Source organism: Amphiura filiformis, unplaced genomic scaffold, assembly GCF_039555335.1.
Source record: "Amphiura filiformis unplaced genomic scaffold, Afil_fr2py scaffold_92, whole genome shotgun sequence".
Taxonomy (NCBI): Eukaryota; Metazoa; Echinodermata; class Ophiuroidea; order Amphilepidida; family Amphiuridae; genus Amphiura; species Amphiura filiformis.
The window spans coordinates 97,771-241,949 of NW_027305556.1; the positions used below are offsets into that span (position 1 = coordinate 97,771).

A 144,179-nucleotide genomic window follows, 5' to 3' on the forward strand; every position below is an offset into this window, starting at 1 on the left:
AGAGAGTCGGGCATATTATGTTTTCGATTTTACTATGACATTTGCGGGTGAAGCACGGAAAAAAATGAAGGTGAATTTTATTGCATTTCGCGCGGGCAAAATTATGCAATTTTACCCTATTTTAGCCCAAAACATGGTATTTTAGGTCTAAAAAGGAAGGTGCACAGGGCAATTGGGAGGGAGGCACATTTTGGGGGCCCTGGGTCTGGGCCCATTTGGGCTCTGTACCCAATAATATTTGACATATTTGCTCTAAATTACTTTTAAAAAACATTTTAGGCCCCGGGGACCTATAATATTTGACCTTTGGAACTCATGAATAGTTATTGAGAAACGACAGGCCCTTTGTATTGACATTTGGGCCCCCGGGAACACTTTATCTTGGGTATCCGGGCCAAAATTGGCAAAATTCATATCTATGGGGAAAGACCTTCAGGTTTAAGTGCATCACGGTCCACATAAGGGGTCCTTTATAGTTTTAGAGCCAGCTTTGATGATACGCTTATATCTAACATTGGGGGCCCTGGACCCATACTAGATGACCTACTTGTATTTTGAGAATGTGTAATGCACCAATTCGTAGTCCTGATTCTATAGAAATTGTATTCCCAAATGTTAAATTTGGGCCCCTAGGGCCTTTGACTTTTGATCTCTTGCAGTGGCCAAAACGGGCAAAATTTAATGAAACTTTTCAAGAATCATAAATGCAGGCATAAATATAATGTACTCTTGCATGGACGGGCATATCCTTTTCAGTACTATTCTACCCACCGGACCTTTGAACCTTGCAAAAAACAATTAAAGTAAAAATAAAATGCAGGGGGCCCTTTGTCCAAAATAACAGGGGGGCCTTGTCAGCACTTGCTGACTTGCGGACAGCTTAAATCCGCCACTGGCCAAATGTAAAAATACAAAGTATGCCGTTTCTCATCAAATGAAGCAGCCTCAGGACCCTGAGTTGGTACACTGATAGCCCCAGGGGTACTCTATATATACAAGTATACATGAACCCCATATGTCATATATTATGGGCCACAGGGCCCCAAATGTTAAAATAAGGGGCAACAGATTGACAGGGCTAGCGCTAAAACTACAAGGGTCCCAGGGTCCATATGTGGTACACTTATGGGCCCTACCCCGTAGATTTATCCTTTGCCCATCTTGGCCCCAGAAGTCAAAGGTCACGGGCCCCAGGGGCCCAAATGTAAAAATACAAAGTATGCCGTTTCTCATCAAATGAAGCAGCCTCAGGGCCCTGAGTTGGTACACTGATAGATCCAGGGGTATTCTATATACACAAGTATACATGAGCCCCATATGTCATATATTATGGGCCCCAGGGCCCCAAATGTTAAAATAAGGGCAACAGATTGACAAGACTAGCTTTAGAACTACAAGGCCACTAGAGCTCATATGTAGCACATGTATGGGCCCTAAGTTGTAAATTGCCTTTTGCCCATTTTGGCTCCAGATGTTTAAGGCTAGGGGCCCCCAGAGGCTCAAATGTTAAAACAAAGGGCTGGTCGTTTCTCAGCAAATAAAGTAGCTACAGGGTTTAGATTTGGTACACTAATAGATCTTCAGCATTATATTGTTATATGTATATATGAACCGCATGTGTCACATAATATGGGCCCCAGGGCCCCAAACGCTAAAACATAGGGCCGGCCGTTACTCAGTAAATAAAGCAGCTACAATGTCCAGCTTGAGTCTGCTGATATCACTTGAGAATTATATTTCAAAATATGCACATGATCCCCATAAGTCAAATATTATGGGCCCCAGAGCCCCTAAAGTAGCTTTAGAGCACAGAGTTTGTACACAGATTGCACCTGAGAATTATATTGTTATATGTTCATATGAGCCCTATATGTCACATAATATGGGCCCCAGGGCCCCAAACACTAAAACATAGGGCCATCCGTTACTCAGTAAATAGAGCAGCTACAATGTCCAGCTTGAGTCTACTGATAGCAATTGAGAATTATACTTCAACATATGTACATGATAAGTCAAATATTGTGGGCCTCAGGGCCCTAAATGTTAAAAAAGGGCCGTCCGTTTATCATCAAATAAAGCAGCTTCAGGGCTCAGAGTTTTCACACAGATTGCACCTGAGAATTTTATTGTTAATACAAGCTGTATCAAAATGATTGGTACCCATCAGTTTTCATCGATAATGGATGAGCCTGACACATCAAAATTCAACATAAGATCCAAATAATTTGTAAATTAATTGCAATTCTGGATATTTCAAATGTATCCAAAAGTGTATTTGGAAGAGGTAGGCTTTTCAATAAACATCAAAATTGATGGGTACCAATCATTTTGATACACCCTGTAATACCCATCCCATCCCACCCCATACACGTAGGACTAAACAGATTCACAGACAATAAAATAATTATAATATAGATAACATAAACGTTAAGGCTGTTCCAGTTAAATTACATTGGCTGTTCTATTTAATATACATACTCCCTCTGGAATGGCCACAAAATAGGCTGTTCCATTTAATTTACATACTCCCTCTGGAATAGCTTTCCCCTAATCAAATTGCATATTGTGAATTTCAATAGCGTATTATAATTATAGATGATGATAATTGGAAATACTATGTGTGAAGCGCTAAGACTGTTCCATTTAAATTACATACCTTTGGCTGTTCCATTTAATTTACGTACTCCCTCTGAAATGGTCCCAAAATAGCTGTTCCATTTAATTTACATACTCCCACCTAGGTTTCATTATCATTGAGGTATAGGAGTTTTTTTAGAGAAGAGCAGGAGAAGAGCAGGTAGGGCAACTACTTGATTATATTTCTACATGTTCATACTACATACTCTGAAAATTTTAGAAAATTCGCACGAGTCCGTTTTTTTTAAATCACATTTTGTTCCTAAATGGGGTTATAGCGCCCTCAACGGGCACTCTCTCCATAGGGCTACATGTAAAGACCAGTTATAGACAAATGGCCCTAAAATAAAACGGACTCGTGCGAATTTCCTCAAATTTTGCATATGATGTAGAATTAACATCTGGAATGTAATGCAAGTGATGTCGTTGCTGCTCTTCTAAATTCATTTTTAAAATGTCCGCCCCAGACCAAGGTGTCCCTCTGGAATAGCTTTTCCCTAATCAAATTGCGTATTGTGAATTTCAATCCATCAACTTTCATAGCTTCACTGTGAATTAGAGAGACTGACAACAGCAACCTAAGTCCTCAGCAAATAAGGACTGCAAGTTTGTGTGTACCGATAACATGCGGGTATAGCCGTATTTGTGTACAAATATAAAGCCTTCTAGTCTTGTGTTTACATCCCTTATCTAGGGATAAGGTGCCTTATCTGTGGTTTAGACGGCTTTATCCTGGGTTTACGTTCCTTATCTGTGGCTAAGATGCCTTAACCTCAGCATATCGCAGTCTAAACCCAGATAAGGCATCTAAACCCCTGATAATGCGCCGTAACCCCAGATAAGGGACGTAGACCCCCGATAAAGCAGTCCAACCCCCAAATAAGGCGCCTTAATCCTAATTGAGGAACATAAACCCCATATAAGGCATCTAAACCCCACATAAGGTGCCTTAACTCTAGATAAGGGTCGTTAACCCCAGATAAGGGTCGTAAACCTCAGATAAGGCATCTAAACCCAAGATAAGGCGCCTTAACCCCAGATAAGAGACGTAAACTCAGATATGGCAGTCTAAACCCCAGATAAGGCGCCGTCTGGGGTTTACTTCTCTTATCTTAGGTTAATGTTCCTTATTTAGGGTTAAGGCGCCTTATTTGGGATTGGGACTGCTTTATCTGAGGTGTACGTCCCTTATCTGGGGTTACGTATCCGAAAAAGTGTCTTTGTGCATGATTATAGGTGCTCTGGTTCAAAACTTAAATTTTCAAAATGGTGGCGGCGGCCATTTTGCATTTTGGCCTTACTAGCCAGAGAGTGGTCACCAAATTGAAGTTTTTGACTTAACTATTTTGCTTTAATAAAGAAACAGGGTACTATTTATATGATAATGGGCTGTGTTTCTTGTTGTTCGAATAATATACACCATGGCGACTTCCGAGGCATCCAACACCAAACTCTGGTTTGTTTATTTAGACAAATAGCATACACGTGTGAACAATAGGCTTACTCATTTTCCAATGAGCCCGCAAAACTCAAATATGCTAATCTGGACTGAATACACAGAGCAGACCCTTGAGAGGGCACTTGGCTCATTTGCATGGCAGTCGGACTCTCCATTGTATTTGATCATTTGTGTATGGAGAGCAATGGCGACCCGTCATTGTATTTGTTCATGTGTGTATGGAGAGCCACTCTTGGAGCCCATGGGACTTAGGCTAGGTCCTCAGGTAGAGTCAGACGCTGTATGTACTAGAAATGCCCATTCTTGATTCTACGTTCATTCAATGTTAGCATTAAATTTGTATTGCCCGGCGGCCCCGCGTAATGGATAAACCTGAATTTGTTACATAAAAATAAATGAAAATTTAAAAAGTACATATTAAATGGGTGTAGAAATCGTTTTCAAATATATATGAATTTAGACAAACATACGGGATATAATGAACCTTTGCCATGACGCCATGATGACATGATTTTATTAGTCGTTTTATATATCACCTATACCGTGTGTCATAATACCAATTATTTGTAATTTTATATTAGAACTGATATTTTGCATCATAAATACTAATCTTCAAGATATTAAGCTTTAGAAGACTTTTAAATAACATGTTACTAAGCAGGTAATAGGTGCTGGCCTTGTCCTATTGTACTTGTTCATTTGTGTATGGAGAGCTCACTGACCTGTTAATAGAGGTCAATGGAGAGCTTCTTTATGGGGCACTTCTCCATCGGTTTCAGGGCGCAGTTCATTGAACTCAGCGGGATTCTATTTCAAGTGCTTTTATAATTTATATTATTACAAAACGGATCGTGGTTATTGCCTTGACAAACCTAATAAATAATTCATACCAGGGATTAATAAATCCAGGGGTGCGGACATTTCATTGGTCGCAAACCACCGGGATTCGATATAAGTTTGCGTTGTAAATGAATGCGTGAATAAGCTCATGCCCTTGACTGAATGCTTAGAGCAATATATACACACAGTCGTATTTGCATATCAATACCGAGGAAAGTGGTTTCGAAGAGAGAAGAAGAGAATCTATTCTTATCTTCTCTGGTTAGATGCACCCAAGGTGAATCAATGGGTGTTTCCTATATCTTTATCTGCAGGGCTACGACACGGACGAATTTGCATAGCGAAATGACCCGTCTCCTCCGCAGCCAATTTGGTTTCGCTCCATCGAAATCAAGCTGGCCACGGAAGAGACTACCCTCCTTTGTGTTTGTTCATTTGTATATGGAGAGCCATTCTTGGAGTCTATAATGACTTAGGCTACGCTCTCAGCTAGAGTCCGACGCTGCATTGTACTAGAAATACCTTTTCTGTGAAATCGCTATAGAGCCAACCGGGAACACGTATTCATTTTGAAAATATAGCATTAAAATTAGTATTAGTTGAGAGTGCATATTAATTGATTATGTATCATTTAATACACACACTAATTGAGCTAAACGCTAATTTGATATTAAATATTTTCTAATAATATTTCCACATATTTTGCAAACATGTTTTATTCATAAAAAGTATATATTGTATTAAAATCTTTTGAATAGAAACCAGCAAAATGTATACATATGTTGGGAATCGTGGCGCAATTTACAGTTCTGAAAAGCATTTAAGAAACACACTGAATATGGCTTTACTATAGTCAATTGTTGATATTTCTTTTAAAGTAGTGAAGGACAAGGCATGAATCTTTGGTATCGGAAATGTTGAGATTGATTCAGCTTATGTCAAAGAAAAATACAATTTAAAAGTAACTGAACTAATGTATCTTAGAATAATAAGAAATGTGTGAAAAAAATAACAGTAAAATAATAATGAAAAAAAGACAAAAATCACGTTTGTTTTGTTTTTATTTGGCCATATCAAATTTTAATTCCTGCACTTTTATCCAGGTAATTGGTTCTCTAGTGGTCCCATCTTTTGTCGCTTCCTTTTGTCTCTTTATCCATTGTGACAATTAAAAGTGTGTCTTAAGGGATGGGGCCATCTTGTCTCAAATAGCTCCGAAATGGGAGAAATCTGCCATGTTTGCTGTGAATTTTTGCCTAGCAATATGTATCTCAGGTGCAAAATTTATGGTGCACATGAAAGAATGAAGTCTTTAGATTAATATTTCAGCATCCTTAATATTATTAGCTTATAGGAAATTCTTCAAATATGCCTGTACATATAACGATGCAAAACAGCCCACGCACTTTTTTATACGCGAACTGTTTTCGAGTAGTCCGTGTTGGACGATGACCCTATCTTTCTGCTGAGGTATTTACAGGACCTTAAAATAAGAATTATGATAGATATTTGTGACTTCGGAATGCGACGAAGGCATGTTCGAAGCTCGTCAACACACAAACTTCTACCTGATTTTACAGTCTCGTCGACCACTGTCTGGCGCATGTTATTTTGTTACTCTAAATTCAACAAAATTCCATTTTTTAGGCAACAAGACTTCTGGAGATACCATCCTGCATGTCCGTGTTCGATTTATGGTAATACAATTAACCAATTTTGAAATATCAATATTTTCAGATTCACGGAAGCCATATTTTGTACATTTTCGACAGTAACGAGTTAACGCCAATTTTGGTACAAGTTTGTCAGTTTTGCCGAAGTTATTTATCCGGTTAACTAACGAATATCAAGGTTCATAGGCGAGCTAATAGCGCTATGTTATTATATTACTTTTACTTACGATCTTCATAATGATTTCATTTGAGAACGAATATAACTCCTTATAGGTCTTCAACTTTGTCTTCACACGACTAGCCATATTTTATGGAGTGTTGCCAGGTAAGTCAAAAGCAAATTGGGACAAATCGGCACTAAATATGGCCCGTAACTACATCAACATATCACCCAAATGTCCATGTTATTTAGGGTACAATGTTAATGTAAATACATTGTAATATACAATTTTAAAACATTGTTGAAAATGTTCTAACATGCGTATGCGCGATTCTTTCTCCCGTTTGAGTTTTAATGTATACCTAGTATAAGATATTGACAGTCAATTCATAAGAAGCCCAAAGTTAATACTAACACTGCAGCGCTGGCAATACGACCAATTCTGTAAAACGATATGACAAGAATCGTTCCGCTTGATTTATCAGGTCTATAAAGGTGACAAAGGAACAGGTCTCTAGTTTGATTCCACAACCATTCAAACCGATCTCATGTTTTATTTTATTAGCATGTATTAAAATGAGGATGGCTATGTCATAAATGGACCGGAACAATATAACCGTATACTACCACCTGTGTTGAAGGACAGTTCTAAGATACAGGGTGTTCCAGAATGATCTATACCGTGTTTGAAAAATTAATCAACAGTGTATTTAATTTTTGTACCGGTACATGGAATACAATGACATAAATGTCACCTACTTATTGTGTTACTTTCATTTCAAAAACTTGATTCGTTTTGGCGTGATATTGATATTCTTAAAACTGGACAAAAATTGCACGTGTGTTACTTACAGCACAGGCTTCATAAGCACCAGACATTGACCTGCTTTATCACTATCGCCCAGACGTAGACCTACTTTGCAATATAGTGTAGAAATCATTCAGTTGTCAAAGGAGATACACCAAATTTGGCACAAATGTAGAGCTTGAAACACTGAATAATTCTTAATAATGATTTAAGTGACCTTTTTCATGTGTTTTCAATATTAGTCCCGATATTTGTGCTGAATTTTAAAAAAAATGTACGATAAATTTTACGCCAAAAATGTAATTCTTATAGAGGGTATAACTTGTTTTAATAAGAAAAACTTGCTGCAAATGTAATCTTCACCTTTTCCTAGTTGTGTGTTTGCCAATAGGGACATAAATACATGCTGTGGCACAAGGACGAATCTTCTCTATAATATTTTTATAATAGGCCCCTAAATCAATCTCTGCCGGCATTTCAAATGATGAAACTCATACACCGCAATCATTATTTTCGAAACTGCCGCCAAAGACGACACATGCAGTATTAGGTCAATCAAGCTTAACAAATCCTTTATACCATGCATGCTAGTAATCGATAGATCATAACAAAATTAGCTGCAAAACTGTTTCCAAATAAGTTTGTGCTGAACGGTTATTCATTATTTTCATAATAGATTGTATTGTCAAAACTTAAACTTCACCATTGTACGCAATATTCTGTAATTTATTTTAGAAACATTCGATCTTTAAAATCTTAAATTACCAAGAAAGCTAAATATATGTAATATTTAGAACTCAAAACAATATGACTGATAACAATGCTACCTACAAAATTCAACTTTCCCGGTATGGATCTTTCTGGGACACCCATGCAGCTTAAGATGACAGCGAGACAGGTTTCTCTAGATCGATTACACGGCCATTCATACCTATTACCTGTTTTACGGAACAAACCAAAAAATCGATAACGTCTTATAAACGAAACCAGTTTCGTTTAAGGGGTAGGGGTAAAATACTCGATTACGTTTGTACAAAAACATCGGTCTGAAGAATGTGTCATTATTATTATTATGTCAAAATTTCCAACATTTCATTATTACGTTTCTGGCATGGAGGGAGGGGTCGGCTGAGAAACGAAACTAGTTACGTTTATTGGACGTCATCGATCTTTTGGTTTGTTCCCTTATTGTAACCTTATAGAAGCCATACTTTTATTTAAATGATAATGGCTCTGTCACGCCGTACTGATTACCCCCTGTACGGAATGTTACATCACAATCTTGATCGACTTGACAACAGGCACACCCCGGTACAAATAATTGTAAATGGTGGAAAGTCGTATTTATGACAAAATGATTAAAAAGTGATACTTTTAGGTATTATTCTGTTAGTTTCTGTTTGGCAAATCATAAATATTCACGTGTTTTGGTCAAAATGGCAATAATCTTTTTCTACCCCTACCCACCTGAAATAGCTAAACACAACCCTTAAATTGGGTGGTTTCTTTATTTCGTCGGAAACTACTCAAACACAGCGATAAGAGAAATTAGAAATCTAGCACGGGCCGGTTTAAAAACAAAACAATGTTTAGGGGCGGTGATCTGGCATGGGGTGGTTTTCAGAAAAAAAAGCAATAATGTTTAGGGGCGGTGTTCGTGGATGAAGTGAGAACGCGGCAATATACACCATGTACTATTGCTCAAATTGCGAGTGCTTTTTTAAGTAGAGAAGTGATGTTTTGATTTGGGCTGTTTTCGGGAAGGGGTATTTTGTCAATGAGTACTACTTTTCTGGAAATGGAGAAAGCTGGGGTTGGGCGGTTCGGGGAAGGGGTATTTTGTTCGGTGAGTACAGCGGTTCTCGAAAAATTGCGCGTGTTTTTTTTAAGTAAAGAAGTGATGTTTGGGCTTTCGGGAAGGGGTATTTTGTCGGTGAGTACTACATATCTAAACATCCTCGTCCTGACCACTCTTTCAGAGGATGGCGACTTTAGACACAGCGGTTCTCGGCAAAGAGAAATTTAAAATCTGGTGTGTACGGTTTTGGGGTGTTTGCAGAAAATTTAAAAAGGAGATAATGTTTAGGAGAGGTTAGTGTTCGTGGATAAAATAAGAAGGAGCCAATAGATACTCATTTACTGTTTCATAAAATTAAATTGTGGGGTTGAAAACTAAATCTGGTTTAGGGAGGTTTTAGAAAAACACAAAATCGCGTGAATAGCACAGGCTTGAGGTACGGTAGGTGACAAAAACGCAAAATCGCGTGAATAGTTCATGCTTGAGGTAGGTGATGGAATCAGCGAGATGAGCAAAATCGCGTGAATAGCACAAGCTTGAGGTACAGTACGGAAGGTGATGTAAAAAAACACAAAATCGCGTAAATTGCTGTTCTGTTTATTCTGTGCTCTTTATGGTAAGAATCACGCTTTCACATTAACTTGTGCTCCTTTGTGCTATTGTTGCTATTAACACTGTGTATACTTTCAGTCATCTGGGATTTGATCAATTAGTAGATAATTAAATCTGGTCAACCAGAAAAAACTCACTTTTGGTCAGATGGAATCACCAGGAGCGGGGGCGTTAGAGTGAATCTGTCACATGGTTGGGATCGGGTCATCAAGCAACTTCCTCATCGATTGACCTCGGATGACCCTAAATCATCCACCCAGCTGAAGGCCAAAGGTTTTGGCCGAAACGTCGGTGATTCCATCTGACCAAAAGTGACTTTTTTCTGGTTGACCAGATTTAATTATCTACTTATTGTTGCTATTGTCAGAAGAATCACACTTTCACATTAACTTATGCTCCTTTGTGCTACTATTGCTATTTACCTACTACGCATCATATTCGCATCATATTCGCGTTACATTATGCTATTATGTGCTCTTATGACAAGAATCACGCTTTCACATCAACGTGTGCTACTTTGCGCGATTGTTGCTATTGTGAGATTTAGACCTACTACGCATCATATTCGCGTTACATTATGCTATTCTGTGCTCTTATGACAAGAATCACGCTTTCACATTAACTTGTGCTACTTTGCGCTATTCTGTGCTCTTATGACAAGAATCACGCTTTCACATTAACTTGTGCTACTTTGCGCGATTGTTGCTATTGTCAGATTTAGCGCCTTCATGAATTTGTCTCAAATATGAATGACTTTTAAGAAACATACGGGATACGATGAACCATTGACGCCATGATAGTAAGATCTATTAGTCGTTTTATATACTGTACAATGTATATACCGTATTGTCATAATACCAATATTTGTCATAATATATAATGAGTAATATTTAGCAACGTGAATGTGCAGTTCATGATGCACAAACGAATACTGATCTTTATGATATTCAGGTTTTTGTAAACCACGTATAACATGTTACATAGGAGGCCATACGTGTTGACCTTCATCTATTGTATTTGTTCATTTGTGTATGGAGAGGAGAAACGCCATTAAACGCCATTAAAACTCCATTAGTATTAGGGAGTAGTTAAGTGACCCCACCGGATTGCTATTCCAAGTACTTTGATAATACAGATAATATGTATTGATGGGTCGAGGCGATTGCATTGAAAAACCTAATAAATTATTCATAACAGTTACGTAATCAATCGATAGTGCGGACACTTTTCATTTGCAAACTACCAAAATTCGTGATCTTTTAGCGTTGGAAAAGAAACCACGTGTCTGAATAGAGTGCCCTCTCAAGAATAACTACTCTCTGTTATCTGTCTCAGCATAGCGCAACCATGAGCTTATTGCAATTGCGTTTAGATATAGTCTCCGGACTTTATGAGGCTATCACGAACATATACGACGAGCGTTAGGACCGACACAAAATGGTTGTGTAGGAGACTAGTTTGGATGTGGACGGCACTATGACGTTCTACCGCACAATGTCGTAATACGTAACCCGTATGGCGTTTGCAGTGAACGCGTCTTCGCAATCACTCTAATATCTCACAAAGTGGTTCAGAGATCATCCCCCTACTATAGGGCTACAATACAATGACGACTGTGTCCCATTTTGGGGGACTTTAGGGGCGCGAGCCTCCCCCGGGTAAAAACAGGAAGTAGCGTTGAATGTATTTCTTATATGTACCCCCACCACACACACACACACACCAACAACAACAAAACAAAACAAACAGAAACAAAAAGAAACAAAAAACAAACAAAAAACAAATTCGTTGTTCTTTTATATCCTGTCCTCCAAATGCTTTATTTCTCTTCCACAAATCATCATCCAGTCTACGAATGTAAGGGAAGATATACACATAGCTCAGTCTGAAATAATTCTTTAAGGGCTCTAGGAGAAGCTTCTGAAAACATGTCGAACTAATAAGTCAAAATCAGAGCAACTGTTTAAAAAGATTGATGGGAATGTGGTTGGTGTTAGCAAATAATGAAGAGCTATTAAAAGGGCGCAAACCGACATCGCCTGGTTAAATAATTACTTGGTACAGCAGAGATACTAAAATAAATACCCGGGATCGATACACGTGAATTTGCTATGCACGAGTTTGATATGAGAAGAAAATCTTTGGATACCGGTGTAGAAAATGATGAATATCTCCCGTAAATGATTTCGTATGAAGAAACCAGATGTGGTTCCTTGCACATGAATATATATATTTTGAACAGATATGATAGTCGTTAGCGTGCGGTTTGAGACAGTAGCTTGCGTCTTGAGTCAAAAACTGACAATAATTCTGATTTATAGACGATTCTTATAATTGGCACCTTTTCGCCGTTGATGGCGTTTCCGGCTCGGCTAACTCCAATTTAGCGGAACGGAAAACTGAAGGCGAGGCAGATTGTCCAGGAAGAGATAAACAAAAGTTTCTGATGAACATCAGTTTCAGAAACGTGAGTATGTTTTAGTACTTTTTAGATATGTGAGCTGCAAACGAATATGCGCAAACTTGATTTTATGTTATCAAGTTACGTACACATCGAAAATTAGAATAAACGGAACTGCCAATGATTCATATGCAGTGTTTTCTTTGTGAATTTGCGAATTTACATGGGTGTCGAATTCGGCATTTATACGTCAAAGCCGTCTTCCAAACAATTGAAACATCCTTATTCTGTGTAGAATCAACGTAAATCAACCTCGTTAGTATCTGTAAAGAGTGATTTTAAAACTGAAGGGGTCGGAAGCATGTTTTGATGCATGGTTTTGAACCACGGATACTGGATAGGGCTAGGGTCAAATCATGTGGAAATCACAGGGCCCCTGGCTAGTCACATTCACAAGCTGCTGGGACAAGCTTACATTGGTTTAAAGTATTGTATGGATGGAGAGTCAGGACTAGCCTCCCAATGCGATGACTGACTGAATAAAAAAAATTGTAGAGTTGTCAAACTGTTTCCAACAATAGTTCCTGCCTTTAATATTTTACTTGAGAACTCTAGTTGTCCACGTCCAACTTAGTTTCGTCAGCAGACATTGACTGTTATCAATGACATTTTTTTTAACGGAACACGACATGACTCTCCACTAAGTTGGACAATAAATAGCCCTGAAACACGTAGCGGAAGATCATGATGGTCCCCAGTAAGTATGATCCGTACAGCATGCTTGGAGATTGAGAGCCAACATGGCACAGCGAACTGCAGGAAGGTTTTACCCACAGTCTTAGATTATTAATAAACAGATTGGAATTTTCCATGCCTGTGCCCTCTAAGCGTACTCGAATTCAGCTGACACCGGTACAGCGTACAGACCTGGCGAAATCACTTATCTTACGCGAGAAGTTCCATTTGTGTACGCTCGCACTGTTTGCGCTATTTTTGAGTTTGCTCACGCGGTATCTGACTTAGCGTCGGATCCCCTGAGGCAACATGCCATGTTTCCGCGGTATTCCCGCAGTAATTGAATTTGTGTGCCTGTCTGCTATCGGAGAAATGTACACAACAAATTCTTACCGTAGCGACATAGACACCCATATGATAAAGGACGCAATGCGATGGTGGGATATTTCACGTAGAGACCTCTAGAGGAATTTGCACACGACTACGCATTCGATGCTAGAGTACGTTGCTATCATTTTTCGGTCAGGCTGAGACAGCGTTGACATTTTTTTGCAAAAGTTATTTCGATGAGTCAACTGTATCTTTCGAGTAAAATATGCCTATTTTGAACAATCCCCGGAACAATCTAAAACTTTGTTAGCAACATTTTTGATATGATTGCCCGTCGTGATCGGCTGTGTGTACTTCTGAACTTCCATTGCTTTACAGTGTCATGCTTCAGCGAATCCGAAGTGAATGCAATGGTCTTTAGCCTCGAATGTGAAGCTATCGGTGAGCAATTTGTGGCTAGACTTCTCGAGCAAGCCTTAATATAGGGGATTATTTACATTTTTCACCTTGGCTAGTCAGTGTGCGCATCTTTTCTTCTTCTTCTTCCTTAGGGGTGATGCAATAATTTTGTGTACCCCGGAGAAGAGATGTTTTGGTATCGTACGCCAAAAGGGGAAGGGGGGCAAGTGAATGAATTTTGGCATCTGGTCATTTTGCGAATTCACCAACCCAAGGGAACACATAATTATTGCACTTATACTAGTGTATTATATACAGAGCAGCGCTCAGTGTGTAGTGTGTTTGTGTATTTTGTATGTAGTATCAAGATTGCGATCCATCATTCGCCGCAGTTTCGCATGTTTGTGATCTTCCTACGCTCATTCGCGTCAAATTTTTTGCGATATGTATGCGCTCGTTCGCTGTCTAACACATTTTTACGGATCTTTACACAGCTATCAGGGCGAAATCCCACAAATTTTGTCCTTCTCTGTGCAAACGTGCAAAATTGTTAAAAATCATGCGAATTTGCACAAAAAACAAATTTTACCACAAAGAATCACTCTTGCCCCTGCAACATTTCAAAATGTTGTGTTTTCGTGTTACATGTGGTGATTTGATGCTGCCTTGAATTTCAATAATCATCAAGATCTGTGAGAAAATGAGACCTCAAATTCAGTTGTGTTGTCAGCATCCCGGGGGGTACTTTAGTGTTCAGTACAAAAATGAGTATGAGGATAATGCTGCTAAATCCCATTCAAAACCCACACATTGTCATACTCGCTTGTTTTTTCTCAAGAGCCCTGTTCTCACAATGTTTCTTTTGTTTCTTTTATATCCTTTTTGATCTTATACAGGAAGAGAGTTTTGCAACTACATGTATAGCTTGGATGAGAGACATTCAAGTTGGACTACCTGGGATCTGATGGGTAAAGGAACCAAGTGGACTACCTGCCTGGTATCTGTTGTGTAAAGGACATGGACATTATCAAATAGATAAAAAAATAGATAAAAAAAGGAAAAAACCGTCCCTAGATATTTTTATCTAGGTTTTAAAAATTATTAAAAAAAATTTTTGGCCAAACAATTTTTTTGTTACGTTGCACGAAAAATGTGAGCCAAAAACTGTTTTTGGGATTTTCTCCAAAATGAGCATTTTGGCCCAAATTGGACCTCACAGATGAATTCAGCAAGTCATTTCCATTCTAAAAATGTATACTTTTATATTCTTTAGACTAATAATTTAGCAGTTATGAGGCCCGAAAGTTTTCATAATTCCAGGGTTCAGACCAACCTTAAAGCTAGAAGTGTTTTTTACTCTCTTAATGTAAAAGAGTGAAAACTCATTCTCCAAAAAAGTGACAAGGGTCAAAGGGAGTGAAAATCACTCCTAAAAGAATTAAAACTACTCCTTAAAGAGTGAAAATCAATCCTGAAAGAGTGTTCAGGGTATGATTTAAGGGCCATGAGTTTGGAGAGTGAGATTTTCACTTATTTCAGTCAGAGTGTTATCTTCCTGATCCACTGACTCTCCAAAGTATTGGATCCACATGTTTGGTGATAATTGTGAGTAAAAGGGTGATGACAAAAATGTTTCTTAAAATTAATGCGCAAAATTCTAGAGTCATATGAGTATTAGAAACTGAGCATCAGTATTTTTGTACTTGTTGTGTCTTTTATAGGATAAAAGACACAAAAGGTACAAAAAAACTTCATATTATAAAAGTCACAAATTTAAGTACAAAAATACTGATGCACAGTTTATTATCAAAAGCTACTTCACAAGGATTTCAGGCAAACCATTATTTTGTGGTGGACAAGGTATTTTGTGCACATACACACCCCACACATACTTCTACCAACCCACCCCTATACACCAAACAGCCCAAGCTAGGAGCAATGTTTCACATCCCTTTCCACAAGCATTGCATTTCAAATATCTTGAGAGTGACATGGCTAGGAACTTTTTACAGTGTGTTTATTTTTACAATACATAGTAATTGCATGCCAATGATGCCATGTTATTATTAGACGGACCTGATCCAAAATTCTGTGCGGCACCCAGATTTTTTTTTCGGGGGGAGGGGCAAAATTAACAAATTTTGCAACAAATTGCCACAAAAAGTGGAAATTTGTGTGATTTTGCCTCCAAAGTGGGGAGGAGGCAAGAAAAATATTGGGGGCAAATTCCGCCCTGTACCCCCGCCACTCCCAAAATTGCAAATACACCAAATTTGCACTTTTATGATACCTATGCTTTTTTTTTTTTTTTCAAGTTTTGAAACAAAATAAAAGTTCTGGAGTTTATAATTCACAAGTTATTGTATTCTTATCTTTATTGTGTCTTTTGCAGATTGAGTCATTACACATAATCGTTTAAAAATACAGCACAATGGAGGGTAAAATCATTGCACAACCATATTGTGTAAAAACTGTACCCTGCATGCATGAATTTGATAAAACTTACACATCAATGTGGTAAAAAAGGGAACTTGGACACTGTTGTGTTAACTTTACACAGAATTATGTAAAATACATCACAATGGAGGGTAAAATAATTGCACAACCATATTGTGTAAAAAAGCTTTTACCCCTTTCTAAGTAAACCCAGTTACACAACAGTGGGTAAAATTTACACATCAGCGGGGTAAAAAAGGGAACTCGGTCATGATTGTGTAAACTTTACGCAATTAAGTTGGTGTAAAGTAATTTACACATAGTGTGGTAAAAAATATACCCCACTTAATTGTAAAAGCTGTACCGCAATATGGTTGTGTAAAGTTTACCCCACTGGCAACTGAGTTCCCTCTGCTTTGTTCCTTTTTACCCCACATTGAGTTTTTTTACTGTATGACTTACGAATATACTTCTTTCTTTTCCTTTACAATAATAGAAATAAGCTTTAAACAGAGCCAACAATGGTCAAATGCTTTTGCTGTGATTTTTGTATCAATTTACAGGTGGTACTATGTTGCAAGGAGTTGTTATGTTAAAAGAGTTCCCAGTAGGCACAAATTGGGGGATGGATTCTTGATTTTTCTTGAACCGAGAACAAATTTTGTTCTACATTTGTATTTAACCAGTCAGTCTGGACAGAGACACGCTTGGGCTCTGATAGGACCAGGCGCAAACAAATTGCTCAAGCCCAGCCTAGTAAAAGAACATAAGTACGATATAATGCTCTCAGCTAGTGTCTATCCAATCTATACAAAGCGACACTTAGGAAGCGCCTTCCCTGGAAAATTTGCCGGAAATGTCAGTCACACAATTTTTTTTTTTTTTTTTTTTTTTCCGATTTGCAGAGTCATTAGACCTAGAGACAAATGCTAGGATCATTTATAGTGATTGATTTAAAAAAAATGCCACAAAATTATAATTTTGTATCCAGAAAGGGCATAATTTGAAATTTGGACACAAATTGCCATGTTGCCCTTTCTGCATGTTCTGGACATTTGTTTTTAGCATTTGTTTCTAGGTCCAGATAGGCTCTCCAAATCAGCAAAAAAAAAAGTGATTTTTTTTCCCCAAATGTCAGAAAATGTAACTGGACCAAAAAACACTGATTTGCTACACAAATAATGTAATTGAGTAATTATAATAATTATATTTCCTTTTCATTTGCTGTTACAGTCCACTGCTTAGATTAAGTTTCTAGATTGGAATACATTAATTCAAAAGTTGTTTGTTTATTGTTGCCACACATGACACTGCTGTACACCAATGTACACATAATACTGTAAACAACTTTTGCTAATTTCACTAGCGCCTTCAAACGCTAAATTAAATTGCTGCTAAATAGTTCATTTCTAATGATTTTACATAGCAAGAAGATGCAAATTTGTGACATTAAATTGCCACAAAAACATGACTTCTTGCCAATTCGCCAAATTAAGTTGCCGTGAAATTAAAGTGTCTTACAGTATATAGGACATCATAGTCATATTGCTCACTCCCAGGTGAATCCTGTAAGTTAAAGTTTCCTGGGCTTTGTTAATGGTTAGTCTTGATTCGAGCCTGTATTCACCCAGAGCCACATACTCTATGTCACTGGCTGCTGCTGAAGATATCGGTGACAGATATACATGTGATCAAAGGTAGCTGAAGACTCAACCCCATAAACTGCATAGTGCTTCTGCTGAAGTTATCGGAGACAGATTCTCTAGCTATGGCTGTACGTCAAAGATAGCTGCAGATATTAAGGTTTTCATGAACATGTATTCAAAATCCATGGCTTTCAAGAGAGTCTTGAACAAAAAAAGGGCTTCAGTCAACCACTTGGCTTACCACAGCAACCTGTAAATTTGAAAAGAAATAGAATAAGATATTTTTATTCTTTCACATTGTCAAACAAGTTTTTTACATGTAAATTGAAAATATCATTTTCACTGGTCACATGCTGCATGTTGACAACACAAAAAACATTTTGTGACTATCAGCCTCAGTTCTACATGTGTAGGCTATTGCATGTACATTTTTAGTCATATTTCTGTCCCAACATGTGGTTTATTGAAAAAAATATTTCTTTTTAATATACACATGCAACAGAAAACATGCCCATTTCCCCAAGAAAATTTACAACTTAGGCCAAAAAGCTCACGAGTGGTTTGAAAACAAATGCGAAATGCGATTTTTTTATTTTTTTATTCCCGACTTTTTTATGGTATTTTGAGAAAAAAAGTCTGATTTTCGCCCAATTTTTCTGGAAAAAACTATTAAATTTTTTTTTTTGAAATAAAAAAAAATGTCCGCATTTCTTTTTTTGTCAAATCGCGCGCAAGCTTTGAGACACCTTTTTTTTTTTTTTATCATTAAAGCAGACTTGCTCGAGAAGTCTAGCCATGAATTTGTTCACCGACCATTGCATTCAAAATCTAGTTGGATTCGCTGAAGCATGACACTATGTAAGGCAATGGAAGTTCAGAAGTAAACACAGTTATTAGCACCAATCCGGCTTGAAGTTGGGGGCCAATCGGCCTGAATTGTCAAAAAGTGGCGGAAAATAACTAAAAATTGGTCATTTTGCTGAGGAGGCAGAGATGCCAGTCAGAGTTGTCAAAAAATCCTGAAATGGTAAAATATTTCCTGAAAAATGTACTTTGCCTATACATTTGTACTGGATCATCCAAGTAAAATTTTAAAATCCAAGTAAAAAAGACTGGCAACACGTCCCACCATCTCCCTCTGTCCCCCAAGATTGAGGATTGACACCCATGAATACAGCCGATCACGACGGGCGATTACATCAAAAATGTTGCTGAAATTGCACTTCAATCAAATTTTAGACTGTTCAAAATAGGCAAATTGTAATCAAAAGATACAAATGACTCATTAAGGGGGTACTACACCACTGTGATAAATTTGTGACTATTTTTGCATTTTTCTCAAATTAATAACACACTGAAATTTCAGTCAATCAAGACAAGCGGTTCAGTAAATATGATAGGAAATGAGGTACATCCTAGCGGTACCTCATTTTCTATCACAAGTATTGAACCGCTTGTCTTGGGTCACTGAAATTCCAGTGTAATAATTGGATTCCTTGCCCCTATAATCTGCATAACTTTTGTTACCATGGTGTTATTACTGTTTGATGGGAATTCATACTATCAAATCCAATTTTTTGGTGACATACTACAGTTTCATGCTGCTACGCAGCCCTTCATCAGACTGGCAACCTTGCTTCTTCTTTCCTGAAGTTGCTGCCGGTGGCGGCGCCAGAAGCTGGTCGAAAATATTCGGTAAGAAATAGTTTCCTTCATCTCTGTTCATGGTGTTTCGCCCTCGTCGCCTGATCCAAATTGCCTCTCTAATCTGTCTTTTGTTCCTGTTGGTCTCCCTTGATCTGATGTTAGCGTCCTCCCAACCTATGACATGGTTGTTTTGCGCAACATGGTCTGTAATAGCAGACTTATTTACTTCTGTGAGTGAATGTTTTCTCTGTGACCGGGTGTGTACCCCGCTTGCTGCCTTCTCCGCTTCTCCTTGATGTTCCTGAGCCCGGAAGCTGCTCTCTTTGATGAGAAACGGCCCGCCCTTTGTTTTAACATTTGGGGCCCTGGGGCCCATAATATTTGACTTATGAGGTCCATGTACATAATTATGTTGAAGTATATTTTTCTAGTGCTATCAGTAGACTCAAGCTGGCCACTGTAGCTACTTTATTTACTGAGTAACGGGCGGCCCTATGTTTTAGCGTTTGGGGCCCTGGGGCCAATATTATGTGATATATGGGGCTCATATGTACATATAACAATGTTGTTCTCAGGTGCAATCTGTGTACCAACTCTGAGCCATGAAGCTGCTTTATATGATGAGAAACGGCCGGCCCTTTGTTTTAACATTTGGGGCCCTGGGGCCCAATATATACGACTTATGGGGCTCATGTACATATGTTGAGGTATGATTCTCAAGTGTTATTAGTAGACTCAAGCTGGGCATTGTTGCTGCTTTATTTACTGAGTAACGGCCGGTCCTATGTTTTAGCGTTTGGGGCCATGGGGCCCATATTATGTGACATATGGGGATTATAATATATACATATGACAATATAATACTAAAGACCTATCTGCTTACCAAATCTGAACCCTGTAGCTACTGTATTTGCTGAGAAACGGCCGGCCCTTTGTTTTAACATTTGGGCCCCTGGGGCCCCTAACCTTGTACATCTGGGGCCAAAATGGGAAAAAGGCACATCTACAACTTAGGGCCCATACATATGCCACTTATGAGCTCTAGTGATCTGGTACTTTTAGAGCTAGGCTTGTCAATCTGTTGCACCATCTTTTAACATTTGGGCCCTTGGCGCCCACAATATATAACATATGGGGCTCTTGTATATTTGTAAATATAGAGTACCCCCAGGGCTATCAGTGTACCAACTCAGGGCCCTGAGACTACTTCATTTGATGAGAAACGGCGTGCTTTGTATTTTCACATTTGGGCCCCTGGGGCCCGTGACCTTTGACCTCTGGGGCCAAGATGGGCAAAAGGCACTTCTACGGGGTAGGGCCCATAAGTGTACCACATATGGGCTCCAAGGCCATTGTAGTTTTAACGCTAGCCTTGACAGAATGATGTGTTTGATGGAGAAGGAGGAGGAGGAAAAGGAGGAGGAGAAGAAACTAGAAGGCTATATATTTGTACACAAATACGGCTATACCCGCATGTTATCGGTGTACCCAAACTTACAGTCCTTATTTGCTGAGGACTTAAAATAAAGAAATTGTAAAAAGTCGCCCAATTGGCAGAAAATGTGTAAAAAGTGAAAGTCAAAGTCACAAGCTTTAATTGAATGTAGGTTGCACTGTCGTAGCACTTAAAATAAAGAAATTGTAAATAGTCCCCTCCCAGGGGAGTTGTCTCTCTTACTCTCTATAGGTTGCTGTTGTCAGTATCTCTTACTCACAGTGAGGCTATGCAATATGATTAGGGGGAAACTATTCAAGAGGGAGTATGTAAATTAAATGGAACAGCCATTTCAGAGGGAGTATGTAAATTATACGGAACAGCCTTTTTGAGGCCATTTCAGAGGGAGTATGTAAATTAAATGGAACAGCCAATGGGTATGTAATTTAACTGGAACAGCCTTAACGCTTCACGCTGGTATTTCCAATTATGATATAATACGATCTGTCTGTTTAGTCCTACGTGTGTGGGGTGGATGAGTGTGTGGGTGTTAGTAACAGTATAATTCTGTGTACATATTCTGAGCCCGGAAGCTGCTTTCTTTGATGAGAAACGGCCCGCCCTTTATTTTAACATTTGGGGCCATGGGGCCCATAATATTTGACTTATGAGGCCCATGTACATAATTATGTTGAAGTATAATTCTCTAGTGCTATCAGTAGACTCAAGCTGGCCACTGTAGCTACTTTATTTACTGAGTAACGGCCGGCCCTATGTTTTAGCGTTTGGGGCCCTGGGGCCAATATTATGTGATATATGGGGCTCATATGTACATATAACAATGTAATTCTCAGGTGCAATCTGTGTACAAACTCCGAGCCATAAAGCTGCTTTATATGATGAGAAACAGCCGGCCCTTTGTTTTAACATTTGGGGCCCTGGGGCCCAATATATATGACTAATGGGGCTCATGTACATATGTTGAAGTATGATTCTCAAGTGCTATCAGTAGACTCAAGCTGGGCATTGTAGCTGCTTTATTTACTGAGTAACGGCCGGCCCTATGTTTTAGGGTTTGGGGCCCTGAGGCCCATATTGTGTGACACATGGGGCTCATATACACATATAACAATATAATGCTAAAGACCGTTTAGTGTACCAAATCTGAACCCTGTAGCTGCTTTATTTACTGAGTAACGGCCGGCCCTATGATTTAGCGTTTGGGGCCCTGGGGCCCATATAATGTGATATATAGGGCTCACATGTACATATAACAATATAATTTTCAAGTGCAATCTGTGTACAAACTCTGAGCCCTAAAGCTGCTTTATTTGATGAGAAACGGCCGGCCCTTTGATTTTAACATTCGCGGCCCTGGGCCCATAATATTTGACTTATGAGGCTCATGTACATATGTTGAAGTATAATTCTCTAGTTCTATCAGTATACTGAAGCTGGGCATTGTAGCTGCTTTATTTACTGAGTAACGGCCGGCCCTATGTTTTAGCGTTTGGGGCCCTGGGGCCCATTTTGTGTGACACATGGGGCTCATATATACATATAACAATACAATGCTGCAGACCTATTAGTGTACCAAATCTGAACCCTGTAGCTACTTTATTTGCTGAGAAACGACCGGCCCTTTGTTTTAACATTTGGGCCTCTGGGGCCCCTAGCCTTGAACCTCTAGGGCTAAAATGGGCAAAAGGCACATCTACAATTTAGGCCTCATACATGTGCCACATATGAGCCCTAGTGCCCTTGTAGCATTAGAGCTAGCCTTGTCAATATGCTGCACCTTGTTTTTAACATTTGGGGCCCTGGGGCCCATAATATATAACATATGGGGCTCATGTATACTTGTATTTATAGAGTACCCCTGGGGCTATCAGTGTACCAACTCAGAGCCCTGAGGCTGCTTCATCTGATGAGAAACGGCATGGTTTGTGTTTTTACATTTGAGCCCCTGGGGCCCGTGACCTTTGACCTCTGGGGCCGAGATGGGCAAAAGGCACATCTGCGGGGTAGGGCCCATGAGTGTACCACATATGGGCCCTGGGGCCCTTGTAGTTTTAGCGCTAGCCTTGACAGAATAATGTGTTTGATGGAGGAGGAGGAGAAGGAGGAGGAGAAGATGAAACCCAAGGATGGGAAGATACCCTGCATGCTCTGCATACGGGTATAACTAGAAGGCTATATTTTTGTACACAAATACGGCTATACCCGCATGTTATCGGTGTACCCAAACATACAGTCCTTATTTGCTGAAGACTTAAAATAAAGAAATTGTAAAAAGTCGCCCAAGTCACAAGCTTTAATTGAATGTAGGTTGCACTGTCGTAGCACTTAAAATAAAGAAATTATAAAAAGTCCCCTCCCAGGGGAGTCGTCTCTTTACTCTCCATAGGTTGCTGTTGTCAGTCTCTCTTACTCACAGTGAGGCTATGCAATATGATTAGGGAAACTATTCCAGAGGGAGTATGTAAATTAAATGGAACAGCCATTTCAGAGGGAGTATGTAAATTAAACGGAACAGCCTTTTGGGGATGCATTTCAGAGGGAGTATGTAAATTAAATGGAACAGCCAATGGGTATTTAATTTAACTGGAACAGCCTTAACGCTTCACGCTGGTATTACCAATTATGATATAATACGATCTGTCTGTTTAGTCCTACGTGTGTGGGGTGGATGGGTGTGTGGGTGTTAGTAACAATATAATTCTCAGGTGCTATTTGTGTACGTATTCTGAGCCTGGAAGCTGCTTTCTTTGATGAGAAACGGCCCGCCCTTTGTTTCAACATTTGGGGCCCTGGGACCCATAATATTTGACTTATGAGACCCATGTACATAATTATGTTGAAGTAAATTCTCTAGTGCTATCAGTAGACTCAAGCTGGCCACTGTAGCTACGTTATTTACTGAGTAACGGCCGGCCCTATGTTTTAGCGTTTGGGGCCCTGTAGCCAATATTATGTGATATATAGGGCTCATATGTACATATAACAATGTAATTCTCAGGTGCAATCTGTGTACAAACTCTGAGCCATACAGCTGCTTTATATGATGAGAAACGGCCGGCCCTTTGTTTTAACATTTGGGGCCCTGGGGCCCAATATATATGACTTATGGGGCTCATGTACATATGTTAAAGTAGGATTCTCAAGTGCTATCAGTAGACTCAAGCTTGGCATTGTAGCTGCTCTATTTACTGAGTAACAGCCTGTCCTATGTTTTAGCGTTTGGGGCCCTGGGGCCCATATTATGTGACATATGGGGGTTATATATACATATGACAATATAATACTAAAAGACCTATCTGTGTACCAAATCTGAACCCTGTAGCTACTTTATTTGCGGAGAAACGGCCGGCCCTTTGTTTTAACATTTGGGCCCCTGGGGCCCCCAGCCTTGTACATCTGGGGCCAAAATGGGCAAAAGGCACATCTACAACTTAGGGCCCATACATATGCCACATATGAGCCCTAGTGATCTTATACTTTTAGAGCTAGGCTTGTCAATCTGTTGCAACATTTGGGCCCCTGGGGCCCATAATATATAACATATGGGGCTCTTGTATATTTGTAAATATAGAGTACACCTAGGGCTATCAGTGTACCAACTCAGGGCCCTGAGGTTGCTTCTTTTGATGAGAAATGGCGTGCTTTGTATTTTCACATTTGGGCCCCTGGGGCCCGTGACCTTTGACCTCTGGGGCCAAGAAGGGCAAAATGCACTTCTACGGGGTAGGGCCCATAAGTGTACCACATATGGGCCCCAGGGCCTTTGTAGTTTTTGCGCTAGCCTTGACAGAATGATGTGTTTGATGGAAGAAAAGGAGGAGAAGAAACCACAGGATGGGAAGATACCCTGCATGCTATTGCATGCGGGTATAACTAGAAGGCTATACATTTGTACACAAATACGGCTATACCCGCATGTTATCGGTGTACCCAAACTTACAGTCCTTTTTTGCTGAGGACTTAAAATAAAGAAATTGTATGTGTAAAAAGTGAAAGTCCAAGTCACAAGCTTTAATTGAATGTAGGTTGCACTGTCATAGCACTTAAAATAAAGAAATTGTAAAAAGTCCCCTCCCAGGGGAGTCGTCTCTCTTACTCTCCATAGGTTGCTGTTGTCAGTCTCTCTTACTCAGGTAGTATGTAAATTAAATGGAACAGCCATTTTAGAGGGAGTATGTAAATTAAACGGAACAGCCTTTTGGGGCCATTTCAGAGGGAGTATGTAAATTAAATGGAACAGCCAATGGGTATGTAATTTAACTGAACAGCCTTAACGCTTCACGCTGGTATTTCCAATTATGATATAATACGGTCTGTCTGTTTAGTCCTACGTGTGTGGGGGTGGGGGTATGTGAGTGTTAGTAACAATATAATTCTCAGGTGCTACTGTGTACAGGTAGTATGTAAATTAAATGGAACAGCCATTTCAGATGGAGTATGTAAATTAAACGGAACAGCCTATTTTGGGACCATTTCAGAGGGAGTATGTAAATTAAATGGAACAGCCAATAGTATGTAATTTAACCGGAACAGCCTTAACGCTTCACGCTGGTATTTCCAATTAGCATATTAATAATTATAATACGGATATGTCTGTTTAGTCCTACGTGTGTGGGGGTGGGGGTATGTGAGTGTTAGTAACAATATAATTCTCAGGTGCTACTGTGTACATGTACAAAATTTGATGAGAAACGGCCGGCCCTTTGTTTTAACATTTGGGGCCCTAGGGCCCATAATATTTGACTTATGAGGCCCATGGATATATGTTGAAGTTTAATTCTCTAGTGATATCAGTAGACTCAAGCTGGGCAATGTAGCTGCTTTATTTACTGAGTAACGGCCGGCCCTATGTTTTAGCGTTTGGAGCCCTGGGGCCCATATAATGTAATATATGGGGCTCACATGTACATATAACAATGTGATTTTAAGATGCAATATGTGTACTAACTCTGAGCCCTAAAGCTGCTTAATTTACAGAGTAACGGCCGGCCCTATGTTTTTAGCGTTTGGGGCCCAGTGGCCCATATTATGTGACATATGGGGTTCATATATACATATGACAATATAATACTGAAGACCTATCTGTGTACCAAATCTGAGCCCTGTAGCTACTTTATTTGCTGAGAAACGGCCGGCCCTTTGTTTTAACCTTTGGGCCCCTGGGGCCTCTAGCCTTGTACATCTGGGGCCAAAATGGGCAAAAGGCACATCTACAATTTAGGGCTTATACATGTCCAACATATGAGCCCTAGTGCCCTTGTAGCTTTAGAGCTAGGCTTGTCAATCTGTTGCCTCTTATTTTTAACATTTGGGCCCTTGGGGCCCATAATATATAACATATGGGGCTCATGTATACTTGCATTTATAGAGTACCCTGGGGCTATCAGTGTACCAACTCACGGCCCTGAGGTGTTTTGACATTTGGGCCCCTGGGGCCCGTGACCTTTGACCTCTGGGGCCGGGATGGGCAAAAGGCACATCTACGAGGTAGGGCCCATAAGTGTACCACATATGGGCCCTGGGGCCCTTGTAGTTTTAGCGCTAGCCTTGACAGAATGATATGTTTGATAGGAGGAGAAGGAGGAGAACTAGAAGGCTATATATTTGTACACAAATACGGCTATACCCGCATGTTATCGGTGTACCCAAACTTACAGTCCTTATTTGCTGAGGACTTAAAATAAAGAAATTGTAAAAAGTCGCCCAATTGGGCAGAAAATGTGTAAAAAGTGAAAGTCCAAGTCACAAGCTTTAATTGAATGTAGATTGCACTGTCGTAGCACTTAAAATAAAGAAATAGTAAAAGTCCCCTCCCAGGGAGTCGTCTCTCTTACTCTCCATAAGTTGCTGTTGTCAGTCTCTCTTACTCACAGCGAGGCTATACAATATGATTAGGGGAAACTATTCCAGAGGGAGTATGTAAATTAAACGGAACAGCCATTTCAGAGGGAGTATGTAAATTAAACGGAACAGCCTTTTGGGGCCATTTCAGAGGGAGTATGTAAATTAAATGGAACAGCCAATGGGTATGTAATTTAACTGAACAGCCTTAACGCTTCACGCTGGTATTTCCAATTATGATATAATACGGCCTGTCTGTTTAGTTCTACGTGTGTGGGGTGGATGGGTGCGTGCGTGGGTGTTAGTAACAATATAATTCTCAGGTGCTATCTGTGTACAAATTGCTGAGGACTTAAAATATAAAAAGTCGTAAAAAAAGTGTAAAAATTGAAAGTCCAAGTCACAAGCTTTAATTTAATGCAGGTTGCACTCTCGTAGCACTTAAAATAAAGAACTTGTAAAAAGTTCCCTGCCATGGGGAGTTGTCTCTCCATAGATTGCCGTTGTCAGTCTCTCTTATTCACAGTGAGGCTATGCAATGTGATTAGGGGAAAACTATTCCAGAGGGAGTATGTAAATTAAATGGAACAGCCATTTTAGAGGGAGTATGTAAATTAAACGGAACAGCCTATTGTGGGACCATTTCAGAGGGAGTATGTAAATTAAATAGAACAGCCAATGGGTGTGTAATTTAACTGGAACAGCCTTAACGCTTCACGCTGGTATTTCCAATTATTATATTAATAATTATAATACGGGTATGTCTGTTTAGTCCTACATGTGTAGGGTGGGGGGTATGTGGGTGTTAATAACAATATAATTCTTAGGTGCTACTGTGTACAAATTCTGAGCCCGGAAGCTGCTTTATTTGATGAGAAACGGCCGGCCCTTTGTTTTAACATTTGGGGACATGGGGCCCATAATAATTGACTTATGAGGCCCATGGACATATGTTGAAGTTTAATTCTCTAGTGCTATCAGTAGACTCAAGCTGGGCACTGCAGCTGCTTTATTTACTGAGTAACGGCCGGCCCTATGTTTTAGCGTTTTGGGGCCCTGGGGCCCATATAATGTAATATATGGGGCCCACATGTACATATAACAATGTGATTTTCAGGTGCAATCTGTGTACTAACTCTGAGCCCTAAAGCTGCTTTATTTACAGAGTAACGGCCGGCCCTATGTTTTAGAGTTTGGGGCCCTGGGGCCCATATAATGTAATATATGGGGCTCACATGTACATATAACAATGTGATTTTCAGGTGCAATCTGTGTACTAACTCTGAGCCCTAAAGCTGCTTTATTTACAGAGTAACGACCGGCCTTATGTTTTAGCGTTTGGGGCCCAGGGGCCCATATTATGTGACATATGGGGTACATATATACATATGACAATATAATACTGAAAACCTATCTGTGTACCAAATCTGAGCCCTGTAGCTACTTTATTTGCTGAGAAACGGCCGGCCCTTTGTTTTAACATTTGGGCCCCTGGGGCCTCTAGCCTTGTACATCTGGGGCCAAAATGGGCAAAAGGCACATCTACAATTTAGGGCTTATACATGTGCAACATATGAGCCCTAGTGCCCTTGTAGCTTTAGAGCTAGGCTTGTCAATCTGTTGCCCCATATTTTAACATTTGGGGCCCTGGGGCCCATAATATATAACATATGGGGCTCATGTATACTTGTATTTATAGAGTACCCTTGGGACTATCAGTGTACCAACTTATGGCCCTGAGGCTGCTTCATCTGATGAGAATCGGCATGGTTTGTGTTTTTACATTTGGGCCCCTGAGGCCCGTGACCTTTGACCTCTGGGGCCGAGATGGGCAAAAGGCACAACTACGGGGTAGGGCCCATAAGTGTACTACATATGGGCCCTGGGGCCCTTGTAGTTTTAGCGCTAGCCTTGACAGAATGATGTGTTTGATAGGAGAAGAAGGAGGAGGAGGAGGAGGAGGAGGAGGAGAGGGAAACCACAGGATGGGAAGATACCCTGCATGCGCTGCATGCAGGTATAAGGAGGAGAAGGAGATGGAGAAAAAACTAGCAGGCTATATATTTGTACACAAATACGGCTATGCCCGCATGTTATCGGTGTACCCAAACATACAGTCCTTATTTGCTGAGGACTTAAAATAAAGAAATTGTGGGCAGAAAATGTGTAAAAAGTGAAAGTCCAAGTCACAAGCTTTAATTGAATGTAGGTTGCACTGTCGTAGCACTGAAAATAAAGAAATTATAAAAAGTCCCCTCCCAGGGGAGTCGTCTCTTTTACTCTCCATAGGTTGCTGTTGTCAGTCTCTCTTACTCACAGTTAGGCTATGCAATATGATTAGGGGAAACTATTCCAGAGGGAGTATGTAAATTAAATGGAACAGCCATTTCAGAGGGAGTATGTAAATTAAACGGAACAGCCTTTTGGGGGGGGGGGCATTTCAGAGGGAGTATGTAAATTAAATGGAACAGCCAATGGGTATGTAATTTAACTGGAACAGCCTTAACGCTTCACGCTGGTATTTCCAATTATGATATAATACGATCTGTCTGTTTAGTCCTACGTGTGTGTGGTGGATGGGTGTGTGGGTGTTAGTAACAATATAATTCTCAGGTGCTATTTGTGTACGTATTCTGAGCCCGGAAGCTGCTTTCTTTGATGAGAAACGGCCCGCCCTTTGTTTCAACATTTGGGGCCCTGGGACCCATAATATTTGACTTATGAGACCCATGTACATAATTATGTTGAAGTAAATTCTCTAGTGCTATCAGTAGACTCAAGCTGGCCACTGTAGCTACGTTATTTACTGAGTAACAGCCGGCGCTCTGTTTTAGCGTTTGGGGCCCTGGGGCCAATATTATGTGATATATGGGGCTCATATGTACATATAACAATGTAATTCTCAGGTGCAATCTGTGTACAAACTCTGAGCCATGCAGCTGCTTTATATGATGAGAAACGGCCGGGCCTTTGTTTTAACATTTGGGGCCCTGGGGCCCAATATATATGACTTATGGGGCTCATGTACATATGTTAAAGTACGATTCTCAAGTGCTATCAGTAGACTCAAGCTGGGCATTGTAGCTGCTTTATTTACTGAGTAACGGCCGGTCCTATGTTTTAGCGTTTGGGGCCCTGGGGCCCATATTATGTGACATATGGGGGTTATATATACATATGACAATATAATACTAAAAGACCTATCTGTGTACCAAATCTGAACCCTGTAGCTACTTTATTTGCTGAGAAACGGCCGGCCCTTTGTTTTAACATTTGGGCTCCTGGGGCCCCCAGCCTTGTACATCTGGGGCCAAAATGGGCAAAAGGCACATCTACAACTTAGGGCCCATACATATGCCACATATGAGCCCTAGTGATCTTGTACTTTTAGAGCTAGGCTTGTCAATCTGTTGCACCCTATTTTAACATTTGGGCCCCTGGGGCCCATAATATATAACATATGGGGCTCTTGTATATTTGTAAATATAGAGTACACCTAGGGCTATCAGTGTACCAACTCAGGGCCCTGAGGTTGCTTCATTTGATGAGAAATGGCGTGCTTTGTATTTTCACATTTGGGCCCCTGGGGCCCGTGACCTTTGACCTCTGGGGCCAAGATGGGCAAAAGGCACTTCTACGGGGTAGGGCCCATAAGTGTACCACATATGGGCCCCAGGGCCTTTGTAGTTTTAGCGCTAGCCTTGACAGAATGATGTGTTTGATGGAGGAAAAGGAGGAGGAGAAGAAACCACAGGATGGGAAGATACCCTGCATGCTATTGCATGCGGGTATAACCACAGAATGGGAAGATACCCTGCATGCGCTGCATGCGGGTATAACTAGAAGGCTATATATTTGTTCCCAAATACGGCTATACCCGCATGTTATCGGCGTACCCAAACTTACAGTCCTTATTTGCCAAGTCACAAGCTTTAATTGAATGTAGGTTGCACTGTCGTAGCACTTAAAATAAAGAAATTGTAAAAAGTCCCCTCCCAGGGGAGTCGTCTCTCTTACTCTCCATAGGTTGCTGTTGTCAGTCTCTCTTACTCAGGTAGTATGTAAATTAAATGGAACAGCCATTTCAGAGGGAGTATGTAAAATAAACGGAACAGCCTTTTTGGGGACATTTCAGAGGGAGTATGTAAATTAAATGGAACAGCCAATGGGTATGTAATTTAACTGGAACAGCCTTAACGCTTCACGCTGATATTTCCAATTATGATATACGATCTGTCTGTTTAGTCCTACGTGTGTGGGGTGGATGGGTGTGTGGGTGTTAGTAACAATATAATTCTCAGGTGCTATCTGTGTACAAATTCTGAGCCCGGAAGCTGCTTTCTTTGATGAGAAACGGCCCACCCTTTGTTTTAAAATTTGGGGCAATGGGGCCCATAATATTTGACATATACATACATACATACATACATACATACAATAAGGCTTTTGTAGCCCGCCATTTCATGAAGACCACAGCGGGTGTGATGATACATAATAAAATAAAACACTATAGAGCAAAGAATGAACAAAGACAAGTCAATATGGGAACATGTATGTTTTCAAATTCTTCTTAAATATATGAGGAGATGTTGCAGAACGAAGGGCTGCTGGAAGTTGGTTCCATAGCTTTGGAGCAGCGAAGTAAAAAGATCGGTCAGCAGCGGATTGAAGTTTCCTGGAGTGAATGGTATGTTCAACTAACCGGGTAATATCTGCAGACGAGCGCAGTCCAGTGCGGGAAGGTGTGTAATTAAGTAAGTTGGAACCCAGATATGGAGGAGCAATGTTATTCACACACTTAAAAACAAGGAGCAATATCTTAAAAACAATACGTTCATGAATCGGAAGCCAATGTAACTGTTCCATATATGGTGTGGCATGGTCTTGCTTGCCAGCGCGATGAATAAGTTTGACAGCCCAATTTTGCAACCGTTGAAGTTTGGCAATATCTGTTTTGTTGGATCCTAACAGAAGAGCATTGCCGTAGTCTAAGCGAGAAAGTGCCAGAGATCTAACAATGTGATGACATGAGTCTGTGTCCAGGAACCGGCGAATACGAGATATGTTGCGGAGCTGAAAAGTAATAGATTTACAAAGTCCGGATATATGCGGTGACATAAGCATGTGCGTGTCAAATAAAATGCCCAAATTCCGTACAGTATCGGAAGGATGGATGATATCAGTTCCAAGATCAAGGTGAACTGGAGGCATCTTGAGCTTATTATTTCTCGACACGGCAACAAAAACTCAGTTTTGGTGTCATTTAACATGAGCATGTTCATTGTCATCCACAGTTTGATCTCGGAGATACAAGTAGCTAGCCGTGAAAGAGCAATTTGAATGGAAGATGTGTCCGCAGGATTAAAACTGGTATAAAGTTGAATGTCGTCAGCATACATGAGAAATGACAGTTGATGTTTTCTGATGATACGGCCAATAGGTATGGTATAGATCTTAAATGAGCCCGGTCCAACAATGGAGCCCTGTGGTAGTCCATAATTCATGTCTTGTGAGTCTGAGAAGGTACCGTTAATGCACACTTTAGAAGATCTTTCAGCAAAATATGACTTGTACCACGTTAGTGCAGTCCCAGAGAGGCCGATCTCATTTGCCATTCTTCTGACGAGTACGCTATGCTCAACCGTATCAAAAGCGGAAGATAGGTCCAAAAGGACCAGGAACACACCTTGCTGATTATACAGACATGACATAATATCAGTTTTAACTTGTAGGAATGCTGTTTCGGTACTGTGTGCTGATCGGTAAGCTGATTGAAGCTCCTCACCTAGATTGTGCTCTTCCATATGTTCATTAATGCACCTGAAAACATGTTTTTCAATTAGTTTTGACAAGAATGGGATGTTAGCAACAGGACGATAATTTTTTAGATCATTAGGATCAAGAGACTGTTTCTTTATGATGGGATTGATGAGGCCCATGTACATAATTTTGTTGAATTATAATTCTCTAGTGCTATCAGTAGACTCAAGCTGGCCACTGTGGCTACTTTATTTACTGAGAAGCGGCCGGCCCTATGTTTTAGCGTTTGGGGCCCTGGGGCCAATATTATGTGATATATGGGGCTCATATGTACATATAACACTGTAATTCTCAGGTGCAATCTGTGTACAAACTCTGAGCCATAAAGCTGCTTTATATGATGAGAAACGGCCGGCCCTTTGTTTTAACATTTGGGGCCCTGGGGCCCAATATATATGACTTATGGAGCTCATGTACATATGTTGAAGTATGATTCTCAAGTGCTATCAGTAGACTCAAGCTGGGCATTGTAGCTGCTTTATTTACTGAGTAACGGCCGGCCCTATATTTTAGCGTTTGGGGCCCTGGAGCCCATATTATGTACCATATGGGGGTTATATATACATATGACAATATAATACTAAAGACATATCTGTGTACCAAATCTGAACCCTGTAGCTACTTTATTTGCTGAGAAACCACCGGCCCTTTGTTTTAACATTTGGCCCCTGGGGCCCCTAGCTTTGTACATCTGGGGCCACAATGGGCAAAAGGCACATCTACAACTTAGGGCCCATACATATGCCACATATGAGCCCTAGTGAACTTGTACTTTTAGAACTAGGCTTGTCAATCTGTTGCACCATATTTTAACATTTGGGCCCATGGGGCCCATAATATATAACATATGGGGCTCTTGTATATTTGTAAATATAGAGTACCCCTATGGCTATCAGTGTACCAATTCAGGGCTCTGAGGCTCCTTCATTTGATGAGAAATGGCGTGCTTTGTATTTTCACATTTGGGCCCCTGGGGCCCGTGACCTTTGACCTCTGGGGCCAAGATGGGCAAAAGGCACTTCTACGGGGTAGGGCCCATAAGTGTACCAAATATGGGCCCAAGGGCCTTTGTAGTTTTAGCGCTAGCCTTGACAGAATAATGTGTTTGATGGAGGAGAAGAAGGAGGAGGAGGAGGAGGAGGAGGAGAAACCACAGAATAAGAATATACCCGTCCCTGCTTCGCATGCGGGTATAACCACAGAATGGCAATATACCCGTCCATGCTTCGCATGCGGGTATAATTTACTACTAGCGCTCATGCATGTTACTCCTGCGGTTGTAATACGGTATGATCCTCGGGGTATCTGTGTATGTGTATCCCGCATGCCGTGTACGTACTGTGCATACGTGTTCGACTAATATTTCCATCGTTATAATAAAACGCCGGATCCATCATTTTGTTCAAAATCTCGGATTTTGACAAAACTACAGCACCTAGAGTCTTGATTTTTGCAGAGTATCTTTATTGACTAAAGTACATTACAATCGTGTACAAACCAGAATTTAACATTTTTTGAAAGGCGTTCTCCTCAGCAAATGTTTAATATAATATGGCTTTAACACGATAATAACAAATGATGTCAATGACAGCAACGTACTCTAGCATTGAACGCGTAAACTAACTATAGACCAGATTCTAAGCTAGAGCTCTCAAGTAAAATAATAGATGACATATATTGTGATGTACCAAAATGATCCCTAGTGCTAGCTACATCCTTACAAAATCAATTCTCGAGCTCTGCATAGGACTGCACTCACTGCCTGCAGCTAGTGCTATATACTGTGGTAGATTCGCATTGACATGATTGAGACTTGAGCAACTCTCTTTTTGACTTTTGGCTGAAGAATTTGACATGCACTAGGCTATCAACAATTCAAACCTTAAATCAGAACTTGATAATCACTCTTTTCAGATATTAATGACGTTGATTCCACACAGAATAAGGAAGTTTCAATTGTTTAAAAGATCGCTTTGACGTATAACTGCCGAATTCGACACCCGTGTCATTTCGCAAATTCACAAAGAAAACACTGCATATGAATCATTGGCAGTTCCGTTTATACTAATTTTCGATGTGTACGTAACTTGATAACATAAAATTCATTTTGCGCATATTCGTTTGCAGCTCACATATCTAAAAAGTACTAAAACATACTCACGTTTCTGAAACTGATGTTCATCAAAAACTTTTGTTTATATTCTTCCTGGACAATCTGCCTCGCCTTCAGTTTTCCGTTCCGCTAAATTGGAGTTAGCCGAGCCGGAAACGCCATCAACGGCGAAAAGGTGCCAATTATAAGAATCGTCTATATGTGCCGAATTATATAGCGCAGTGTATAGGCAAATCGTGAAGATTGTCTAAAAGAATATGACCTATGGCATACCATGCTTGACTGACACACAGCGAGGTTAGTCACCGAGCTAATCGGGGCTATTTTCAGTAGCCTTAGTCAGATGTCCTTCAGCCTATTATGCGACTGAACTATTAAACAGGTCGACATGTATAATGGCCATGCGTGGCGGTGGATTCAATCTACCATGGCGATTTCTGCCATGAAGATATCGGGGCGATGACACTGTGGGGCGTACACATTAAATGATGATTTTGACACTTATTTAGGGTTCCAAGTATACTTCGTTCCAAAGTTATGGGCTTTGGCATTTTCCGGAGTATTGCAGATATTTGAAAACGCCTGCTTTTTACCTACAGAAAAAGAACAAACTACACTCAGAGAAATATTTACAAAACATTATGTAAGTATAGAACCTCATAATAATTAAGTAAAATTTACCTCAGAACTATGTAATATTTACCGAATTATGTAAAATTTTAATTAATTTGGGTAAAATTAATTAAAATTTTACATAATTTTGGTAATTATTAGATAGTTCTGAGGTAAATTTTACTTAATTATTATGAGGTTCTATACTTACATAATGTTTTGTAAATATTTCTCTGAGTGTATCCAACCTTTTTCCTTCATTTTGAAAGCGATATGGTGTTGCCATAATCAGTGCTAGTGCCCTTGCAATAATTGGTATAACAATATCATGACCCGAAGAGTCTAAGGAATATAGATGCAGTTTTCAATTTTCATTTTCGGTTTATAATGCTTATTTCCTTTACAATGAATCTTGTGGTTTTATGGGAAAAAGTTTGCTCAAAATTTGGTCTGCAAATATATATTTTCCAAAAGAGCCTAAAACCACTTTACAGAGAGAGAAAACAAAAGAAATACATAGCAAATCCTAGTTTTAGAGAAATGTGCTGCAAATTGTACCATACAGGGTGTTCCAGAAAAAAATACCGAGTGAATAAAATTGAACGTAAGTCGAGAAATAGACATCAGAATCAAACAAATTAAAATGTAGCGCATTGCCCATTTTATTGTGCATCACATACGAAAATTATATTTGATTCGGTTGACTGGTTGCGAAGAAATTAACGATTACATAATGCGGGAATTAATGAAGTTCATTCCAAGTTTGATCAACAGGTGCTTTTTCATACTCATTCACCACTTCCTAAAGTTTGTGTATCTCATTGAATTTAGTCCACATTATCTATTTTATAATCCGACGGCGTTATGTTTTTCATGCTTTCACTGAAGATAAATAACAGTTTGTCCGAGAAAACTTTGATTTCTGCAATTGGAAGCTTTCCAACTTTAATTCTTTAGGTTGTACAAATATGTTATACTTTAACTTTCCAAAGATCATTTGAGCCAAGAATGACAATAATCAGGTGCTTACAGTTGTATGTGTAATATTTGATTCCATGCAACATTAATGTTTTGCATTACAATTTCTTGGAAATATTCCAAAAACATTGATGTGTTTGATAAATTTTTAAGCCAGCTGGAATTCTTTATACAATAATTCTTTATGAAACATTTATATCAACATTAACGAAAAAAAGATATTTACAAGTACCGAGCATCATCTTACATAATTATGTACATGTAAAGGTTTCATTTTCAATATCGTGCAGGTTTTCAAATTTGAACAAAACCTAATTAGATGTTTGAAAGAAACAGATTGTTTAAAAAGAACGAAAAGGATTTCACCGCACAAAATATGAAGCCCATTGACAGTGTTAAACAGTGTTAACCACTAGTGCGCATTGTGTTGAATGATCTTTCTTTCAAACTTGGAATGAAGTGAATTGAGGCATGCGTTATGTAATCGCTCATTTCTTCGCAATCAGTCAACCGATTCCAGTAAAATTAGCGTATAATATGCAGAATAAGATGGGCTACACGCTGATGTTTAGATATTTGGATTTTGATGTCTATTTCTCGACTTACGTCCTAATTCATTCGCCCGGTAATTTTTTCTGGGACACCCTGTAGATATGAATAGGGAGTTTCATCACATTCAACCAGCTGATATCATAACATGAAAGCGAACACGTTAACCACCTCTGGATTGTACGTAGGCCTATATTTATTATAAGATTGTTTACATCAAAATACCAAAAGAAAAACAATAACCGGGTTATTTTTCATGAAAAATTAAAAAGAACTGACAATTTTTCGGGTTAAATAATCAAAAACTGTAACTTACGTTGACGCGTCTGCGAAGACATGTGCTCTAACTCACGTGTACATGGATAGTACTACTTCGCGCATCAATGTGGGTTTAAAAAACCGCAAACGAACTGACGCGATGTAATTTGCATTCTCCCTTAAAAATACCTAATCATTACTTCTTATTATAGAGTTATGGATGGGTATTATGGATACCGAATCTGAACCCCAATCCCTCATGGTGCTTGTAGCGAGATAAAAAGCTCTTATTTGATTTTGTTATACTAGTACCAGAGCACTTCAAGCTTTTTAAGATGACCAGCGTAACCCCTTTCTTAATCTTTGACCTGAACAACACAATTCGCACCCATCAACGGTCCTTCTGACCAAATTTGGCAACTGTTAGGCATTTCTTTGGTAATTGACCCTTTCTGACACATACGAGGCTGTGTACTCTCAGACATGCATGTAGTAAAAGTGCAATAACTTTGTAATTATTCGCGCAAGACATATAAAAGTATACATTTTTATAAAGGCAAGACATCAATAAATCTTAATATAAATACAGATTTGGGGTAAAAACAACAAATATGAAGAAAATCACAAAAAAGTGAGTTTTTGGCAATATTTGTTAGGTACATCATAACAAAAAAACACTCTTTCCAAAATATTTTATTTTGTTTTTAGCTCAATCTTGAGGCTCCATTCCAAAAACTGTTTATTTATTTATTTGATATTGGCCTTAGTTTTTTAGATATTGACCATATAAGGCATCAAATTGAACTTTTTAAAATTCACAAACGCCTATTTGCACAAAATGATGCCTAAAATTGGAAATAGACCAAAATATAAAAAAATGAGAAAACTGTTTCTTGAGTCGATCATGCTTTTTACGATGATCATATTTGCTTACCTATAGATGTTATATTTGTTGAGTTATCATGTACCTAAATCGTCATTTTACAGAGAAAATGAACATTGAAATAATCCATTCATAACTTGATATTTAAATCTGGGGAAAGATCTTGAAAAAACCCGCATTATATCAGCTAAAACGGAGCCATTTGACCAGTAGGTTTTTGTGAAATCAGTGCTTCCGTGGTGTTTCCATAAGATGCGCCGCGCATGCAGATAGGCGTCGCGTATGCTTAGCGTATCTGTGCGTTAACAAATTGCGCGATACGCAACGCGATGCGTTGTTGCGCGCGTGTACCCTGCTGGTACAACAAAGATTTTCTTTCCTTTTAAATTTTAAACACGAGCGGAACAGTGAAATGAAATCCATACAATATTGCAGTTGGAGTTTACAAATCTGAATTTTCATTCCTTGTATTTATAAAAAACATAACAAAGTACAAACATATCACAAAAACTAAATTTCGCGAAAGAAACAACGTAGAGTACACAGCCGCGTTAAACCTCGGCAATGTCCCGGGGGCCCACAAAACTCCTTGTTGCAATATTTGGCGGCCGTATGCCTTCCTAGACAGTTGGCCTTCACTTTGCGTTAAATGCGTTGAGGCTTGCGTGTCGCACCCATATCTACCATTCGCGCAAACATCGACCGCCTTATGATATTGCGTTTTATTAAAATGTGACTCTACGCTACGAATGAGCCGTAAAGTCGGCAAATTGTATTCTGAAATACAATATAAAATGTGAGTGAAGGTCGTATTCATAGGTACCTCAATTTGGTGCGACAAGTATCTCATCAAACACTGTTTAAACCAATCAATAATCATATTGCTGAAGAGGATAATAAGCTTCTACCTATTTCTATAGAATCCTTAAATCGTTCTTGTCTTTGTTTGCTTTGGCTATATCCTGTTCAAGTGGTGGATAACAAAGCATTGTATTTTGTCCAACAATTAACAATGAGAGGACATTCCTGAACCTCATTCACTTGGGGATGATTTGAAATGACCGCCAATTATGACTGTTTTGTCAATTGGTAAATAAACTGAAATTGTTTTATATTTATTACTAGAAATGTGGAAAAAGAGACACGTATAGAACTGAAAAAGGTACAATTTTGTTGAAGGAACAGAGTTCAACAAACCATAACCCCGCTTTTGGATATCGTTTGAAGTCAAATGATATACCATTTTTATTTTAAACTAGCGGGAGTGCCCGCGCTCCGCACGGGCCCCCACTAGCTGAGTAAATGGGAGCGATCACTCAAACGGGAAGAATCACTGAACAGTGTAAATAATATGGCGATTTATACCATACTGAATTGCTATTTTATTGTTCATCTCACCCCGCACACCAAATAAGCATGATAAGTTAATAAGTAAATTTTTTTTTCTAGACCTGTCCCTTCTTGCATAATTTATTTTTTTAAATATTTGCTGCTTAGCGTGTAATTTTCAGTTTCCATGTTATTTATTTATTTAACCCCGTTCCCATTTTTTTTTTTTTTAAATCTACCCTTTCTTACATTTCGCTTTTAGAATTTTGAGGGAATGGACGGGAACGGGAATGACTATCACGAAATGAACCAGATGAAACAGAAATTAAGTTAAACAATTTATTATGAATTTACATCATCAGACCAACTGATCAAAATACATAGTGTGTGTTTTAATAATAAATCTTACCAGAGTTACATCGCATCATAATAAGTATAATTGAATATGATTCACGTGCAAGACATGATAAGAATATAATCGCCATCATGTTGACCAATCTAACTAAACACCATGAGCCAATCCTAGGCACGTCTGTATCGGTTGCAGGGTTAACAAGGAGTGAAGTCATTATCAAAGCACAAACAAAACATCGCTTCAATCAGTGCAATTGATGCACGGATATAAAAATGTTCACTTGATCAATGGTTATCATGGCTTAAGGTTACACAGAGAAACGTATAAAAAACGCATAAAAGACGTATAAAGTTGTTCTCTAAAACCGCGTTTTCTCAGCAATCAAATATCGCAGTGAGTTAAATGTTGGTGCATGGATGTATCTTTACATTGTTTTTGTGTGTTTATACACATTTTTAGAATCCGTTTGAAAATCCTTCGTTTAAATCATTTTTAAGCGAGGTGAAGTTGGCTCGAGATTAGAGATTAGAGATTAGACATTCGCAATTGAATAATTCTATACGTTAAATATAAAATTTTTGAAATTCCTTATTTTTGTGAATTTCGTCCTACAAACAACTTATATGTATAGTTCAAGTCTTCTACAGTTTTTTGACACTATTTTTTGGACATTGGAAAATTTTTGCCAAAATATTCAAAATTTAAGATCTTCGTTATTTGGCCAAATTTCGACCTAAAATCAAACTCTTGTGTATAGTTTAAGTCTTCTACAATCTTTTGACACCATTTTGGACATCCGAAAATTTGGCCAAAAATGTCAAAATTTTGTATCTTCGTTATCTGACCACATTTTGACCTAAAAACGATTGGTATGTATACTTAAAGTCTTCTTAAGTCTTTTGACACCATTTTTGAACATTCGAAAATTTTGGCCAAAATACCCAAAATGTTGTATCTTCGTTATCTGGCCAAATTTCGACCTAAAAACAACTGTCATGTATTAGTTCAAGTATTTTACAATTTTTGACACTATTTTTGGACATCCGAAAATTTTGGCCAAAATATACAAAATTTTGTATCTTCGTTATTTGGCCAAATTTCGACCTAAAATCAAACTCTTGTGTGTAGTTTAAGTCTTCTACAATCTTTTGACACCATTTTTGGACATAGGAAAAATTTGGCCAAAAATGTCAACATTTTGCATCTTCGTTATCTGACCAAATTTCGACCTAAAACAACTCTTATGTATTTCAGGTCTTCATAAGTCTTTTGACACCATTTTTGCACATCCAAAAATGTTGACCAAAATACTCAAAATTTTGCATCGTCGTTATCTGGCCAAATTTCGACCTAAAAACAACTGTTATGTATAGTTCAGGTCTTCGTAAGTCTTTTGACACCATTTTGGACATCCGAAAATTTTGGCCAAAATATACAAAATTTTGTATCTTCGTTATTTGGCCAAATTTCGACCTAAAATCAAACTCTTGTGTGTAGTTTAAGTCTTCTACAATCTTTTGACACCATTTTTGGACATCCGAAAATTTGGCCAAAAATGTCAAAATTTTGCATCTTCGTTATCGACCAAATTTCGACCTAAAACAACTCTTATGTATAGTTCAGGTCTTCGTAAGTCTTTTGACACCATTTTGGACATCCGAAAATTTTGGCCAAATTACTCAAAAATTTGGTATATTCGTTATCTGGCCAAATTTCGACCTAAAAACAACTGTAATGTATAGTTCAGGTCTTCGTAAGTCGTTTAACACCATTTTGGGACATCCGAAAATTTTGGCCAAAATACTCAAAATTGTGTATCTTCCTTATCTGGCCAAATTTCGACCTAAAATCAACTGTTATGTATAGTTTAAGTCTTCTTAAGTCTTTTGACACCATTTTGGAGCATTCAAAAAATTTGGCCAAATATTTCAAAATTTTATATCTTCGTTTTCTGGCCAAATTTCGACCTAAAAACAACTTATGTATAGTTCAAGTCTTCTACAATTTTTGACACTATTTTTGGACATCCAAAAACTTTTGCCAAAATATACAAAATTTTGGATCTTCGTTATTTGGCCAAATTTCGACCTAAAATCAAACTCTGAAATGTATAGTTTAAGTCTTCTACAATCTTCTGACACCATTTTTGGACATCCGAAAAAATGTGGCCAAAAATGTCAAAATTTTGTATCTTCGTTATCTACCAAAAGATCTCAATTTTTTGACATTCGTTATTTCGCAGAATATCGACCTAAAACCGCTTTTCTACACAGATCACGTGTCCTGGAGTAATATGACACCATTTTTGGACATCCGAAAAAATGTGGCCAAAAATGTCAAAATTTTGTATCTTCGTTATCTAACCACATTTTGACCTAAAAACGATTGGTATGTATACTTAAAGTCTTCTTAAGTCTTTTGACACCATTTTTGGACATCCGAAAATTTTGGCCAAAATACCCAAAATTTTGTATCTTCGTTATCTGGTCAAATTTCGACCTAAAAACAACTCTTATGTATACTTCAAGTCTTCTACATATATTTGACACCATGATTGGACATCCGAAAATGTTGGCCAAAATATTCAAATTTTTGTATCTTCGTTATCTGGCCAAATTTCGACCTAAAACAACTCTTATGTATACTTCAAGTCTTCTACATATATTTGACACCATTTTGTCATGGAGTCATTTGACATCATTTTCAGACATTGGACACCACTTTAGACATTCGAAAAATTTTGACCAAAAGATCTCAATTTTTTGACATTCGTTATTTCGCAGAATATCGACCTAAAACCGCTTTTCTACACAGATCACGTGTCCTGGAGTAATATGACACCATTTTGACCTTCCCGAACATTTTGACCCAAAATTTGCATTTTTAGACATTCGAGAGTAGAAATTAGACATTCGTGATTTCCGAAAATTGCCATATAAAAACCACTTTTCCTCATCGATCGAGTGCCATGGAGTCATCTGACACCACTTTTTGACATCAACAAATTTTTGACCCAAAAATTGCATTTTTAGACATTCAAAATTAGAAATTAGACATTCGTGATTTCGCAGAATTTCGAGCTAAAAACCACTTTTCTACCAATCCTGTACATGTACCTTATTCTATTCCTTCATTTTCTCATTGTGATAAATTCATCTCAACTTGGTGTGACGATCTGAACTGGTAGCACTAGCAGTTATTTTTTTGTAATCTGTTTTCATTCCGGTTCTTCGGCGAATCTTCGCTCTTCGTACTTTACTGTAATATTCCCTATGCATATCGTGGATGGCTTGGCCTATCCCAAATCACCCCGGCCAGCACTTTTCCCATTTTTAAATCCACACACTTTATTCAGGAACTTCATTCTTAATTTGATCATGATATTTCCTTCATGTTATTCTTATTTTATTGAAGATATTTTCATGTAAAGTAAGTTGACAATGACTGAATTCGTGCATTGGCCCGATGCATGCCACAGTAATACACGGACATTGTGTTTACAATCAAACCCGGAAGTAACTGTGTGTCCCTGGCCTGACGTCATCAACGAAAGCGCCCAATTTGAACGATTTCGTTTTGTAATTTAGGGGGGGTGCCAATATCCAATCTTAGCATGGAGATTATGTCTAGCCTGGTACGCTATGCAAATAAAAATATTCTTTTCTGCTTCCTGACATCATAAGCTTTCCATTGATATATAACTTTATTTTCAATGAGGTTCACCTTTAAGTGGTGTCGAATGTCTTAAAATGATGTCAAATGACTCCATGACACGTGATCGGTGTAAAAAAGTGGATTTTAGATCGAAATTCTGCGGAATAACGAATGTCAAAAAGTGGTGTGAGATGACTCCATGGCCCTTGATCGGTGTAGAAAAGTAGTTTTTATAAGACACTTTTCGAAAATCACGAATGTCTAATTTCCATTCTCGAATGTCTAAAATGCAATTTTTGGGTCAAATATTTTCGGAAGATCAAAATGGTGTCATATTACTCCTGGACACGTGATCTGTGTAGAAAAGTGGTTATATGTCGAAATTCTGCGAAATAACGAATGTCTAAAATTGAGATTTTTGGTCAAAATGTTTCGAATGTCTAAAGTGCAAACATGTCTTAAAATGATGTCAAATGACTCCATGATACGTGATCGGTGTAAAAAAGTGGATTTTAGATCGAAATTCTGCGGAATAACGGATGTCTAATTTCTAATCTCGAATGTCTAAAAATACAATTTTTTGGGTCAAAATTTTTTTGATGTCAAAAAGTGGTGTCAGATGACTCCATGGCCCTTGATCGGTGTAGAAAAGTAGTTTTTATATGACACTTTTAGAAAATCACGAATGTCTAATTTCTAATCACGAATGTCTAAAAATGCAATTTTTTGGGTCAACTATTTTCGGGAAGGTCAAAAATGGTGTCATATTACTCCTGGACACGTGATCTGTGTAGAAAAGTGGTTATATGTCGAAATTCTGCGAAATAACGAATGTCTAAAAATTGAGATTTTTTGGTCAAAATGTTTCGAATGTCTAAAGTGCAAAAATGTCTTAAAATGATGTCAAATGACTCCATGATACGTGATCGGTGTAAAAAAGTGGATTTTAGATCGAAATTCTGCGGAATAACGGATGTCTAATTTCTAATCTCGAATGTCTAAAATACAATTTTTGGGTCAAAATTTTTTGATGTCAAAAGTGGTGTCAGATGACTCCATGGCCCTTGATCGGTGTAGAAAAGTAGTTTTTATATGACACTTTTCGAAAATCACGAATGTCTAATTTCTAATCACGAATGTCTAAAAATGCAATTTTTTGGGTCAACTATTTTCGGGAAGGTCAAAATGGTGTCATATTACTCCTGGACACGTGATCTGTGTAGAAAAGTGGTTTTTAGATCAACATAATGCGGAATAACGAATGTCTAATTTCTAATCTCGAATGTCTAAAAATGCATTTTTGAGCCAAAATTTTTGGCTAAAATTTTTGAATGTCCAAAAATGGTGTAAAAATACTCGAGAACACTTGACCGATGCATAAAAGTGGGTTTCAGGTACAAAATTCGCCCACATAACGAAGTTCAAAAAAGTGGAAATTTTTGGCTAAAATTTTGATTGTCCAAAAATGGTGTAAAAATACTCGAGGACACTTGACCGATACATAAAAGTGGGTTTTAGGTCGAAATTTATCAAAAATAACGAAGTTCAAAAATTTTGAAATTTTTGGCCAAAATTTTGAATGTCCAAAAATAGTGTCAAAATGATCCGGAACACTTGATCGATACATAAAAGTGGTTATTAGGTCGAAATTTGCCCAAATAACGAAGTTGAAACATTTTGAAATTTTTGGCTAAAATTTGTGAATGTTCAAAAATGGTGTAAAAATACTCGAGCACACTTGATCGATACATAAAAGTGGGTTTTAGCTCGTAACTTATCAAAAATAACGAAGTTCAAAAATGTTCGAAATTTTTGGCCAACATTTTTGAATGTCCAAAAATGGTGTAAAAATACTCGAGAACACTTGCCCGATACATAAAAGTGGTTATTAGTTCGAAATTCGCCTAAATAACGAAGTTCAAAAATTTTGAAATTTTTGGCCAAAATTTTTGAATGTCCAAAAATGGTGTAAAAATATTCGAGAACACTCGACCGATACATAAAAGTGGTTTTAGGTCGAAATTTATCAAAAATAACGAAGTTCAAAAATTTTGACATTTTTGGCCAACATTTTTGAATGTCCAAAAATGGTGTAAAAATACTCAAGAACACTTGCCCGATACATAAAAGTGGTTATTAGGTCGAAATTCGCCTAAATAACGAAGTTCAAACATTTTGAAATTTTTGGCTAAAATTTTTGAATGTCCAAAAATGGTGTAAAAATACTCGACAACACTTGACCGATGCATAAAAGTGATTATTAGGTCGAAATTAGCCCAAATAACGAAGTTAAAAAATTTTGGCTAAAATTTTTGAATGTCCAAAAATGGTGTAAAAATACTCGAGAACACTTGTATTGACCGATGCATAAAAGTGATTATTAGGTCGAAATTCGCCTAAATAACGAAGTTCAAAATTTTGAATTTTTAATGTCCAAAAATGGTGTAAAATACTCGAGAACACTTGACCGTTGCATAAAAGTGAGTATTAGGTCGAAATTAGCCCAAATAACGAAGTTCAAAAATTTTGAAATTTTTGGCTTAAATTTTTGAATGTCCAAAAATGGGGTCAAAATACTCGAGAACACTTGACCGATGCATAAAAGTGGGTTTCAGGTCAAAATTCGCCCAAATAACGAAGTTCAAAAATGTGGACATTTTTGGCTCAAATTTTGATTGTCCAAAAATGGTGTAAAAATACTCGAGGACACTTGACCGATACATAAAAGTGGGTTTTAGGTCGAAATTTATCAAAAATAACGAAGTTCAAAAATTTTAAAATTTTTGGCTAAAATTTTGAATGTCTAAAAATAGTGTCAAAATGATCCGGAACACTTGGTCGATACATAAAAGTGGTTATTAGGTCGAAATTCGCCCAAATAACAAAGTTGAAACATTTTGAAATTTTTGGCAAAAATTTGTGAATGTCCAAAAATAGTGTCAAAATACTCCGGAACACTTGATCGATACATAAAAGTGATTATTACGTCGAAATTAGCCCAACTAACGAAGTTCAAAAATTTTGAAATTTTTGGCTAAAATTTTTGAATGTCCAAAAATGGTGTAAAAATACTCGAGAACACTTGACCGATGCATAAAAGTGGGTTTTAGGTCGAAATTCGCCCAAATAACGGTCTCAAATGACTCCAGTACCCTTGATCGATGCAGAAAAACGATTGAAAGTGTAATATTCAACGTAATAACGAATGTCTAATCTCTAATCTCTAATCTCGAGCCAATTTCACCGTGCCCATTTTTACGCACCATGTTCAAAAGATCAAAAACGCGTTCCTTGCAGTTTTTTTCAAATGTTCGCTCCGTATAAAACCACGCCGAGTGATTATTTTCTCTTTTTTTTTTATTGTACTGCAAATCGACCAAAGAAATAATGTTGCCATGGGGAAGAACAAGATACAGTACCGATTAAATTTTATTAGCCCGTTTTTGGGAACACTTTTCGAGAAGCTTGTACCACAAAACACTGTTTTGTTACATTATCGATATCTGGATTGTGGAACGTTAATTTTGATTTCTAACTGCCTACATTATTTCTCAAATGTCTGTCTCTTACTTTACCATTTGAATTTCACTCCAAATGTAAGCTACTTTTGCAAAAAACGAGGTTTTTCGCCATCGATACCTCCGACATTGACAGCGGTAACAAGCTTGTTTATCATAAGAGCCTGGTATGCACTGTTCCATAAGTATCAGTTTGAGATCAATCATTGTCATGTGCCCCAGTGGACTTACGCTCTACTATATAATACTATAGTTTTGAGCTGGAAAATGTTGGTACGTGTTCGAGTCCCTATGTGATCCATTCCATTTAGTTTATTTTTCTCTCACTTTTTTTCGTTTTTCTTGTTCGTTTCTTTCTTTCTGACTGCAGCGATTGATTGTTTTTGCCCGGGTTTTTTTCATAATATAATTCAGCAATTTTTAGGCCTATACTAGTCTATAAAATAGGCGCGGCCTATGAATATATTTTTACAAATTAGATTAACAAAATATTGGTTGTAGGTTTTGTTATTATTGTTGTAGTTATTGTTGTGTATATTGCATATAATCAGGGTATGCATAGGCCTACTATAGGCCTGTTATAGCCTATAGAAGCATTGCGACAGATATCATCCAGGATAATTTTAAAAATTGAAAATTTAGAAAATCCAAAGGAAAATTGCCCAGAAAATTGCCGGAAACGGCTGCCCACAATCACCCCCAATCAGCCCCCCCCCCCCCATCAGCCCATATAGTCCTATCATGGTCGCCCCCTCCCTATCCCAACATATAGGATGACTCACGAGCCGCGGTTTGTCCGTGCCTAGTTCAGATTGATACACTATTGTACGCGTGAGTTCATTCTTTTCTGCATGGCTGTTTCCATTATTAACTTACGCCCCTCTGGATTCAAGCCTTGAAAGTCAATTGTATTTAACCTTAAGGCACAAGGATCAATATTCAATTATCGAATGAATTATCGTCACAACACCTGTTATGATGGGTCCATGGTCCAATGCACTACTTTTGAGAAAGGCGAATGAACTCTACGCATATCAAAGTAAATCATCTGGGTACAGTGGTGTAAATTTATCGTTGACATTGGGGATGATAAACACCATTTAATAACATTTTTACGATGCATCGTATTTGGTCCCTTACTCACGGAGGGGGGATCTGAGGGGGATACCCCCTGAGAAGATATAAATGTTTTGCACTTTGAACTTAAATTTGTGCAATTATTTGGTGAATACTTGGGGGACAAAATTCACAAAGATACCCTCACACGTCAATTTAATCAAATATAAGGTATTTTGTCATGACCATATGCAAAACATCGGGGAAGGGTGGTTATAAGGGCATAAATCCTCTACTCCCCGTGTATTTACGCCTTTTTCTAGGGAATCCATACACTTATGATGATACTAACTACTGTTAAACAAAATGTAGTCCACGCGTTGCACTCAAAAGACACGCAACTTTCTGAACTACAATTCTCTTTACAAGTATTGTTAACATTACATGTTTCTATTAATGTTTTGACGTGCTTTGCAAAATCCCTTAATTCACAACTCAAACCACCTTGGCAAAACGGTAACTGAACTGGCAACTCGTTTATAAGGACTTCAACTTTATTAACCGGCAAATCACCATTACTGGGGCATTCGAATAGCACGAAGGCAACGTTAGCCGCAAATGGCGCCATCCAGCTGGTTCGAAACTGACGATTTTGATTTTCCTGATAAGTCGATGCTGTGAGAGGTTTTGTGTCTTTGTACAGGTTAAGAAGGCTCTCCAGAGGTATTATGGTTTCTGCATGTGCAAACTTGAAGACTCCTTTCCGTGCGCTAAAAAGATAACAATTAAACGGTAGAAGTAAAACCTCGTGATCTTTGACACTAGCAAAAATTGCTTAACGTTACTCTTACCAAAAAAGGGTTACCGTCATGTGAGTCTAGGTACAGTGGCGTAGCGACGAGAGGGCAGGTGGGGGTACGTGCCCGGGGGCGCCGAATTTACCAACTCAGCATCTCCAAGCGACGAAAGTCAAAATTAGCACAAAATTATTTGAAAGATCAATTTAAGACCGATATTCAACTTCATTATAATCAATTAATACTTAATAATTAATTAGTGGTAGGCCCTATAAATGTGCACATTTTCCGCTCAATTGTTTCAAGATTCGGGGGGGGGGGCGTCATTATGTATCTTTAGCCCTGGGCGCCACAAGCCCTAGCTACGCCACTGTCTAGGTAGTTGTAAGTTCATCCTTTCCGGTCATTTAAGCGAAAATATTACGAGATGTAGGAGGGAGGGGTGGTTGACTAATAGACTTTGTACAGTACTTTGTTGACCTTTTTGTGTATTTGACCTATTTCTTATCAGGGTGGGCCTAAAACTCTTTGATTATTCTAATAATTGAATAATCGGGTGAAAATCCAACTTTCAACAACAAAAAATCCCATAGGAAAACATGTGATTTTGGATTTTGGCAAGTTTTGATGCCTCGTGGAAGTTATGACGTCACTGTGACTAGGCATGTTGGTAATTTGATTTCAATGGAAAGAGAAAGACCATAGCTATTGATTGGGACCAAAATCATAAGTACCGGGTGCTTAATAAAACAACTCTAGAGGGGGTGGTATCCACCCCCTTTGTAAACGATGTTACAAAAATGGCTTGGTAAGAGCATGGAAATAGTAGATGAGAAGGAATCACAACGAAATCGATCGCCTGTGACTAATCCCGCTTATCTATTCTTCATTACAAAGGAAGAGGACTCAACAAATTCCCTTTTGAGGACACTCATATTGCCGCCATCAGCGTGATTTGGTAGCATAACTGGAAATTCATAGCGATAAATCTTTGCGCACAAACAAATTTTGAACCGGTTGTTGTGACCTTAGTTGATGAAGCGCACTTTTAACGTTCCGATTGTTTCCGAAAAATGGGAACAGATTCTATCATAAGACAAACGGAAAATCAATTCTATCAAATTGCCTTCACATGTGCCCCAGACCGCCAACATAGGTAAATTTGCCCCTAAATGTTTCAAATATATGACTTTCTACTTCCGATTTTAGTAATACATCCTTCCCACAAGGCATTATTTTTGGCTATGTTATCCCATCTGTCCCATAATGCATTCATATTTCCCGCCCTTTCCTGCTCACAAGGCCGCATTTAGTCCATAAGCATTGGTCGCTTGACTGCAGCTTTAGAATTGAAAATGTCATGTCATAGAAATGTTACGTCACCGATGACCATTATGATATATAACTATAGTGGTTGACGTGTATAGAAACGTCAATGTACATGTCGGCAATGTGTTTGGAACTTTGATGATGGTTAGTTGTGATTCCTTCTCATCTACTATTTCCATGGTAAGAGGAGGGTTAAAGGTAAACACAAAAAGTGTTTGATATCAGACGCAAAAGATTAGAAAAGGTTGCCAGAAAACGTTTAAATGACGGGTTATATAAAGAGTATAAGACGTTTTCATAACATTCAAAAACATTTTTTGATAACTTGCTGTAAAAAGTCTAACATATTGTTATTTAGGCCTAAGTGTTTGACAAAATATTTGGCAAAAATGTTAGCAAAAAACATTTTTACAAAAACATTTTCATTCATAACGTTTTAAAACGTTTTCATGAATTTTATATGGCCCGACATTTAATGTTATTAAAACGTTTTTACCAAAACCCAAAATATTACCTGTTTAAAACGTTTAAAAAACGTTTTGTATTTGCTGGGAAAGTACCTTAAGGCAATTTAAATGCATTCGGTATTAATTGTGGATTTTGTGGATGCCAACACAATAAAGTAAGAGTAAACTAACGCCAAGCCAACCGCGCTTTTGCTTTGAAAAAATATTTCTTCGCGGAGTACTCACTCAATTCGATTGCTCGTGACTTGATCAAAGTAGTTAATGATATCTTGCACCAGATTGCATCCCACGCAATAGTTAACCGGATGACCATAAGATCTGTTCCAGTAATGCTTCAGGTCTAGTTTATATTCAAACACAGACAGGTCCTCATCTGACAGAAGAGTACACCAATGGGAGTAGTTAAAGAGAGCAAGTTCATAACCACACAGCTTTGCTATATTTACTGCATCATCTGTATGGATACAAAGATAATGAAGATGAATACGTAATTAGTCAAAATTAATGTGAATTTTGTACTTTAAACCCGGTAAGTGTGTTTTTTACATTATCTCAGACGGTCAGATTCCTTTATGTATTCTATGACAAATCGTAACATGAAAACATCTACAATCAGAGTCAGTGTACATTTGTAAAAGATTTCTGTGACAAACTTTATAGCACGCGTAGAGGTCTCCATGATTTCTTTAAAAAAATAATATAAAAAAATAAAGAGATCGCGTAAGTCTTTAAAACGACGTGTTAATGTAATATTATTTCGTATTAAAAAACGAATGATCCGCCACATTGAAAATTGGTTCCAAACTCTTACAGGTTACAGTTTGAAAATATTTCAGATAGGTTCCCTAATGGCAATGGTAATGGTACAACGATATGTGTCTAGAAAAGACGCCGATTGTAAACTAGATGCTATTTCAATATTTCATGTGATTCAATAACTAGTTTTGATTATCTTGAAAAACGGAAATGATGTAATGTTAATGTCATTATATCAAAAATATATAGTTTCCTAGTTTTAAAAGTCATTAAAATGTTTGTGTACCTCTTGACAGATTGAACTTTTCCTTTGATCCAGGAACACTAAGTTTCTCAATCAGTCGATGTTGCATGGCGCCTACCTCATCGCTTTTTTCAAGAAACTTCTTCTCCTCCTCATTTGTTTGATTAAGACATTCTTCAAATACATCAAAAAATCTCAGTAGATTGTCAGCAGATTTGTTATATAGAGTAACATTAACACTTTCTTTAGATATCGATAACTGGCGAGAAACAATCAACTTGCTCTCTGTTTGTACCCCGGTTTGTGCACTTGAGACAGTTGCAGAAATGTTATCATCATTAATAAGACCCTTAATAAATGATAAAGTACTGTTTGTTACTCTTGAAACGTGTGTACTCTGAAAGGCAAATTCACTGAGTTGAAACCCACTTGGAAACAGTTCCGCAAATCTATTCGTTAATCGCAGACCAAGATCCTTTAATTCTTTTTCCCCTGAATTTGATAGCATTGTTTGCAGTTCCATAGGCATTTCTTTTCCATTTTGCAAAACATCATATTCGGGATTCACACGATTCTCTTTAACTCTTTTCAGAAGTAAACTGAAGTTTCCTATATCTTTCATGTTTGGATACCGTGAACCGTGGCGGTAAACAGCATATATGCCTGCAGGAGTACACGTTTGTAGGTCAGAAACGGTTTGGTTAAAAAGCTCCTTCCATGGCAAGTGTCTCCTTAAGATGTTATTTGAGTCAAAAGCTAAATCGTAACCAGTTTTGGTAGAATATTTGGGTTTGTATGCTGTCATTTTCTCACTGTTTGTGGAAGCCGTCTGCATGGTGAGGACCACAACTACAGCGAAAAAAGCCATGCTAAGGCTGTAGATTTCGCTCGCCATCTCTGTAACAGAATACAATTTATCAAACATTATTGTTAATTAAAGAATATAATTAAACAAATACTGGACTTTACATTTACATGTAACAACGAATGTCTCTTATTGCTTGCAGTTCCATACTCAGATGTCACGGTAGTATTAAATTGCATTACATGGATTTTAATCGCAGGAAGGTTTGGTTTCAAAAAGTTGTGATACGACCTTGATCACTTCAGGTCAGCTGGACCATAAGATGGCGATGGTGTTATCAGGGACCTTCCTCGCCGGATGACGTCATCTTCTGTTCCAGCCCCGGGATCCAGCTGACCGGAAGTGACTAAGGTCGTATCACAACCCAGCTAAAGACCGTAGGTTACGGTCGCAACGTTGGTTGCTCTAAAAAACAGGTATGTCTGGCACACCGACATCGCCTGGTTAATATTTACATTGTACAGCAGAGACACTAAAATGAATACCCGGGATCGATACACGTGAATGTGCTATGCACGATTTGATATTCAGACGATAAATCTTTGGATACCGGGTTAGAAAATGATGAATATCTCCCGTATTTTTTTTATTCTAAAGAAGCCATATTTTTTATGCTTACACTTGAATATATGTGTTGAATGGATATGATAGTCGTTAGCTTGTGTATTGAGAAAGAACCGTGCGTATTGAGCTCAAAAACTTACAATTTTTTTTATTTTATATGTGCCGAACTATAGCGCAGCGTAGGCCACTCGTGGAGGCAGTCTAAAAGCAGATGACCTCATGGCGTATACCATGCTCACTGACCGTACAGAGATCAGTCACCAGGCTATTGTCAATAGCCTTAGTCGGATGGCCCTCGGCCCATTATGCATCTCAAAACTCATGATGCAGTCATGTCTACAGTAGAATTCATCACGACCTTTGCAGGACTTAAACCCTATTGAAAGTTATTAAACCAAGATAACACTCATTGAAAACAGCTCAACTGATTAAATCAGATCTTCTCTGGTTAAATCTACACGACACATGTTTCTGTTTTACCTGTGCAATGAGCAATGAGCTGGAATTATAGTTTCAGTTGGGTGAACGATTATAAAGCGAACGCAAAGGTAACAATATTGTGCCCGCTTTTGTTTACGAAATGAGACAATAGTGTGCTTATTGTTAACCAACGTTCTTGAAAATGAGAAGCATAATGGTTTGCAGACTTAACACGGTTTGGAAATAATTTCTTCATATTTTTTGGTGTTATCTGTCGTTTACATATCCTTCCTAAAACACCAAAGTGTGAATATTTCCAAACACCTAAATTAGCTAAAAATTTAGGACATGTTACAAAACTATATTTTCTAGAATTTAAGAAGAGTATTTTTAATATTGTCCGGTTATTTTTCACACAGCGACGTTAACTAGGCAATGTCTTATTACCTATAACATACACTAAAACACCAAAGTGCGAATATTTCCAAACATCTGAATTCGCTAACAAGTTAGGACATGTTACAAAACTATATTTTCAGAAGAGTACTTTATGATATTGGCCGGTTATTTTACACACGGCGACGTTAACTAGGCAATTTTCTATACTATTTGTAGAGGTTACCCGTCAATGGTAAGAGCACTGTGTATTGTGTATAGGAAAACGGACAGTAACTGCAGTATGTATTAAATAGGTCGGAACAAAATGGTCATGCGTGGCTGTGGATTCAACCTACCATGGCGATTTCTGCAATGGAGATATCGGGGCGATGTCACTGTGTCTGGATGACTAGATTTACTTAAGGGATGGGGTATGAACGTTTGGACAGTATTTATTGTGGGACATTAGAGCACATCAGAGATATCGAATTGCATTCTGAATACGAAGAATGTCCTTCTGATATCAATTTTTGTTTTGAAATTCGCAAAGTAATACACATTTTATTGCAAATGAATAAAAATTGATATTTTTGATATTTAACATTACTCGAGGTAAACTTTATAAATCTGATGATTTATACTTAAGTGTATGTAGGTGGGATGAAAAGCCGACGATCAATTGAAAATTTTGACCTTTCGTATTGAAGATATGGATTTTTTCCCCAAAACACCAAAAAAATTAGGTCGTTTTAATAATTTGTCATAAAATTTGTATTATATCGTGAATTTCAAAAAATGAAAATTATTTGATATCAGAAAGACATTCTTCGTATTCAAAATGATTAGCAGAGTTTACCCTACTTAGTTCTAAATCCTTTTTTATTGCTATACAAATGCTCTTTATTGGCGGGTTCTTTGACGGTTCTTTAAGTAGAAGGTTCTACCAAAAACTATAGTTTTTGGTTAACAACATTTGTTACTTTAAATATTCCTTGTAGAAAAATAGGTTCTTTAGCTGTTGGTTGTTTTTAGAAGTTTTCAATACTTTAAAGAACCACCCGCGGACACTTATCCCTACTGGCAGGACTTATATTCCTAGAAATTATGGTCCGGTGGACTAAATTTTCTAGTTTTGCACATCCCCCGGACTATTATAACTAGTTCTTAGAGTCTACAGACTATGAGTACAGGGGCCCTTGTGTCCTCGCACACCTGCGTGCCAGGGGTCATCAGAAATTAGTGTCCCAGCAACCAGTTATAAGGAAATTAGGGACATACTTGGTATGCATTTCATTTGATAATGCAAATATCATCGATAGCTATTGGTCAAAAGCAGCTGCACAATATTGTTACATTGCCAATCACTGCTGACAGCGTATTATTTCGTAACTATGGTACTGTTAAAATTCTAAGAGAAAGGGAGGTTTTACCTGAACAAAAACAATCAGTCTTTTCCCTATTTCTATTATGATTACGAGGGCAAGGTTTTCACCATGTTGTAATACGTTTCAGTAGGAAGTGACGTCATTTTCGTAACAGCAACGTGCAACATCTACCCCAAAGCTTGAACTTGTAACCTCAATAATGTCTTTACCTCTCTCTTTCCTGAAACCTTTATTTGAACGACATAAAATGCAAAAAATAAGTTCTGCAGTAAACCAGGAGGATGTGAGTTCATAAGGGCAATGTCGGGGACTAAAGGTCACAATCGATGTGGAGAGATGAGGTCCGACCTAGTCTCCTACACAACCAGTTTTAGTCTCCTACGCAGCCAGTTTGGTTACGCTTCCTGTGGAGGGGGCGGAACCAAACTGGTTGATGTGGAGACTAAGCCAGTTTGCGTCGGTTTGACACTCGTCGATCCTCGTCAGTTTGACCATGCGTAGATCTGGCTGGTCAGGAAGATATTTAATATCCCGAACTTATAATATGCCTACCAGTTCCATCGTATAACCGATTTGCTAGAGAATATTTGTTACCATGTTTAATAAATTCGTATTTATCGTATAATAAAATGTGGCTAAATGTATATGTGTACATAGTGTGTAGATCACAAGAATAATATCTTCTACGGACTTGGCTTCTAAGCATGTCGGGAAGGATATGGCCGTATGCTGACCTGGGTCAATTATTCAATATGTTTTGGCCAGATGAGGTCCGACCGATTGCCTACGTCACTGTGAGCGATCATGTGTGACAGGCAATTCCCGATATCATAATAAATTCCCTGAGTAAACACATGGACAGATCAATAGTACAGAGCATGCGCTACAACACCAAGTGGACTGCATTAGTCTCGGTCCCAGCCGATTTGTGCTCCTCCGTCAACCCCATAGTATGTCTTTTCTGATTGGCTGAACATTAACTCCCAAATACTGGCGTTAAATTTTGCTGTCAATCAACGCTGGGATTCAGCGCATGCAGCAGTTGATGGACATCTATGCGGTTACATAAATCCACACAATGTACGTGAGTACGCGCTTGTCACGTACATGAAAGGCGATATAAGACGATCGGCGCCTCAGTGGTTGCTAAAGCTAGCGTACATTTTTCGTTCGCGGTATCTACAAAGTGGAGGGCATAATGATGTTTAGTGTCACTTACACAAGTCACGTCCTATAGCCAATTGAAAACAGTTTTATTTGGAAATGCATTAACCAATCAACGATCGTCATTTCGGGGTTGTCATCAGACGGTTTGTTTAATGACAGAGGAACACAAACCCGCTGGGACCGAGACAACCACTGCATGCACTAACAGTGGGACCATTTCTTCCATGGTGGGACTATCCTGTGTTTACTCTTTGTCAATATTGAAGTCATACACCTATAAAGTCCTGATAAGCACTATTTTAGGAAAATTGTCAAGGTTCTAAAAAATAATTCACATTTTCAGCACATTATGCGGACAAAGTCATCAGACGTCAAACCTATACCCAGGCGGCGGATGACATGTTCGAGCCGGCAACTTGTGAAACCGCCCGGCCGTATGGCATTTTCCAATATAGTCGGTTAGTTTTGTGGGGTTCATTATCGAACCCCAACGGTTTTAGCTTGTATATATATTATTTATCAACATCGGCCTATTTGTTTGTGATATTTCAAGCGTTTTAAAATGTCAAAATAATCCCATTCAATTACACGGTTGACGATGACAATTTACTGAATTTAGAGAATGCAATGCGGCCACCACCTTCCTATACCCCGATTTGTCACCGCATTGATCGTTGGAAATTTCCCCTCGGAGCACGAGCGCGGGCTAATTCAAATTCAAAGTGTCATGCATGTGTGAATGATACGAATGAAAGGAAAAGTTAATTCGTGGGAAGGATAGATTAATCAGGCTATTTGTATAGCCTTGTGACTGAAACACCTGCCAGTATCATTCTTGAAACAGACAAATGAAGGTCGGCCATCACTGGAGCAAAGAGGCCAGCTTACTGAGCTAACTGATGCCGGAGATCCGTAATAAGTTCATGAAGTTAGGAAAGCCTACTCAGAGATCAACATCCTAGCCCAGGGGTTTTACAGGCCATGGAACAATATCGTTTCTCGCACGTTTCGATCGATAAACTAGACTGGCCCCCAGTCTCGGTTCGGTTCCATCTCTGGATAATGTAACGATAAATAATTACATAATGCCCTATGAAAATAAATGCCAAAGTCCTGTAACCCCCTCCCCTTATTTTCTTCAATGCCAAAAACCCATTCCTCTTCATCCACAAATCGACGCCACTAATTACACCCACCACAGTCAACCATGCTGCAATATAAAAATATACTCGTATTATAAGTGAACGCGAAAGTCCATTGAGCGCTGATTCCTTGACTGGTCCAATCTGTTAGAGATTTCCCTTCCAAATAATCGTTCAACGAAGCACGGTGATTCCGATGTCAATTACGAAAGCCCCGCCCCAGTTTCAATTCAAATATGGTAGCACAAAGCTATGCCGCGGGATGTGACGCAAGATCGGATGGGACACTTGTCAACAACTGAGAGGTATTGAGCTCAAGTGGCACGCGTCTGATAGACCCATGGTACGCGCAATAATAAAAGGCAACCACTCGACTCGGACTTAGGCCTATTGTCCATATTGCGTATATTATCGCGTGCGGTTTGCAAATGTTTGCACATTATTTAGCTAGGGAAGCCTTTTCAAATATCCCCGCGCTGCCAAGCTGCGTTGATTGGTCGGATACAATATCGTTGTTTTAGTCGCTTACACAAACGTTAATGTAGTGAAAACATGGACGTGGCATATAGAAAGATTGCGTGACTCCAAATCCGTAAAAGTGAATTCCCACAAAGTACTGGGAGCTGGAAGTCAAATTGCCTACAGACTGGTAGGGTCCATGTATTGGGTTGATTTTTAATGCTATGTAATCTACATTACCAGTCGTTCTCCATGGACCCGAGGGAGGGTCTATCGATAAACTGGCGTTCTAGAAAAACTTAGTTTTTCAAGTGTTAAACTTAGTTTATCGAAAAACTCAGCTTTTCACTTTTGGAAAACCTAGTTTTTCAATATTGATAAACTTAGTTTATCGATAAACTCAGTTTTTTGGTGGACCGCATAGCGGGACACCCTATATTAGTGTATGTTACTAGCTTACTGACTAGCTTACTTACTAGCTTAAACTGACTTACCATTTGGTCTTAAATAGGCATATCTCAAAATGCCACGAAGCTAAACCCTCCGAGTGGTGTCAAATGAAAGAGAGAAAAATAAGAAATACGATAAAAAACACTGGGGTTCTACTCCTAATACTTTTAAAGTTACGTGGGTTTCAATTCAGTGCAGCTGTAGCTGTATGCAGCTGTATGGTTTAACAGATTAGGACATGTGTGTGGCAACTTGCTATGCTAGATTTGTATAGGTGATATAAAGGTCCTATAACCCCTTACAGAATTTTACAATGTTGTGCAATGGGGATGCATTATATTAACCCTATAAATGAAGAAAGAAAGAGAGAGAGAGAGAGTATAGTCTTCTATTTTTTATTTTGCGATTCGAACGTAGAGACTTTTGCTCCCATGTTTGAACTTATTCGAAGCGTGGAAAAATTGCCAAGTTAAGCTAAATGATCAAATGATGAACATTGACGGGCACAATGCGCGCGAAGATTTGCAATTTGTGTTCCCACTATTAAGCTGCATTTCACTGATGCACACTGACATCGCCCGGTTAATAATTACATTATACAACCAGAGACACTGAAATGAATACACGGCATGCACGGGATCGATACACGTAAATGTGCTATGCACGATTGATATTCAGACGATAAATCTTTGGATACCGGAGTGGAAAATGATGAATATCTCCCGTAAATGATTTCGTATAAAGAAACCAGATGTGGTTCCTTGCACTTGAATATATATTTTGAACAGATATGATAGTCGTTAGTTTGCGCTTTGAGAAAGTAGCTAGCGTCTTGAGCTGAAAAGGTGACCAAAATTCAAGATTTTAAACAGCGCAGCGTAGACCCTCGTGGAGGTAGTCTCGGGCCAGACTGTATGTGGCTATCACGAACATACAGGATCGACGAGTGTCAGACCGACTGACACAAACTGGCTGTGTAGGAGACTATCGAAGAGGCAGTCTATAAGCAGATGACAGACAATGGCGAATGTATGCTCGCTGACCGTACAGAGGTCAGTCACAGGCTAATGTCATTAGCCTTAGTCGGATGTCCTTCAGCCCACTATGCATTTAAAAACTATTAAACAGGTGGGAACACAATGGCCATGCGTGACTGTGGATTCAACCTACCATGGCATTTTCTGCCATGAAGATATCGGGGCGATGACACTGTGTGATGTCTCGAAGTCTTCATTATAATGGATGATCGTTGTGGCAAAGGCAGAAAGTAACGTAATATAATTCAAGTGAAATAGGCCTATTTATTAGAAAGTGTGTGTCAAAGGCTATTTTTAATGTACGTATCTTTTCTTTGTTTTTTACGGGCCTGCTACCTTTGTTTGCTTTTTATGGGCCGTAAAAGAGCAAAGAAACATACCTTATAATGGACCGGTTAAAGGCAAAGAATACCGAAGATACCAAAATGGGCCGTAAAAAAGGAAAAAAGAGTCCTTAGAGAGCATGTTAAAAAGCGTAATAAGCAAAGAAAAGTTACCTTTATGTACCCGCAAAAAAAAAAGCAAAAAAAAAAAAGCAAAGAAGAGATGGCTTACTTACAAGGCATCTTTTCTTTACTTTTTTACCGGCCCCTGAGGTTCCTTTTCTTTGCTTTTACGGGCCCATTGTAAAGTATGTTTTCTTTACTTTTTACGGGCCCCCTAGGACCCCGGGCCCGGGGATAATCTCTTACCCACCCCACCCCCCTTGTCGCTGGCACTGACAGTGTTGCAGTTCTCCCCGTTACTTCCTGCAGCATTCTTCATGCGTATGCGATACAAAACGAAGCTATTGTTAATGTTGTCCGCCCGGAATGCATTTCACTTTGCTGATACCCGTTCATTAATTTCATGGTTAAAACCAACTAATGACAGAGTCACAGACACACTGAGGATTGAAAACTGAATTTTTCAAGTTTATAAACTCGGTTTTTCAATCGACATACATTCCACATACATTGCAGCATTAGATTTTGTAAATGATATCAGCAGGACTATTGATAATGGAATGTACACCATAGGTATTTTATGGACTTATCCAATGCCTGTGATACCATTGATCATAATAGATTGTTAAGTAAATTGTATCATCACGGATTCAGAGGTATTTCCCAAGATTTGTTTAGAAAGTATCTTTCTAACACTAACAGAAAACAATACGTTTTGTATAACAGGGTATCATCACAGACAGAAAATATCAAGTGTGGTGTACCCCAAGGATCAATCCTTGGGCCACTTCTATTTATCATATGAATGACATCTGTTACACGTCTAAGATTCTCAAAACTATATTATTTGCTGATGATACAACTGTTATCTGTTCTTATAAAGATATTGCTACTCTATGTACTACGATAAATAATGAACTAAATGAAGTACAAGTATGCAACTGGTTCAAGGCAACTAAACTATCTCTGAAAAAGACGAACTTAATGTTCTTGGGTACACGTTTTCAAACTAAAAATATAAATGGTAGATATGCTGTTCCCCTTGATGGTTGCACACTTACTCGCAATAAAGAAGCCAATTTTTTAGGTATCACGATTGATGGAAATTTTGGATGGAAGAATCAAATTAATAAGTTACGTAAATTGTGTGCTAGAAACATTGGTGTTCTCAACAAAGTTAAATATTTTCTACCAGAGCATTCGATGTATCAATTATACTGTTCATTAATTAGTACTAAATTATGGTTTGCTCCCTTTGGGCAATGCTAACAAGGAATCTATTTCAAGTTTTCAAAATTCAAAACGGGCCTTACGGGTAATATTAAATAGTCCATACTTATCCCATTCCAAACCTCTGTTTGATAAATATTTATAAAACCTTAAATATTTTTGACATGTATAAGAAAGAAACAGGAATTTTTATGTATAATTACAAACAAGATATGCTTCCACAGTCTTTTGATGGTATTTTCACAAAACATCAAGCAAACCATAAATCTAATACTAGAAATAAGTGCGATTATCGCTTACCAATACATACAGTTAGAACCATACTGTTAGTCCCAAGTTTTTGAATGAATTACACAGCACTTGCATACATGCATTGCTATAAAGAAAAAACATAGAACAGTAACGGTATGTTCACACATGAATTGTGGTTACCCAATTCATATGTGGTATTTTTTATTTGGGGTCAAAGGTCATTAAGGGGTCACTTCCGGTCTGAGACGAAAAACCTTCAAATGCCCCTTCTGCAACAAGTAACATAGCAAAGTGGTGCCACGTGCACCCATGCATTGACATTAGCCAATGTCTATGGGCGTTTTCATATATTTATAATGCAGACGTAACAGTGCATGTACACCATTCTGGTTTGCATACTGCATTAGTTTTTATCTTGTCTTTGTCTTTGTTCCCCACACCAAGTTGGTATACCTGGCTCGAATCTTTCTATATTTTGGGGTCAAAGGTCATTAGGGGTCACAACACGGCTATGTTCGTGGTCTTAGACCACATCTAAGTCTAGTTACCCTTGTATTTAAAATCCGCAAGAACAATAGGTCAATTCAACAGAAATCTGGTCCTTTATCTGCAGACAGTGTAATGCTTATTTTTTGTGGTCACTAAATATGAAAAAAATTATAATCTATAATCTTGTTGATTACACAGCCGTTGACTACGGCTGTGTCTTATTTCTTACAGAATCTTCTTTGCACAGCCGCCATCGGCGCTGTGCATTCTTTTTACCGCGTTCTTCTTCTTCTTCTTCTTTCTTCTTGCACAGCCGCCATCGGCGCTGTGCATTCTTTTTTCCGCGTTCTTCTTTCTTCTTCTTCTTCTTCTTCTTCTTCTTCTTCTTCTTCTTACCTAGCCAGGACACCGGCTAGGTCTTGTGATGCTATCGGATCTTTCTTCTTTCTTCTTCTTCTTTCTGCTTCTTTCTTCTGGCAACAAATTTCAAAATGCTTCTTCTCCTACATGTTACATCCTACAATGACGTCACTTGCACATATGCATCGGCTATATCCAGTGTCTATAAAATGTTCACAAATTTGGGGTCAAAGGTCATTAAGGGGTCATTTCCGGTATAAAACCAAATATCTTCAAAATGCTTCTTCTGCCACAAATTACATAGTACGATGATGTCTCTTACACATATGCATCGGCTATATTTAGTGCCTATAAATTATTCACATAATTTGGGTCAAAGGTCATTAAGGGGGTCATTTCCGGTCTGAAAGCTAAAAATATTCAAAAAATCACTGTTTTTACAAATTGTATAGCAGAGTGTTGTCATTAGCACACATGCATTGCTACCAACCAGGGTCTTTGGGGCGTCTACAGTTTTGGGGTCAAAGGTCATTAAGGGGTCGTTTCCGGTCAAAAACCAAAAAAAAACAAATATGTTAATTTTTTTTTATCTCAAAACGTAACCAGACTAGAGTAACATAAACTTCATATATGCATTAGTGTTACCCGATGTATGCACGGTATTTTTATTTTTTTGGTCAAAGGTCATTTAGACGTCATTTCCGGTTTTAAGCTAAATAACTTCAAGAATTTTTATCTCCATAACTAAGCATAGTAGATTTTTTTTATTTAAACTGTAACAATGCATTTTCTCGGTGTATATAAGGTTTTTTTTATATTGGGGTCAAAGGTCATTAAGGAGGTCAAAACGTCAAATTTGTAAAAAAATGTTTAAAATTGCGGAAAAGTAGCTGTATCTCAGCCTATGGAAGGCGGATAAAGCCCCTTACATGCTACAGTGATGCACCATTAATGGTTTGAGATGTCCATAATAGCCGGTCAAAGGTCAAACTTTAAGTTTAGACTGGCATTTCCGGCCCCGGCTAGGTCCAGATCTGTAACCAGATCTAGTTCTTCTTCTTCTTCTTCTTCTTCTTTCTGTCAACATCATTAAATCAGCCATCGTAGCCACATGCTTTCAGCCATGTTGATCATAGTTGGTCACTAGGACTATTGGGTGGTGCCACAGATGTCACATGATCAACTTCCGATCAAATGTCATCCACTTCCGGTCAGTGGCCAAAACCGTGATTTTCACTAAAAATGCTACTCCTTCCACATATTACATAGCACCGTGACGGCACTTGCACACATGCATCATCTATAGCCAGTGTCTAAAAGTTATACCACAAAATTGGAATCAAAGGTCATTAAGGGGTCACTTCCGTTAAAAGTCTGAAGAATTTGTAAAAAATATTCAAAAAATCACTGTCTTTACAAATTACATAGCAGAGAGTCGCCATTATGCATCGCTACTAGCCAGGGTCTTTAGGATGCCTACAGTTCTGGGGTCAAAGGTCATTAAGGGGTTACTTCCTGTCAAAAACCAAAATTATCAAAAAAATTTTAAAAATTTTTATCTCAAAATGTAAACAAACCAGAATGATGTAACCATCATACATGAATAAGTGTTACCTGATGTATGCATGGTATTTTTATTTTGGGGTCAAATGTCATTAAGGGGTCACTTCCTGTTTTTAGCTAAATAACTAGCTAAAGTCAACCGATTGGGTTCTGTACTGTGAGACATGCTTCTGACTCACTCCAACTTTTTTGGTGTTTTTTACCATATTTTCCATTAATTTTTATCATCTAGTGGTGTGTAGCTATTTTTATCATCTTATAATAGTGTACCTTCTTGTCATCTGTGAAATCTGGATTTCTGCGATAAGTTCCAAGACTCAACTGAATCAAGGTATCAAAATTCCGCAACCTTGAACATTTTTAAGCTTACATGACTGCTGAATTCTGTTCCTCATTGAACTAAGATTACCACCAAACTTCTTAAAGCTGCAGCTGGGCTGCCAACTCAACATTAGCTTATTAAAATGACTTCTGAAGCTACCCCTCCAAGTTTGTACTTTTTGCTATTTCTTGGTTTGTTTACAATCTGCCATCGTATACAGACATGTGTAACATCTGAGCTACAAGTACTACATCCTGAATTACAATGGTAGACTAATTCCATTCTTCGACACAACATTCAACGCAATCAAGAACCCATATTTTTCTACGTTTGATGCACACATACCAACATTATCTGAAGCTTATACCATTTCATTCAGTTGTGCATTGAATCCTCATCAGGGTAGAGGACTGAAGGTTAGTTCTACACCGTTTCTTGGCTACCCAAGGGTAAACTCCCCTGTTCATTATAGTCAACTTATTGGCTGGTGACATCAATTTGAATCCGGGACCTACCCATTTCTCAGATTTGAACTTGAGCTTTGATAGTCAGACGAGTGATGACGGACTTTCCTCCGATGAATTTTCATTTAATTTACCTGACGATGGATCTCAACGTGGGACTGGGATTGACATTTTATATTTAAATGCACGTAGTATTAAAACCATAAGAAAAAAGAAACGTATAAATAAAATCAGGGATTACTGTGCAATCCAATCAAAAAACTCTATGACATTATATGTACCTCGGAAACATGGCTGAACAGCAATGTTAATGATGCTGAACTCACTGATTCGGACTATATTTTGTACCGTAAAGACAGATCTAATCATTGGAAGACCAGAGGTGGTGGTCTCTTATGTGCAATAAAAAATAATATTATGTCGCTACATAGACCAGATCTTGAACCTGATAATGATGAAATCATGGTTGTGTGGATACATTTGTTCAAAATCTGCAGCTTGTTTTGTTCAAAGTTGCCTCTGAATTTGATCAGTTCCATGTTATAGGTGACTTCAACTTGCCCAAGATCGATGGCTGCAGAAATATGAATAATGTACCCCCTGCTGAACTGTCTTTCTGTGATGTCATAAATTCTTTTTTACTGACCCAGCTTAATTTTATTCAATCCCGTGATGCATGTAAAAATATTCTTGATCTTGTACTAACTACATCTCCTGATAGGTTATCAACTGTGGTTCTCTTGAGTGAAACGTTTCCTACTGATCACAAACCTTTAGAATTTCGTATTTTAACCAAAGTTGAAAGACTTAAAAAAAATGGGTCGTGAAGTGTATAATTTCAAGAAAGCAAATGTTAATAATGTTAGACATGAGATGGATAATGCTGACTTATTTGATTGTGTTTACAGTGCTGGCACCGTTGATACTGCTTGGTCAAATTTTAAAACAATTTTTACAAATGTTCTTGACAAACATATTCCTAAAATCAAAATCAAGGATAGCACTACTCCAGACTGGATTGATTCTGAAGTTCGTCATTTACAGAAAAGTAAGTTTACAGGCTGGAAGCGAGCACAGAAATCAAATTCTGAGCATCACTGGTCAAAGTTTCGGAAACTTCGTAATCGCCTGAAAAATCTGATTGCTGTTAAATATGACCAGTTCATTGATGATTTTGGGTCTACGCTTCTGGAAAATCCAAAACGTTTTTGGTCATTTTTTAGATCTAAAACCAGATCAAAATCCTTGCCCCAGGTCATCAGTGATACCAATGGTGTAACCGCTTCCACTGCTAAAGAAAAGGCTACTCTCTTTAACAGTTATTTCTTTTCTGTATTTACCAAACCAAAGAATGATCTGAACTTTCCAAATATTCACATCTTTGAACATGAATCATTGGGCAATTTTGAACTTCAAAATGATGATGTACTTGATATTCTGTAAAATTTGAATGTTTCCAAAGCATCAGGCCCGGACGGTATATCACCATGTGTCCTAAAGGAATGTGCATATCAAATTGTATCTCCCTTGTGCCATATTTTTAACTTGTCTCTGAGTGAAGGTAAATTACCTCAGGAATGGCTTGAAGCCGGTAATACCGGTTTATAAAAAGGCCGACAAACAACAGGTTGGAAATTACAGGCCAGTATCTTTACTTTGTATATGTGGGAAGTTCTTGGAGAGAGCGATTGTCAATTTGGTTTTCCTCATATAAAGAGAGGCTCTATCATCTTCAACATGGCTTTATAAAAGGGCGTTCCACTGTCACTCAGCTGCTTGAAGTTTTTCATGAAGTCAGTGCAGCCTTGGACAACGCTGGGCAGGTCGATATGGTTTATCTTGATTTTTCCCCCAAAGAGTTCGAGAGTGTTAGTCATAAATTACTCTTATACAAACTCCGGTCTTTTGGTTTTCATTCTGGTCTACTAAATTGGTTTCAAGCTTATCTTACAAATCGACGCCAACGTGTTGTTGTTGATGGCGTCCAATCTGATTGGCTTCCAGTGGTTTCCGGGGTTCCACAGGGCTCTATCCTTGGGCCCCTTCTTTTTGTTTTATACATAAACGACCTGCCCAGTGTTGCCCAACATTCTAAGATTGCTTTATTTGCCGACGATGCTAAGTGTTTTATTAATGTAAAAAAACCTTCCGATTGTGAGCATCTTCAGTCAGACTTAAATGCACTAGTCAATTGGAGTAATACCTGGGAGCTTAATTTTCACCCTTCCAAATGCCAGGTCATTTCCTTGACAAGATGCAGGAAACCCGTCCTGTTTGATTACAATATGAATGGCACAACTCTCAGTAAAATTGATACCATCAAAGATTTGGGTGTCGACATATCAACTAAACTTGTCTGGGATACCCATATTAATAGAGTTGTCAAAAAATGCAATCGTAAGATGGGCATGATCATGCGTACAGTAGGGTTCAATGCCCCAGTAAAAATTACCAGAACTCTTTATAGTTCCCTGATCAGGAGTGATCTTGAGTATGGTAGCTGTCTTTGGAGCGGTACATCCAAACATTACATCCAAATGTTGGAAGGAGTCCAAAGACGAGCTACCAAATTCATTTTACATTATCCTGATCAGGATTATAAGGAGAGGCTTACCAATTTGGACATACTTCCCCTTACTCACAGGAGAGACAAAAGTGATCTCTTGTTTTTTTACAGATGTAAGGAGGGTCACTATGATATTAATGTAAATAATTATGTTAAATTCAGCCAAGGGAATGGGAAGTTCATTTAAACTCAAAATTCAACGTTGCAAAACCGAAGCGCACATGACTTTTTATTTTAATCGCATTGTGCAGCTTTGGAATCAGCTGCCTTTGTCTACAAGGACAGCCGGTTCCTTTTCTTCCTTCAAATCCGGGGTGGTTGAATTTTTGAATTCTCATTTTACTCAAAATTTTTGTTCTTCGAAAACATGCTCTTGGAGCTCTTACTGCAGATGCTCGGATTGCAGGCTTATTTAATTTGGGTTGGGGCTGTGATGGGTTTTTTTCCCAATAATTTGTTTTCAAAAATCGAAAGGTGGGATGGTCCTAGAGGTGATTTTGCACCTGTTTGTCCCATTCTTTTCGCTGGCATTTTATTCTTTACTTTGTCTTGATTATTAGTATGTGCAATATTTATATAATATATTTATCTTTGTAATTGTATATGAGCCAGTGATGAAGCATAATAAATAAATAAATAAATAAACTTCAAGAATTTTTATCTCAACAATTAAACACAGTAGAATTTTTTAATTAAAATTGGAACAATGCATTTTGTCGGTGTACATAAGTTTTTATTTTCATTGAGGTCAAAGGTCACTAAGGGGGTCAAAAGGTCAATCACAAATTTAAAAAAATCAAAATCCATGTATAAGTTCCGATTAAGCTGAAAATTAACCAGGAATATTCCTTATGACATCCAAAGCACTATGTAACATTTTTGCGGGGTCAAAGGTAATTAAGGGATCACTTCCGGTTCTCACAGATTCATTTGTCACTGCTGGCTGTGCATGCTCGTGGTCGCAGGCGAACGCAATCAGATCTCGTTCTTCTTCTTTCTTCTGTCAACATCATGTTAATCAGCCATCGTAGCCACATGCGTTCAGCCATGTTGATCAAAGTTGGTCACTGGGACCATTGAGTGGTGCCACAACTGTCACATGATCATTTCCGGTCAAAGGTTATTCACTTCCGGTCAGTGGCAAAAACGTGATTTTCACTAAAAATGTTTCTTCTTCCACATTTTACATAGCACCATGACGTCACTTGCACACATGCATCACCTATCACCAGTGTCTAAAAGCCCTTCACAGAATTGGGATCAAAGGTCATTAAAGGGTCACTTCCGGTAAAAGTATGAAAAATTTGTAAAAAATATTCAAAAAATCACTGTCTTTACAAATTACATAGCAGAGAGTCGCCAAAAGCACATATGCATCGCTACTAGCCAGGGTCTTTAGGATGCCTACAGTTTTGGGGTCAAAGGTCATTAAGGGGTTACTTCCGGTCGAAAACCAAAATTATCAAAAAGGTTTTAATTTTTTTATCTCAAAATGTAAACAGACCAGAGTAATATAATCATCATACATGAATCAGTTTTACCTGATGTGTGCATGGTATGTTTATTTTGGGGGTCAAAGGTCATTAAGGGGTCACTTCCTGTTTTTAGTTAAATATTTTCAAGAATTTTTATCTCAACAACTAAACATAAAAGAATTGTTTAATTAAAATTTGAACAATGCATTTTGTCGGTGTACATAAGGGTTTTTTTTTTCCATTGAGGTCAAAGGTCATTAAGGGGGTCAAAAGGTCAATCATAAATTTAACAAAAAATCAAAATCCATGTATAAGTTCCGATTAAGCTGATATTCGCCAGGAATATTCCTTATGACATCCTAAGCACTATGTAATATTTTTGCGGGGTCAAAGGTAATTAAGGGATCACTTCCGTTTCTCACAGATTCGGAGTAATAACTCATTTGTCACTGCTGGCTGTGCATCCTCGCGGTCGCAGGCGAACGCAATCAGATCTCGTTAGTCTAGCCGAGCGGCGGCTAGACTCCTGTTTCCCAGTAGTTACACAGCCGTGACGTTAGTCACGGCTGTGTCTTTTTTCTTACAGGTTCTTTCTTCTTTCTTTCTTTACACAGCCGTGACGTTAGTCACGGCTGTGTCTTTTTTCTTACAGGTTCTTTCTTCTTCTTTCTTCTTTCTGCCGACCACTACATTTGCTCTAGCACTTACATGCTTACACCGATTTTAACCTAACTTGGTCACAACCATCATTGACCATGCCCCTACATGTCGTATGAAACTCGTGGGGTCAAAGGTCACGCTGGGGTCATAGAGGTCAAAAACGTGATTTCAACTCAAAATGCTTCTTCTCCTACAGATTACGTATGACGGTGACCCCACTTGCACACATGCATTGCTATTACCCAGTGTCTATGGGGTCCTCACAGATTTGGGGTCAAAGGTCATCAAGGGGTCACTTCCGGTATAAAACGAAAAACCTTCAAAAATTTTTATTTGCTAAGAAAACATAGGACAGTAACGGTATGTTCACACATAAATTGTAGTTACCCTGTGTATATGTGGTATTTTTTTATTAAGGGTCAAAGGTCATTAAGGGGCCACTTCCGGTATAATACGAAATACGTTTAAAATGCTTCTTCTCCCACAAATTACGTAGGACAGTGACACCACTTGCACACATGCATTGTTATTACCCAGTGTCTATGGGGTCCTCACAGATTTGGGATCAAAGGTCATTAAGGGGTCACTTCCGGTATAAAACGAAAAACCTTCAATTTTTTTTATTTGCTAAGAAAACATAGGACAGTAACGGTATGTTCACACATGAATTGTGGGTACCCAATTCATATGTGGTATTTTTTTATTTGGGGTCAAATGTCATTAAGGGGTCACTTCCGGTATAAAACGAAAAACCGTCAATTTTTTTTATTTGCTAAGAAAAACATTGGACAGTAACGGTATGTTCACACATGAATTGTGGGTACCCAATTCATATGTGGTATTTTTTTATTTAGGGTCAAATGTCATTAAGGGGTCACTTCCGGTCTGAGACGAAAAACCTTCAAAATGCCCCTTCTGCCACAAGTAACATAGCAAAGTGGTGACACATGCACCCATGCATTGACTTTAGCCAATGTCTATGGCCGTTTTCATATATTTTGGGGTCAAAGGTCATTAGGGGTAACAACACGGCTGTGTTCGTGGGTTAGACCACAGCTTAGTCTAGTTCTTCTTTCTTTCTTCTTTCTTCTTTCTGCCGACCACTTCATTTGCTCTAGCACTTACATGCTTACACCGATTTTGACCTAACTTGGTCATAACCATCATTGACCATGCCCCTACATGTCATATGAAACTCGTGGGGTCAAAGGTCACGCAGGGGTCATAGGGGTCAAAAACGTGATTTCAACTCAAAATGCTTCTTCTCTCACAGATTACATAGGACGGTGACACCACTTGCACACATGAATTGCTATTATCCCGTGTCTATGGGGTCCTCACAGATTTGGGGTCAAAGGTCATTAAAGGGTCACTTCCGGTATAAAACGAAAAATCTTCAAAAATTTTTAAAAAAAAAAAAAAACATAGGACAGTAACGGTATGTTCACACATAAATTGTAGTTACCCTGTGTATATGTGGTATTTTTTTTAATTTAGGGTCAAAGGTCATTAAGGGCCACTTCCGGTATAAAACTAAAATACCTTTAAAATGCTTCTTCTCCCACAAATTACGTAGGACAGTGACACCACTTGCACACATGCATTGTTATTACCCAGTGTCTATGGGGTCCTCACAGATTTGGGGTCAAAGGTCATTTAGGGGTCACTTCCGGTATAAAACGAAAAACCTTCAAAATTTTTTATTTGCTAAAAAAACATAGGACAGTAACGATATGTTCACACATGAATTGTGGTTACCCAATTCATATGTGGTATTTTTATTTTGGGTCAAAGGTCATTGAGGGGTTACTTCCGGTCTGAGACGAAAACCTTCAAAATGCCCCTTCTGCCACAAATAACATAGCAAAGTGGTGCCACGTGCACCCATACATTGACATTAGCCACTGTCTATGGGCGTTTTTATATATTTTGGGGTCAAAGGTCATTAAGGGGTCACAACACGGCTGTGTTCGTGGTCTTAGACCACAGCTAAGTCTAGTTCTTTCTTCTTTCTTTCTGCCGACCATTACATTTGCTCTAGCACTCATATGCTTACACCGATTTGGACCTGACTTGGTCAAAACCATCATTGACCATGCCCCTACATGTCACATGAAACTCGTGGGGTCAAAGGTCACGTTGGGGTCATAGGGGTCAAAAACGTGATTTCAACTCAAAATGCTTCTTCTCTCACAGATTACGTAGGACAGTGACACCACTTGCACACATGCATTGTTATTAGCCAGTGTCTATAGGGTCCTCACAGATTTGGGGTCAAAGGTCATTAAGGGGCACTTCCGGTATAAAACGAAAAAACTTCAACATTCTTTATTTGCTAAGAAAAACATAGGACAGTAACGGTATGTTCACACATAAATTGTAGTTACCCTGTGTATATGTGGTATTTTTTTATTTAGGGTCAAAGGTCATTAAGGGGCCACTTCCGGCTGTGTCTTTTTTCTTACAGGTTCTTTCTTTCTTCTTCTGCCGACCACTACATTTGCTCTAGCACTTAGATGCTTACACCAATTTTGACCTAACTTGGTCACAACCATCATTGACCATGCCCCTACATGTCATATGAAACTCGTGGGGTCAAAGGTCACGCAGGGCTCATGGGGTCAAAAACGTTATTTCAACTAAAAATGCTTCTTCTCTCACAGATTATGTAGGACAGTGACACCACTTGCACACATGCATTGCTATTATCCAGTGTCTATGGGGTCCTCACAGATTTGGGGTCAAAGGTCATTAAGGGGTCACTTCCGGTATAAAACGAAAAACCTTCAAAAATTTTATTTGCTAAGAAAAACATAGGAGAGTACCAGTATGTTCACACATAAACTGTAGTTACCCTGTGCATATGTGGTATTTTTTATTTAGTGTCAAAAGGTCATTAAGGGCCACTTCCGGTATAAAACGAAATACCTTTAAAATGCTTCTTCTCCCACAAATTACGTAGGACAGTGATGCCACTTGCACACATGCATTGTTATTACCCAGTGTATATCAGGTCCTGACAGATTTGGGTTCAAAGGTCATTAAGGGGTCACTTCCGGTATAAAACGAAATACATTCAAAAAATTTTATTAGCTAAGAAAAACGTAGGACAGTAACGGTATGTTCACACTTGAATTGTGGTTACCCAATTCATATGTGGTATTTTTTTATTTGGGTCAAAGGTCATTAAGGGGTCACTTCCGGTCTGAGACGTAAAACCTTCCAAATGCACCTTTTGCCACAAATAACAGCAAAGTGGCGCCACGTGCACCCATGCATTGACATTAGCCAATGTCTATGGGCGTTTTCATAAAATTTGGGGTCAAAGGTCAATAAGGGGTCACAACATGGCTGTGTTCGTGGTCTTAGACCACAGCTAAGTCTAGTTCTTTCTTCTTCTTCTTTCTGCCGACCACTATATTTGCTCTAGCACTTACATGCTTGCACCGATTTTGACCTAACTTGGTCACAACCATCATTGACCATGCCCCTACATTTTATATGAAACTCGTGGGGTCAAAGGTCAAGCAAGGGTCATAGGGGTCAAAAACGTGATTTCAACCCAAAATGCTTCTTCTCTCACAGATTACGTAGGAGAGTGACACCACTTGCACACATGCATTGTTATTAGCCAGTGTCTATGGGGTCCTCACAGATTTGGGGTCAAAGGTCATTAAGGGGTCACTTCCGGTATAAAACGAAAAACTTTCAAAAAATTTTATTTGCTAAGAAAAACATAGGACAGTAACGGTATGTTCACAAATAAATTGTAGTTACTCTGTGCATTTGTGGTATTTTTCATTTAGGGTCAAAGGTCATTAAGGGGCTACTTCCGGTATAAAACGAAATTCCTTTAAAATGATTCTTCTTCAACAAATTACGTATGACAGTGACGCCACTTGCACACATGCATTGTTATTACCCAGTGTCTATGGGGTCCTCACAAATTTGGAATCAAAGGTCATTAAGGGGTCACTTCCGGTATAAAACGAAAAACCTTCAAAAATTTTTATTTGCTAAGAAAAACATTGGAGGGTGATGGTATATTCACACGTGAATTGCGTTTACCTATTGTACATGTGGTATTTTTTCATTTGGGGTCAAAAGGTCATTAAGGGGTCACTTCCGGTCTGAGACGAAAAACCTTCAAAATGCCCCTTTCTGCCACAAATAACATAGCAAAGTGGTGCCACTTGCACCCATACATTGACATTAGCCAATGTCTATGGGCGTTTTATATATTTTGAGGTCAAAGGTCATTAAGGCGTCAAAACACGGCTGTGTTCGTGGTCTAAGACCACAGCTAAGTCTAGTCTTTCTTCTTTCATTCTTTCTTTCTTTCTTCTTTCTGCCGACCATTACATTTGCTCTAGCACTCACATGCTTGGACCGATTTTGACCTGACTTGGTCACAGCCATCATTGTCTATGCCCCTGCCAGTCACATGAAACTCATGGGGTCAAAGGTCACGCAGGGGTCATAGGGGTCAAAAACGTGATTTCAACTCAAAATGCTTCTTCTCTCACAGATTACGTAGGACAATAACGCCACTTGCATACATGCATTGTTATTACCCAATGCCTATAGGGTCCTCACAGATTTGGGGTCAAAGGTCATTAAGGGGCACTTCCGGTATAAAACGAAAAAACTTCAAATTTTTTTATTTGCTAAGAAAAACATAGGACAGTAACGGTATGCTCACACATAAATTATAGTTACCCTGTGTATATGTGGTATTTTTTAATTTAGGGTCAAAGGTCATTTAGGGCCACTTCCGGTATAAAACGAAATACCTTTAAAATGCTTCTTCTCCCACAAATTACGTAGGACAGTGACACCACTTGCACACATGAATTGTTATTACCCAGTGTCAATGGGGTCCTCACATATTTGGGGTCAAAGGTCATTAAGGGGTCACTTCCGGTATAAAACGAAAAACCTTCAAAAAATTGTATTTGCTAAGAAAAACATAGGACAGTAACGGTATGTTCACACATGAATTGTGGTTACCCAATTCATATGTGGTATTTTTTATTTCGGGTCAAAGGTCATTAAGGGGTCACTTCCGACCTGAGACGAAAAACCTTCAAAATGCCCCTTCTGCCACAAATAACATAGCAAAGTGATGCCACGTGCACCCATGCATTGACATTAGCCAATGTCTATGGGGTTTTCATATATTTTGGGGTCAAAGGTCATTGGGGGTTACAACACGGCTGTGTTCGTGGTCTTAGACCACAGCTAAGTCTAGTTACACAGCCGTGACGTTTAGTCACGGCTGTGTCTTTTTTCTTACAGGTTCTTTCTGCCGACCACTACATTTGCTCTAGCACTCACATGCTTACACCGATTTGGACCTAACTTGGTCACAATAATCATTGACCATGCCCCTACATGTCACATGAAATTCGTGGGGTCAAAGGTCACGATGGGGTCATAGGGGTCAAAAACGTGATTTCAACTAAAAATGCTTCTTCTCCTACAGATTACGTATGACGGTAAACCCACTTGCACACATGCATTACTATTACCCAGTGTCTATGGGGTCCTCACAGATTTGGGGTCAAAGGTCATTAAGGGGTCACTTCCGGTATAAAACGAAAACCTTCAAAAATTTTTATTTGCTAAGAAAAACATAGGACAGTAACGGTATGTTCACACATAAATTGTAATTACCCTGTGTATATGTGGTATTTTTTTATTTAGGGTCAAAGGTCATTAAGGGCCACTTCCGGTACAAAACGAAATACCTTTAAAATGCTTCTTCTCCCACAAATTACGTCGGACAGTAACACCACTTGCATACATGCATTGTTATTATCCAGTGTCTATGGGGTCCTCACAGATTTGGGGTCAAAGGTCATTAAGGGGTCACTTCCGGTATAAAACGAAAAACCGTCAAAATTTGTATTTGCTAAGAAAAACATAGGACAGTAACGGTATGTTCACACATGAATTGTGGGTACCCAATTCATATGTGGTATTTTTTATTTGGGGTCAAATGTCATTAAGGGGTCACTTCCGGTCTGAGACGAAAAACCTTCAAAATGCCCCTTCTGTCACAAGTAACATAGCAAAGTGGTGCCACATGCACCCATGCATTGACATTAGCCAATGTCTATGGCCTTTTTCATATATTTTGGGGTCAAAGGTCATTAGGGGTAACAACACGGCTGTGTTCGTGGGTTAGACCACAGCTTAGTCTAGTTCTTCTTCTTTCTGTCAACATTTAACATAATTTGCTCTAGCTCCTTTATTATTTGACCGATTATGACCAAACTTGGGCACAAGCTCCACTACCCCAGCCTTTACATTTGATATGACCCATTTGGGGTCAAATGTCATGCATGAGTAATTTTGGCTAAAAATGTGATTTTTACCAAAAATGCTTCTTCTCCTACAGATTACATGGTACAGTAATGAGATTTATACATTGACCTTGGCTATAGCCGGGGCCTATGGGGTCCTCACATATTTGGGGTCAAAGGTCATTTAGGGGGTATTTCCGGCACATAACCAAATACCTTCAAAATGCTTCTTTTCCTACAGATTCTATGGTACAGAGATGCGACTGACACATATGCATTGACATTAGTTGGTGTCTATGGGGTCCTCACAGATTTTGAGTTCAAGGTCAAACAGGGGACAAAAATGGTTGATTACTGAAAATCACTTTAAAATTCAATATTTTCTGCATATTACGTGCTGTGATCATCAGAATAATGCCAAAAGGGCTCTAGCATTATGTTCATATACGATTGTAATCATATTTGGCTTAAACATGGAGGAGGGGTCTGTTTTGGGGTCAAAAGGGGTAAAATTCTAAAGTTTGTCCAATTTAAATGAAAATTAGTATATGTGATCTTGATATGATTCAAAATATATTGGAGGTCATTTCAAGGTCACCAGAGGTCAACGAAAGGTCAAAGGGGTCAAATTCTAATATTTGTCCAATTTAGATGAAAATTAGTATATGTGATCTTGATATGATTCAAAATATATTGGAGGTCATTTCAAGGTCACCAGAAGTCAACTAAAGGTCAAAAGGGGTCAAATTACAAAGTTTATTCAATTTGAATGAAAATTAGTATATGTTATGTGGATATGATGCAAAATGTGGCGAAGGTCATTTCAAGGTCATCAGATGTCATTTCAAGGTCACGGCTAGACTTCGCAGCCTTACTAAGGATGCAATATATCTAGTTCTTTCTTCTTTCTGTCGACCTTTATATTTGCTCTAGCACTGACATGCTTACACCGATTTTGACCTAACTTGGTCATAACTATCATTGACCATGCACCTACATGTCACATGAATTACCATGATTTGAACTCAAAATGCTTCTTCTCCCACAGATTACGTAGGACAGTGACGCCACTTGCACACATGCATTGTTATTACCCAGTGTCTATGGGGTCCTCACAGATTTGGGGTCAAAGGTCATTAAGGGGTCATTTCCGGTATAAAACAAAAAACCTTCAATTTTTTTTATTTGCTTTATTTGCCAGTTACAGTATGTTCATAAATGAATTGTGGTTATCCAATGTATATGTGGTATTTTTTTAAATTGGGGTCAAAGGTCATTAAGGGGTCACTTCCGGAATAAAACGAAATACATTTAAAATGCTTCTTCTCCCACAAATTACATAGGAGACTGGTGTCACTTGCACACTTGCATTGTTAATACCCAGTGTCTATGGGGTCCTCACAAATTTGGGGTCAAAGGTCATTAAGGGGTCATTTCTGGTATAAAACGAAAAACCTTCAAAAATTGTTATTTGCTAAGAAAAACATGGGTCAGTAACGGTATGTTCATAAATGAATTGTGAATATCCAATGTATATATGATATTTTTTAATTGGGGTCAAAGGTCATTAGGGGTCACTTCCGGAATAAAACGAAATACCTTTAAAATGCTTCTTCTCCCACAAATTACATAGGAGACTGATGCGACCTGCACACATGCATTGTTAATACCCAGTTTCTATGGGGTCCTCACAGATTTTGGGTCAAAGGTCATTAAGGGGTCACTTCTGGTATAAAACGAAATACCTTCAAACATTTTTATTAACCAAGAAAAACATAGCATTGTAACGCTTCTTCTCCCACAGATTACGTAGGACAGTGACGATACTTGCACACATGCATTGTTTATTACCCAGTGTCTATAGGGTCCTCACAGATTCGGGGTCAAAGGTCATTAAGGGGTAACTTCCGGTATAAAACGAAAAACCTTCAAAAATTGTATTTGCTAAGAAAAACATGGGCCTGTAACGGTATGTTCATAAATGAATTGTGGTTATCCAATTTATCCAAATTACATATGAGACTGATGCCACTACATAGGAGACTGATGCCACTTGCACACATGCATTGTTAATACCCAGTGTCTATGGGGTTCTCACAGATTTGGGGTCAAAGGTATAAAACGAAAAACCTTTTTTCTTTTTTTTTTATTTGCTAAGAAAAACATGGGCCAGTAACGGTATGTTCATAAATGAATTGTGGTTATCCAATGTATATGTGGTATTTTTTTAAATTGGGGTCAAATGTCATTAAGGGGTCACTTCCGGAATAAAATGAAATACCTTTAAAATGATTCTTCTCCCACAAATTACATAGGAGACTGATGCCACTTGCACACATGCATTGTTAATACCCAATGTCTATGGGGTTTTCACAGATTTGGGGTCAAAGGTCATTAAGGGGTCCTTTCCGGTATAAAACGAAAAACCTTCAAAATGTTTTATTTTGAAGGTTTGCTAAGAAAAACATGGGCCAGTAACGGTATGTTCATAAATGAATTATGGTTATCCAATGTATATGTGGCGGTTTTTAAATTGGCGTCAAAGGTCATTAAGGGGTCACTTCCGGAATAAAACGAAATACCTTTAAAATGCTTCTTCTCCCACAAATTACATAGGAGACTGATACCACTTGCACACATGCATTGCTAATACCCAATGTCTATGGGGTTTTCACAGATTTGGGGTCAAAGGTCATTAAGGGGTCCTTTCCGGTATAAAACGAAAAACCTTCAAAATGTTTTATTTTGAAGGTTTGCTAAGAAAAACATGGGCCAGTAACGGTATGTTCATAAATGAATTATGGTTATCCAATGTATATGTGGCGGTTTTTAAATTGGCGTCAAAGGTCATTAAGGGGTCACTTCCGGTATAAAACTAAATACCTTCAAAAAAATTTATTAATCAAGAAAAACATAGCATTGTAACGGTATGTTTATACATGAATTGTTGTTACCCAGTGTATGCGTGGTAATATTTTATTTGGGGTCAAATGTTATTAAGGGGTCACTACCGGTCTAAAACGAAATTCCTGCAAACTTGCCTCTTCGGGCACAAATAACATATACCAGAGTGATGCCACGTGCACATATGCATTGACATTCGCCAATGTCAATGGGGTGTTCAGAGATTTTAGGGGTCAAAGGTCATTAAGGGTCACACAACGGCTGTGTTCGTGGTCTTAGACCACAGTTATGTACATGTCTAGTTTCTATTGTGTATGTTTTTTTAATGATGGAAATAAAATAACTATGAACTAACTAACTATGACAAAATACGATTTGAAATGTGTACGGCTTTTTTATTTTCTTGCACTTTAGTAATATTTACAGTAATGTAATGACTCATATTGACAAAGAGTAAACACAGGTTAGTCCACAGTATTTGCAGTCATAGACTGGTCCTATTTTGGAAATAATTATGTGCTTATTTAAGCATCAAACGGCAAGTTCGCGTAAAAGATGGAAACCAAATTATTTTGGTTAATTCGGGTATGCTGAATTCAAAACCTTTGTCTGCCAAGCTATATTGGAACTCCGTGACCCTAAAAAAATCCACCAATCCCCCTTCATATAGGGTCAAAAATTAAAAATGCTCCAAATTCACTAAAACACTTGTCAAATTATTCGTCTGGGTCTAAGGATCACACAAATGTAACATATTTGCGCTTAGGACACATAGTTACCAAGTTATGAGCCTGAAAAGGTCGAAGGTCAATTTGTATGTTATACAGGGGTGAAAATTAAAGTTGCTCCGATTTTCGTAAAATGGATGCAAACTGTTCCTCAAGTTCAAGGGATCTGCGATGTCAAGTTCAGAAGGTAGATGAAAAGTGAATACAAATTTCATTGAATCCTACATATCTTTGACTCTTTCCTGTGTAACATGCTAACTAGATATAACAGATTGTGCAAACTATTCTTTTTCTGAAACCTCTTAGCTAGGCGAATAATTTGCCTCAACTTTTACACAAATTTGAGCAACTTTGAATTTTGACCCATGCACAACAAACAAACGACCTGTGACATTTTATAATTTATTCTTTACGATAGGTCGTACACGCATAAACATTACATTTCTGGGATCCGTGGGGCCAGACGCATAATTTGTCATGTTTGAAAGTGTTATTGAAATAAAATTAATTTTTGTCCCCTATGCGATCCTTTGGGATCATTTGGGGGACTTTTTGATATCATGGTCTCAGCATACCCAAATTAACAAAAATAAGATAGTTGCCAAACTTTACGCAAAATTGCCGCTAGGAATGCCACTTTTCTAAAATAGAACCAGTCTATCTACTGAATATGTATTTGTAGAAGCCAAACCGTCACGCTAAATACGAAGGCAACGGGTAATGCTGTGTTCACACATGCCCGTTTAGTGAAATGATATGCTTGTCGGCCCATCCTTTGTTCACTGATATGTTTTGATGAATATGTTGACAGTTTTATAATCCTTGAAATCATATCACTCTTTTGTATATAAGCATATAAGTAGTACCAATTAATAGAAAAGCATATCATTTTCGTTTCTAGTGTAAACTGGTTTCTTTGAGAAGCGATGAGATGACAGTCCCCTTAAAGGTGTCGGGTACAATACCGGATTATAGCGAAGTGTTCACAATTTTGGTTATTAAGAGAAGAGTGTCAAGCAATGATTTCACTATCGTTGAAGACAGATGATCAAGAACACGTGGTGGGCTTAGTGATGCGGTATGGTTTCACGAAGGTCATCCTCGCTGAAAATATCAAACAAACCCCACGATTGAGAAGTGGTGGTTGTGGTTGGCATGGAAGAGTCACCATTATGACATGTGTGATTGTCCCTGATGGTTTGAATATTTGTAAAAAAATGTATGTTGCGAATCCATGCCAAGTCTTCAGCAGAGTCATAGTCAGGCAGTTTTGATGGTGTCTCCTGTTGAAGAATGTCATTTATAGTGCGAAACATTGACTTCAAAATAATCATTTCCGCAGTCGATGCTTTTATTGTTGAGGAAAGTATTAGAGTTCAGTATTGTAATTGTTTCCTGCTGTCTTGAGCTTACTAAAGTCACTCTGAGAACGACTTGAAATCCGCATTCTTAAATAATTAGTTAATTAAAAAGTCAATTACTTCTTCTTGATTACTCTGAATAAATTCTTACATTACTTATTCCACATTCGTTCTGCTCTATTTCGACGTACTGCAAATCCTTCACCTTTACTATTCGAGGCTCGGTATTTCCTACTGATACTCATTATTTTAAGTCTTCAATGATACTACGTTATTTTTTGACGATTTTGTATGGTTCAATTTTATAACATTACGTAACATCAAAATGAATATGCCGAGGGTAGGGTTGTGTGGGGACACTGCCCTTGGCGGAGGGTACAGGTATATGACCCCGTTATGACACCTTGTTTAGGAAATTTACGACGTCCAAATTACCAAACGCCTTTTCCGATTTTACTCGTTTTGGTATGTAAGGATAGAGGAGACCCATTATAGTTTATAGGAGGTTCGGTTCGGAAAATCATAGGGGCGTTGCATCATCTCTTGTTTAGATGTGTTACAAAATATGCTTTGGTTAGACGAGGGATAACTTTGTTATTGATTCAAAAGAATTCTTCCAAACGATATACTATTAGGGATGACCATGAAAATTTGAAGATTCTCCTGTTTTGTAGAATCATACTTTATATTACAAAGCTCATTAAATGGAGCATTTCAGTCTTTAAATGACCTCAATAGGATAAATGGTGTTGAAGTTATGGCCAATTTTATATGCGTGTTTTGAATAGACAGTTTGGACAGATTATGGACGCCAAGTAAAAATTGCAAAAAATTGAATAATTTCCAGTTTCAAATTCATTATTTTCAAAAAACACCTTTTCAATACCCATTGAAAATGGATTACATGATTTATACAAATACTTACAAGAAGAAATCGTTTATAAATACGGGTTTTCATAAATGTATTCGGGGATTTGGTCTTGTGAAATAGCCTTTTTGTTCTATATTTTCTTGTACAAACCCAAGATGGCAGTCATGGAAGAAAAATTATGAACAAATTTTACCCAAAAATGTATCACCAAATTTTGAAAACTTGTTATTTAAGTCACAAAACATGTAATAAAGTTGATCTGATCCAAAAACTATCAAAGTCCAAAAAAGTCCAAATTCGGGAACCTTGCATCCATGTGCTCATTTTCTCATGGAGTGTTAGGCATATGAACTATGTGACTGTTAATGACCGCTAGCTGAAGTGAAAACTACAGTATATCTGCATTAAAATTTGATTTTACTGCAAACTTTCTCTAAATTCCAAGTTATATTGGATGAGTCAAGTTTTGTATATCATAATAACAATATTGCACCAATTTCATGTGCAATTTTAAGATATTACCATGGTCATTGCAGAGTGAGTGCATTGTGCATATAGGCCTACGGTACTGCATAATTCTGAATCCGATTAAAGAGGGTCTAAACTTCATCATCCAATATGCACCCCTAAATTGTAATGTTATGAAATTGCACATGGAATTAGATAAATATATGTAGTATAGTATACAAAAAGTTTACTCACCTAATTTGGAATTTGGAGAAAATTTACATTAAAATCACTCTTTTATACAAATAACCTGTAGATTTAACTTTAGCTTGATGTGGAGAGAAACCTATGGGTATCTCAAATTATAAACTTGGCTACAGTAGATGTGAACTTCCTGTAAGGTGATTTGCCAAGTTATAGATTTATTGATTGATATTTAGGGGTACATATTTGGACTTCATTAAAACATGTTTTTGACAAAATTACATACAGGCTAATATGAGGTATTACTGATGCACTGTGTGTCAAGTCAAATCCATTGGTCAGTGTAGGGAGAACTTGAGATTGAGATTACTATATTCTACCCCAAAATTTAAGGAGATTAACTGTTACTTAATCCAACGTCATGGGATATCCGATGTTCAATGGCCGCGCTTCTGGCATCTATTTTTCTTTTCTTTTTTTCTGCAACCAACTGATCAGCAAGATGTTGGGATAAAGCAACCATTGTCAGCGTCGGGTTCCAAGAGCCAGATCGTGGCCAGAGAGATGCTCCGGTCACGTAGACGTTTGTAGTACCTCGCAAGCAATAGTTTGTGTCAACTGGGTCTGATAGTTCCTCGCCGATGTGTAAAGTCGAACTTTCATGAACCAACATATCTACCCTTCGTTCCTCCTCTGATGGGCGTTGTTTTTTCCATTCTCCCTTATCTGGGCTCCCATGCCAATAGTCTACTGCTTGGGGACCTTCGGGGCTTAAAACCTCTTCCAAAATTCCAAATGTTGCGTCATCCATGGCATTCCATGTCTTCTTGTCTTTTTCGTTAACTGTAACTTGAAGTTTTGAGTTAGTCGTCAAGTCTGTGTCATCCGTGTTTTGTTTGAACCAGCTATCAGGGTTGGTCACGTCCAGCTCTCCAAGCACGGCACAGACAAACACCACTTTACCGACGCTGGATTTTAACTGCTCTTTAGAAGCTGTAGCTACTACATCTGGCATGTACCGGAGAGCTTTCTTAACATTCTCGTCTGGGGACTTATCTGATATGACTGTTAACTGGATGTGGTATTGCTGCGTGTAACCTTCTTTTCCTTTTCCAGCGATGTAGAAGGCCCCAAGCTCCAAATCGTGAAGTTCATCTGAATCGATGAAGTCTGCCCGAGGTATTCGGGCAATGATCGAACTGATGAAGTGTGCCCCAAAACGCTCCCCTGCGGCTACATCTGGAAAGGAATTTCTAACTAGAGTTGTAGGGGGAAGGGTACCCATCGCCAGGATTAGCTTTGCATTTCCAAGAGCTAACATCCCCCGGGATGTTTGCAGAGCAGTAGCAGTTCCATTCTGTTGATGAATCTTTTCAACAATGCAGTTGGTAACAATGTCCAAGTCCTGATCATTTTCCGGGTCATTTTTTTAGATTCTTCTGCTTTGATGCAAACTGCAGTAATTCTGAAGGAACAGAAAACTTCGCGAAATCGATGCCTTTATATCGCCCGTCAACGGCTAGGGGCGCTGATTCAATTCGATAGACTCCTCCGATCGTCCTGCCTCTGTTTTCAAGTTTTTGTAGGAGGGTCTTTTGCAGTTTTCCGTAAACACCTTGATGATCTGGTATGCTGTCTGTTTTCTGTACTTTTAGAAGCTTTTCCGCAGATTTGAAGTACTTCTGATCATCTCTGTTAAGCACTTCTATAGTTGGCTCAGGCCATTCGTGCATTTCTTCAGGGGTTGGTATGGGACACCAGGCACTCCACATCACCGATCGCCCACCAAAATAAGGTATCATTCCATGTTGATAGCGCACAACACCAGCAGCTCCATTAGCTGTCTCGGCAGACATAGTCCAGGGAAATGTCTCCAAATGTCCAGCAACCGTTTGGTCGAAGGGTTTCCCAAGGTTTTGAAAATGTGAAGGGAGGAAATAAGGACCTCTTTCTATGATTAATATTCGGCAGCTACGATCAGTCTTAAGAGCTCGCTTCGCTACGGCTAGGGCACAGAATCCAGACCCGACGATCACAAAGTCATATAATGATTCTTTTTTGGCCACCTCCCACTTGGTTTCTGTCAAAAAGAACAACCTATCCATAACCGTATCGCCATCTGGTGTCTGTAGACCCGGTGTGGGAAAACCACCATATTGTTTTGGACGATCCATTTCAATGATGTCTTGCGTCGTGCACTGGTATCGAGATCTAAAAACAATAAAACCGTGTTATTTCATTTTGATATCATAACAGCATATCAACATAAACATGCATATCGTCATGTGAATGCAATACATGTAAATCGTAAATGGCATTTTTTTGGCATAATTGAGTTTTCTATAGCAATAAAAAGTACTATTAAAACATACATTTTAAGCTTTACCCCAGGTCTGTCAAATTTTATGGTAGTAATAGAATTATATAAAACAAAGAACAACAACATAAATTTCAACATAAAAGCATAAAATGACTTCTCCTGAAAAATTATAAAAATACAGATACGACTTTCTTGTATTCACATGACGATAAGACATAATCGTTAAAAAGCGATTGATTAATAAAATCTCTCAGCACTATAATACAATGTAATCTACCAAAAAACGTTACCAAACGTAAAGGTGGTGCAAAAGATGAAAAAATCTTTTCTCCTGGTCTTTTCATCTTTTTTCAAACTTTGTCCCATTAGGAACATATGCTAAGGAACCGGGGAAATTGCGGGGGATCAGCCCCCTCAATAATTTTGGAGTTGGGACTCAGCCCACCCCCCCCCCCTCCCGCCCATAAAACCAGATGAAGTAAAAAAGTTACTTGATACCGTGAACATGGGTCTTTTCGAAGTATTTTTCGCATCATTTCCTGACCCGGGGATGGGTCATCAAAATGTTTTATTTGGTCAGCACCCCCCCACGGCCCCGCACTTCGTAGATCGCCTTGATAAGAGTTCGAAGCCCTGTCGTCAACAGAGGGCAGTAAACTCGAGGTAAAGAATATCCCATATCTCGCTAATGAGCTGGGCAGTAATCGTAGAAAAAGCTCGTTTCTGGCGAAAATTGACAAGTAACTTGCACACATTTCTAGATACAGTTACTATAAGGTCGTGCGATGTATTCAAACCATTTGTTAACCATTTCTTTTTTAGGGAGCAATAATTATTTATCATGAATATTATTGTCATGTTGATGACATTATAGTTCTCGCATTTTGTTTATTTTTAAATTTTTAAACATTTAACGCTCAAAAGTCACACAAAATCAATCACATATATTTTTCTTTATTTCACTAGAGTGTCTTTGCCAAGATTCTAGCATCAGACCATGCGCTTTCTCAAGACACAGCCTATTTTAACATTATTCCCTATAGAAAAACAATATGACAAAACATACAACAGTTCTTAACATTCTCCATGAACTTAACCATCTATGTTTGGATTGTGATATAATTAACGTGTATAATGAGATTTTCTCTTTCTGGACCTGACTTGTAAAATATTATTTTTCATCACAATTTCTCATCAAATTCATACATTTCTGGGTCAAAAGTCAGGTAAAACACTTTGTGGTTTTGAAATTTGGTTCATACTGCAGTTACTGTCCGTTTTCCTATACACAATACACAGTGCTCTCACCATTGACGCGTGACCTCTACAAATAGCGTACGTTAGAAGTATATTGCATTTGCCTAGTTAACATCACTGTGTGAAAAATAACCGGCCAATATTTAAACTATTCTCCAAACTTCTAGCAAATATATTTCTCTAACATGACCTAAAATTACAGCTAGGTTAGATGTTCAGAAGGGGTCGCACTTTCGTAGAATATGAGTGAGGGCAAAGCATAGCTAGCTCATAGCTAGCCAACTCCCCGTGTTAATTGAATGGAGATTTGACCGAAACTATTGAGCTATATTGGTAACGGACCGCTCCGTTCTGAAGGATGCCACAAAAAAACGGTACAAGCTACATTTAAACTATTCTATGAAATTCTAGCAAATATAGTTTTGTAACATGTCCTAAATTTTTAGCTAATTTAAGTGTTTGGAGAGGGTCGCACTTTTGTGTTTTAGGAAGGATATGTAAACGACAGATAACACCAAAAATATGAAGAAATTATTTCCAAACCGTGTTAAGTCAACAATCATTATGTTGCTCATTTTCAAGAATGCTGGTTAACAAAAAGCAGGCCATTGTCTCATTTCGTGAACAAAGCCCCACATACCAATGTTTCCTTCCGTTTCCTTTATAATCGGTTACCCAACTGAAGCTTTAATACCAGCTTTATTGCGATATCGCACGTGTAAAACAGACACATGTCATGCATGTGCACAACCAGAGAAGATCCGATTTAATCAGTTGAGCTGTTTCAATGAGTGTTATCTTGGTTTAATAGCTTTTAATGGGGTTTAAGTCCTGCAAAGGTCGAGATGAATTCTACTGTAGACATGACTGCATCATGTTAGAAATAACGCTAATAAAATCATTTCGGTTGACCAAGCAGTTGCTTTTTATGATTTTCAAGGCAATATGCATAAATGATGAATCTGCATGTACATAATTTTTCACTTCAGTAAGCTCGTCTTTTGACCAACGTTCATTATTGATCACGGGTTATATTGTATGCGATTGACATCAAAGAACCACATGTGTATGAACTTGTGCATTGAATTGAATTACACAATGGTTATTCAGGTTATTGATCGCTAGATGGAAGCGAACATGATACATATTACCAGGGCTACGACACTCAGCTCATTTGCATGGCAAAATTACCCGTCTCCTCCGCAGCCAATTTGGTTTCGCTCCATCGAAATCAAGCTGGCCACGGAGGAGACTACCCTCATTGTGTTTGTTCATTTGTGTATGGAGAGCATTGTACTAGAAATACCTTTTCTGTGAAATCGCTATAGAGCCAACCGGGAACACGTATTCGTTTTGAAAATATAGCATTAAAATTAGTATCACCCTAGTGGCCCCCGTGCAGTGGAAAACCTTAATTCTTTCATTAAAAAGAAATGAAAATTAAAAACAACACGGATCTACCTGTGCACCTATAAAATGGGCACAGCAATTTGTCTCAAATATGAGTGAATTTTAAGAAACATACGGGATATGATGAACATTGACCTGACGCCATGATAGCAGGATCTATTAGTCGTTTACCAATATTTGTAATAATATAAAATGAGTAATATTTAGCAACGTAAATGTGCAGTTCATATGCACAAACGAATGCTGATCTTTATGATATTCAGGTTTTTGTACATCACATATAACATGTCACATAGGAGGTCATACGTGTTGACCTTCATCTATTGTATTTGTTCAACAGTGTATGGAGAGGATTAACGCCATTAAACCTCTATCAGTATTAGGGCGTAGTTCAGTGAACTCATCGGATTGCTATTCTAAGGGTCTTTTTATCTTTTCAGTTTCCGTAAGTCTTTTGTTCAGATACGAAAACGCAAGGGATTCAGTAAGTTACTGTAATCTGGCTTCATTGTTAACTCTGAAGTACCAATCAGCTTATTTCAATAGAGGTGATTGCTTATGTCAATAAAACCGGGACGTTAACACCAGTGTTTTTAATGGTCTAGCGCCCTCTCGTCTTTACATTGGTAAATTGATCCACATTTATTTGACAAAATGCATGCCAATCCCCGGGGCCAATCCGAATGACAAAGTCCACTTTTTTCTGTAAAAACGTTGCAAATAAGCCCTAAAATCACAAAAGGTCCGCTTATGAGCCTGTCGAACCCCAGAGCACTTGTGCATGGCCACAGTGTCACCCTTCCATCAATGTCTATTTCTACTCCCTATTTTGCTTCCTCCTCCCCCCCCCTCCCCCATGATCAGTCTCCCCACTCCCTCCCGGTCCATACTCTCTCCTCTCGAGTTCTTCTTTTTGTAGTCTTTCTGTCTCTCCCTCTCCTCTCTTTCTTCCTCATCCCTCCCATTCTCACTTGTTCAGTCTCAAGTATTTCCCTCCCTCCCTCCCTCCCTCCATCCCTTGTGAAATTTATCAGTATGATCCATGACTGAAAATAAGCTCTGCAAAAATAAACATTTAAAATAAACCCGAGCCTTGCATATAGACCCAACCAATTATCAGATTAGCTTGCAATTGGTACGAATGAATAGAATACATTATCTTTGCTCCAATGCAAATCTTTTGTATTGCATTTCAATATAAAACATGATTCCCAAATCACCACTTGTACGCGCCTCATTGGGAGGTATTTGACTATTTTAGACGCTCGTTTCATCGCCAATATGAAAGACTTTTGCTTATAACCTGGCAAATGGTTAGTATATATTTCAATGCAAGACTTTTTTTACGAACCACTTACGTCTAGGCGTAAGTGCATATACACCAAACACAAGTCAATTGTAGCCGTACAATTTACCGCGAATTTAGGACCGTAAAATTTAGACTCTTCTTTTGTCTAGATTAGCACCCAACCGCACATCTCAAGGTTTTATGTAAAAATCAATATAACTTACCAAAACGAAAACTGAAATTCACGAGCTTCAAATTTTCAGTAACTAACAAAAGGCTAGAATAAAAGATTGGTCACACCTGGGAGACTACCACTTCAAAATAACAATGACTTACAAAAACTATTACGGATACGGAAACAGAAACTGAAAAGATAAAACGACGGTAAGTACTTTGATAATACAGATAATATGCATTAATGGGTCGAGGCGATTGCATTGAAAAACCTACTGTCTGTTCAATTAGCTTAGATTCTTGTATTTTTAAGATATTTGAAAAAATAAAAAATTGTGGTCAAAGTCATCAAAGAAAAGTGTTAGCACAGCCTTAGACCCAATGTGATTTACACTTTTCAAATTCCAAAGTTCAATTTAAAACCCCATTTCTTTTCAATTTTGCCTCATTTTAGGCAATTACTTGGGTCCACCAAAAGGGTTCGCGACCTTTTAACAAATCGAGTGGCACGGTCCATTCTCAACTAAGGGCATAGACGAGTGGGCATAGACCCTATCGAATTTAGCAAATAAAATCTGTCCACCAATCTGTCCTGTCATTTCAATTGTTATACCGTTCCGGTTATTGGATAGGGTCTATAGGTGATGATGGTCCACTGGTTTTTGTTGCACGAAATTAGGTGAAGCATTATTTTTTCCTTATTATGGATTTCATCAGTACAATTTATGTAAATTGAGTTTTGTTTAATACCATCATTCTTTCCCAAGAATATCAACATTCGCTTGACATTTTCAGATAATTGTACAAGAATTGTTTTCGTAACCTAAGTCATTGTTTTAAATAATATTTTCTTGTACAAAAGTTCTTGTGTTTCCAAATGTCCTTCTCATAGTTTGTATTCAACAAACAAAATGAAATAATAAATTGAAAATAAATGTGTAGTTTAATAATAGGCCTTGGCCGACACCTTCTCAGACCCATCCACACAATAAATAAAGAAAGAAAGAAAGAAAGTGTAAATAAAATAAATAAATAAATAAATAAATAAATAAATAAATAAATAAATAAATAAATAAATACGCAAGGAATGTATTTATATAAGCATGATAAGCTGGGCCTATTCTGGAAACCTTATTTTCACATTATAATAACGTAATGTTTCAACAGTAGGGTTTCAACACGAATTTCTGGTAAATATGCCTATAGCTATTTTGCTGGACAATACTTCCTGATGCGGATGGTCGAATAAATACTATCTCAGCGCATCTAGTTATTATGACAATCGTCCCCGTTGCACTAAATGGATTGATTCAAAAAAGTTTATGGTACCCAACGTTCTATGGCTTGTTATAAAAAATATCGCGGGAAAAGACCAAAATTGAAAAGAAATGGGGGTTCAAATTGAACTTCGGAATTTGAAATGTATAAATCACATTGGGTCTAAGGCTGTGCTAACACTTTTCTTTGATGACTTTGGCCACAATTTATAATTTTTTCAAATATCTTAAAAATACAAGAATCTAAGCTAATTGAACAGACAGTAATAAATTATTCATAACAGTTACGTAATCAATCGATAGTGCGGACACTTTTCATTTGCAAACCACCAAAATTCGTGATCTTTTAGCGTTGGAAAAGAAAGCACGTGAATAGAGTGCCCTCTCAAGAATAGGTTTTCTGTGATATTACGTAGGATTCCATGCCTGTGCGGGGATTTGAACCCTAGCGACCAGAACTATAAACACTTTGAAGTGTGTGTTAGCACCTTGCAGGGCCGTGCCCCATGTTGAAAAGCCAATGAAGAAGCTAACTTTTATCTCTTGAGTGTTCATTTACAGATGCAATAATAGTTGATAAGACAGTAACAGTTAAAATGAAACTAGGAATGTTGAATAATCATCATGCACTTTATTTTGCTTTGTTTTTGCCTTTTTGTTTGTTTGTTTGTTTGTTTGATATCATACCGTTTCTGGTGTTACGACCATCCTAAATAACAACGACCATCCTAAATAACAATAACTTTCTTCTAACTAATTTTATTTGTTCTTCTCTTTCGCAAGCCAGTTTACCAGGACAGGTAAGCCAATTTAGTTGGCTTTGTCAGGGATCGATACGAAGGGATAAGCATCCTAGGTTACGTAACCAAACCGGAAGATGTAGCCTAGGTCTAGACAATAGGCGGATTAGCGGCCATTTGTCTTCTAGATGATTTTATTCGTGTCCTTTACTTTAGTACACAAATATATAACGAGCAGCCCTATTTAGGGATAGCACTGCTTGCCTCAACATGAGGAAGCCCCGATAAAAGGAGGGGTAAACAAAACTCATCTAATTGAATCTGGCCGGCTAGCCGCGGTTGGCGGATCCTCCACCTTGCGGTAGAAAACAACAAAAGAAAGAAAAAGAAAGAAGAAAGAAGTTGACCTTGGGATCATGGAATGTACGAACTCTTCCTGATAACTCCACTAATCGACCTGAACGTCAAACGGCACTGGTTGCTCTTGAGCTTGGGAGCTACAACATTGACATATGCTGTCTTCAGGAAACACGCTTCTCTGATCAGGGTCAAAGTTGTAAGAAAGGTTACACCTTCTACTGGTCTGGGAGAGATCCAAATGTTCGCAGAGAGGCAGCTGTTAACATTGCTAAGGACTTGGTCTCTCTTCCTCAAGCCATCTCTGATAGACTTATCAAGCTGAGACTGCTTCTAACCTGGAAACAAGAGCAAAATTCCAGGAAGCACTAACTGTAAAACTGGATGCACTGAGACTGCCAAAGGAAGCTACAATCAATGAACAATGGCAGTCTCTTATAGTAAGGCAACCCAATAGGATATGGGAGAACAGCTAAGCCCACCACTCCGTCGCAATGCTGATTGGTTTGATGAGGACAATGAACCAATCCAGGCTCTTCTTCATAAGAGGACAGTTGTAGAGCCATCAGGCACAACTGGAATGGAAAAGCCGCCAACCATGCAAGAAATTGAAGATGCTGTCAAGTCTATGAAGAATGGTAAAGCTCATGGAATGGACGGAATTCCCTCTGAGGTGTACAAGTTCGGCGGGCCTTGCATCATCCAAGCTTTTTCCAGCTGAACCGCCCCAAGAATCTTCACCCTGCCCCAGCTTCAGGAGAAATCAATAGAACAGCAAAGACCACTTTACATGGTCTTCATCGACTTCACCAAAGCATTCGACACCATCGATAGAGATTACTTTGGAAACTACTGGAGCATTATGGTTGTCCAGACATCTTTGTCAAGATCATTCGTGAATTTCATGATGGAATGCAGGCAACTGTTCTAGTTGATGGTGATACAACAGAGTCCTTCCCGGTTTGTCATGGTGTTAAGCAGGGATGTGTGTTGGCACCAACCTTGTTTGGTCTCTACTTGGCAGCTGTTTTGGAAATGTCATCTGACAACACTATCAGATGGTCAGCATGGAGTTTTCCTCCGTTCTAGGACAGATGGCAAACTCTTCAATCTAGCCCGTCTACGTGCCAAAACCCGATGTCAAGAAGTCTGTGTGCAAGAGCTTTTATATGCTGATGACACCGCCCTGGTAGCTCAATCCATTGAAGACCTGCAGACCATGTTGGACTGTTTTGTGACTGCATCAGTTGCATTTGGCCTTACAATCAACATCAGTAAAACTGAGGTCAAATACCAACCTGATCCAGGAACTCAGCACCAAGATCCTGATCTCAACATACATGGGGAACCTGTCAAATCGGACAATCCATGGACAATTCCGTTGATCTGGAGATCACAAGACGAACTAGACTTAGCTGTGGTCTAAGACCACGAACACAGCCGTGTTGTGACCCCTTAATCACCTTTGACCCCAAAATATATGAAAACCCGATAGACATTGGCTAATGTCAATGCACGTGTCCACGTGGCATTATTTTGCTATGCTTTTTGTGGCAGAAGGGGTATTTTGAAGGTATATCGTTTTATACCGGAAGTGACCCCTTACTGACCTTTGACCAGAAATGTGTGTACACCATATATACACTGTGTTATAACAATGCATGCGTGCAAGTGGCGTCACTGTCCTGCGTAATTTGTGGAAGAAGAAGCATTTTAAAGGTATTTCGTTTTATTCCGGAAGTGACCCTTATAATGACCTTTGACCCAAAATAAAATAATACTACATATAAACTGGGTAACCACAATTCATGTGTGAACATACCGTAACTGTCCTATGTTTTTCTTAGCAAATAAAAAAAAAATTTGAAGGTTTTTCGTTTTATACCGGAAGTGACCCCTTAATGACCTTTGACCCCAAATCTGTGTACACCCCATAGACACTGGGTAATAACAATGCATGTGTGCAAGTGGCGTCACTGTCTTACAGAATCTGTGGAAGAAGATGCATTTTAAAGGTATTTCGTTTTATACCGGAAGTGACCCCTTAATAAGTTTTGACCCCAAATAAAAAATACCACATATACATAGGGTGACTGCAGATCATATGTGAACATACCGTTACTGTCCCATGTTTTACTTAGCTAATAAAAAATTTTGAAGGTATTTCATTTTATACCGGAAGTGACCCCTTAATGATCTTTGACCCCAAATATGTGTACACCCCATAGACACTGGGTAATAACAATGCATGTGTGCAAGTGGCGTCACTGTCCTACAGAATCTGTGGAAGAAGATGCATTTTAAAGGTATTTCGTTTTATACCGGAAGTGACCCTTAATGAGATTTGACCCCAAATGAAAAAATACCACATATACATTGGGTGACTGCAGATCATGTGAACATACCGTTACTGTCCCATGTTTTACTTAGCTAATAAAAATTTTTGAAGGAATTTCGTTTTATACCGGAAGTGAGCCCTTAATGACCTTTGACCCCGAATCTGTGTACACCCCATGGACACTGGGTAATAACAATGCATGTGTGCAAGTGGCGTCTCTGTCCCACATAATTTGTGGAAGAAGATGCATTTTAAAAGTATTTCTTTTTATACCGGAAGTGACCCCTTGATGAGCTTTGACCCCAAATAAAAAAATACCACATATACATTGGGTGACTGCTGATCATATGTGAACAAACCGTTACTTGCTATGTTTTACTTAGCTAATAAATTTTTTGAAGGTTTTTCGTTTTATACCGGAAGTGACCGCTTAATGATATCGACCTTTGACCCCAAATCTGTGTACACCACATAGACATTGGGTAATAACAATGCATGCGTGCAAGTGGGGTCGCTGTCCTACGTAAGTTGTGGGAGAAGATGCATTTTAGTTGAAATCACGTTTTTGACCCTGTGACCCCTGTGTGACATTTGACCCCGCGAGTTTCATGTGACATGTAGGGGCATGGTCAATGATCATTGTGACTAAGTTAAGTCAAAATCGATGTAAGCATGTGAGTGCTAGAGCAAATGTAATGGTTGACAGAAGAAGAAGAAGAAGAAGAACCTGTAAGAAAAAAGACACAGCCGTAATTCAGAGTGCCACCAGTGCCTTTGGATCTCTGGAAAAAAGAGTTTGGTCTCAGCGTGGTATAAGACTTGCGACCAAATGTAAACTGTATCGCGTGTTTGTCCTACCCTGTCTCCTGTATTCTACTGAGACCTACACACTCTATCAAGAAGTTAACTTCCATTCAACTTCGCCACCTTAGATGTATCATGGGAATAACATGGCAGGACCGAGTCCCTAATGAAGAGGTGCTTCAGAGAGCCAAAATGGAAAGCGTAGAAGCCATCCTAGTAAAAAGCCAACTGCGCTGGGCCGGCCATGTCGTGAGGATGCCTGATGAAAGACTACCGAAAGCTGTGATGTATGCTGAACTCACAGAAGGAAAGAGAAAACGTGGTGGACAGAAACTTCGGTATAGAGATGTTGTGAAGCGTCATCTGAAGACAGCTGATATGGATGTTGATACATGGGAGACGAAAGCTAGTGACCGGGTCAATTGGAGGAAGAAGGTCCACGATGCTGGAAAAACAGTGGAGCGGAAGCGAAAGGATAAGTACCTTGAAGGATGGAGAAAGAATCACCCATCAACTTCGACAACTGTGCCTTCATCGAACTCGATGGGCAGCCGATGATGATGATGATGAAATAACAATGGGACAAAGTTTGGAAAGGGGTCAGACAGGGAGAATAGAATTTTTCAACTTTGACACCCTTTTACGTTTTGGTTACGTTTTTTGGTACATATTGATGCTTTTGGTGAAACAACATGGTTACATTAATTATTGCAAATAATACTGTTGAAGCCAACATTTTTATATAGACCTACACACTCTATCATCAAAGGTGATCCGATGGCGAACGGAATTTTAAGTGTTCAACATGGATGACTCCTATTGTTTTGGACCTAGGCCTATCCAGATGCAGGAATCGAATGGAAGACCGTTGTATTACGAAGCGATATTTGTTTTCGTCAAACCAACCAATTTAATTCTACATTATGATGACTGTTTTATAACAGACGGTGATGTTTTGTTGATATCATTATTGAAAAGAAATATGCAATTTCCAAATAAACTATTTTTGTTTATAATTTGAAGTTCCTCATTATTTGTTACTTTTCCAATGACACGAAAAATTATCATCATAGTTAGTAGGCAATAATAAGCACATTGTTTTGGATATTTAATGTTTACTTAGTTTTGTTCTAAAAACGATGGTGAAGGCTTCAAAAATGTTGGAAAAAATAGAAATGAAGAGAAGAAAGCAGTTTGTTTGTTTGTTTGCTTGATTAGCGATGCCAGTTAAAGTGACATGATGATGTTGTATTTGGGTTGACATGAATAATATTCATTGAATATTATACTAAAGGTATAGTGTATACGGGTTTGCAGTGCACTGACACATCGATATATTGACGTTATTATAAATGGAAAAATGTAACTAGACTTAGCTGTGGTCTAAGACCACGAACACAGCCGTGTTGTAACCCCTTAATGACCTTTGACCCCAAAATATATGAAAACGCCCATAGACATTGGCTAATGTCAACGTGTGCACGTGGCATCACTTTGCCATGTTACTTGTGGCAGAAGGGCAATTTGAAGGTTTTTCGTCTCAGACCGGAAGTGACCCCTTAATGACATTTGACCCCAAATAAAAATACCACATATGAATTGGGTAACCACAATTCATGTGTGAACATACCGTTACTGTCCTATGTTTTTCTTAGCAAATAAAATTTTTGAAGGTTTTCGTTTTATACCGAAAGTGACCCCTTAATGACCTTTGACCCCAAATCTGTGTACACCCCATAGACACTGGGTAATAACAATGCATGTGTACAAGTGGCGTCACTGTCCTACAGAATCTGTGGAAGAAGATGCATTTTAAAGGTATTTCGTTTTATACCGGAAGTGACCCCTTAATGAGATTTGACCCCAAATAAAAAATACCACATATACATTTGGTGACTGCAGATCATGTGTGAACATACCGTTACTGTTCCATGTTTTACTTAGATAATAACATTTTTTTGTTGACCCCTTAATGACCTTTGACCCCAAATATGTGTACACCCCATAGACACTTGGTAATAACAATGCATGTGTACAAGTGGCGTCTCTGTCCCCCATAATTTGTGGAAGAAGATGCATTTTAAAGGTATTTCTTTTTATACCGGAAGTGACCCCTTAATGAGCTTTGACCTCAAATAAAAAAAAAAAATACCACATATACATTGGGTGACTGCGGATCATATGTGAACATACCATTACTGTGCTATGTTTTACTTAGCTAATACAATTTTTTGAAGGTTTTTCGTTTTATACCGGAAGTGACCCCTTAATGACCGTTGACCCTAAATCTGTGTACACCACATAGACACTGGGTAATAACAATGCATGTGTGCAAGTGGGGTTGCTGTCCTACGTAAGTTGTGGGAGAAGATGCATTTTTAGTTGAAATCACGTTTTTGACCCCTATGACCCCTGCGTGACCTTTGACTCCACGAGTTTCATGTGACATGTAGGGGCATGGTCAATGATCATTGTGACCAAGTTAGGTCAAAATCGATGTAAGCATGTGAGTGCTAGAGTAAATGTAATGGTTGACAGAAAGAAGAAGAAAGAACCTGTAAGAAAAAAGACACAGCCGTGACTAACGTCACGGCTGTGTAAAGAAGCATACATGCGTAATGGGCTATTATATTTACAATTCACACCACAGTGGGAGATTCCCGGGGACGATTTAGAAATATCTTCCACAGAGGGAGAATAAGTTTCAAACACAGCACCTCGTGGACGTTCCTTTGAAAGTTATAGACCCTCTGTAGAAGAACTTACTTGAATGGTTTACAGAGGGTGTCTAAATTCAAACTTGAAAATAAAATAATATGTGGTTCTGCCTTTCAAATTCATACGCCCTCTGTTAAAGATAAATGTTCAAAATTCTCCACCGGGTAGTATGGACCTGAAAATAGAACAGCCCAATCGTGCGAGTGACCGGCACATCGATATATCGAGGTGTTATGTGAAGTTTAGGATTTTGAACAGCTCAAAGAGTAATGGAACGGAAGATGTTTCACATTACCTTAAAGGGCATATCTCTTGCAAAAAAAAAGTTTAATTCCATTCGAAGAGAATAATTAGTACATTAAAATTTTATATGCGTATTTCTCCTGAAAAAAGAGAAACTAGACTTAGCTGTGGTCTAAGACCACGAACACAGCCGTGTTGTGACCCCTTAATGACATGACCCCAAAATATATGAAAACCCCATAGACATTGGCTTTTGTCAATGTATGTGTGCACGTGGCATCACTTTGCCATGTTATTTGTGGCAGAAGGGGCATTTTGAAGGTTTTTTGTCTCAGACCGGAAGTGATTCCTTAATGACCTTTTACCCCAAATAAAAGATACCACATATACACTGAGTAACATCAATTCATGTGTGAATGTACCGTCTCTTTGCTATATTTTTCTTGGCTGATAAAGTTTTTTGAAGTTATTTTGTTTTATACCGGAAGTGACACCTTAATGACCTTTGACCGCAAATCTGTGTACACCCCATAGACACTGGGTAATAACAATGAATGTGTGTAAGTGGCATCACTGTCCTACGTAATTTGTGGGAGAAGATGCATTTTTAAGGTATTTCGTTTTATACCGGAAATGAACCCTTAATGACCTTTGACCCCAAATAAAAAAATACCATATATACATTGGGTAAACACAATTCATGTGTGAACATACCATCACTCTCCTATGTTTTTCTTAGCTAAAAAAAACTTTTTGAAGATATTTTGATTTATACCGGAAGTGACCCCTTAATGACCTTTGACCCCAAATCTGTGTACACCCCATAGACACTGGGTAATAACAATGCATGTGTGCAAGTGGCGTCACTGTCCTACATAATCTGTGGAAGAAGATGCATTTTAAAGGTACTTCTTTTCATACCGGAAGTGACCCCTTAATGAGCTTTGACCCCAAATAAAAAAATACCACATATACATTGGGTGACTGCAGATCATATGTGAACATACCGTTACTGTGCTATGTTTTACTCAGCAAATAAATTTTTTTGAAAGTTTTTCGTTTTATACCGGAAGTGACCCCTTAATGACCTTTGAACCAAAATCTGTGTACACCACTGGGTAATAACAATGCATGTGTGCTAGTGGCGTCGCTGTCCTACGTAAGTTGTGGGAGAAGATGCATTTTTAGTTGAAATCACGTTTTTGACCCCTATGACCCCTACGTGACCTTTGACCCCACAAGTTTCATGTGACATGTAGGGGCACGGTCAATGATCATTATGACCAAGTTAGGTCAAAATCGATGTAAGCGTGTGAGTGCTAGAGCAAATGTAATGGTTGACAGAAGAAGAAAGAACTAGACTTAGCTGTGGTCTAAGACCACGAACACAGCCGTGTTGTGACCTTTTAATGACCTTTGACTCCAAAATATATGAAAACCCCATAGACATTGGCTAATGTCAATGTATGTGTGCATGTGGCATCACTTTGCCATGTTATTTGTGGCAGAAGGGGCATTTTGAAGGTTTTTCGTCTCAGACCGGAAGTGACCCCTAAATGACATTTGACCCCAAATAAAAAATTCCACATATGAATTGGGTAACCACAATTCATGTGTGTACATACCGTTACTGTCCTATGTTTTCTTAGCAAATAAACAATTTTGAAGGTTTTCGTTTTATACCGAAAGTGACCCCTTAATGACCTTGACCCCAAATCTGTGTACACCCCATAGACACTGGGTAATAACAATGCATGTGTGCAAGTGGCGTTACTGTCCTACAGAATCTGTGGAAGAAGATGCATTTTAAAGGTATTTCGTTTTATACCGGAAGTGACCCTTAATGAGATTTGACCCCAAATGAAAAAAATACCACATATACACTGGGTGACTGCAGATCACGTGTGAACATACCGTTACTGTCACATGTTTTACTTAGCTTATAAAACATTTTTAAGATATTTCGTTTTTTACCGGAAGTGACCCCTTAATGACCTTTGACCCCAAATCTGTGTACACCCCATAGACACTGGGTAATAACAATACATGTGTGCAAGTGGCGTCTCTGTCCCACATAATTTGTGGAAGAAGATGCATTTTAAAGGTATTTCTTTTATACCGGAAGTGACCCCTTAATGAGCTTTGACCCCAAGTAAAAAAAAATACCACATATACATTGGGTGACTGCAGATCATATGTGAACATACCGTTACTGTGCTATGTTTTACTTAGCTAATAAAATTTTTGAAGGTTTTTCGTTTTATACCGGAAGTGACCCTTAATGACCTTTGACCCCAAATCTGTGTACACCACATAGACACTGGGTTATAACAATGCATGTGTGCAAGTGGGGTCACTGTCCTACGTAAGTTGTAGGAGAAGATGCATTTTTAGTTGAAATCACGTTTTTGACCCTGTGACCCCTGCGTGACCTTTGTCCCCACGAGTTTCATGTGACATGTAGGGGCATGGTCAATGATCATTGTGACCAAGTTAGGTCAAAATCGATGTAAGCATGTGAGTGCTAGAGCAAATGTAATGGTTGACAGAAAGAAGAAAGAAAGAAGAAGAAGAACCTGTAAGAAAAAAGACACAGCCGTGACTAACGTCACGGCTGTGTAAAGAAAGAAAGAAAGAAAGAACCTGTAAGAAAAAAGACACAGCCGTGACTATTGTGTTGGTAAATGAAGCGGACGCTATATAGCTATGATCACGATAACACATGAGCTCATGAGCTCTTTTTATGTTCATTCATGCATAGATCATCTAGATGATCTATGATTCATGTATGAATGCGCGTAAGTTACCGTCTCATTGAAATAGTTTATTTGCATAATAAATACAATATTGATCACTGAGAGATAGTATACCTGAATATATTAGTCTCAGATTGATCACGCTGAAATTCTAAGCACAAAATATTTTTTCATTTTTTAGTCCAAATATTTCTCATGTTGTTGATATACATATTAATTGTAATATCACAATTTACTAATATATAAAAAAGCGGCTGATTTTATCCATATGTTTAAAAACCATTAAATTTGTAATACTTGATTTAGAGTTTTTCTGAGAACAACAACAGTATACGTTCTGTTCATTGAAAGCGTTTACAGTCCATTTTCTCAAAGCAGGCACATCTCATTTCATGACGTCAATTTTTTTCTAGGTCAAATCTGTCTCGTTCAAAGGTAAGTTGGTTTTTGCGGAATATCAATTTTAAACGTCTCATTTTCATTGTCCTCATAATATTACCTTGCCAATGATATGATGTTGTATATAATGTGACCATCCTCCACAACTGAGCCCGGATGTCGCCAGTGCCACTATTGAGATATGCTCCATTGAACTTAACAATAAACAATAGGAAACAAAGGATTTATTGACTGTTTTATTGATTTTTCACTACTTAAATGTCAAGTACTATAGACATGATATACATCATTTTAAAGCTAATTTCAAGCAGAATATTTTGGTTGAATATCTCAAAATGATGATTGGCGATTTCAGGGCTCAGTTGTGCTGGATGGTCACATATTAAGAACACTGAAATAAGACGTCAAACTCAAGTCAAAGACATTATGATGAAGGGAAGATAACAGATGGACTAAACGACTTACATAATGGCAACCATGACCAGGGAAAAGATCAAGAGAAAGACAGAAGAATAGGTGGCGTGATGACATTACTGCCTACATGGGACCTACATGGAGCAAATACGAATATCTATGACCGTGACTTCCACCCTTATACCCGTTACTTAACTCACCATCCATCCTGACACCCCGTAATATGTTTAATGCTAAGAAAATCAGTATACCGACTAAAAATATTAAATTAAAAATCAAGGAATATCCCTTTAATTGCATTTGCTGTGTAAACGCTTGAGGGCACTCCTCCTTTAATAATGCAATAAACATGTTCCATGCAAAAAATGCTAAAAAGAAAATATCTGATTACCCCTTTAAGCGGTTATAAACCCACTTAACCCCCATAACACCCTTAATCCATCCTGACACCCCGTAATATGTTTAATGCTAAAAGGGCTATCAGCATATGGACTGAAATTCTTTTAAAAAAAATTAAATTAAAAATCAAGGAATACCCCTTTAATAGCATTTGCTGTATAAATGCTTGAGGGCGCTCCTCCTTAAATAATGAAATAAACATGTTCCATGCATAAAAAAGAAATATTAAAAAGAAAATATCATATTACCCCTTTAAGCCCAAAACGGAGTGTCCCTTTAAGCGATTAACCTCCTTAATCCATCCTGACACCCCGTAACATGCTTAATGCTGAAGGGGCTATCAGTATACCGACTAAAAGAACTGCACCATTTCCTTTTCAGGGAATTTTATCAATATTGATTGTGGCCGGATTTAAAGTATAGGAATACAAACATCTCCTATTGCGTTATGTAGAATGGTGATGATGAAAAGAGAATTCCTGTATTTAAACTATGAACTCGTGGCAACCATAGGCTACATCTAGAGGTCATGGACCACCATTATACTAAGTATGAACCCTGAGGGCGCTATAGTTCTTGAGCTAGAGATATTTCAAATTTCACACATATTGCCCCCTGTAGCACAAGACCTTTGACCTCTAGGGTCGAGGCTACCACGGTTTTTTTAGGGATCATGGGCCATCATTGTACCAAGTATGAACCCAGAGGGCGCTATAGTTCTTGGGTTAGAGCTGTTTGAAATTCTACACATATTGTCCCCTGTAGCCTATGACATTTGACCTCTGGGGTCAGGGTATCCTAGGATGTTTTTAGGGGTCATGGGCCATCATTGTACCAAGTATGGGCCCCGAGGCTACTTTGGTTCTTGAGCTAGAGGAGTGCAAAGAAGTGGTCTTGACAAGGAGGAGGAGGAGAACCAGAAGACTAGATGGCACAGGAACTGTGTTTGACCAAACACGAATATCTATGCCCGTGACCACACCTAAGACTGTGCCCTTGACGTTGATATAAGCATCATGTCACAACGGTATTTTCTAATTGCCAAAGAGGCGCTTTTCACTTGCACAACTTTTTTTGAGACAGGCTGTACATGTAATGCTCATAACACCAGACTGGCCCACACTCTCTCTAATACCCTACCACGCCTTCACTCTCTTTTTTACCCCGTCAGACCATCACTCTCTCTAAAACACCACCAGACTAGACCACACTCTTTCTAATACCCCACCAAACCCTCACACTCTCTTATACTCCACCAGACATTCACTCCCTCTAAAACACCACCACACACCGACATCGCCTGGCTAATAATTCTTTGGTGTAGCAGAGACATTAAAATGAATACACGGGATCGATACACGTGAATTGCTATGCACGGCGATTTTGATATCAGACGAAAATCTTCTGATACTGGGTTAGAAAATGATGAATATCTCCCGCCATGATTTTTTTCTCAAGAAACCAGATTTGGTCTCATACACTTGAAAATACGTGTTGAACAGATATGATAGTCGTTAGCGTGCGCTTTGAAAATTGGCCGTGCGTTTTGAACTCAAAATTTGACCAAACTCTAATTTTATATTGCGTTGGTCCTGTATGGACTACAGCGTGCAGCAGGCTATAGCGGCACTCACTCAAGTAGAGACAGTATAACCATTGACCGCAATGTCGTATACAAGCATACTCACATAGCGAGAAATCAAATACCCCGTCTATTGACAGTAGCCTGAGTCAGGTCACTTCGCTAATTATGCATGTCATAAGGTCCGAATAAAATTGCCATGGGTGGCTGTGGATTCAACCTACCATGGCGATTTCTACCATGAAGATATCGGGGCGATGTCACTGTGCATCAGGTTGGCCCTACTCTCTCTCTAATACCCCACCAAGCCTTCACTCTCTCTTATACTCCACCAGACACTCACTAGCTCTAAAACACCACCAGACTGGCCCACACTCTCTCTAACACCCCACCAAGCATTCACTCTCTCTTATACCCCATCAGACCATCAATCGCTCTAAAACACCATCAGACTGGACCATACTCTCTCTAATACCCCACCAGACTCTCATTATCTCTTATACTCCACCAAACACTCACTCGCTCTAAAACACCACCAGGCTGGCCTTACTCTCTCTCTAATACCCCACCAAGCCTGGTGAGGTGAGGTGAGGATTTTTTATGTTGATTTAATTTCATGTTATTTTAAATGTGTAAAGTTAATATATTTAAAATTATTACTTTAAATTATAATTTGAACAGCACGTATACGGGTATTATTGTAACAGTATCTGATAATTTGTTAAGATAATAGTTGCGAAAGGAAAACAGTAGACGTAAAAATAATTTTGCATTTTAGGGTTCGAGACATGAATAGATAACAATAGGCAAATTGTAAAGATCTGAAGTACAATTTTCATGTTATTATATAGCACACGTAACCGTGGATAATTTTCACGATAGGGTATTTTTTATATGATTTAGATTTGATTTAAATTTCAATCGAAAGGTAAAAGTTTCCCTGAAATTATAACCGGATTATGCGATTGAGTACTGTTTTTAGCTTTTAAAAACGATAACGGACCATTATCCCTGCGGGACTATATAAATTTAGTTCCTTTCACAGCAGTGTCAGTTAATCATTGTCCCCCAATACTAGAGTCCGGCGTGTGATGCAATATAAAATGACTCTGCCTTTGATAAAGATCCTGCTAGGATCGAAAGCTCAGGCCCCTTAAAACAGCTCAACCAAGGAGGTTAGATAGAAAGGAGAGGAAATAGATTACGTAACGCATATTGTTCCTTTGTGCCTATTTGAGTTTCCGAAACGCTATTCATCGAGAGGTACGTTTTGTTCGGGACAAACTGTCCTGACAGCGTATTAACGCTATAATAGGCAGGCTACTGTCAGTAACTGATCAAACGAAAGTCACGTGAAAGCGCCTACACGAGGGAGAGGTACCCTTTGCTCCCATACATCACAAGGGTGTAATTGAGTAACTGTATAAGCACAAAAGGCACATATTAGCCGTGGGTGTACAGTTCGTTATCAGCCACTGACTTTAGGTGCTTCATTTAAATAAAAAGAAAAAAGAAAAAAAAGCGCAGTGATTTATAGTGCGCTACGCATAGGCACAACGCCTAGACGTTGATCCACAAGCCTCAGCACACTTTACAGGTTGTCGCTGACCACTATGGCCCCACATCATTCCATAAACCATTAAACAACAATTCAGGGACTTTGCTGCTTCAAGAGCGCACACCCTAGACATTCCACAAATAACCATAGCAACCAGGATCAGCTCCCCGAGTTTCGTACGGGTTACAACGAGACAAATTAGCAGTGAGTTCCTTGTCCAAGGGAATTTCAAGCTAACTCAATTTTTCCACGAGAGCATACTAGGCACCACCAGGGTTCGAACTCGCAACCTCTCGCACCATAGTCGAACGCCTTATCGATTGAGCTAACTTGACTGCTCCATCAAAAATTGCACATCAGAAGGCTGCCAAGTCCACATGTCTTTAGTATGTATAATGGCAATACTACATGTAGCTACGTATACATGTAACATATAATAAGTACTGGTGTAGGCCTATAAAAGTTGTTTCACAAATTGACATTTAATTTTATTTTAAGAAGGACCCTGGCATACCCAGTGGCGTACCGAAGTGGGGGGGCAGCTCTTCTGTGAGAGGTCTTGGGAGGGGATGCAGGAGGAAGATGTGAAGGAGGGGATATGGAGAATGGGAGGGGGACTGGAGAGAAAGAAGAAGAAACGAAGAGAAAAAAAATAAATAGATGTAAATAAATTAATAGAAAGATAAGGAAAATGATAGGAATGAGAGGGGACAAAAAGTAAGTAAGAGAGGATGGAGAAAGGAAGGGAAAAAAGGAGAGGGGTGCTTTTTTAGCAAGGAAAGAATAAGTACAGAGAAAGGAAAAGAAAGGGATGATAAATAAATGTAGGCCTAATAATAATTATTATAGAAACTAAACACAGCACCCCCCCACATAGACCTAACACTAACAGAACTACAGGCAGCCATTCGATGATGTCAATGCTATTATGCGTTACGTAATTAAAACGCCCAGTCAGATGTACTTCACACCTACCAAGCACAAGTCACCCAATTTCGAAAATTGGACGTTGAATGTACACTCTCATGAATATTAATTGGCAACATTTTCCAATATGTCAGCGCTCAAATCGGACACAATAGAACAATAGACCTTTCAGTGCGTTGAGCTCAACTATATAATATATAGTTATAATACTGTTTACATGAATGTTAAGTACGCAGATGTTAAGTACAACGTCATAAACACTATAAAAATGCGTGCCGTTTCCAACCGCCTCCTTGGTGCAGTGATGAGATCTCGGGTCTAATAAGCTGAATGATGCAGGTTGGAATCCCAGGAATGCTGATAATTACCGTACTTTTTTACTTTGTAACATAATTTTTTTAATGTTATTATTATCATTTTTTTTTCATTTTTTCTTTTTTTTTACTTTTTTTCTTTTTATTATTAATTTGTACTTTATAACTTCTGTTTCGGGTTTTAAGGGATATGCCAGCAAACACAAAACGTTTTCGACATCATTCGCAAAAGGTTATAAAACGTTGTCAGAAAACGTTTAAATGTCGGGTTATATAAAGGGTACATAAATGGTATAAAACGTTTTCATAACATTTGTTGGTAATTAACTGCACAGGAAAAACAAATGTTTTACAGAAAACATTTAAATGTCGGGTTATATAAAGGGTATAAAAACGTTTTAATAACATTCCAAAAACATTTTTGAAAACTTGGTACAAATCATTCTAAACAGAATGTTATTTTGGGGTTGAAAAAGTATTTTGTAAAAACTGTTTTCCCAAAATATTTACAACAACGTTTTTAACATATGTTTTCAAGACCTTTATATAACCCGACATTTAAATGTTATTAAAACGTTTTGTAAAAAACATTTTAAGAATATTTCTGTGTTTGCTTGGTGCAAATATTTTAACATAATGTTATTTAAGTGTTGACAAAATATTTAGCCAAGAATGTTTGCAAAAATAGTTTGCAATGACATTTCGAAAACATTTTTAAAATATTGTTGTAGTGTGTTTTCATACAAAATGTTTTAACCTTTCTGGTAATAGACCAATTAAATATAGACGAAACAGAAATTAGACCAAACGGTATTAGACTAAATGGCAATAGACCGGTCAAAAAACGTAAAATTTCAAATTGCTCATATAATGGAGCTAAACTTTGTGGGTAGGTGTAACTTTGGCCAAGGAAGCTCAGGTTTGCGTTTGTTAGGTCATCCGTGGTCAAATGTCAGGTCAAATTGCAAATTGAGGGCGAAAGTCAGGTCAAATTGCAAAAAGCTGCAATTGAGCTCAGCTGTGAGAAAGGTGATCCGAGCCAAAGGACACACCCTGATTTTGAGATCTGCAAAAGCCAATAACCATGATAGCCGAAAACCCCGCAATACGGGTAACCGCCTAGATATATTAATTTTGAACAAATGTTGATTCGAATATGCGCTGCACATTTTAAAAGCCTAAGTGATCAAACGTCCATATTCTTAAATCAGTAGGAAAAGGACAAAAGATTTCGAAAAAATTTCGTAAATAACATTTAGCAAAAAGTCGCATTTTACCAAGACGGTATTAAATTTCATACTCCTCTAAAAATAATAGATTTGTAAAGGCTGAAATAATCTGGATATGGGATCTTGATGATCAATTAAAACATGTTTGCGATAAAACTGTAATTAATTGTGTGCTGATGCAAGAAAACATTATGGCCATGTTGCTCTCAAAGCTCAACATTGTACTGTTTGCTTACTGGTGCATTTTGTTCAATCTCAGAATATATTGATATTTTAATATTATTGTCAATAGCTGCGAAACGCTGAACATATTAAGCAACACAAATATGGTAAGTACTTTCACATTTTGCAGTGAACTTCTACAATTATTTACAAATAATTGTGTAAATGCTGATATATTCGAAACATCAAAGGTAATTTAAAGACAGCGTTTTTTATTTTTGTGGTATATTCAGAATTATAAACTTGAGTTTTCTATTGGTATGCTCGCGACAAACACACAACAATTCTTTAACTCGACATATATATTTTATATCAGCCCTCTTTACAGAACCACAAGAACCACAGGCCCTACAAAGTATATCTGTGATTTCTTCTATATACACACTCGCTATGAAGCTCGCTACCAAGATGCTGTGAACTACCAAATCACAACAGTTTAAAATAGTTGCTAACCTTATGCATCATATTCAGGGGTACACGTTTGACTAATGAAAGTGTACTCAATTTTTGTTTGGAGTCATTTTAAATTTTCTATCTTATGTGTTTAATTACACATAAAAAAGCGGTCGGTGGTATTTTCTTAAGCTGTATATAATAATTAAGGTTCTACAAAACACAACTTACATGTTCATAACGTCCATAACATTTCAAATTAAAACTTGTTGAATGTTTACACAATTTACTGACCTAAAGGCTTTGTCATATCATTGCCAAATTTAAATCAAAATAATAACTTCGTGAAAATTTCAACTTACCAATTGTTTACGTCCTGTGCTCTGATACTTGTCGACGTCCTGTACAGCAGCAAACGAACTGAATGTAAGCGGGAACCGAATGCAAGCCATTTATATATGTGACTGAAAGTTCAGGCACGATAGTATCAACGATTTCCATTGGTGTAAAATTATTGTCGTTAGCCAATGATAAAAAAACCCCGTGATAAGCAGAATCATTGTTGTTAAATTAGTCACGTACCAAAGGAATAAGGAATTCATCATTCAAAATAAGCTGAGAATAGTATACATGGTATAGGCACAAATATGTGAAATATAAATTGCAGTGTGTTGATAAAGAGGGCAGTATTACCATAAAAATCCTGGCACCCACATAGCTAAATCGGTGATATGTTTTCAAGGAAAGTACAGGGTACTATTTGGGAAGCATTATGGTTTCTGTGAATGGAGTAACCGTCTTTATGGCACGCCAGAGTAGACAAACCCTCGCAAAAACACTGAGAAAGACAAAAACTCAACCTAGAAAAGGAAGAAGAAGAAGAAAAACATTGAGAAAGAAACAAAAACTCCACTGAGAAAAAAAACGCATTGAGATAGAGAAAAACTCCACCTAGAAAAAAACCACACATTGAGAAAGAAAAAAAAACTCCACCGAGAAAAAAAAACACACATTGAAGAAAAAATCATCGAGAAATAAAAAAAAAAAACCTCGTATTGTCCATTGGCGTGCCATAGCAGTGCACGAGATAAAAACGACATCGAGAGAGAGAGAGAGAAAAACCTAACCGAGAATTTTAAAAATCCTAACTGAAAAAAAAAAACCTCACCGGGAAATTAAAAGAAAAAATCGCATCGAGAAATAGTATCCTCCGCAGCCGGAAAAAAATCCCACTCGAGAAAAAAAAAAGTCATCGATAAATAGGATTCTCCGCAGCCAGTATGGTTCTGCTATTGATGTGGAGTGACAAATGCATTATTTATTTATTTATTTATTTAATTATTTTTCATAATTATAGCACAGCCCCCATGTACAGACATGTAGTAGTAAATAGTAATGTATATTTTATTTCATATCGCAGCCCTAAGGCTAAATTACATGGAAACTTACAATTTTAAAATACATCAAAAATATATGATATTATATACAGACCTGACATTTAACATGTTTAATATGGAATATTTTTCGCAACATTCCAAGACAGGTTTGGACGGAGTTTGCATAGACTGCACGGGCTAAATATTAATTGGGGTGTGTCGGGGATGGTGTAAAATAATTGTTTGGTAGAAAATGTGCTTTCCATATGTTTACATAAGGCCAAAAAAAATATTGTTGTGTTGCCCTCAAGTGGGAAAATTGGAAATTTTTTAAACCTTTAGTTTTTAAAAATCCCCTCAAATATTAAATAATGCTTCTTCAATTAGAGGACATTTGTCAATTGTGACTTCTCGATACCTGTTAGACATGAATTAAAAACTAGTCTTTCAATAAAATATTATTTTTAAGTGAAAAACATTGAGTTTTTGAACAAATCTGTAAAAATCATCATTAAAAAAAATGCGACCCTGATTTTTCAGGATTTAGGGTAGGACGGTTGAGGGCAACACAACAATTTTTTTTGGCCTTATGGAGTTCATAATGTAGCGACTTTGCCTAAAATGGCGGAATTCGGGAAGCTGAATTTGAGCTTTGTGGGGGACAATTTCAGACTTTATGGAACATGGTTTTGCTATTATCAAATTTATAGGGGTTTGAGGTGACATTTCTTAAACTTAGTCAGCAAATGGCATTCATCACAGCTGAAATACATTTACAATGTACCAAGTTTTTGAACCGGGAGGAGCTTAAAATGGGGCTCTTAGCAGCTGTACGTACTCAGAAAGTTTGAATGGCGCCCTGGGGGCAAATGTTATAAACTTACGGTACAAAAACAACTGTGTGGATTCCTGATTGTCCAATGAACTCACACTGTGTCTTTGTGTACAGTAAGTTTAACTTTTGGTCCCAGGGGACCATTCAAACTTTCTGAGTGCGTATCACTTTTAAGAGCCATATTTTCTTAAGCTATATCACAGGTGAATTTTAGTTCAGACGAACATTATTGGTATTCTGGTTCAATAAAATCGCCTTAAACCCCAATTAATTTGATAATATCAGAATAATGTTGGTCAAATGCAGACATTTTACCCCACAAAAATCAAATTCAGTCTCCTTCAATCCGCCATTTTAGGCTAATTCATTACATTATGAGTGCCATAATGTAAACTAATGGAAAGCACATTTTCTGTCATACAATTATTTTACGCCATCTCCCGACACACCCCAATTAATATTTAGCCCGTGCCGTTTATGCATACCTCTATCAGACCAGTCTTGGAATTTTGCGAAAAACTATTTCATATTAAATGTCAAGTCTGTACAACAATCAAAATTGCAATATTGCACTTGACAAATTTCAAAACACAATTTATCACAAAGCAGTAAAGAAGTCATGCAAATAAAAATTAAATAAAATGATAGGGGCTGAATGAATTAAGTTAAACATAACCCCCACTGTGGGCTATGCCAACCCACCCCGGGGGGTTTTTGGAGGCAGGTTTCGGAACCCGCTTGCCTGCACATTGGCCAACTGTGGGTGAGGCGGTGAGGGCGCTTTTTTTCAATGGCCGCCAAAATCACTAAAATCAACATAACTAGGCCGGTGAAGCACCTAGCAGTATATTTCTGATGTATACACCCATGTGTTAGGGTCAAGGAATGCAATAGTATCACCTAAAACAACAAGAGGACCTAAATTTCCAAGATGGCTGTCAAAATGTCAAAATGGCTTACACTGAAAATGAAAATTACCTATATCTCAGTCCATGAAGCTCCCGCAAGCATAATTTTGATGTCAATATCCATATTTGCAGGGTTAAGGAGTCCAATAAAATCACTAAGAACAGCCAAGGACACAAATTTTTAAGATGGCTGCCACTGAATTTCATAATAGCTGTAATTTTAAACCAATGTTGCCCATATTTCAGTCGTTGAAGCTCTAAGGAGCATTTCTCTGATGCATATGCCCGTGTTACTGTTCGGGTGGTAAATGGCTGCATGATGCGCACTTCCAACCTTTGCTTTGCTCTCGTTACCTAACCCCTCTTTCTCCCTGCATGCCCTTGCCTTTCTCCCACATGCTGCTTACCCTTTGCTTAACTTGATGCTATTCTTACTATACTTAAGGTTGTAGACAACCTGGATCAGCGTAAGTAGCCGGAAGTCGACAAAATGCCAAAATGTTGCAAAAAGCCACAGTCAAGCAGGCCTCAAATACAAGGAGCTGTATCGTGACAAATAAGCCAAAAGTGACAAAACGGGCAACTCTAACAAAGACTGCTGTGGAGGAACCTACAAAGGAAAGGAGCTCCAGTGGTATTAATGTTGGAACCTGGAATATCAGGACGCTTAGGACGGAAGGTCATTGGGAAATCCTCCTGGATGAGGTTAGAAGATTTGGTCTTGACATCCTTGGCCTTTGCGAAACACACCTGACAGAATCCGAGACACTCATCAACAAAGATGAATACACCATCCTTCTAGCAGGTAGGAAAGATGGCATAGGAAGAGAAGGTGTTGGGCTTCTAATATCACAGCCACTTCTTGAATGCCTTGTCAGCTATGAATTTGTCTCTTCTAGAATCCTAACAGCAAAGTTCAGAAAAAAAGGAAGGAATACTCAACATCATTAATGTTTACGCCCCCACCACTGCACACAGTGATGCAGAGAGTGATGAATTTTATGATGGGCTACAACATCACCTTCAGAAAGTCAACAAGAAGGAGAAACGTATCTTGATGGGGATTTCAACGCCTAAATAGGCTCTGACAGTAAAGCTTGGAACCCCGCAATAGGCAAGTATGGTATTGGTAAGATCAACAGCAGAGGGGAGAAACTGTTGGAATTCTGCATGCTCCACAAGTTGACAGTCTGTAACACCCACTTCCAGCATAAAGCATAAAGGTAACATGGACTTCACCTTGTGGGAAATACAAAAATATGATTGACTTTGTCATAACTCAACAGGAGAACCTAAGTAGCATCCAGAATTGCCGATCATACTGCTCAGCTGATGTGGGCTCAGATCACAATCTAGTGACCGCTAAAGTGGTGTCAGCACCAGTCAGAACCAAACGCCTGAAAACAACTCCAAAAAGCTTTGACGTCAGTAGATTTACCAACCCTCTGATTGCAGAAGAGTTCAGAGCCAAGATTGGTGGTACTTTTGAACCCCTGCTTCAACTGGAGGATACTGATGTAGAAGACCTGTGGGCTAAGTTCAGAGACACCACAAACATAATTACTGAAGAATCAGTTGGTATTAGGAGGGCTCGCCAAGTGAAGGGATTGCATGAAGAAGTCAGGAAAATGTGCCACTTGAGGAGGAAAGCCAGAGTCTTGATGTTAAACAACCCGTCAGCTCCAAACAAGAAGTGCTATTGGAAGCTGAACAAAGGGGTCAAATATCAAGTGAAGCAGTGGAAAAGAAAACTTCTTGAAAAAGACGTTCAAGAAATGAAAGAAGACCATGCAAAGAACATAAGCCATTATCTCTTCAAGAAAGTCACAAAGCTAGCAGGTGATAAAACCAAAGTTCAAACTGCAGCCAAAGACAAACATGGTTCACTGAAAACAACCCAGAGGAAGTAATGAAATGCTGGGAGGAATACTTCAGTAAACATCTGAATACAGAAATCCCCAGGGACTGTAATATACTTAACTCCATCCCGGAGCCTGTCAACACTGCTACAGCAAGTTTGCCCTTTTCAATAGATGAAGTTGAGGAGGCCATCAAGAAGCTGAAAAACAACAAAGCATGTGGTTGGGATAAGATATCAGCAGAAGTGTTGAAAGCAGGAGGACCCATGATGAAGCAAATGTTGTTGAAGATCATCAACACCGCCTGGGTTGAAGGAAAAATCCCTGAAGACTGGAGTGAAGGTCTAATAACCCCTGTATACAAAAAGGGCGACAAACTGGACCCAGCCAACTACACAGCTATTACCCTCTTGTCAATCCCGGGAAAAGTATTCTGTAGGATGGTTCTTAACCGAATACAACAGACTGTAGATAACCATCTGAGAGAGGAACAGTGTGGGTTCAGGAGTTCCAGAGGCACCTCAGATGCGGTATTTACAGTACGCCAAATCTATGAAAAGGCTGAAGAAGGACGCATTCCAATACATTGGAACTTTGTAGACTTCAAAGCAGCATTTTACACCATATGGAGGGAGGCCCTTTGGAAATGTCTGCGATCAGTAGGAGTAGACACCAAATTGGTGAACCTCATTGCAAAAATGTATGAGCATACCAAGTGCTCAGTTGTGGTAAATGGAAAGATCACTTTTTTGTTTGAAGTACTAGTTGGTGTTAGACAGAGATGTCTTCTCTCACCATGCCTCTTCAACCTATATCTGGAGTCTGTCATGAAGGACATGCAAAATCTAGGCTCAGGTGTGCAGATGGGTGACATGTGCATTAACAACATCCGATATGCAGATGACACCACACTCATGGACATGGACTTTGAGAACCTGCAAATCTCCACTAATGAACTGGAAAAAGCCTGCAGCAGCTGGGGAATGAAAATTAACCCAACAAAATGCAAGATCATGTCTGACGATCCAAGAGATATCATTCTGAATCAAATGCCCATTGACAAAGTAAATAACTTTGTCTTTCTGGGTAGCAGTGTGCCCTCAGTAGCCTGGGAATTTGGTAGATTGAAAAATACCATCTGGTCTAACCATTACATCACCAGATCGCTGAAAGTAAGGATCTACAGTCGCTCATCCTCCCTATTGCCACCTATGGGTCAGAATCCTGGGCGTTACATGAATCCGATCGTCACAGACTGGATGTTTTTGAAATGCGATGCCTTAGGGCAATGCTTGGGGTTTCCCTACTTGACAAAATACGTAACAATTCCATCAGACAGGGTCTCAACATCACTTGCTCTATCAATGGTGTTATCTGCCGGAGACGGTTGAAATGGGCTGGGCACATCTTCAGGATGCCTCTACATCGGCGTCCCCACCAAGCCTACATTAAGGACTTCAGCAAGAAAAGACCACCAGGTCGTCCACCAAGCAGATGGAAGGACCAAATTCAGAGGGACTTGGGAATGACCCCACATGAAGCAAAGACGCAAGCAACAGACAGAACTGAATGAATGAGGCTTATTCAGCAGAGAGCAAAGGGCCACACCGGCCTGTGCAAGTAAGTCAAGACTGTTTAATATTGGGATCAAGGATTCAAGACAGCTATTGCACTTACCCACTTCTGGCATTGACCAGTCGATGTCCCAACTCCAAGATCAACAACTAATTTAATCATATTCAGTAACTTATTTTTAAAAGGATTAATTTCAGGAGATTCTTCAGACGGAAAAAAAAAGTTATTGGATTTTTGGACTAACGGACCTTTCGGACTATAGGGGAGGTATTTTAATACCTCCCCTAAAATACCTCCCCTATAGTAAATAACAAATAAAATAAATAAATAATAATTTTTGCTGCATTTACGAATAAATAAATAAATAATTATTTATTTATTAATTAAGTACATGTAATTTTATAATATGACTACATAAATAATAATAATATAGGTTTTCCCGTCCAATTTCAAACTTTTCGTTCAGATTAGTATAAGTGTCATTCCTTTTCGCGCGAAATTGAATGAACGCTTACAATCTCGATTTCAATTTAGCAAATGTGCAATCAATTTCATTTAATACGCATTCAAAATTCTAAATAGTGCACCCAATTTCGCACATTGTGCAGCAAATTTCGCAAATTGTGCAGCCAAATTCACGTGGCCTTGAATTCAGAGTCTATTTGGAAATACAAATTCATATATGCGGAAACAAAATGGAAAAAATGTTCAATCGAATTCGCAAAGTGCAGAATCAAATCCAGAAGTTCTTAAATATTTTACAATGGTTCAAATATAAAAATGCTATTTATCGTGTTTATATTAAACATTAGATACATGTATCGTCAACATTGTTCAAACAAGCACGTTGCTACATGTATATTAAATGTGAAGGGAAAACATATTTTTAAGTAATGTTTAAAATTGCCGTATGCATAGGCCTAGTAAAAAAAAATATTATATACTAATTATAATTTTTTTCCCGGTTTAGTTCAGAAACCATAAAGTGGTGTATGTTCCATAGTTCAATCAAGCTCAGTCTAGTTATTCAAATGAATAATAAAAATATATATAATGAAACTCTTCCTTTAAGTTAATGCTACTTCTTCTTACGATAGGTCTTTTTAAATCTTCGTATTTTTAATTGTATAATATGTACCGTATCGTATAAGAATAAAAAAAAACATCCAGAAATTAAATAGCTAAGCATATTTTGCAGTCGATTTATAAACATATCCTTCACATCACAACCTGTTTATTTAGACCCATTTCGTGTCCATTTCATTATGTGAAAATCTGACCTATATATAGGCCTATAGTATAACATTTTATGAGTTTTTATTCGGGGGGCACCGACCATGAACGGGGTCTGATTGGGGGCACAAGCCGTATTTCGGCCATTTTCCTGTGGGATTTTCAAACATTTTAGATCGATTTGGGGAACGTGCCCCCACCCACCGTGCCCCTATGACGCTACGCCACTGGATTAACCGACATGTTCAATTGCTAACACCCGGTACCGAACGTGTTAAGCGACGTTTTAAACATATTTTAATGCGTTCTTGTATACTTCTCATTATAAGCATTACCCATTAAAACATTTGTGTGTTTATTCTGTGTTTAGGCTACTCACTTTTTTTTCTGCTGGCCTATGTCAGTATACTTGAAAATGCGCATAATTGCAAATTGAATTCCCTTTCGCTAATTAGATTGTCAATGCATGAAATTGAAAATAGGATTAACAACGTTTCGCAGTCCCCCGTGCATCTTTGGTGAAATTGATTGCCTATTTCTTTAAATTAGACGTCTAATGGTGAAATTGAAATATTCGAGAATGAAATTGAATTCACAATAATGAATTGTTCTGATCATACATTAAGGGAGGTGTAATGAGCGTGAACCTGGTTTGGATGCAGAGGGAGTGTGCCTGTAACATACACAGCCACCAGAAAAGGACCAGCTCAGATCGCGCGCCAAATAAGTTTGCAGTCTAGAAATTTCATTTTTTTCTCAGCCTTGCAAAAAATAGGCAGAAGTGGGAATCGAACCCGGTACCTCCGTGTTGTAAAACCTACTGCGTTACCACTGAGCCAACTGACAATTAGCTATGAGAAGTTTGATAGTAATCCTTGATATTGCTGAATAAAATAAATCAATACTGATAGGTCTATTTATCTAATGTACGATGCTATTCAAATTGGCCTATAAACTAGGAATATAATGTGAAAGGCCTATCAATCGATCAATCAATCAAGTTGTCAAGTTATCAACAATCAATAATAAACCGACGTAGGCCTATCATGGAATATTACTAACTAGGCCTACTAACTAATATACCAAATAAATAAAATAAATAAATAAGTCAGTAAATAAATAAATAAATAAGCATAGGCCTAAATAAATAAATAAATACATAATGCAGAATGCAGTTAGTATTTTAGTTGCAAAGTTTCAAACATTCTATTCACACATTCTGTTATAATTTTCTGCTGTACACGCAAAGGACCTGTGCCTTTAATATGTCCGCGCCTAATCAATAATGAGTCTTTCACCATGCTCACACACCATGTTAAATTATTGTATCCATGTAGTATTATCTACTGACCAAGTCCTAACAGCTCAATGAAATGGATGCTATAACGTACCCAATCAAGCGAACATATCAAGGTCATATCAGGGCGTTATACAAAGAATGGTCAAAGGTCAACGTTTCCAAAGAAGTATAGTAATAGATGTAGACACAAGCTTTCGTGCGGGAAACATAAACACATAGTCGTCAGTCGTGTGGTTTTTATGAGATTTGATACGGCGCTGAAGTCTAAGGCTGTCCCAAAATCAGTACCAGACCCGGTTTCCAGACGGCAATGTGTGTGTTGTTACAAGGAATGCAAACTCATTTTATCAATAAGTGAACCACATAGAGGAATACGACATCTATCGTGAGCCAATCTGCATTTAGGCCAATAGTATTAGCTATAACCCTAACATTTCTCATAACAAGCTGATTTTTTCAGGATAGGTCCAGGAACATGTGTAGAATCAAATTCCAAAAGTCCCCGAAAATCCCCCTTGTGCTTCCTTCAAAATCCAAGATGGCGTCCAAAATGGCCGCCATTTTCAGTTTTTATCATAACTCTGCCCCCAGACATGTTAAAAATCACAAACAAAGCCTCTAAATATATGTTTTGAGGTACAAGGAATGTTTTAAAAACATTTGCAAGAGGTTTCAATAATCCTAAGTAGCCAAAATCCAAGATGGCGTCCAAAATGGCCACCATTTTAAGTTTTAATCATAACTTTGCCCCCAGACATGTTAAAATCACAAACAAAGCATCTAAATATATATTTTGAGGTACAAGGAATGTTTTAAAAACATTTGCAAGAGGTTTCAATGATCCTAAGTAGCCAAATTCCAATATGGTGGACAAAATGGCCGCCTTTTTAGTAAGTAAAATTAGTTTTCAACCAGACATGTGTTTAAGATGTGTTAATTGGCATTGGAGAAAGTTTAAAACTCATGATTTGTAAGCAGACTTATAATGCACATCATCCAAATTCACTACCATTATTATTTTACAATATTGATTCAGTGCTTTTACCATGTGTACAATACAATAGTTACCATTATTTTCTATTTGCCTCCAAAAGAGCTGAGCTCATGCCTAGATGGCTTAAGCCTATGTTCACATCGGTATCCCCGTGATGTAATGCAATCAAATGGTACACCTTAAACTTAATCAACTTGCACTGTGTCTTCGGCATTAATGTTCTTCAATGCTGGTTCGGTCTCCTCCTCATTGTCTCCAACTAATACAGGTGCTGTGTTGCTGCAAGACTGACCACAGCATTTGCTGCACATCAATGTACAGAAGAGTCTCAAGTTTCTTGCAGCTGCATGTCATGTTGTTGCAGCCATCTTGTTTGCATCCACATGATATCATGTTGAGCAATGTGTCTGGTGCAACAGCGAGTTCTGTTTCTACTTGAACAAGAATTCTATCTTGTGATCTCCATCCCCAGTCAGTTGGACTTAGGTTGTTCCCCATCCATTCTTGAACCGTGAGAAAAGTGCCATATCCATCAAATACAACAATCGCGTGTGCTCCATAATGCTTTAGCATGTGTGATGTGTAATTCTGACATATGCCTGCATAGGTGGAGGGATGTGGCCAAATGGCATGTCGAAGTAGGTAACCACCATCTTCTACAAAGAGACAATTCTCTGGCAGCTTGGAATGCTCAGTGAACGATTTCAACAGAAGGCCCAGGGAACTCTTTGGCGGTTTACGCATAAGGTCATCTTCAAAGAGAGAAGGTGGCTGAGGACCTAGTTCGTACGTAAAGAACAACACTATCTCAGAGCTGTTGTTCAGTACACATGTGATTCTATTAAATAATAGAGTCGGATTCACTTTTACTTGTTGTCCCCTAATTCGCACCATCTTGTCCTTTGCTCCAATCATAGTAACCATGTCATTTCGGCGTAAGGCAATGTTTGTAAACTTCGTACCCGTTATTTCTATTGCTGACTTCGTGCCAACTTCCACCGCTCTATCACAGTTAGCGGATGAATCTGCTACAGTCCCAGTTGACACAGATACCAGACGATCCGGTACATACCCAGCAAAGGGGGGATGTGCCTTCAACCAACCAACGAAAACTTTACGATCCCTTATGTTCCTGTATGAACACCCGTGAACTGCTCTAAAGCATCACAATCTGCACATCGAGAAAGTACGTGGACCCACTAGGTTAATGTACTGTCTGTGATACCGCGACCATGTGTCATTCCCCCTGATGTCTTCAAAGTCCACAACAAAAACTGCTCAATGGTTTGGTCAGAGAAGTTTCCACCCCAGAAAAAATCTAAACATCGGATGGTGAAATATCCCTTGTCTGTGAACAGTTGGTACTCATCTGCAGGCATGTTTTCCCCCAAAGACTCCATCTGTTGTAAATACAACCTTGCAGATTTGGCATAGTGGAGATGCCCTGCAGCGTGGAAGTGAGGCATCATCTCTCTTATGCAGTAGAGGTGGAGCATCCAATTCCCTGCTCTTTCAGCTCTAATGAAATGCCGAATAAGGGCCACCTGTCTGATGTATTGCACCCACAGCTTCCCAATTCTACTTTCATCTGCTTTGATGTTTCTTCACGCTATTACAGGCTGTGACACAGTCTCAGCCATTTATCTAAATTTGTCGAAATGAAGCTATGCGCACTGTGTCAGGATGTCTGCGACCAACTCCAACTGAACAGCTTCCGGTTTTAGCAGGAATCCCTCCACCGGACATCAGAAGGAAAGCAGCCTCCGTAGCTATAGCACTGTTTTGGCTTTTATATATTGTTTCTTCCTGACATACGCAAGAAGAAGAAGCCATATCGTCGAGGAAAGCGCAAACCCTGAACAAGAAACATGAATATGACTTGTTAGATACCTTTACAAATGCCAGCAGCACGCATGATGAGGTACAGAAAGCAGGGGAGAGCTTCATCCTGAAGATGTATGGGGTTAGCAACGGCTCATTGAATGAATACCGCCACACTGTATACAAACGGGCAATTGGTCGCAGTTCCATTATAATAGCTCTTCATTTGAGCTCGCAAGTTTACCCCCAACTTGTGCTGCTGCAAAACATCACTCATTCCGCACTTTCCTTACGGTTCAAAAATGGATGGGGCACAACCTAAGTCCAACTGACTGTGGATGAAGATCACAAGATGGAGTTCTTGTTCAAGTAGAAACATAACTCGCTGTTGCACCAGACACATTGCTCAACATGGTATCATGTGGATGCAAACAAGATGCAACAACATGATATGCAAGAAACTTGAGACTCTTCTGTACATTGATGTGCAGCAAATGCTGTGGTCAGTCTTGCAGCAACACAGCACCTGTACTATATAGTTGGGGACAATGAGGAGGAGACCGAACCAACATTGCAGAACATTAATGCAGAAGACACAGTGCAAGTTGATTAAGTTTAAGGTATACCATTTGTTGCATTACATCACGTGCCTAACCGATGTGAACATAGGCTTAAGTCATCTTGGCATGAGCTCAGCTCTGTTGGAGGCAAATAGAAAATAATGGTAACTATTGTATTGTACACATGGTAAAAGCACTGAATCAATCTTGTAAAATAATGATGGTAATAATGGTAGTGAATTTGGATGATGTGCTTTATAAGTCTACTTACAAATCATGAGTTTTGACATTTCTTAGGCGATCAGGAAGATACCTCTCAGGTTGAACTCAAAGGTGGTGACCTGTGATACTACAACATCCGTTTCACAGGTCAATGAACTTTTGCCGCCACAACATCAGTAGGGCTGATGATGCGTTCAGGATTGGACGTGAAAATTTCCCACTCAAAAATAGTAAGTCCAGTTGACTAGATTATAGTTTAATATTAATACTGTTTACTACCTGGATGAATGATAATCTTCACAAACGTATTAATAACAAATTATTTTTTATAGTTTTAACTGTTTCAAATCCCAATTGAGAGACTACTTTCAGTCTATTAAAGAAATTTATTCCTTGGTACCATCTGTGTTTTGTAATGGTGATAAGGTGGGAGGGAGCGACGGGCATTATCTCATTATGTTGTTGTGTTTTATCCTGCTTGGCTAAGTGCAATATATTGTGTCTCTTGTTTCTTGGGGTTTCATGCTTTTAACATATTTAACATAGTGCTGTTTTTAAAAATGTTTGTACTTTTAATGTGTTAATATATTATTTTTATGTGTATTTTATAGTGCAATATACTTTGTTTATTTTCATGACCAGCTTGCGAAGGTGGGGCCCACGCATCTCTTAGATATCAGTGCTTAATTTGCCCCTTTTGCCGGGCCCTGGCAGCCCTTGGTTGCTCGTCTAATTTTGCTGTTTATTTTTGTTGAATTGCCTAATAATAAATAAATAATAAATAAACCTCTATCAATGCCTTGGTCACAGTCTCTAGTCGCTCTTTCCATATACAAACTGGGAAGGAGGCCAAACATGACTCAACTCGAACCAACTGGGTGCGACCAACTCAGACTACTTCTCGATGTTTAAGTGAGGTTACCCGTCACTCCAAGTTTGTAGTTTTGTTTCCACGCAACTATACTCTGTTATGTAAACGCCATTGTTTTGATGGACTCTTACCAACAAGCCTTTGTTACCATCCTTTCATAAGAAACGAACTGTTTGAGAGAAGAAATGTTCAGTTTCCTATCACCTCTAATTAGCACCACTTCAGATTATGTTTCTATTGAAGTTACGTAACGTTTAAGTCTCAGGTGGCTCCGACACCATATTTCGCCATACTGCATTTTAGAAACGCTTGCTGTTAGAATAAGAAAAATTTTAATTGTAAATATTGCACAGGTCACGGCAACCCTGTGACCTGTGAAAAAGCCGAGTGGTTTTTCAAATAAATATTTTCTGTGTAAAAACTGTACCATCAGATAGGTAATGGAATATATGAATGTTAACTGTACAAATATCATAACAATTTTTGATAACAACTTGAGTCATAATTGATCTAGTATAGAATACCCAGGGAGCAAACCCCCATATTTTGATGCAAACTGACTTGGCCAAGATATAAAAACGTGTCCTATATAGATGGATTCTATGGACTATAGGCTACATTCCTAGGGTGGACACGCTTTGAAATCAGCTGCACATGGGGTGTTATGGGGGGTCAAAGTTTTGCCGCCGGAAAAACATTTTTGCAGCATAATACTTAATATACCGTAAACGTTCGCCTAATGGCGGTATGGAGTTCATGGAAATGAGAGAGCGCCATCCCTGTAAAAGCCGACTATTATCACTGATCATTTAGAGTACGTGTAGTTAAAGGATGAAACCTATCGACACATACAATTATGAGCAAGATCGAACAAACTTGTTCATGATAATGCGGTAATCATTCACCTCATACGTTGTGGCCCAGTGAGCAGAGCATTTAGACTATAGTGCGAGGATAAAGAGAACTTGTGGAGAAGTTTGATGGTTCGAATCTCATGCAGTAATTTCTGATAGATTATGATGTCTGTAAATGTTTTTTTTTTCTGATTTGAGAAAATTTTATTCTCTATTTTCTTGATTTTATCTTTAACATTGTTTATATAATTTTATTATTTTATCTTGTATGTGTCTTTTTTCATGATTCTTTGTTTTTTCGTTTCATTTTAGAGTAACTCAGTCCATTCAATTAAATGTTGTAATGAACCTATTTGATTGTATAGGCATTTGTTTTGTGTGTGAGACGAACTGTCGCATGCGACAGGTCATCGCGCGAGTGTTCTTGCCTATGCATCAGTGGTCATAAGAGGTATATCATTTTATTCGAAAGGGGTGTCCCAAGTCCCGGTCCCAAGTATACGGGGGTCATAAAGTCTTGGAAAGAATAATAGCAGGGGTCATAAAATGTTTTATGACCAAAATATAGGGAGTCACACGATGACCATAGAAAGTGTGTTATTTTATTCAAAAAGACTGATTTCAATACAATTTGGGGGTTTGGGATCATAATTTTTTTGTTGCCGAAATAGGGGGTGCGCAATTTTACTGACGCACACTTTTTGTAAATTTGGGACCCCCTTCCGAAAAAAATGATAGCCCTCTAAGAGGACTCAAAAGATAACCTCTGCCCCAATAATCCCTAGCTATATTCGTTTGAAACTGTTCCACCGAGGATGTATCATAAATGACCTATAGTCTTCAAATGATATAAATAAAATTTGAATGAGTGAACGAACAAAATCATACAACGACCAACTGAATAGAGGGTGTGCATATGACGAATCATCCCGTAAATCTAGTGGCGGACTACTCAAATGCATTCAATAAAATGATGATTGCATCTACCGCGACAGTTCGTCTCACACACATAACAAAATGCACTAGGATCAAATAGGTTGATGACAACATTTGATTGAATGGACTGCACTGCGCCATGATTACGGCGAAGAAACCGGTTCAAATCTTTTGTTTGGAGCCAATCGATAAACGCAAGGCCTCTATAGCTATCATTGAATACTGGCTAGAATTCCACCACACACTGAGAACATGTTATAAGGCGCTTTGGAAGGCACACAATACCCCAATGATTTTCCATATTATGTGCACTCAACAACTATTCAGTATCGAAGCCCGGTATCGAAGTTACGTAATGTTACTATGTCAACGGGATCACGCGCTTAAGTAATGAACCACGATCAGAAACAATCAGTACAAAAGGCATACCAAAATAGCGTGATCGTAAGGCTGAGTTCACATAGAAGTATACGGTATACGGTATTCGCTATACGAAATACGCTCATTCGATCAGGCTGCGTTCATATAGGCGTATCCTTTGTGAACTCAGCCTGATCGAATGAGCGTATTCATATAGCGAATAACAGTATATCAGTTACCCATTTTCTTCGTCTTATCAAATGCTTGTAACTTTACTTCTTGAGGTCACATTGCATTCAATGAGGTGTCATAATGTGCAGAATTAGATAGTGCATCTATCAAAAAAATGAATTTGCCCACATATGGTTTAGGTTTTAAAATTTGGACGGTATACGCTGCACTAAAATCGAACACGCGCGATTCCCACTATACTATACTATACGCAGGTATACGGCCTTTTCGAATAGCTCTTATGTGACCCGGTACTATGAAATTACCTTGCTCGATTTAATCTATACGCGTGCACCTGCAAAACGTGCATCGTATACCCGAATAGTATACTCCTATGCGATCGTAGCCTTATGTGACCCGGTACTATGAAATTGCCTTGCTCGATTCAACCATGGAGGTATAAAATAAATGGAGAATGATCCAGCCAAGCCTCTTTTGTACTACGTTGGTTATGACCAATTATTGTTGAATAGGCAATTTCAGGTTTATATTGATTATGCTAAGCTGATTACATTGTGAAGTCTGTTTCACTGGCCATTGATTTCAATGGGGTAAAATGAAGTTTAGGCCTATACTTATTGGAAAGTGCTCATGTTTCATAAAATTTTGATATCAAAATCTCATTTTCGCCAAAAATAGAGTGCTTAAATTGCATCAAGAAATCAGTAATTTTAAAAAAAGAAACACCTTATCTGTTGTCATCTTGTGACTCCCTACATTTTGGTCATGAAAAATTTAATTATGACTTTTTTTTTCCAAAAGTTATGACCCCCCCCGTATATTTGGAACCCCTCCCTCCAAAGAAAATGATAGCCTCCTAATAATATTAATAATCATTTAGGCCTAAATACTGATAATTATTTATTATACAATGAGAAGTTTAATGATGATGATTTAGGCGGCCTATACGATTTCATGACAATACAGAATTAAAAGTTTAAAAACAATAACATGACATATCCGTCATGGGCATGGCACTCAATCAATTTGACCCGAAGCTTCAACCAAAATCACGATTATCATACACTAAACTATGAGAAACTGTTTAAACAAAGTATGTAGGGCCTATACATTCCGTAGGCCTATATCAATTTCTCTCTAGAAAAGATTGTCTGATCATCACTTTTGCTTGAATTCCGAAGTACTTCCGGTAAATTTTGCTCGCTCGTAACTCAAATGGCCCAAATTATTTAACATAATTTTTCACAATCGGAAGGTAAAAACGTTTTGCTTTCATTTGCACTATATTTGAACTCCCCCAGACCCCTTAAAAGCTTAATATATGAACATGAAAACTAAGTATATTTGTCAAGTTACGGCACAACTAGTGTAGAAAACAGTTTCATAACTTGAGAACAGAACATCCGAATTTCTTCGGGTTTTCGCACGATCATACATTGAAACTATAAGCTATCAAAACTGGTGACTTTGAACTAGCTGATTGACTAGCTGACGTCATTCTACAGTCTCTTTTACAAGGCTTCCGGTACGGGTCAATGTAGGGTCAATTCCTATGAGTAAATTTTGGGAGTGACAATCAATGAACCATGGTAGAGGCTCATAACCATCGTGGAGATCAATAGCTTGGCTGAAGTGGCTGGTCAATTCAAGTTTGGTGACTCATTGAATAGAGGTAACGGGATAATCTCCACTTAGGAGATTAGAATTCTGGCGATCATTCTCCATTTATTTATATACCTCCATGATTCAACTATATACGCGTGCACCTGTAAAACGTGCACCGTATACCCGAATAGTATACTTCTATGTGAACGCAGCCTAATGATCGCCATATAAACAGTGCTTGGTTCCGATACCATCACGGAGTAACGTAACTACTTCGTGGTCTGATAGTTATATGATCAATGGTCTGATCTACTTGGGTTTGATCCTTTTAAGAAAAGAAAAAATAGCTGATCATTTATAATGCATAAATGAATGAAGTAATGTAGTTACACAATTTGAAACATTCCCTCATTTCAAATATATAGTTTTGGTTTCTCTATTGTTCAGAAACCAAAAATCAAGGGATTAAAATGTGGAGATGAACTGGTATGCAATCATAACACTATTGTGCTGGGAGGACACAAGAGGGTATATATAATCAAAAGTATAATGGCCTATAACCATACGTATATAATAGCCTATTGTGCTAACATTTTCATTATCGATATCTATCAACGCCGGCGACTTTTGATGCTCTCTGCCGTAGGTGGCACACTTCCATGACACCATAAAATTCAGGCCTGATAAAATTGCACCCGAGTTCCGAGATTCGTTTGATAAGTTATGCATAGACATCGTTGAGACATAAAGGATGGATATATACGAGGCCTAGACCTACATGTAGAAATCATGTGCATATATTGAGGGGTGGGGTGTTTTGTTTATTTGTCTGAAATATAAACGATGCATGATGATGTAGATGATTTGATTATGAATTAGATTATTCCCCGGAAAGCACAACACATACCTCTTACCTATGTTCCCTCCGCCACCTATATATATCCTCCTCCCTCCCCCTCCCCACACTCGATATCGACTCTTCCCTATTATTCCACTCCACTCTTGAGCCCCCTCTCCCCTCCTTCCATTCCCACTTCCAATGCTCTCTCCCCTCTGTTTTTTTCTCTTTCTCCCTTACCCTTACCCCCGCCCCCCTCACACACACACACATACCCTCTTTCCCTGGCGATCTCTTCTATCTATCTCTCTCTCTCTATTCTCCAATAAATAAATTGAATAAAAGTTAGTTTAAACCAGCTTTTTATGATATTGATCTTCCGTCATGCGACATGCACATAAATAGAGTTGCGTATAATAGTGTTTATATCAGTGAAGTCATAATCTGTCAAGTGCCTATTGCAATGTCTGTGGAAATATTTTGATGGTCTATATATTTTCACAGTGAAATCAGCTTAGGCTAATTCGTAGTCTCAAGTCAATGCTTTCAAACTAAATCAATGCTTTCAAATGTAGACTGCTTTGTTCGACTTCTCTGCTCGTGAATATTGCACTGCGAAATTTAAACATTTCTTTTGTATACTTAGAGTAGGTAACTTCAAATCAAATAATTTTACGATCCACACCACTTATAAGAAACTGAAACCAAAACCGAAACTGACTGACACAAATGTTCGGTTTTAAACAAAAGGTAGAAACAATGAGTTCGATATCTTATGATTCAAGTGGTTAGGCAGGACAATAGGAAACCACGTGACCAAAACCAAAACTAAAACTAAATATTTGAAATGAGGCATTGAGGCCGTTCTATTTTTCAAAGGTCATTTAACTGTTAAATGTAGTGGAATGTATCACGCATTGATAGGTAGCAGGTGGAGCAAATTTTGACAGCGGTTTTTGTTGCCGTTTGTTCGCAGTACCTATTTATCTAACAAAAAATTAAAAAATCACAATATTCTTTCGTAAAATGGGGACAAAATCCAAAAACATTTCTTGACCCTTCTTCACATAAAAGTGGGGGCAGAAATCAAGATTCGAACAAGTACCATTCACCATTCAAGGCGCACCCTCTACCGACTGAGCGAACGGGTCAGACAATAGAAGGGTGTAATTTTGAACTGAAGAATATTAAAAAAATATGAAGAAATTACAATGTTATAAAAAGATTTACCAAAATGAGTTAGGTACCGTATAACGTATGAATCGATTTACAAATTAAGTCCAATGACACTTTGAGAAAGAATACCTGAAGAAACCCCAAAACATTTGCTGCTCTAGCAACTAACCTAGTGACCTTAAGTATTGGGTCATGTCACGATATTTTTTTCTGAGGCATTATTTAACATACACGTATCCTTAATGCTGTTGAGATTTTACAAGGATGGCGCTCTCACATTTCTAAGAATCCAAAAGCGCCATTAGGCGAACTTTTACGGTAGTGCACTATAATGTGACAAAGCAACCTTTTATTTGCACAAAGATTAGTAAATTAATGTTTAAAATTATGCCATACATTTGATTGGACTGGGCCACCATGTTGGGGTGTGTGTGGGGGGGGGGCTGTGGATAATGGGTGGGGGTAGGTTATCAGATGAAGTAGAGCTGCGCATATATGGCATGTGTGGTATCATATTTCGTTAAATTTTGCAATCAATACACTGATCTGATGTGCTGTTTCACATTATTTCCATGTTTTTGGATAGATATCAAGTAACTGGATCCTCTTCACCATTCATGTTCTTGTAGACCCAATCCTTATTAAAACCTTAACCAACCCAGTCCTTGACCCAGCTAGCCATCAGTGGCGTGTTTGGGGGTGCTTTGGGGGTTGAAGCCCCCGCACTTTGTTAAAAATCATGTAAAATCAACCGTTTAATGGCGATTTTAGCCATTAAGCCCCCACATAACCCTGAAAGCCCCTCTAAGTCCCCCCGCAGGAACAGATCCTGGACATGCCGGTGATCATATAGCCTAATGTAGCAATGCAGCATCATATCTGCGTCTCTCAGTATTGGTCACCTCTCTCTATCTCTATCTCTCTCTATCTCTCTCTCTCTTTCTCTCTCTCTGACCACAAGCAAGCATGGACCCTGAGTTTCAGTCTGGGTTTGAGAGCTTGGGTCAATACAGAAAATACTGCCTTGAAAGAGGAGACTGGGGTGCAACCTGCCGAAGATATTATTATATGACTTCAACATTTGTCCTGCTAGCACAATGTAGCTAAGCTTAGTACGTTTAATGGACTCTAAGACAAGAGGTACAAAGTTGGCTTTGATGTACATGTGAATGTACATGTAGCATCATCCATATATTATAGATGATGGTCATATTGACAAAGGATTTACAGAAAATAGTTCCTATAAGAATGAAACATTCCACTGTAATAGCTGGAAGTCTTAAGGCACATTTAGAAATTTCTAGTATTCTAGATAGGGACAGTAATATACACGATGTATAGCCTCATTAACCATGTTAGCGTTTCAATCATCCGTTACTATATAGTGTAGGCGTACATGTACACCTTAAATCAAGTGTAACTCTTTGCAACATGATAAATTGACAAAACAAACACCATCTTTTGTGTTTGAAATTAAATTTCCTTTCATTTGACACCAAACACGATATACTTTGAGCACAAATTACTAAAATGGACCCCACACATGTGACCCCCCCCCTTGTAGGCCCCGTGCAGAAGACGTTTTTTACGTGTCCACCCTAGGGGTGTTTATTTGATCCCACTGAACTGTTTGATACCCATCAGTGTTGGAGGACTCGGGACTCGGACTCGGACTCGAGTCCGGACTCGAGTCCTTTTTTCAAGGACTCGGACTCGGACTTGGACTCGGAAGCTAAGGACTCTCGGACTCGGACTCGGACCCCAAGGACTCGGGGACTCGGCTTCGAGTCCTCCTCGAGTCCGGCAAAATAGGGCTTTTTTAGGTCTTTTATTTTCGTTCATTGTAAACTTCTTCTTATGCTTGATCAATGATCACATCACATGATTAATTTAAGTCCCGTAATTTTGCATGCAAATAAATTCAGTTTGTAAATAAAAGTACAACCAAAAAGCAAGTTTGCTTTCAGTTAAATATCTTTAATTGGTTAAATTGATTTTAATCATATTCGTTTGTTTTGACATGACTGCTTTGTTAAACGCAAGTCTAGAAAGAACATGAATAATAATAATACTCTGAGGCAATCAAGTTAAATTTTTGGTAGGGGTGTGCGGCGCCGAACTTTGTGAACTATAAGAACTGATTTGGGGGCAAAATAGGGGCTTGATGAACTGAAATTTCAACATATTTGAGGAGGTCTGTGAACTAAAATTGGGCCAAATTATAGGCTTTGGAGCTAACAAATTCAAAATGTTTAGACTCAATGAACTGTTCCCAAGATATGCTACCTATGGAGCTGAGCAAGAATTATGAGCATGCATGGGGGAAAGTAAAATTGAGGGTAACATTTTTTTGACCGATCGAAAGGGAGGGTGAAAGCAATTTTTGGCAAGTCGAGAGGGGGAACAAGCTATTTTTAGCACATATGGGGCATCTTTCAAATAAAACGCTCTAAAAAGGCGTAGAAAACAGTACAAAAACGCTTACATAATGCAAATGTCCCTGCTCGCTGTGCTCGCAACATATATCAAAACCATTTAAAGTTTGTAAATTGGTACCCCCAATAAATGGCATGTGCAAAGGGGGTGCAAAGATTTTTGGCATGCCGGGAGGGGGGGGCAAGCAATTTTTGGCAGGCCGAGAGGGGATAAGCATTTTTTGCAATTTCACCTCTCCCTGGGCTCCGCATTATTATTGCACAGCCCCAAAACAATACTAGGCATGCTAGGTGGGACTAGTAAATTAGGTATTTACAAGAAAATAATATAGAACTAAAATTCTGGTTAAGTATATGCCTATGTTGATCAAGTATTGGTGAAAACCCCGGGGCTTGAATTTGAGACAAAAGGACTCGGACTCGGACTCGGACTCGAACATTGAGGACTCGGACTCGGACTCGGACTCGGACATCAGAAATTGGCAGGGACTCGGACTCGGACTTGGACTCGGACACCAAGGACTCGGACTCGGACTCGGACTCGGATGGTGAGGACTCGACTACAACACTGATACCCATGCGGTTTTTATATCTTCCCAATGCAGGTGGACCATCCCTGCTCCCTGGGTAGAAGGTAGAGAATTTATTTTTCGAGGTTGTCAGAAAAAATACCATGGACGTCATCGATGTATCTCTTGTAGAAGACCGGGTAGGGCCATCATATGGGCTTAACATATTCCGTTCAATATATCCCATTGTGAGGCAAGCCACTCCTGAACCGATGCGTGAACCCATCGCAATGCCTTTATTTTGCCTGAAATAATCACCATTGAAATGAAACTCATTGTTAGTTAGCATTGAACCCGAGGATCAATTACTCATGTCAAAAATTCGCGCAAAAAGATGGAGGGCGTAAATCAAGAAAATAAGCGATGAGAACGGGTAGGCGAGGCAACCGGGTAAGGACGGGAAACAAGGTGCGAAAAAGGTAAAGATGTACACCAGCTGAGGTTCAGCGATCAGCGTTCATGCCATATGGTTTTAGAGTGCGAAGTTTGGCTATCCAAAATGATTCACGTTTCAAAATGATACTCTCGTGGTGTTTGTGGATCATTTCAATCCCCATCAAAGATATATCAGAAATGGAATGGTCAGGGGAGTTGACTTGATCAACAATGGGGAGTTTGTTTTTGGCATTTTAATGTCTGATTTAGTAGATATAATATAGGGCTACGAACACAGTTTGAAACTTGCCTCAATTTGGGGAAATTATTCCGTCAAAAGCTCACTACCCTAACGGATTGCGGGGCTTCCCTATTAAATCAACCCCCGAAAGTGCGCACGCGATATTCATGCAATAGTTACACTCTTATTTCGCCAATTAAAAAAGTCTTAAACAATCTTAATCAATCTTAAACTCGTGTTAGTTACGTGGTCCTCTCGTCGAAATATTGGTTAAGGGCCCTTAATTTTCTTGTTGTTTAAGGCTCAAATCAATAGTTGGTTAAAACTTTTAACCAATAAATGCATATAGCACTTTAACCAGCTTCAAGTTTAAGTGCTTAACCAACTAGGTTGTTTAAGGTCTTTTAATCAATATTTGCTTAATAACTCTAAACAGATAATGATTTATATGTTCTATTTTATCTAAGGATTGTTTAAGAAATACAACTGCTTAATCAATGGTTGTATTGGATTTAATTATGATTGGGACTTTCTTTCTTTCTTTTTTTAAAATTTTATACTGAAACATAATTCATGATAGATTTGAAGTCATCAGATCTTGGTCAACTGTGAGATTCGTTCAAAAATACAATTTCATGCATAAAGTATTTTGGTTTTTTTATCAGTTCAACCCGCTATGTATCCGGGCAATGTATCCGAGTAAAAATTAAAATCTAGTAAGCCTTTCTCTCTCGCATGCATTACGATACAATGCTAAAATACAATACATCAACGCTAATAAATTCACACACTCGATACGGTATCCAGCATACCGAACTTCAATGCATCTCGTCTACATTGTAAGCTATTGTGCGTATGCCCAAAACTGAACATCGCAGTACACACATTGGTGATATACATGTAGGGCCTACCGTGCACGTAGAACAGTACAGTTCAGTATCGCTAGAATGTCAATCCCAATGACGTTGTTAAATCTAGCAAATGAACGCATCAATATCCATCTTTAATCTCAACAATGTCTATGCATAACTTATCAAACGAATCTCGAGTTTGGTGCAACCTGATTGACTCAAACCTACCTATTTGAACGAAGTTTCAGGAGACCATAAGCAGCACGACCAGCATTCACTCGTGGCCGCCATTTGCTTTTGTCATTTTAAACAATAATTGGTTAAAATTCCGTGGCGCGAGATGTATCGTTAAACAGGTAAAGTACAATTCCACTAAACATTACACAGTTTAACGCCTTTTAACGTAACAAAAAATAACCACCTTTATACGCTCGAGTTTAACAGTCTTTTAACATACGTTAAACTTTGCAGATTAAGCGCAAAATCACGCCAATTGTTAAACAATCTTAAACTTTTCTTCTTATACTTGGCGACTGTTAACTGCCGGAACAAGAGTGTATGGGACTTTTTCCACAAACTGTCGAGACCCTTTTTTTTCAATGGCTTATGAAAATAAAAATATGAAAAACAAAGGGAAAAGTATGGAGACTAAACTCACCACTGTCAAAAATTTACGGTGAAGGCAAAAAATGCTGGACTTCAAGGATTTTACCGTTTGAAAAAAGCTGAGCTTATTAGATTTTTGGAGGAGAATTATATCACAGAGGGAAGCCTACTAGACACACCCGTAAGAAGTATTGATGCGCCAATACTCCAACCAACGTCATATGTACCACCACAACCCCAAGTAGCCAAAAGAAAAAAAAAATGAAACAAGATTGGTCTTTTTAGACACGCCTCAACCACCACCAAGACGCAGTGCTAGACTTCGAGGTCAAAAAAATATTCGAGAGCTTTACAAGAAGAAGAATTTATTCGAAATTAAAAAAATTAACTCTGCCCTTAGACATTTTGCTACTGTGTACAAAATTGATGGTCGACCTGGATATGGACCAAATACTTTTCTTGATGCAACGAAGCAAACTATCGTAATTTCTTTATCAAACAATCGACAAACAAAGGTAAGACTTGTTCTCAAATGCGAGTTTGAGAACCTACAAACAGGCGAAACCGTGACCATGGAAAATAAATTTTGGTCCGACACGGAGATCATCCTAGAAGGCGCAGACTTTGATGATCTTTACGAAAAATAGAAATCCAAAATATTAGATAAGCTAGCCGTGTATGTGGACAATGGCAGTGCCTGGAAATACAAATCAATCATAACCTTGGACATTCACACGGTTAAGTATGAGCCAATGAGGGTCGCTCATATATTCCACTTCCAAACTACCTAGCCAAGAAGGAAGCTATTATTAATCTTAAAAATGAGGACCAATAGTGCTTCAAGTGGGCTGTCACTAGGGCTATATATCCAACAAACACGAACCCAGATCGAATTGACAAAAAGCTGCGTGCCCCCCCTCACAGAAGTTTGAAAAGAACAATCCGAATGTTTCTGTGAATGTTGCTGGCTTTGCCCCAAAGGGTTCATGCAGAGAAGTCAAGTATGAATACAAAGTCTACCCGCTGAGAAAGAGCTCGTGCACCAAGCGACAGCATCATGTTGATCTTCTTTTGTTTTCGGACAACTTTGAAAATCAACATTATTGCGTGATCAAGAGCCTGAGTAGGCTCCTGCATGGGCAAAGAACAAAAATGAACCAAAAACCGCACTACTACTGTCGAAACTGTTACACACCTTACACTTCGAAAGAGCGACTAGCCGTTCACGAAGATCTTTGTCTATTGTACGATACTGTGAAGATTGAAATGCCGAAAATTACAAAAACTCAATTTTTTACCAACCACTTCAGATCACAGAGTGTTCCATTGTGTTGTGTACGCTTACTTTGAATCCTTCACGAAGCCCATTGATACGTGCCAGCCAATTCCTGACGGTAGCTACACGAAAAAGCACCAGAAGCATGAACCTTCGGGCTTTTGTTATTACATCAAATGCTTTGACGACTCGGTGTACTTCCAAGAACCAGTGATTTTTACTAAGGAATCTCCCGAAGATGATGTCTCGCAGATTTTTGTGAACACCCTTGAGGAGAATATTAGAAAATTTACAGCAGGTTCTGGAAAATTGAGAACAATAAGTATGTGTCCATGAAAAATATGATCTTTGGACGGTATGATAGAAAGGTCTATGAAGAGTCCACTCACTGTCACATCTGCAAATATCCGCTAACTCCGAATGACGAAGAAAACTAAAACGTCAAAGACACTGTCACTTCACAGAAAATTCCGAGGACACCCAAGTCCTTTCCGGTGATTGTTCACAATCTTGCTGGCTATGACGCTCACCTTTTCATTAAAAATCTTGGAAAAACCGAGGGGGAGATTGACTGCATCCCAAACAATGAAGAAAAGTACATTTCCTTCACCAAAAAAATCCTGGTTGACACCTTTGTTAACAAAGATGGAAAATTGGTAGAAGTTAAGCGCGATCTCAGATTTATCGACAGCTTCAAGTTTATGGCAAGTGGATTGGGCAAGCTTGTGGAAAATCTAGTAGGTCAAGATGATGCTATAAAAACTTTTGTTGGTGGTAAATTTGACACAGTCAACATTATTGTCATTTGTTGCAAAAAGATAATTGTAAAAATCTTCAGAAATTTTATGCTAGAAAAAAGGAAATTGACTTGCTTTTGAGAAAAGGTGTTTACCCGTACGATCATGTCAACTCTTTGGAGAGACTCCAGGAAACCTGTCTTCCGTCGAAAGAAGCCTTCTACTCCAAGCTCAATGACGAACACATTTCCGAAGAGGACTACCAGCATGCTCAAAATGTGTGGAACATCTTTGAGATGAAGAATATGAGGAAGTACAGGCCGGATCAAAAAAAATTAAACTCATGCTTGAGGGGCTGTAACTCGAGATCTGCAAAGAATCTGCTAAAAATAAAAATACCACTGAAAAGAGCAAATTCTACATGTCTAAATAAAAAAAGAATTGTTGCATTTGCTCACAGCAAACTAAAGTTATACTCATTTGAATACAACCACCCATTTTTGTAGCTGCACACGGCTGATTGATTTCCATCCATTTAAATTTCGACGAATCAGCAAAGTGCTAACAGGATTTATTGTTGAACAGACAACTTTTGCTTTTAATTAATATTCCATGACAGTACTATAGTTTGTAGGGATACTAATTCATGTCTTTACGAACGATCCGGCAGAAGCTTGATTAGGGAATGTTGGGTAAAAGATTGAGCTGATATTCTTGCTGTAACGCATGTCTAACTCTAGCAATGTTCACTTGTGATCTAGCAGTTCGTGGTCTGCCTGAAGCTTCCGGCTGTCTGTTCATTAGCGTCCCATGCACATTGAACTTGTTCACATTCTTATATACTGCTTCCTTACATGAAACCCGGTTGGCTATAGGACATTGGAGACGAAGAAGACGCTGAGCTTCAGTGGGACTCTTAGTTTTATGATACTTCGTCGACAGAAACGTGCGCTCCCGCGCCGTAAATTGTGGTGTCATTTTGTCATTTGGCCCGTTTCATTAGAATGTAGTGCACTGAGGTAAAATTCATATTGAAAAGAGCCCTTTTAACATGTAGAAATTATTGATCTAAATCACACCTGCCACAGAACTTTTTTTTGCATTTGAATATCGTGTCTTACCAATCAATATGATAGGTAGGCCCCTACCTGGGTCATACCTGGGAAGTGAAACCGTGTGCAGCTACAAAAATGGGTGGTTGTATTCAAATGAGTAAAACTTGAGTTTGCTGTGAGCAGTTGCAACAATTCCTATTTTTATGTAGACGTGTAGAAGTTGCTCTTTCCAGTGGTATTGTTCTTTTTAGCAGATTCCTTACAGATCTTGAGATAAAGCTCCTCAAACATGAGTTTACTTCTTTTTGACTCAGCCTGTATCACGACATGTACCTCAAAACAGACTTTTACTAGCGGATGTTTTGAGAATTTTAGAAAAGTAATTCTAAAAATTTACGAGCTTGATCCTTGCTGGTACTACACAGCTCCAGGACTTTCATACGACGCCATGTTGACTGGAATAACGCTGGATCTTCTTACAGACATTGACATGTCGGATGATTGAAAAAGGAATTCGTGGTGGGGTGTCGATGATTTCCACAAGGTACTCAGAAGCAAACAACAAGTACATGGGAGACCAGTACGATCCATCAAAACCTTCCAGGTACATCCAGTATCTCGACGCCAACAACCTCTACGGCTGGGCGGTGAGTCAGCCATTGCCCACCGGAAACTTCAAGTGGATGACTCCCAAGCAATTGGATGATTGGACTACACACCCTTGTATTTTGGAAGTTGACCTGAAGTATCCTCAAGAACTTCACAATCTTCACGATAATTACCCACTAGCACCAGAGAGGGTCACTGTCAACAAAGTAGAAAAACTTATTCCAAATCTTCGAGACAAGGAGAAGTACGTGATTCACCACCAACCCTTGAAACAGTACTTGGATCTTGGTCTGAAACTGACCAAGGGTCATATGGGAATTAAGTTTTGTGAAGAACCTTTTATGGGAAAGTACATTGACCTGAACACCAAGCTTCGACAAAAAGCGAAATCGGAGTTTGAAAAAACTCATGAACAATTCTGTGTTTGGCAAGACCATGGAAAACATTAGAAACAGAGCTAACATTCATCTTGTGAACTCGGAGGCCAAGGCCATCAAATTAGCCGCGAAGCCAAACTACGATCGATGCGCCATCTTTGACGAGAACCTGATAGCCATTCACATGAAAAAAATCAAACTGTACTTCAACAAACCGAATTATCTTGGGATGAGCATTTTAGACATCAGTAAAACCAAGATCTACGATTTCCATTACAAGTACATCAATCCCAAGTACGGAGACAGGGCAAAGCTACTTTTTTCTGACACGGATTCATTGGCATACGAAATCCAAACTGAGGACGTTTACCGAGACATCGCCCCGGATCTTGACGATCGATTTGATACCTCGAACTACCCGGACGACCATCCGTCCGGGATTCGAACTGGACTGAACAAAAAAGTGCTTGGTAAGTTTAAGGATGAAGCTGGTGGCAAGCATATAGCGGAGTTTGTTGGCCTTAGAGCTAAGTTGTATTCATACAGGATGTACGAGGGCTTGAAAGAGAAACGTTGCAAGGGTGTAAAAAAATCTGTCATCAAAAATAAAATTACTTTTGATGACTACAAGGAGTATGTGTTTGAAAATGAACTTCAGATGAGAACAATGAATGTCATTAGGAGCTACGGTCATGAGATCTACACTGAAGAGGTCAACAAGGTGGCTCTTGATTCGAAAGATGACAAAAGAATCATCCTTGAGGACAAAATTAGTACTCATTCTCATGGTTATTTGAGTATACCCTCTGGAGGTAGCTGAGTTCCATCGGGTACAATCATAAACTCTTGACGAACAAAACTTCTTTTTGAAGCTCCTTCAGATAGGTAGTACAAGATTGGATCTCCCGGAGTTTCAACAACGCTGTCGACCGTATAGGTTTCCAAGGACCAATAAGGGTCTGTAGCTCGGACCCTCTCTCCTCCTTCGAGTTCTCCAGGTGCGTAAAGATACCTTAATTTTACGTTGTTAGGAATTTGGATTTCATTTTTCAATCTTTGAGGCGCTGAACTTTGAGCCTCGACTTTCTTTTTTTTAATCGCGTCATAATTGACGGTCATTTCAAATCATCCCCAAGTCAACGAGGTTCAAGAAAGTTCTCTCATTGTTAGTTGTTGGTTATGCATACCTGTACAAAATACAATGCCTGGTAACCCACCACTTGAACAGGATTTAGCAAAAGCAAACAAAGACCAGAGCTATTAAAAGTTCTATAGCCGGCCATCTAAGGTAGAAGCTTATTATCCACTTCAACAATAGAATTATTTATTAGTTTTTGACTATAAAAATGAGACGGATGTCGGGCCAGCTTAAGTTATCGATGAATACGACCTTCGTACACATTTTACACCGTAACACAGAATGCAATTTTTTTTTTTCTAAAGTTGGTATCACGTCATTTTCTCTCAGAGTTTCGATGAAACTGTCTTTATCCTTCGCGTAAAACAACGCCGTCCATTTGGTCTGCTCTCGGAGATCGGTCAGGACGGAATTATACTTTTGAGTGAGAACCCAAACGGAGCAGTTCATTTTTTTTTTTGGTCATCGACCAGTCGGCGCTGCAATCATCGATGATGAAAAGAGTGTGACTGTCTTGAATTCCGTACGCTTCGTAGGCCCATTTCAAAGAATCGTTCAACCAATCGTCTCCAGGAGCCCAGCTAGGATCTATCGGAATGACGCATTCATTCTTGAAACCCAGGCCCCCAGAGAGGTAGAGGAAGCGTCGAATGGGAAAATAATCTCACTGACGATGACATAAACAGCGTGGCAAATTTAGAACGCCGACTCAAAGCTCTTCGCACCGATGCTATTGAAAGAGGAATTCCAGACCCACCAGAGTACATGAAAACAGCGAGAGATATTAACACGAAACTTTCTACACGCTGGAAAGAGTATGTTGAAAATCAAATGCAAAAAATTCTCTCTAGCTCTCGACGAATGTTGCGAGAGAAGGGGATACGTTTCGCAAGGGCGCAACATAGTTGCTCGAGCGCGATACTATTTTTGTCGTATTCGACAAAAAAAAAAAAAAGACTTAGCGTAGAAGGAAATCCGCGAAAATTCCTAGCTCTTAACACTAGTAAAGGCAATATGGACTGGGAGGTGCTTCGTTTTTACGGGAGACGCTAGGAGTTGCGGATTTCAAAAGCGTCAGTAAGAAAACGCAACAACAAGCAAAAAAGGCGTTGAGGGTTCATACCACTAAATCCGCGTGTGAAGCGGTTTCCGGTAAAAGTTTATCACGACTATAGTCCCAACTTTGCATACAAATTGTGCAAAATCGGTGCAATATTAACAATTTTAGTGTTGAAAATCGTGTTTTACTAGAACCTGTGAATGTTATCTCTACTAATTTGAAAAGAAAATGCAAACATTTGAGTGATGTATACGATTATGGGCGCATGAACACAAGAGGTCAAAACGCGGTTAGCAGTCGGATGTAAACACAGGAAAATCTGGCCTTTTTATTTGACGCTAATTTTCTCAAAAAGTAGACGGAAAATGTTTTGTCATTTTCAGATATGTTATGCAGAATTTTGTTCTGATTAAGATGATATCAAATATATATTTTAAAATAAGAGGTAACTCGACTTGTGGCCTAAAACGCAACCTCTATTTTGCACGTAAAGTCTATGGAAAGCTATTTTGTGTTATGTACCCTTGACGAGTGCGAGAGACGTTTTGCAGACAACTCCAACAGGCAGACCAGGCGCGGCTCGAGCGTTGCGGGGGCTTCAAATGGCAAATGTTGACATAGAGGGGCTGGGAGTAGACCTTGCGAGTGATCCCGTTGCTAACCAAGAGGAAGTCAGGAATTTTTTGGATGCGCAGGGAAATCTCAAAAAACTGTCCGACGTTTACGAGCACTTGGTGAAAAGGAGAGACGAAAAAGCGAAAGAGCTAGCAGATCTGAAATCCCAAGGTCGCAGTTCAGTTAGCTTCGTTAATCCAACCTACGAAGGTGACGAAGGAGAATCCCCTCTGCCCGTAAGCGAAGAAGATGCTGAGAAATCTAGAGAACTGGGAGAGGAAATCAAAACATTTGACCAGGCCATAGCCGACGAAGATGCCAAAGTCAGAAATTCCCTCGTGCGTTTGCAGCAATCTATCGAAAATGTCATCGAAAGCGATGGTAGTATGCGCGATCGAATTAGCACGTTGTTTCGGCGAGAGGGAGTCACTGTCGCATCTTTGATCACAGCCATTGGAATGGTAATATCCACGATTGTCGCGTCGATTATTGCAGCGACAGAATCGACAGTTTCTGCCATCACACCCACACCAGAGCCAAATTGGATCAAAGATCAGTTGCAAAAAATCGCGAATCTTCTCACAAAACTCGGAGACAAAGCTTTGGCAGCGCTTCCGGCAATTATTGGAGCCGTGGTTAATTTCGTTCTTCACGCTGCCGGATCCGTGGTTGGATTTTTAGCAGAGCATCTTTGGGTATTTGCCTTAGCAGTTGGTGGAATTTTGTACACTTCTGCGAAGGAAATTTACGAAAAAAAAAAACCCAGCAAGGGTGCATTTTTTTAAACCAGCTCAAAAAATTGTCCGGGTAACCCTACTTCAGCCACCAACGTTTTGCCACCATACAAGTCATCCACACGAAAGTGAACGCAAGTTGGACTTTTTCATTGTATGCGGCTTTTTCCTCTCTTTTACGAGCCTCTCCCTTTCACTCGCAGCTATTTCAGCATTGTACGCGGCTTTTTCTCTCTCTCTATTGCGAGCTTTTTCATTTCAATGTTAAAGGGTTTCGTAGCTCTTGAACAGAGCCCTCGCAGTACCTTAGAAGATCCAGTGATCTGAAGTAAAATAAACCCAAGCAAGTGACTAGTATTAGTAAAGAAAATGTATATAGGCCAATCCCTGCCTGGTTTAGACCATTCTGTAAATACCACTCCCAGCAGTACATGTACATGTACAGAGCTTGCCGAAGGCAAGCTTCAATATAGGCAAGCTACAAAGTCACCAACAAGTAAGTAGGACCACTATGCAGTAGGACTATTATTCAGTAAAGATCACTGTCTACCTGAGATATTGATCTACAAAACAGACCAACCGCGAAAGTCTACTCACCGAGCCGCCAGGCGAGGGCTCTTGATATTTTGCTGTACATTTTATTGCAGCCAGTAATGAGATTTTAATTGATGTTATTATTGCCAAATCTCAAAACAATTCAATCCCAATAGGGGACCAGGTGACGCAATAAATTATGACTGAGAGTGCCATTTCCAAACTCCACCCATCCAGGACCAGACGACCCCATGCTGGTTTACACATCATCAGGCGATTATCTAATTAGCTGGTGGAATCGCAAAAGTGATTTAATGGGGATATCGATACGATAAAGTGGAGCGATAGGTGTGAATGGGGGGATATCGTTAAGATACAGTGGAGCGAGAGTGGTTGATGGGGGATATCGATATGATAAAAGTGGAGTGAGGGGGTGAATACCGATTCGATAAATTGGAGCGAGAGGGATAAAGTGGAGTGAGAGGGGTGAATGGAGAATGTTGATACGATAACGTGGAGCGGGAGGGGTGAATGGGCGATATCGATACGATTAAGTGGAGATAACCCCCATTCATCCCTCTCGCTCCACTTTATCGCATCATTGCCCCCCTCCCATTCACCACTTGCTCCACTTTATTGTATCGATATCCCCATTCATCCCTCTCGCTCCACTTTATGGCATCAATATCCCTCGTTAACCACTCTCACTTAACTTTATCCTATCGATATCCCCCATTCACCGTTATTGTATCGATATCCCCCATTCATCCCTCTCGCTCCACTTTATGGTACCGATATCCCTCATTAACCACTCTCGTTTCACTTTATCCTATCGATATCCCCCACTCAACGTTATTGTATCGATATCCCCCATTCATCCCTCTCGATATCAATATCCCTCATTTACCACTCTCGCTTCACTTTATCCTATCGATATCCTCCATTCACCGTTATTGTATCGATATCCCCCATTCATCCCTCTCGCTCCACTTTATGGCATCGATATCCCTCATTAACCACTCTCGCTTCACTTTATCGCATCGATATCCCCCATTTACCCCTCTCGCCCCACTTTATCGTTATTTCCGTCATCAGCCCACTTTATCATAATATCCCCCATTCACCTCTCTCGTTCCACTTTGCCGCATCATTGCCCCCCCCTCCCCATTCACCCCTCTCGCTCCACTTTATTGTATCGATATCTCCCATTCATCCCTCTCGCTCCACATTATCGTTATTTCCGTAATTTATCCTTCTCGCTCCACTTTATCGTAATATCCCCCATTCACCTCTCTCGCTCCACTTTATCACATTGATACCCCATTCCTCTCTCGCTCCACTTTATCGCATCATTGCCCCATCTACCATTCACCCCTCTCGCTCTACTTAATTGTATCGATATCCCCCATTCATCCCTCTCGCTCCACTTTATGGCATCGATATCCCCATTCACCTCTCTCGCTCCACTTTATCATATCGATATCCCCAATTCACTGTTATTGTATCGATATCCTCCATTCATCCCTCTCGCTCTACTTTATGGTATCGATATACCTCTTTAACCATTCTCGCTTCACTTTATCGCATCGATAACCCCCATTCACCCCACTCGCTCCACTTTATCGCATCATTGCCCCTCCCCCATTCACCCCTCTCGCTCCACTTAATTGTATCGATATCCCCCATTCACTGTTATTGTATCGATATCCTCCATTCATCCCTCTCGCTCCACTTTATCGTATCGATATCCCTCCACATTATCGTTATTTCCGTAATTTATCCCTCTCGCTCCACTTTATCGTAATATCCCCCATTCACCTCTCTCGCTCCACTTTATCACATTGATACCCCCATTCCTCTCTCGCTCCACTTTATCGCATCATTGCCCCATCCCCCATTCACCCCCCTCGCTCTACTTAATTGTATCGATATCCCTCTTTATCCACTCTCGCTTCACTTTATCGCATCGATATCCCCCATTCACCCCTCTCGCTCCACATTATCGTTATTTCCGTCATTCACTCCTCTCGCTCCACTTTATCGTAATATCCCCTATTCACCTCTCTCGCTCCACTTTATCACATTGATACCCCCATTCACCTCTCTCGCTCCACTTTATCGCATCATTGCCCCTCCCCATTCACCCCTCTCGCTCCACTTAATTGTATCGATATCCCCCATTCATCCCTCTCGCTCCACTTTATGGCATCGATATCCCCCATTTACCTCTCTCGCTCCACTTTATCGTATCGATATCCCCCATTCACTGTTATTGTATCGATATCCTCCATTCATCCCTCTCGCTCCACTTTATGGTATCGATATCCCTCTTTAACCACTCTCGCTTCACTTTATCGCATCGATATCCCCCATTCACCCCTCTCGCTCCACATTATCGTTATTTCCGTCATTCACCCCTCTCGCTCCACTTTATCATAATATCCCCCATTCACCTCTCTCGCTCCACTTTATCGCATCATTGCCCCCTCCCCCATTCACCCTCTCGCTCCACTTAATTGTATCGATATCCCCCATTCATCCCTCTCGCTCCACTTTATCATAATATCCCCATTCACCTCTCTCGCTCCACTTTATCACATTGATACCCCCATTCACCCCTCTCCCTCCACTTTATCATAATACCCCCCATTCGCCTCTCTCGCTCCACTTTATCGCATCATTGCCCACCACCCCCATTCACCGCAGAATTGATAGCATCTTCGACGTTCGCCAAAAATTGCTTTTGAGCGTCAAATGCCCTTCCAACCCCAAGAATGCTTGATCTTGCTTGGGCTTGAGCTCCGAGGATAGCCCAAACCAAATTTCGAACGCTGTCGTTAATTCTTGAAACGCCAGCCCTGGTGAATACGTTCGAGGAATCCAGAACGAAAGATCCTATCACGGCCATGGTATCACCCCTTCGAATTGACACGTCAGTTATGCCAGGATCGTGATCGAATAACTGCTCGATATACTCGACGTCGTCCGTTTGCTTTATTTCCTAATTCGCAAGCTCAATCGGAAATAAATCATTTCCAATTGCGCCTACTTCTCTAGGATTTATCAACCTGCAAAACAAACACACAATGATACAGTTTATCTTACCAGGGGAATATTGTTCGTCAGCCGCGAACAACGGACGGACATCGAGACGGTCAGACCCGCCTATAACGGGTGTAACTTCGTAAGAAGCTAGAAGACCTACTGATAGGTCTGCGATTCATAAAGAATAGTATATCAAGACCTATATGATATAGGTCAAATTATCCTTCACTATGCTCTGCTCAAGAAATCGTTTCTTCATTGAAGGCCTAATATAGGCATAGCCTTAAACCATAATCAGTGGACTTCGGGTGTATATATAAATGCGCATATATAAATGCGCACGTGACATCTACAAGTCGCCATACCGTGTTCAACGATGTAAGGTACCCGGATGTGCACAAATTCCACACGCAAAAGTATAGGAGAAAATGACAGGTTACAAGGAAAATTGGCTTTGCAAAATAGTGGCATTGATTGCAAAGGGCAAAATAATTTGACCCGAAACATAAACTCTTTATTTGGATTTTCCATTACGGAAAAAAAAAAATTATGACGGAAAAGCTAGATATAGCTGATTTAAAAAGTTATATTTCATTATTTCCGTGCTAAATGGGCGTGGCAATTGACCATATTGATGACGAAATGTGATTCTTACTGGCATTAAGGTCAGAACTGGGTAGCTGCCGATGATGTTATTTGATAATGTTTGCACGTAGGGAACTTAGGGGCTGTCATTTTCTTCGGAAGGAAGGGGTCATGGATTTATTTATTTGGGAGTCAAGATAAGTATTCCCCCCGTAGTGCCGCCAATGAACATAACTCTGACCCTAATTTTAACTCTAATTATAACGTAAATTGAGGAAACTATAACTTTAGCCCTTTTCGGCATAATGACCCTCTCAAACTAATAGGCTAGATGTCCCCGCCCGACCTCCTGAACTCTAACTTACTCATTCGCTCGCAAATGGACAAAAAAACAAATTCAAAATGTGTTTTTAAGCACCTTTTTGTGTCCCCCATGCTAAATCGGTAATATGTACGCCCTTTGTCAACCTTTGACGTACAATATAGAGTATAAACACGTAGATGACTGTATGATCTAATCATCCCGGCTGGAAGATGTCGTATACTATACATCACGCTCATACGTTATATGACAATTTGACGTACAATCA

The 144,179-nt window shown here is 38.8% G+C and overlaps 3 protein-coding genes across 5 annotated transcripts; 1 reads left to right on the forward strand and 2 right to left on the reverse strand.

The window, feature by feature from the left end:
- Positions 1–16,560: 16,560 nt before the first annotated feature.
- LOC140144880 (multiple inositol polyphosphate phosphatase 1-like) lies at positions 16,561–107,649 on the reverse strand. 3 transcript variants are annotated; one of them, XM_072166684.1, is made up of 4 exons: positions 107,595–107,640; positions 51,639–52,493; positions 50,822–51,050; positions 16,561–18,184 (listed from the first exon to the last, which is right to left on the reverse strand). In XM_072166684.1, the coding sequence occupies exons 2-4, from the start codon at positions 52,489–52,491 to the stop codon at positions 18,172–18,174; spliced, it is 1,095 nt and encodes a 364-aa protein (XP_072022785.1). In that variant the 5' UTR covers positions 52,492–52,493; positions 107,595–107,640; the 3' UTR covers positions 16,561–18,171. The 3 variants fall into 3 exon arrangements, with proteins under 3 accessions (XP_072022785.1, XP_072022784.1, XP_072022786.1); XM_072166683.1 differs by lacking the exon at positions 16,561–18,184 and adding an exon at positions 47,688–48,773; XM_072166685.1 differs by lacking the exons at positions 16,561–18,184; positions 50,822–51,050; positions 51,639–52,493 and adding an exon at positions 78,877–84,324 and having other exon boundaries at positions 107,595–107,649.
- LOC140144884 (uncharacterized) lies at positions 83,535–84,287 on the reverse strand. Its single transcript, XM_072166688.1, has one exon. The coding sequence runs from the start codon at positions 84,285–84,287 to the stop codon at positions 83,535–83,537; it is 753 nt and encodes a 250-aa protein (XP_072022789.1).
- Positions 94,214–94,636, forward strand: LOC140144885 (uncharacterized). The gene has a single exon (XM_072166689.1). It carries the CDS (start codon positions 94,214–94,216, stop codon positions 94,634–94,636), a length of 423 nt encoding a protein of 140 aa, XP_072022790.1.
- Positions 107,650–144,179: the final 36,530 nt, after the last annotated feature.

Excerpts from the sequence above, each read along its gene's own strand:
- LOC140144880 (XM_072166683.1), bottom strand. The coding sequence starts at position 52,491 with ATGGCGAGCGAAATCTACAGCCTTAGCATGGCTTTTTTCGCTGTAGTT. Across the intron at positions 51,051-51,638 it reads AAAGTTCAATCTGTCAAGAG|ATGATGCAGTAAATATAGCA; the intron begins GTACACAAACAT and ends GTATCCATACAG. Across the intron at positions 48,774-50,821 it reads GTCACGAGCAATCGAATTGA|CGCACGGAAAGGAGTCTTCA; the intron begins GTGAGTACTCCG and ends TTATCTTTTTAG.
- LOC140144884 (XM_072166688.1), bottom strand. The coding sequence starts at position 84,287 with ATGGATCGTCCAAAACAATATGGTGGTTTTCCCACACCGGGTCTACAG.
- LOC140144885 (XM_072166689.1), top strand. The coding sequence starts at position 94,214 with ATGGGAATAACATGGCAGGACCGAGTCCCTAATGAAGAGGTGCTTCAG.